This window comes from Triplophysa rosa, linkage group LG24 (assembly GCF_024868665.1).
Source record: "Triplophysa rosa linkage group LG24, Trosa_1v2, whole genome shotgun sequence".
In the NCBI taxonomy this organism is placed as follows: Eukaryota; Metazoa; Chordata; class Actinopteri; order Cypriniformes; family Nemacheilidae; genus Triplophysa; species Triplophysa rosa.
In genome coordinates this window covers 2,963,510-3,107,688 of record NC_079913.1, presented here as the reverse complement: position 1 = coordinate 3,107,688, position 144,179 = coordinate 2,963,510, and the positions used below count along the sequence as shown (strand labels likewise).

At 40.1% G+C, this 144,179-nt stretch overlaps 2 protein-coding genes and 1 long non-coding RNA gene across 44 annotated transcripts; all 3 read left to right on the top strand.

Annotated features, from left to right (window-relative positions):
- Nucleotides 1-292: 292 nt before the first annotated feature.
- Nucleotides 293-5,672, top strand: LOC130548223 (uncharacterized). The gene is made up of 3 exons (XR_008961991.1): nt 293-359; nt 3,217-3,294; nt 5,409-5,672. It is a non-coding gene; the product is annotated as an uncharacterized LOC130548223 (long non-coding RNA).
- Nucleotides 5,673-24,531: 18,859 nt separating this feature from the next.
- On the top strand, nt 24,532-114,535 carry plekha5 (pleckstrin homology domain containing, family A member 5). Of its 38 annotated transcripts, none has more exons than XM_057324778.1 (31): nt 24,532-24,675; nt 24,774-24,850; nt 25,420-25,477; nt 82,413-82,496; nt 86,729-86,767; nt 89,844-89,967; nt 90,712-90,816; nt 93,462-93,534; nt 95,501-95,601; nt 96,490-96,605; nt 97,785-98,636; nt 99,374-99,824; nt 100,392-100,466; nt 102,855-102,974; nt 104,079-104,132; nt 104,950-105,030; nt 107,642-107,707; nt 108,061-108,141; nt 108,268-108,417; nt 108,500-108,601; nt 108,714-108,822; nt 108,950-108,993; nt 109,158-109,298; nt 109,730-109,853; nt 109,930-110,045; nt 110,129-110,335; nt 110,884-111,042; nt 111,134-111,276; nt 112,177-112,307; nt 112,713-112,835; nt 113,528-114,535. In XM_057324778.1, exons 1-30 carry the CDS (start codon nt 24,584-24,586, stop codon nt 112,817-112,819), a joined length of 4,182 nt encoding a protein of 1,393 aa, XP_057180761.1. In that variant the 5' UTR covers nt 24,532-24,583; the 3' UTR covers nt 112,820-112,835; nt 113,528-114,535. The 38 variants fall into 38 exon arrangements, with proteins under 38 accessions (XP_057180761.1, XP_057180760.1, XP_057180790.1 ...); XM_057324777.1 differs by having other exon boundaries at nt 90,715-90,816; nt 111,131-111,276; nt 113,528-114,534; XM_057324807.1 differs by having other exon boundaries at nt 97,788-98,636; nt 107,645-107,707; nt 111,131-111,276; nt 113,528-114,534.
- Nucleotides 114,536-116,664: 2,129 nt separating this feature from the next.
- Nucleotides 116,665-125,731, top strand: aebp2 (AE binding protein 2). 5 transcript variants are annotated; one of them, XM_057324828.1, is made up of 8 exons: nt 116,665-117,208; nt 119,287-119,497; nt 119,859-119,966; nt 120,265-120,451; nt 120,630-120,772; nt 121,028-121,095; nt 122,500-122,613; nt 122,735-125,731. In XM_057324828.1, exons 1-8 carry the CDS (start codon nt 116,781-116,783, stop codon nt 122,760-122,762), a joined length of 1,287 nt encoding a protein of 428 aa, XP_057180811.1. In that variant the 5' UTR covers nt 116,665-116,780; the 3' UTR covers nt 122,763-125,731. The 5 variants fall into 5 exon arrangements, with proteins under 5 accessions (XP_057180811.1, XP_057180812.1, XP_057180810.1 ...); XM_057324829.1 differs by having other exon boundaries at nt 120,627-120,772; nt 122,738-125,731; XM_057324827.1 differs by having other exon boundaries at nt 120,627-120,772.
- Nucleotides 125,732-144,179: the final 18,448 nt, after the last annotated feature.

Sequence of the window (144,179 nt, the reverse complement as noted above, 5' to 3'; positions counted from 1 at the left end):
GTTGAGATGTGTGCCAATGCTTAAGAAAGAAATCGCATACAGAAGTCACATTCTTGCATATTCTTCAGACAATGTCTGACATGTCTTATTGTAACTGTTTCTTAGTAATTTTAGGAAGGGCTTTAAAATAGCCTATCTTCAGTTATGTACAGAAGCAAAGAAAGACACACACACAGAAGGAATAAAAAAGAAAGACAGGCAGAAAGAAAGTGAATACCATTGCTGCCGAAGAGAAATCATTTTTAAGTGTTTAAAAGATGTGATTTTTCTCTTTCTAGGTGACGTATGGAGTGCAGAGAGAGGATCTGGGTTCTTCACAAGGAGAAAACTAGAACTTCAGCCAAACCTGAAAGATCTGGGTCAGATTTTAAAATACACACAAACACATCAGCAGGACTATAATGGATTCAGGCTCTTCTCTACAGAGTCAAAACTCCACAGAAGAGCTCACACGTTAGTGCTCTCTTAAAGAGACAGTGTCATCATTTATTCACCCTCCTGTCACTCCAAATCGCTATGACTTTCTTTCATGAAACGCATGAGATATTCTCCTGCTCATAAGCAGATGCTTCTATTCAAAGCGATTTAAAGTGCACTCCGAGAATCATTTTTTTATCGCTATGTAAGTGACCTTTGCGTGGCTCTCCCAATGCTCTACCAATGGAAACGATGATTGGGTATATTCTTTCAAATATCTCTGTGTCTGTGTTTGACAGTCGTCTGTAGGTTTGGAAGAGGAGTGTGTAAGTGATGATGGATGTTTGAGTGAACCGCCTCTTTAAAGTGTAGCAGTCGATGCAATCCAAAACCAATGCTGCACACACATGCTCGTACATAAACATTTACAAACACAGCCATCTGTTGTGCCGATCCATTGTTTCTTTGTGCGATTATTCCTGCAGGCACGTCCTTCATGCCTAAGCGTCTGCCACGCTGCACATTTTTAATGCATCGTATCCGTTCTGACGCAGGTATTGGAATCATTGGCATGAAAGAGCGTGATGCAGAAAACAATCCTGCAGCATGTGCATTATCACAACCGTGTGTGTGTGTAGGTTGTTTTTCAAACAGAACATTTTTGGGCAATGACCTGTCTGCTAATAACTATCTTCAAGTGATGCTAAAAAACACATTTCTCACATCCAGGAGTGTCTTCACCCCCACACACATCTTCCAATCTTGTGTGACAGTGTAATCTTTCAGATGAAACTCTTCTTCTGTCTTCTCGTGGGATACAGTGACCAGACCTGACCTTGGGTCGCTGTTGTGACCGTGATGTCTGTGAGAACAATGCTAGGCCCCGCCCCTTACGATGGGACTGACCCCTCCCACAGCAGATCCACACAAACGCCTGCATTTCATAAACAAGCTCTTTCATTGATAAAGGAATAGTTCACCCAGTGAATAAAAACAAGTCATTTTATTGGTTGGTTGGTATTTCTGTGACGTCAGTCTCTTTAGCCCCGCCCACATTAGAGTCTAGCGTCCAAAAAAATGATTCCACATATTGTACAGCGGTTTTGCTTTTAATGTGAAGAGGGAAAATTGTCCGTTGAATAAGTACATGTGGTTTTATGGTATTTTAAACACTTTTATTTGACTGTAAGAGCATAATCCCGTTTTGCAATGATATGTCCCCTTCATTTTGTTGTTATAGCGGTTCAGCTTCTTTTTATTTGCACCAGCAGCAACATTCTGAATTTGTCTGTGGATGCAGTAAAAAGACAATGAGTTGTGTGTTGGCTACATTCCTGCGGGCCGTGCTGACGCAGGGTGTGAGACCAGAGAATCAATATAAAACACAGAAATCATTGACTGGCCCGAGGACGTGAAGAACTGGCAGTATATCTCCAGTGGCTACAATCGTTCCATTACAAACACCTCCTGAGTTTTATAAACAACTTCATCCGCTGGGCTGTTTGGCACCAGGCCGGTCGAATTACAGAATTCATTCCAGACCTTGGACGATGATGCTTTTAATTCAGATGAACCTATCAGAAAAAAGAAATGTGGAATTCAGTTATTAGTGGAGTATGCACGGTGTAGTAGATGTTTTAGAGGTCAGTTAGAGGTCGTTATCAGTACATAAAACGTACACGATTGACAAAATGAATCATAAAATCTAATAGCACGAGATTCCTCACAAATTCAACAGAATTTGTTTAGTGTCTGAGTAGAGAAAAATAAGAGATTTTGGAAATGCCCCAGGTAATTGCCATAAATGCTTAGCGTTGGGTGCAGTAAGCTAAGCACTGGAGAAACATTAGCCGTATATAGAAGCACGCGGTGGTCCAGATGCTGGAGGTGATAAACATTCAACGGGTCAGGAAAAGACTTGAGGCCCAGAATCAATAATACCTAATAATCATTATTTACTGACTGCTGTAATGTAATTAAACCTCATCTCGTGAGAGTTTATTAACCTGTCAATCACACTTTTGAAAAACAAAAGAGCTTATTAAGAGTTAAGGGTCATATATTTCATTATTTTCATGAGCTTTGTTGGGATACCCAGGGCTAGTTGTCACAGATATTACTTCAGTATATATTTTTCTGGATTCATCTTTCAAGGTAGGATAGGAAAATATTTTTTCTTCAGCATTAATGTCAATTGAATGTGTGAAATATTGTCCCACATATGGGCGGGAAACAGAATTTCGTGACATTAGTTTAAGTAATAAATAAAATATCTGTTAAGAAAAGTATTACAGGCTATTCCTTAGCTTCTCAGCTATATTTTTACAATTAATAAATATATTAATACATAAAAAATAAATAAATATTATGAAGCACAGAAAAATGTATAAACAAAACACAAAAATATAAATCTATTGTTTTGTCTAAAGAAATCGTACTTTAAATTTGATAAAATTGCAATATATAAAATTGACATGTACAGTATGTGACAATTTGTTATAAATAATATAAAATATAAAAATATTTTATTTTATTTGCCCAACAGCTTGCAAAAGCAAAACTATAATATTGGAATGGTTAGTTTATTTGACACAATGATTACATTTAAAACACTTATGAACTAATATTTGAAACCAAAATACAAAACTGCTAGAGATCACAGGCATCTATTGAACTGCATTTTCACTCAAAACTAGTATATACTATAATATACCGTGAGAACATCTCATTGTGACAACTAGCCCCACTCTTCCACTGACTATATGAAACAGATGGTAAACATTGTTTTTGTTTTTTTAGATTTGGTTACCATCAGCCTTTGTTAGCAGAAAGGCAGTGACGGAGCCCCGATGAAACGCTGGCATCCAAACACAGCTGGTGGGTCAATTGTTTTAATTTGTGAGAGCTGATTACACATGTCTACTTAAACAGAAACTAATTCATAAACATGATTTGCATGCATGAATAATGAAGGGAGCGGTGATTGAGTTTGAGCTGGTATAAACGTCACGTCGGGTTTGAAAAGCAGAGCCGCAGATGCAGACGCTTCAACCTGCGTGAACTTCAGCTGACGCAGTTGATTTGGAGACGAAAACGGGGTGTGAAGACCCCGTGGGCTTTGATTTAATGCAAAACAAACATTAATGCACGATAACTTGCCTTTGCTTGTTTTGCAAAGATTGGATTATCGGATTTTGATACATGTAACGATTTCTTCCAAAACCAGCAAACCGCCTGTGATGTTTTAAGCTGTTTTTATAAGCAGGCAAACCTTAAACAAACAGAGAAGACACTCAAAATGAATTTCATATTGAACTGCATGAGTCAAGCGAAGCTCTGGTCTCCCAAAGCGGCAGATAAACCAGCTAGGAACATTCAAACGCAGACTGCTTTTATTTTGAAAACCCACTGGGTCTGTTGTGCACTACACGCAAAGGTCAAAAAATATTGCACAAGCTTTCAGCAAGAGAGATGTTTTAATCCCTCTGCCTTATATCCAAGGTCAAGTTTTCTTTGGCTGATGGTTTGAAAATATCCGGCCGCTGGAACCAAAACGAACAGCAAATGTTACCATCAGACTCAGAGACAAAAGGGGACGTACAGTATCTCCTGTGACCTAGACTTATAAATAGCCATCTGGAAGAGGCGCCGTGTCTTTTTCAAGCAAATTAAATCAGCAATGTCCTTTTCCACAGTTTTAGCACAGAAAATCAGCACGAGTGGTAAATAATGACCTCTCTCACCTCAAGTGACACTTTGGCTGAGAGGATGTGGCTGTAATCTGGTGTCTGACATCACAACCTCTCTCTCTCTCTCTCTCTCTCTCTCTCTGATGTCTCCACAATTCTATTACGGCCCCAACAGGTGCACAATGGGACAGGTTTGTGTCAGGTTCGTGTTGGCATTTGTGCCATCTCAATGCTGTTATCAGCAGCGGGTTTCTCTTGACAATGGTGCTGTAATATCGAAGTTTTCAAAGCTGGTGATAGAAAAACGCCCTATGTTGCGTGCCTGATAGAAGTTTTGCTTAGTATTTGCTTAGGGCAGTCAACACTATTACTGTTACTCTTTACGGATTTGAACAAGCCACAGATATAAGTGATTCATCAGAATATAAGGCGTATTGAGGAGAGGTGTGTTTAATACTTTTCAAAGTGATAGATTTTTGCCTGGCGGGTAATAAAATGAATTGAAAAAGGCAGAAACTCTTTTTCAAAATGTCTGGGCTCTTTTACACATGATTAATGGGAACAGAACTCCAAAAATTAGTCAAAGAAAAGCCCAATAAAAGTGGTTTGTGTGATTCAAGAACTATATTCCTTATCCTCATGTGTCTTCAGAGGAGTCCAGATATGAAGGACTTTTATGGTTTTTTGAAACAGCTTGACAGAGAGTTGAATGGAAAACAGCTTTTTGAAGGTTTGTCTTTTGTGTTAAAGAAACAACAACATACAAAATAGTTTTAGCTCCTTTTAGGTTCGGCTCCTTATACAAAATATTAAATGCTCTATCATTTTAGATAAAAGTGTCTGCTAAATGAATAAATCCAAATGTAGAAGTACATTAATTATTTTTAACAAACTGTAGTATTCAAAGTGTACATTTAAATATTTATTATTTCTATATTGTTGTATTATATTTGCATTTATCATATTAATTTAGCAGATATGTTTATCCAGAACACGTATAAGGTTATTTTGTTATTTTATTTATAAATACACAGTATATACAGTATATATATATATATATATATATATATATAATACCCTGCCCACATTGCAACTAAAAATATAATTCATCCACTTTATTGTTTTTTTCTCCAATTTTTGGATATTTGTCTTTGACCTCCTATTTATGATGATGCAGGTATGATTTAGTTATCTGCCCTTGAATGGTTTTTTTATTAATAAAAGTAATGACAGAATTTCTTTAAAAAAATCCCTATTGTATAAAACATTTCTTGAAATCTTTATTTTTCGTATGTTTCTCAGGTGACATGCCTGGATGGACACATTTCAAATAGATCCAACAAAGCGGTTGTTTTCTATCCGCCCACATGGAAAGTGTATTAGCATCTCTCAAGGATCACAGAGCTTGTGTCCTGTGAGGCATGTGAGAAGCGCAGGTAGGGGAGAGATGCGCTCTGACCCCGGGACAGAGGGCAGAGTGGGACGCATCTGCTCGACGGGACGTGATGTGACGGACGATGAGAGAGAAGACTGCTCTGTGAAGATAACACAGCGTCCTGTGGAGAGATGCAGGTATGATAACCGCACACACACACGGGGAAACCACAGAGTGTTTCTAGCATTTCACACTGTGAGCTGTCACTCAGATCTTCAATGAGCAACAATCTTTGTCTGAGGAATCAGATTTTAGTTTGTTTGTCTGCTTTGACCTTTCGTTCTTAGTAAACTAGATTGTGTGAAGATGTTGAGAGCTTGCTTTGGTCAAACTTGCTGCCATGATGTTAGGATGCTGTGGATGGTTGCTACGGTGTTACCAAGGGGTTCTGTACATTTCGCTATGCAGTTACTAGGATGCTCTGATTGGTTGTTGCTTTGTAAAGTTTGTTTTTATGTTACCCTCCGTGCTAATCTCAGTGGAAGCATCTTGAACGTGAGTTCACAGGTTAGATGTTTGACTTTGCAGACATTATTTCCAAGTAGAATGTGGGAAAAACATTTACAATGCACACAAGCATTTATTTTGGTATTTTCGAAAAAGAAAAGTCAAATATTTTACATGTTGTCTACTGGTAACTTTGCCACCTTTCACTTATCCAAACTTAAAGAACACGTTTCTCACTTCTGCATCTGCATTCCTTGCATGATGCGACTGAATTCCACCGAGCAAAAGAAAGTCAATACATGCTAATAAGAACCTGAATGCTAACAGCCAATAACTCGGTGGGCAAATGCCAGCGTAATGCCCCGGGGCGTCGAGAGGGCATGGAAACACACCGTCATATTTACCCTCCGACTGTGTAAACTGCCATGCCTCAGCACAAAAGTGTTGTAGAAGTTCTTCAGGGAGGAACGTTGCGAGTAATTTCTGCTCCTCGATGTTGAGCGCCGCATAATTTTTCCCATGTGCATAATTCTCCAAATCGTGAAGGACTGTTGCACCCTCGAGACCCCAAACCCCCGCTACATTGGAGCTAAAGTACCACAGAGGCAGAGTTTTGTTTTTAGTTTTGTTAAGTTTTATTAATATTTTTAACTGGTTTTTATTTTTACACTTTGTTTTTATGTTAATTTTGTTAAACCTTTATTAATTTTGTTATACGCTTTTGTCATTTTATTATTTATTCGTTTAGTTTGCTATAAAAGATTAATTTATTTTTATTTATTTGTTGTTTTATAATTTTAGTGACTTAAACTTATTTCAGGCGACATTTCAATTTTTCGTTTAGCTTAATGTGACAAGCAGAGCGGGACGAGGGCCGTGAGGGAACGGCGCGAGACCGGTGCAACGCGCAGCTGACGCTCATTATCACTCGCATCACCGGCCTCGCGCCGTTCCCTCACGGACCTCGTCCCGCTCTGCTTGTCACACTTATGTTTTTCCAATAATTTTTAGGCCAATATTTTATATAATTTCAATAAAGTGGAACATTTTCAAAACTAAAACTAAAAATGAGTCACAAATATCTTGCATTTTGTTTGTCATCATATTTTGGTTTTATTTCTGTACATAAAAACAGCCCTTAATATTGTAACATTGAATTAACTTTGCTCATAAGGAGGAGAAATCACAGATGAGATCTTTAATATCTCAGTTATTGATGTCCTAGACATCAATGAGATTAAATGGAGGGCAAATGGAAACTTTTGCTTAAGTCTCATCTACATCTCAGATATTTCTTCTGATGGAGAAAATGTCTCCATTAAAGTTTCAGAAGAGATCTCAACAATGTCTCAAACTCAATCAAAAGTCAATATTATTGAAGATCTCAATTTGAACTCAAACATTTCTCATCAAATCCAGATTATTTTACCAATCTACATTCAGTTTATACAGTTGTCTCGGTTTGTTTCTGTTTTTATATCAAACGTGTGAGAATAAGTTGATACTTAAATGAAACACATCGGAGAAAACTCCAGAGCGACCTCTGAGCAACAGTTATCCTCTGGGTGTTGTTTCATATCTTCTTCTGTAAAGCCGGAGTGCAGATAGATAGCATCGTCTTCTTATCCGACACATCGCTCAGGTTGCTCTCAGGCGCTTGCCCCCCTTAGAGCAATTCAGCACAATCGCACCGCTTGTGGCCTTCCAGTTACTGCTCATTCATGAAGAAACCTATTAGCAGAAAGAACAAACAGCGTCTCTCCGTGCCACCGCAATTAAATTCAGAAAGAGTGTTAAGGAGAGGCTGAGCACTGTAAACGTGAATGGAGGCGCTAAATGAAACCACGGTTTCTGGCACCTGTTCAGCGCGCCCTTAAAAGGTACGAATAGATGACTAGGGGCAAAAAGAGATGCTTGTGAATGTGTGTAAATGTGGCTGCTGAGAAGGTGTTGTACGAGCTGTGCGGGATTCGTGGCTCGCTGGGCGGCAGCGTGTGTGTGTGTGAAGTGAATGCTAATTGGTCGCCAGGCTCCGTGTGGGCAGGAGGCGAATCATTAGCACTGTATCCGTATCTGTACCGAGCTGCTGTCGAGCTACACAGCGCTGGGCGTCGTCCAGCACTAGATGCCCCGAGGAGAGGAAAAAGGGAGACATTTAAACACCTCACAGGCTCAGCGTGCTGTCACGCCGTGTTTATCATATGAAACACTGGGATGATTGATCTTCAGACCCCGCGAAAGGTCCGTTCAACCGGTCACAAGCAGGAACGGTCCTCCCATCTGCTGAGGATGTTGGCCGCGGGCCCACGAGTCAACAAATCAGCCCATGGGAACGAAATGACCTCCGTGCTGAATGCCAGTGAACATTCCAACATATTCTCTCTAAAGATGCCACAGCGGAAAACATCACCTTTACACGGGCGACAAAGTTCATCATATCTGCTGGCTCACCGTACAAGCACAACCAGAGCTCTAAATGTTTTACTTCTAAGCATATCTTACTGGCATATTGTTGGCATTTTGGTTGTGTTGTAGATAAACTCTACTAGATTACACTGTAAAAAATGATTTGTTGTTTTTTGTTGTTTCAACTTAAAAAAATAAGTTACCTTGTTGCCTTAAAATTTTAAGTTAGTTCAACTTAAAAATATTAGTTCACTTAATGAATTTGTTGCAAACTCGTTGTGTTGACTAATACTTTTAAGTTGAACTAACTTAAAATTTTAAGGCAACAAGGTAACTTGTTTTTTTAAGTTGAAACAACAAAAAACAACAAATCATTTTTACAGTGTACTTTTTGCATCATTGCAAAGCAGTTTTACAGTAGTCTTTGTTTTAGAAATAAATATTATATTATGAGTTCCATGTATTTCAAATTTTGTAATTTTCCTGTTTCATATTAATTTCCTCACAGTATTTCTGTGGTTTTGTTTTTTGTATTTTACTCGACCATGGGTTAAAACAACCCGGCATATATGTAAACACAAACAGTATTAGTACAAACAGTATAAAAAAATAACAAAACAAACGAAATATCAAATATATAGCAAACAAATCGTTAATATTAACAGATCATGGAAAAGTAAATAAGTAAATGTAAAACTCAATGCCAAGGTAATGTACATCTACAAGGACAAATTCAGCATCTTCACTGGATGATTTAGACAATGTACCAAGGTAGAATCTTGACCCTGTACTACAGAGTTCTTTAACATGACTGGGTAAAAATTAAGTATAAAACATTTCATTTCAAAATTTCATATATTGTCCAAACTTTTGCAGAACACAAAAGAAGATGTTTTGAAGAATGTCAACACTGAACCCCATTGGCTTCCATTGTATGAACACAAAACCACTGAGGCATTTCTCAAAATATCTTGTGTGTTCTACTGATGAAAGAGTCACATACAGGTTTACAACCACATGACGGTGAAAAAATGATGACAATATTGTGATTTTTGGTTGAGCCATCCCTTTAACGTGACATCTGGACTTCTCATTGGGTTTTGGTTTTAAATGCTAAAGATATTTGCTGACAGTTTCTCATGATCAGCTTTTAATAGCGCAGGTTTAACAAGCTTTTAAAAGCCACAGACGTGATGGATTTTCTCCTCATTTAAACAGATGCAAACGCCGTCACAATCCAGCAATTTCTCCCGGCGCATTTACTTACTGTAATGAAAGGTTGAAGAAATATCTGACAGCATAATATTCCAGAATGATTGATTTAAAGCTCAGATCACTCACAGTCTGCATGCAATAAAAAAACAAGAGATTTAAAAATGATGTGGAAAATGTCTCATATAAGAGAGACTGCATTTAGAAATTCACATAACCTCAGTGTTGATAAGCATCGCTGAAATGTTAAACAGTTCTTATCTTTATAAATGTGATAATCACAACCACTTGTCTTTTGCTGGAGAGATCTGCTTGTGCTCAAGAGAAACTTTAGGCCAGAATTGAATGTCCTGAAATGTCAAAACAGAAGATAGTAATCGCTACATTGGTATTTTATGCGAACATTTTGTTTTGTTTACTCACACAAGTCTGATTGTTTCTATGTGTGTGACAGTTCATTTAACAATCGGTGAGAGGTTCACTGGAGGAGATGCCAACAATGTCAAACCATTTATAAGAAAAGTTTCGTGTTATAAACCCTATAGAGTCAAATGCAGTTGTGTGATTTGTAAACGGTTGAGATGTTTGCAGAAATATTCATTGAGTTCATATTGAGATCTGTAATCATATTGACTTTTCAATGCAAACTTGACAAATCTGAGCTCAATTTGACACATTGTTCACATTTCTTCTGAAGCTCTAATGACATTTGTGGGATTTCTGGCTTTCATCAATAAATTGTTGGCAGTTGTTAAGTGAACAAGTATCCTAGGAAGAACTTGAACAACAGACCTTTGGAAACATCAGATGCCGTGATAGACATGACAGCTGCTGTTGTCGTACGAGACAAGGACTTACATCACCATAGCAACCGATTCACCATAGCACACCGGAAATTGACTTCTACACCGTCTGTTTAAATGGATGTGATTTTATCACTTGAAAAATGACAGTTGGTCATAAAGATCATATATAATAACCAAATCAGATGTGTGTGCGGTATAATAAAAGGCAGGATTATTGTGATTCTCACCTTGAAACAGTCCTGGCATCAGAAACAATGCCTGTGACGTCTTAAAATACTGTCTAGAGCTCACTGCAGGGTTTTAGAACAGACCTTGAGTCTGGATGATATTGAGTTATGATCTCGTACCATGCTGTAAAGTATACGGATCTGTATAAAATATTTTTATAGTTAAAATCTACACTAAAAACTGTTGTATGATTTAGTATTGTCAGTACTGGCATCTTGGAAATTTAATGCAGATTACTAAAGTGTTTTCAACTTTATTATAGTAAATATACTACAGTATTTAATACAGTTCAATTCAAAGTGTAGTAAGTTCTGCAAATTACTACAGTATACTACAATTTACTGCAGCTTACCATAGTAAATACTGAACTATATACGACATTATTATTTTTTCTTTTTGGGAATATTTTACATTTTGGGAAATAATAACATTTTGTTATACCAAAAATGATCCCATGTTCATTTAATTGAAATTTTCATTTTCTGTATGTATTCTATACATTTAATAATTTTGTTCTTTTCTGTGAATGCTTTCTTTCTTTCATGCAAAACATTCCATAAAAGTGCTATATAATTCAACTTAAATTTTCTTTAATCATCCTGTATATTAAGACATAAATTATAGTGACATGAAAATGTACTGCATAGAATGACTGTGCGTTCACACCGCCAGCGACCCTGTCGCTAGGTGTCGCTAGTCTCTTCCTACGGGGTCATTAGAAGGCGTTCCTATAGCTTTGGTTGCTCTAGAAACGGTTAGAAACAAACTCTGCAGTAACTGACGAGAGACGGATGACGTGAGCTCCGCTTCTTTACTCCTATTGGTAGTCGCTCCCGAAAGTCGCTCATCATTTGCATAAAGTTTGCATACTTTGTCGCGTCGCTAGACACACCCACTTCCTGTTGCCAAGGGTCACTGTCTCTCGTTTCACCGGAAGTCGCCGGCTCTCCATTGAAATGCATGACATCGCCTCACTTTGTCGCTGGCGGTGTGAACGCACAGTTACTTTGCTGCAAAGTATAGACCACTTCTCAAGTTGTAAACACCAGTCCAGCAGCATTTCCTGTTTTAGCTTTTATTTATTATTTTTTAAGCATTTTTTCTTCAATATATTTGTTTAACATTGTAAATCGGTCATAAATATTCTGTTTTTTTGTTGAAACATTTGTATAGTGCACCAGCATTTTTCATGTCAACCAAAATGATCTCTAAGATGGAAGATGGAAAAATGAAAAGATATAGATTATAAATATAACAGTTTTGTGCGGTTGTGTGTGAGAGCCTCTTTTTTTGTAAGTACTGTAGTGGTATGATGATATTATTATTGATATTTTGTAGACTTCTCTGTTTATGTGAATACAGTGAATTTCTGCCATGTCTTGCATTTGGGGGTCAGGGTGGCGGATCGATAGCAAACAGAGCTGTGGGTAATTAATCGTCTGCTCCATTACCGGCGTACCCAGCCAGGAATCTTAAGCTAATGGTCGAGAATGCCAGGCAGCTTGCGTGTGGAAAGAGAAAACAAGAATCAATACACAAAGAGCCGTAAAAGATGATGCATAACTCAATAAGATCTCCTGCGCTTTACTGTGGATAACCTGACAGTCTTTAGCCGTGCCACAGATGAAAATAACTCTTTCAAGTAGACCGCGGACGCCTCCGTAAGCTTTAAGATTCCTGTCATTACCGACAAGTGTCACGTTTCATTGCCTTGAGAATCACTTAGTGCGCTTTAACGTGTGCGATGAAGAGGTGGATTCTATATACTCACACATAATCATCACGCCATTGGTAGGATTTAATGAAAAGAAAATCACAGTCGAATGTTTCTGAGATGAAGCAGGTGAAATGAAGTGTAATGTGATATGTGATACGTGTGTGTGGTTTTTAGACCACAGTTCACCAGGAGATCTCCGTAAGGTCTCAGTTGTAACTCTTGGATAGCAGTGAGATTAAATGGAGAGCAAAGACTTTTTTTATAAAAAGCCTCAGAATGACACAGACCTCTGTAACTGCACCAGATTTAAAGGGATGATTCACCAAAATAAAGATAAAAACTCACCTTCAAGTTTTTGGACGTCAATGCTGTCAGTGTTGTTTGGTTACCAGCATTCTTCTAAATATCTTCTTTTGTGTTCTGCAGAAGAAAGAACGTCATACAGGTTTGACACGAAGGCAAATAAATAAAGGGTTTTTTTGTGTTCACTATCCCTTTAAAGTAGAAGCTAAAGCATCAAGGCAGATTTGGCCCTCATCCACACGGCACTGTTTACTCGGTCTTCATGGCGTGTGAAATCAAAGCATGCAGAGCAAGATTGTATGTTTTACTTTGACCTCTTCTTCTTAAAGCTAAGAGGCACTGGATGACCTTTTGTGTTGTTATTCATTATCAGAGCGACTTTTGTGGAAAATTCAGTCCTGAGGGAATAAACAGGATAAATATTTCTCGTGGATGAATATTTTCACCCATTTCTTCTGCTTCATAAAGTAACTGTCTTGAGGGTGATCAGGAAGTTCTGACTTATGTTGGAAAAAGGAATTGAAATAGAGTCAGAATAATGTATAATACAGGGAGAGGGTGTACAGTAATATTAAACTCAAAACATTGAGTTCATGTGCCATCTACCCGGAGGAAAATATTTTGCTCAGAGGTTGTGCTTTTACAGCTCTTGCATGCATTTGACGCAGACTTTTATCTGAAATGACTTGCAGTGTGTATACATTTTAATCAGTCTGTGTGGTCCATGCATTCAATTTTTTTCTGGCCTAAATATTTATGTATGTCAAATTGGTCATTTTTATGCTTAATATTTTACATTTGGACTAGTGATAAGTTGAAATTGCTTAACGTGCATGTAGAAACATTGTTAAAACAGTAAATGGAAGTGACTTGTAAAGCCAGTTTAATTGTTCCTTTTTGTTTTTGAGTTGTTTCATTCTTGAACTCATTTTGAAATGCCTTTAACATTGCTCTCGTTTTCGGTTTTAACTCACAACTCAATTTCTCTCTGAAACAAGCGCAATCGCTTTCTCCATGGACACTTTAAGACTTCAGAAGAGATTTTGCGAACACATCCAACCCGTCGCTTTTGAACTGAAAGCCGGGGTTTTACTCATGAGGCCGGATGAGAGCAGAGACTTTAAAAGCTCTTAACGCTTGAGAAAGCTGCCAGTGGAAAACCCAGAACACCAGCTTGAGCGTCTCACTCCAGCTCCTCCGGACAGAACGTTCAGCGACCGCTGGCATGAACACATCACTGGAACTGAGGACATTCATCACATTACACTTGTGTGAATCTCTGCAATGACAAAACACTGCAAACTTGTACTGTGTGCTAGGCATACTTTCACTTTATGTTATTTTGTTTAGAGATGAGAGAGGGGTGTGAGAACGGGACATGGTGGTCTTACGGCAAACCAATCCGTCTCTTTGCTCTGCACACAGCATCAGTCTTTGTGCTTCTCTTCTATGGTCCTCTCTGTGTAAAGCGATCATGTTTGCGCTGTGCCAGGATGAGTGAAACCCCGTCGCTTCCCACAGGACTCGAGTACGGCTGCCCGGCACAATCCAAGATGGCAGCCGTTCACATGATGTGAGTCTGGAAGCCCAGCGTGAAAGCTGTTGGATGTTGGTCTTTATGTGCTGTCCTGGCAGATATGAGGTGCTCCGCTCATAACTCACTGCACTGAGACGTCTTTATATGATCTGTAAGTGGAGCAAAGCGCCGATACGCTCCTCTTAGCTGTAAATCCAGAATATCTGCACTGACTGACAGACGTTTATTACCAATGGCCCTCCGAGCCCCAATCGACACAACGAGAGCGTCCCGTAGGTCTAATTGAAACGGAGAGATTCTACACGTTAAATGAAAGGCCAATGGCGCTTGTTGAAATGAAAGGTTTTAATTTAGTGTGGTTGTGTCATTCATATGAGCAATAGTGATGTGATGCTCGGTCACTGTGTGCATCAGATTCGGTTTAAAAGAGACATAAGCATACAATAAAATAAGTATACTCAAGTTCATTTTGTTACAGTATACTAGTCTGCTAATACTGTATCAATGTTCTAGTATACTTGTGTGTACTATTTTAATACTACTCGACTGGCTCGCATTTTAGTTTTTAAAAGTGTACTTTTAGGTGTAACAATAGCAAACTTTGAGTACACAACTAGTGTACAACTACATTGTTGTTTTGTACTACAACTATACAACACAAGTGCACTGAAAGGTATACTAGATTGTTTGTGTTGGTTATGAAAGTGTATTCTCAGTAGTTTAGTATAGAAGTAATAGACGTATACTTATTTTTAGGTTAACTTAACCTCAGTACTTACAAATAATATTTTGTAGTATATTATTAAAATATATTATATTTTAGTAAAATATTAAATTAAATTAAATTGTAGTAAATATAATACATTGAGTATTTAAGTGGTAAACTATCTTATATTACATTTTAGTAATATATTAAATTAAATTAAACAGTAGTTAATATATTAAATTAAGTATTTAATTAAGTAGTAAACTATTTCATATATTACATTTGAGTTAAATATTTATTAAATTAAAAATTAAATATAATTATAAACATAAACAAAGAATTATATATTTTTATTATATTATATTGATCGATTCATATATTATATTACATGTTTGTAATATATTAAATTGTGGTAAATACAGTATGTTTGAGTACTATATTGTATAACTATTTTGCATATTAAATTGTTATATAAACTCATATAAACTTACTATATAAACTTGCTTGAAGTTCATAAAAGTATTGAAAACTATATGTCTTATAAAAACAAACTCAATATTTTTTTTATTTTATTCAAAATCCAAGTGAATTTTTGTGACCCACCATTTGAAAACCCCTGCTCTATGAGATAAATTCATAATCGATGCATGATGAATGTAAACATAAATCATAACTGACATGTACGTTTATTTAATTTCTGGCCATGTAAGTGATTTCATTACCACAAAACTGAAAACATTAGTACAAACAGACACAGGCTTAAAAAATGGATCATAGTTTAGTGCAGACTGGGTCCTGAGGATACAGAGGAGAAATAACATTCATGCATTTTGAAAATGAATGTGCTTCATACCAATTGATCGTTTTTATCTCTCAAGCAAGCTTATGAATATTCAATAGGTGATCTCCAAAGACCAAAAGCAGTTTTAGAAGGGAACACATTGAATTGTGAATAGCTCATCACACTGTGTGTAATATATTCATGTCTTCAAAGCGCCTCGATTGCTTTAAATCATGTTTAATGCGGCTCTGTTTCACAGATATCTAATTACAGTAATGCTTAGAGTGTTCCTCCTCCATTCACAAAATACAACATGTGTCGCATCCCAGCCGAAATCTATAGACCGGTGGCCATTATCATCCTGTAAAATACTGAATCTACAGACGTGGATGTCATAAATCGTATCTGTGTTTCCTTAAAGCTGTCCAGTGTCACAACAAGAGAGATGACGTTTATTCATGCTGATCAATATAAACCATTATCAATCACATAAGTGAAGCTTTCTCATGTGATGTTTAGGACATTCATGGGTTCTGATTTATTGGTTTCTATAGCTAATGGATAAACACTATTGATTATCTTTAGTAATTTGCTTCCTTGTTTTGTGGGGGGTTTTGCCAACCAGAGTGAAGTATTTCAGCGATTCATGTATGCTAATTTATATATCCTATAAGAGCAGATATACATAGCAAACGCCAGCGTCCCAGAATCCTCTTCTTATCTTGGATGATTTATGCATTATGCATCATATGCAAATGATCTGTGCATTTAATATCTGTCAGCTTTGGCCCCAAAAATGGTGGAAATCTACTAGTGCACATCTCAAGCATTCTGTTTACAATGTGGCGACAAAACCTGAGCAAAGCGAGCTGTGTTCGGCTGGTGACAGATGCGCTGGTGCATTAAAGAGCCGCAGTGCTTTCAGACGACACGCGACAGTATTTCATCCTGTGAAAGGGCCGTCAGATGGGTTGATGTTGGGTAAAAGAGCTCAGAGGTGCACGGGTGGAGTAATGATGTGTTCATTGCTCTGCTTTGATAAGCAGATTGGATCTCTTTTCCTGCCCTTCCCTCCCGGAACAGCGTCTTCCCGAGTCTCAGCCGATCTCTTCAAAAGCTTGTAAATCACGGCTGGCTCTCGTCCAGATATATCCCACAATGCTGCTTATCATAACTCATCCGGCATTAGGAGATTCAGATGATTTTAATGGGCTTTGTGCACCAGGGAGTCAAGAATAGTCTCGTAATAATGACCTGATAGAAATGAGGAATTAAGCTGAATTTTAAAAAGAGTTGTTACATTTGTGAAACGGGAATGCAGTTATTGACCTGAAGGGCATTACAGGATTCAGAGGGGATTGATGAGAAAGTTTTTTATCATCTCCGTTTCAAATCAGATGTTTTGCATGCTTATGATGAAAAAAATAATGCATTAATAAAATAAAAAAACAGCAACCTCAATGTTTAATATTTAAATTATCTTAAATTAAATCAAATTAAAGATCTACCACATTTGAATTATTTTGATGTAAAATGAATAATGTTTTATTGTATTTCTAATAATTTTACGAGTTACTATTTCTGTAAATTTTGACATTGACATGCATATTATTTTTGGAAACATAAGCTTAATGAAATTTGACATTTTTTCTTAGCAATAAACCGAAAAATTGAAAATGTTTAAGTTATTGTATAAGTTATTTAAGGTTTTAATGTTTTTACCTAGAAATACACTAAACTAAATAAACTAAAATAAAAATTAATTAAATCTATAAGTATTTAAAGATACATTATAAAATTATAAACGCATATAACAAAATAACTAGCAATTAAACTAAAATTAAAATGAAAATATAATATTTAAAAATAGATGCTTATTAAAAATATTAACAAAATTACAGTAATATACAAAAAATCTTTAAAAACAGGACATAACCAAGAGCAAGATGTGTTTATTTTAGGGCAACACAGGGTGAAGTGCTCAGACAGTCACTCTCGGGACGGGGCGGTTAACTAAAGATTCTCAAAGCGTGGCACGGCAGAGCAGCTCTGGGGGTTTTGATGGCACTGAGGCTCACGCTGTAAATCCTCCACATGGTCAAGTGAGTCATATACTGAAGCTGACGGTGACATGAAGAGCACTGAGAGAACAGTTGAGTCTGTGTGATGCTCAGAGATTATAATATAAAACAAATTTGATATCTCAGTATCTTTCTACATTTTCAAGAAAGATCTTGTTTTCTTTAGAAAGATCTAATTGCTCAATGTCAGTCATCAAAATATATCTCGATATTGCTGCTTTTGCTTGATAATAATGAGTTGTATTTGGTGCTACTTGTACAACTTTCACTTTACTCCAGAAAGACTAATATATAATGTGAAGTGCTCTTTACATCATTTTTTATCATTTCTGTACATCAGCTGAACCAGTAATATTTCATGTTATTCTTCGTGTAAGTCATAAATAAAATAAAATAAATTCTGCAAAGCAAACTACATTTAATGTACAGCATTTCATCTCTAGCAGTTTCAAGTTATGATGGAAGGTGATTATACAATGTCTGTAAAGGTATAGAGAGAGAATGTGTCTGGAGGACTTAACAGGCCGTGTGTGAACAGATTGTTTGAGGGAGGCTGCTAATTTCCGAAGCTGTGTGTCTTGGATTCATTAGCTTAAATCTCAGTCCCGACGGTGAGCCAAAGTTTCCGTAATCAAGCAAACATTATCTGAGAAACCATAGTAAAGTGTCAAAGAAAAATCCCAGAGTTCCCTCATTACAAAATATCATAATGAGCTGTGAGAGTCATGAAAAGTTCAGTCGAAAATAAACATTCTGTCATCATTCAAAAGCCCGTATGTGACTCTTTCTTCAGTGGAACACAAGAGAAGATATTGTTAGAAATGTCTCATGTGTTCATATAATGCAAGTCAGTGGGGTTTAATGAACGTCAACATTGAGGTTGACATTAAGTGCACTGCATTATGGGAAACAGTTTGCACACTGTGCACTGTATACTGCAGAAACGGTGATCAGTATTTTAGTTTAGCACAGAAGTTAAGAGTTTAGAGTTCAGAAGGGAGTATAATTAGATCATTACACAGGCGGAGCCACAGATGAACAACTCCTCTTGTATTTCACAATAGAGGAAGCGTCGTGTGATGACTCTGCACAAGAGGAAGAGGGCGGAGGGCGGAGGGCACAGGGAACGAGAGAAACAGAAGGATTGCTTTTCTTCTTTGTGAATGGCAGAACAAAAGCATTACCTGACACTCGCCACAAACAAACACAAAGCCGCAGCGAGCCGAGGGACCGTCAGCATGCACGATATTCAGCAGCGGGGAATGAATAAAGAAACTCGTGACACAATGAGTGAAACCTGATCGAGACCTCATCGAATGAAGAAAAAACCACGAATCCAACCGCACCAGTTTGAAATACCAACAGATTCAAATGTTACAGGAATATAAAAACATACAGTACAAACAGAAGATCAGTGATGCATAATAGACATGGGCTCATTTGACTTGAATCAGGGCCAGTAAACAACCATCCATATCACCCTAGTAACAACATCCTGGCAACCACTCCCGAACACCTTAGTAACCGCATAGCAACGGCAAGTTGACTCTGACTCCAGTTTAAAAGAAGCAACAACATCCAGAAGGATTTGCTGCATTGCATGAGTCTCTCTGCTGAATCCTGTATGATGTTGGGTGTTGAGCTGTCAGTGTGAGCGAGCGAGCGAGCGAGTGAGAGAGAGAGAGAGAGAGAGAGAGAGAGAGAGAGAGAGAGAGAGAGAGAGAGATGTACCATCACAGAAACCAGCTGTTTGATATCACGCGTTCATTAGTTGCATGTTGACGCCTGTGGTCTTGTCTGGCATGATAAGCGTTTCTCTGGGGTCAGGATGTGATTATGTAATTGTGAAATGTATGATGTCTATTAAAGACAGTCTTCTCATCACTGCATTCCTTACATAGTTTCATTTGGGTTATTGTCAAATAACCAGATGAACTTTTAAGGTTTACATATACATATAGCTGCGGAAAAAATTAGGATAGCACTCCAGTTTTGCCTTCAATCAGCATTTCTGCATGTATTGTGACAATTCTAGAAACAAACCTCAGGAATGACACGAAGTCATCCAACAGCAACGTGAATGACTAAGAGGATCAGCAAAGATGGACGAAATTTGTCAAAAAAATCATGCTTATATTCATTTTGAACTGTTTCTAAAATACATTACATTAATATTGTGCTGTTTAAACATGAATAAGAACTAATTTACTTAAACGTATAAATAGCAAATTCAGATAAACACAACAGATTTTGTTATCTTATGCAGTTCATTTAAATAGTCCTGCAGTCTGAGGAAGTCATAAAAATATGTGTCCATAATGCAGATGAGCCAGCGGACTTTGACTTGATGTGAATCTTTTTTGAAGTTGAAATAAATGCTCTGATCGGTCTGCTGTGATAGCATCCTAAACCTCTTCCTTGCGAGCCCGGGCTTCTCGATCACTGCAGGACAATAAGTCCAGGAAGGACAAACACACACACACATACGCTTGCGGTTCTCTGGACAACTAAGAAATCCAAGCAATGGCAAGCAGAGCACAGAAATGTTGGAGTGAGTGAGAAAACAGACGTCCTGACCTTTGCTTCCATCCATGGAGACTGCGGAGGAAATATTAGATGTTACACCCGTGTTCAGAGGAAAAGATGAGAATCATCACTCTTACAGCTCAGCCTCGCAATCTTTTAAGGGCACGATGAAAGAAAACAGATCAGAGCATTTGGAAATGTTAAAGTGCAGTGACGAACCTTTTAAAAGCGTCAAGCAGATGTTCTTCTGTTCAATAATGGACACTTCCTATTAGCTCCATGTCCTCTTCAGACTATAGTTGAGCGGTGAGAATCTAACATAAAGACTTGACATTGTGCTCAGATCCTAAAGACCACAAGACATTCATAATTCATCTCTTAAAAATCTTTGCGGATGCAACATCTTTATTCATTCTGATGTGTCAAAACAGCTCGAGATTTAAAACAAGGACTAAATGTTTTTTTGAAAACACAAACTGATTATACGAGGGTTTGTTGAACCTGTGGCATAATCTTAGCATATGTAAACAAATCCTCATTTAATAATAAACTAAATTAATAAGAGAATCAGAGAGTAAACATTAGCTAGTACACCAGTGCTGTTTGTTCTTCTCTGCAGTGGAGTCCTTCCGAAAGTTTGCAAACAGCTCGGTAAACTCTTAATGCAAATCGTGTGTAACTTGTCAAAAAGCTTTGAATATTTTATTAAAATGCATTCAGAGACCAATGAGAGAGAATAACCGAGTGAAGCACACGGTTTGACAGATGCAAAATACAACTTCTGTGTGTTTGATGATTGGAACTTTGCATATACAAATATACACACATACACATACTTATATATATATATTTTTTTTTTCTTCTCATTTTGTTTGCAGCAACTAAACTTCACAGCTTAATGCTGCGCAGTAACAGACAGAGAGATCATTAAAGTAAATGTGGTATTTAACAACACTGCTGTTGTGTCCTGCAGACAGACAGACGGTGACCTGACTTGATCTGATGATAAGAAACCTGAAATAACCTTAAAACCCTCTTAAAAAACAACTAAACCATCTCATACGGCACATGAAATCTGTGCTCGGTGACCTTAGCAGATTTCTGCACATTACAGATCCTTAAATCAACCACATTTACTCCCTTTATAGATGTGACTCATTAGTGCATGTTGTTCCAAATAAAATAAATAGTGCGGGACGATTTAACATTTAACTTCAGTTCTTATGGTTGGTGGTTTATTTAAATCCTGAACAGCATTATGAAGTGTTAGTGCAAAACTGCCTCTGCACTGTTTAGAGACTCAGATGTCAATGCTCAGAAATACACGTAAGCTTGAGTAAAAACAACATTTGTACCCGTAGGAGATGGAAACAGACATGATAAGAGACCAGCTGACAGATGTTACTCATTTCAGATATCGGTGTGTATACAGAGAGGTTGAAGCTCTCAGACAAACCCAGAGAACATTTGACACGCAGCATCAACAAGCGTCCGTGCAGCGCCGCAGTGTCTTAAAACACAAACGCCATCAGTTAGGAAGCTTTTAGAGAGCTCGTCTCTGTGATAAATCTGACATGTCTGGAGCTCAGTGGAAGTACCAGCGGTCCAAAAACAATCACACAATAAATGAGCTTTTAGGGGGAAAATGGATCCACTACAGTTATAGCCGGTGAACATCTTTCTTTCTGACTTTAACAGATACACTCATCAGATCCGTTTCCATGCGTTGTTAAGAATCAGATTTAAATGAAGAAAACAAGAAACATTCTGCAGTGCAAAAATGCATCCGATATGCAGCTACTTAATTTTTTTGCTTATTGACATATGAGTAAATTTGAAGAGATAACTCAGTTTTTAAAAATGTTCAAAAGTCATGTTTTTTTATTGTGTTAGTAGCTGTATTTTTTGAGTTACTATTACTTAATCAAAACAACTGCAGTTATCTGTTTTTGCAAATAAACGCTTCATTTGCATCTGTTTCAATTAAATTAATTTATATTAGATTAATGTAGGATTAAAGTGCCACACATCACTGCACACGTCAATTTAATTTCGGAAGACTAAAAACTAAACTGTAACCTTATCATATCAAATAATACTAAATAAAAATGAAATAAAATATAACGAAAAAAGTTATATTCTGTAAAATCCAGTAAAGCACGCAAAGCTAAAGGTGGATATCGGGCCAAGCCGAAACTTCTCTAGACAATTCAACAGCAGCCATCTAACAGAGTGATGCATTAGGGGATTGAAGCTCACCTCAGACAGGCTTCAGTACAGAGAAACCTCATCAATATTCATTATGAGAACAACTCGCAGCCCATTTAATAACTGTGGGAACAGAAGACCCGGGGAACATTTGGAAGTTTGATGAAAATCTTGAGTAGCTTTGACGGGTCGGGGAGGATGCGACAAGCTTAGAGCGGCCCGCCGAGGAATACGCTTGGAGCCGGGACCCTGACTCCTCACCGGGTACCCGTCGAACTGTGACTAATTACGTGCATGGTATACACTCACAGGCTATGGAGGAAACTGATGTGCTCGCTTCATTTTCCTTTTGTCGTGATGCTCTTTCACACGAAAGTTTACTCTGGTAACACAGAGAACTTCTTATCTCTGTGTTTGCTTTATAGTGCTGCACACTATCGCAATCATCACCATTAAAGTTAGTGTTTTGAACGAACCCCATGACCCTAAAAATGAACCCTCTGATGCCTAGTGTCCATTGAGCTCTATTGGTAATGCCAATAGAAATCTAAACACCTTAGCAACTGCATGGCAACAGCCCCCTTGCATCAATGTTAAGTTAATAAGTGTTGAGTGCAGAAGCACCACAGAGGGTATTCTAGACACCAGCACTAATCTGTTTTAAAGCCCTTAGACGGGCTGGATTACTAATTGGGTGGATTTGTAGCTGGTTTACAGACTACTGTATACGGTCACTCAATGTCTGGAACGCATTTAAGTATAAAGACTTTAATAAGAGTTAATGTTCGGAGATGAGTATTTGGTTACAAGTCAGTTAGTTACTATAAGGACCAAATTAAACTCAAATGAAGATTGAAGATCAAAAGGAACACTCAACGGTAAATTATTTATATTCCTTCCGGTTAACGTGCACCGCACGAGTTTATCACATTATTTAAATCTGTGAATGTGTGAATATGTGAAACTGTGCCGCGTTGGATAAACAAACAGTAAACAAAAAATCTGATAAAACAACACACATATTTGTTATACAAATGTTATTAGTTTGATTTAGAGTACATAACCTGTTAACCTGTGTTAATATACACAAGCACTGAGTAATTGGTCACTCATGAATAAAATGACACCTTGATGATAGAGATTAGACAAGCACAGACAAGTTGAAATGTATAGTGTTTTTTACAACACATATTGTCTGATAACAGCTCTACAGTAAAACATTACTGAATGTCCCCATTGAACAAACCAAAGGAAATAATGAGATTAGTCTACAAACATATGTTTAGGACAAACTGTACATTGTAATGATTTTACAATGGTCAGGAGTCCAAATAAAATCCCAAGTCTTTTATATGAGTATTTTTCTGTTTGCTGCTGTTTAGTTTTATTAACCCTGTAAAAGTATTACAATTCAGTTTTTAAACATTAGAACCGATGCGGGGTGAAATGACGCTCTCAGGACGATCACTTTTTTGCCTTCAGTCTTATTGAAACTATTTATTTTAAGTAATTTTAATTGTCCTGCAGATGAACTTTTGTTTATTATCATTTTATTAAAATGTATTTTCTTAGAAATCTGTTTATAAAACTGCTTTTAAAATACTTTATTTGAACTAATAACATATAGTGATGCTTCACACCAATGTTGTTTTAGCAAACAAAAAAAACCGATTGATATTGATTGTTTGCATTCGTGTGACCTGCAGACTATGTTGTTTCTTAATATTAATTATTTAAATATTCAATATTTAAATATTTTAATCAAATTTAGTTTAATATAATTTTAATCAAATCCTTTTCTGTGCATTTTTAAATCCAGTCAACGTATTTCTCGGTTTAAGTTTCAATAAAACTCAAATCTCAGCTTTTCACTGTGATTTTAGACTTAATAACGGCACGCGTAAATAAAAAACAAGAAAAAAATCACAAAACGTCATGTGACGTGTTCGTGCGTACGCCCGCCCCTCCAGCGGCTCTCTCGCGCTCCTCCCTCCCGCGCCCAGGACACTGTTGCTAAGAAATAGCGTGTGCGCGCGAGCGGAACGGAGGCGCGCAGCTCGAGCGCCGCAGCTCAGTGTTCAGTCATGGCGGCGGACCTAAACCCGGAGTGGCTGTCTCGCCTGCCTTCCTCCTGGAGTTACGGCGTGACCCGGGACGGACGCGTCTTCTTTATCAAGTAAATATCCGCGCGAGGGAAAGTCGGGTGTGGGTTCGACTCGAGCGTCTCCCGTCGCGGGCTTTTCACCTTCTCTCTCCTTTTTTCTCACCCAACAGTGAAGAAGCGAAGAGTACGACCTGGTTGCATCCAGTAACTGGAGAAGCCGTCATTACGGGACACATGAAAACGCCGGGTAATAATACATTTATATCTTTATATGATTCAGACAGAATGTGCGCGGGAATGCAGCACGAGATGCATTTAATGCAGCGGTAGAATGCCCAGCAGACACAATGTCAATGCGTTTGCGTTGCATGCGCGCATGCAGCACACCTGGACGCTCAATATTTGACACAAAGTTGCATTTGTTCTGTTGCATTTGTGGCGAAATGCGTGACGTGCACGGCGCTGCATGCCTGTCATTTGTTGCGTTTGACAGCAGCAATGCCTTGACAGCTGCTGGGAAATGTTTATTATTGCCAGAGTTTTTCATTTAAAATACCCCATTTTAAAATTCACAAGCCTTTGAAAACTCAAAAATCCTGTTTATTTTATACGATTCAATTTGAGGTACCATGTCAACCCTCAAAATGCAAGCTGAGGTGAATTGACGTGTTGATATGCAAGCATGGGAACACAGCAGTGCTTGTGGGCATCCAGAAGCACTGCAGATCACAGGCATGATGTGCTGCCCGCTGCATCTGAGCGCACGGTGTAGAAAGGTGCACGCCGAACTTATTTTTCCTTCTCTTTCTTTTTCAGATTTACCCACTGGATGGGAGGAAGGATATACGTTTGAAGGCGCGCGGTGCTTTATTAAGTGAGTTGGACGTCGGCTGTTGGTGGAAGGAGGATATTTCTTTCTCCTGTGCTTGTCTGACAGCAGCAGTGATTTCAGCCTGCCGCCCCCTCACACACACACACACACACACATGCCATAGCATTTCCAGAAATGCTTCCGCTCGCACAGAATGCACACAGGGCGCATTAGACCTTCTCTCTTCGTTTAAAAAACATGAAAGTATTTACCGTTAGGGTGACGGGTGGCTTGACAGGCTTGTGTGATTCAGAGCGGTTGGTTGAACAGGCTCAGCTTGTTGGTGAATCATATGAACCCTTAATTTTAGTCGGCTGCATGTTTGACTTGTTGTTTGGGAGTGTCTGGGTGAACACATCTGTTCGCCAAGCTTTGGGTTGTTGGCGTAATTGTGATTTGCAAATAATTTAGGAGAATTTGGGATTTCGAAGCTGTTGTGTAGACCAACATATTGGCATTTTCATTTGGTGTGTCAGATGTCCTTATTGTGTTATTTATAATGTAACTAATGGCTTGCATGGTTAGTTCAACCAAAGATAAAATAAAATTTAATTTCATCCATTCAAGCTCTTTCTGTGGAACACAAGAGAAGAAATGTTGACCTTTTTCTTTTTCAATGTAAGTCAATTGTTACCGAGGCTTTCAGTCCTTAACAATATTTTTGTCCTTTTGTTTTCCATGAAAGAAAGTAAGTCATACAGGTTTGAGTCTGATGGGTCATACTGGGTAAATAATGACAGAAATGTCATTTTGAGTGAACTATCTTTGATGTTGACTCCACAGTATTATCAGAGCGTATCTTCATCATTTACATGAGATTTGTTTCATTGACTGCATATCTCGTGTGAAAAATGTGAACCTTTCAGTATATCATTATGCAATTTGTTGCGAGCTGGATAAATTCACAGCAAATGAACCTGCAGCTGAAAGCTTTGAGTTGTATTTCACAGAAGCAAATCTTGGAACAAAGCACGTTTTCCCCACTTGTTGTGTTTGGTGACTGGAGGCAGTGTGTTGGATCGAGTGAACTGAACTGTAATGTAATAGATTTGTGGCTATGAGCGAACCGACACTGATATTTCAAATTTTCTGTTCGAGAGGTTTGAAGCGCCACTCTGTGCCTCTTAAAGGGTCCTGAAGGACGTGTGCAGACCAATGAAATGTCAGGATGAGGTTTGCAGAAAGCTTGCAAGCCGTTGCAAAAAATACACAGGTCACTACATTGCTTAATAGTTTTGATGTTGTAGCAAGCTAATGTTTTGTTCATTGATGATCCTCGTTGCATAAAATGCGTGTTTGGTCATGTCTTGACAATTATACAGGAAAAAGATATTAATTTCTTCTTTACATTACTTGAATTTCCATCTACTTCTAGTCTGTGCACAAGTCGTGTATCTATGTATGTGGTTTGTTTTGCCATTTCTGTTCCCAACCCAGAACTGAGCGTTTTGGGATTGACCGCTGAGAGCCGATTTATTTATTTGTTGACAGCCCAATTCTTTCAGTGCCTCCCCTTCATCCTCAAACCCAGGAAACAACAATTGGAGACCCCAGACCCACAAACCTAAGGCCCGTGCATCACTGTCCGCTTTACTCGCATGAACATGCGAACCCGTCTAACGAATCCCTCCAGTGATCTAACACCACATCTCTGTGTCGGACAAATCTAGGGACTGTGTTATGTTCATCATCTTTTGCTTGAATGGACGTTCTTTCGTCTCTCTGTGGATTACCGTACTGTGCTCGCCCAGCGTGAACACTGGTGCATTCCTGGAGTTGCAGAGCTGTTCTTGCACATTTTATATGATGTAGGATTGCAGATCAAACCCGAGGAAGTTTGATGTCTTATTCCGGCCATGAATGCAACACGAGGAACTGTGATTGATCAGTATGGAAGGACAGACTGTAGATTGACCAATGACATTTAGGGGAACTGGTTTAGCTCACATTACTGCAGTGGCAGATGGTGGACGGCCTGAGATTGAGAGTGATACGGGGTCATTTATTATACTGGCATAAAGTCGCTAAGGGTCTCGCTGAGAAAGGCTCAGAAGCAGTGACTGGTGGTGTTTGATCCAAGGGCCCGTGCGCGTCCACAACACTGCATTACACAAGGATGCTTTTTCTATGTCATCCAGGAATAGCATGACTAGCAAGAGGAAGCAGAAATGCGGACTAGCTCATTTGTGATACTTTTTGTTCTCGGTGGAGCGCAAACAGTGACCGCTAAATTTTTTAGCGGATTCAGAATGATTTCTCTTATTCATTTTCTCCAAAGGGATTTAAAGCTATTTGTTAAAATGTTTAGAAGCCTTGAATACATGACATATTATGAAACACAAGTACTGTGATGCACACATTGTGGATGATGTCATTGAATGCTAGGGATGTAACAATATTATCGATCTCGTGTTAACGCAATAGCAAAATTGTCTCAATATTATCGTGGTCACATGACTGTATGAAACAATTGGTCTTCTGGGCCTAACATAGAGAATGTTAGAAAAAAATAATAGACGTTACCTTTGTCAAGGTCTAGCTGGTGCAATTATTGTACTTTATAAAAGGGATTTTCAGGGAATTTGACCCATCTCATACTATAACTCATACTCCTAAGCAACAGTTATGATTGGAGGATAAAGAAAAGAGGATGCTTATGGAACGTTTCCAAGTCATTATTTGTCATTTTAAATATTACAATAAATGCAATGGTTACTATGATTGTGATGTATTGTGGTTGTTGTCTTAAATGTAGAAAGATTTTGTTAAACTTAGTTTCTAGTCATCGACTCTATGCGGGCCTTAAAGTTTAAAAGATAATATATTTGAAGCTTTTTGTTCAATATTTTCAGATATATAGAAATAAATGTTGTTTTAAATTAAATGACATCATTCACACACTTGCTGCTCGTCTCTTATTGAGCAATTCTCTTTTTCCATAGAAACAGCGAGATCACCGATTGTGACAGAATCATCCATCATTACTTAATCTGGTGCTAATTTTGTTTTAAAAGATGCATGTCATTGTTAAAAATTGGGAAGTGAATGTGATCAGGCTTCTGAAATCACATTGTTGCGCTCCGTTGCTTTCTTCTGTAATCTTTTGAGTCAAAGGAAGAAACGTTGAAGTAAAAAGGATAACCTGTGATCTACATCTGAAGTGGTGAAGAAAGGAAAGTTACGCCAGTCGTCGGAGGAGTTTAAAGGGCGCGCTTGAAAACCTATGCTCTGTTTTTGGCTTAGCTTGGCAGCTGTTCAAGCGTCTTGGGAATGCTGCAAAATAAACAGCTCGTGAAGCAGCGCACGTTGGTCATTAGTTTCCGCCTACTGCCTAACAGAGTGCTGATTGGGTGTCACGACGGGAGGCGGGGATTGTTTTCCCTCCCTGTGTCTTACTCATCCCTTGTGTTGCATGTTAAGGGGAATGCAGTAAAATAAAAGCAATCAAGTCATGATATCATCGAGGTTACTCAGACAGATTGCGACAGAATGGAATAACCTTTTGCCAGTCCTTGTTTTAAGTGCACTTGTTCTCGAGATGCAATCTGTGGCTGTTTTCTTTTTCCTGGACCAGTTCAGACTGGAGTGGGGAATAAATGGAGTGATGTGGCAGGATTTGAAGAGAGAAGAAAGTTGCAAAGGTCACATAACAGTGTGACGTGCTCTTTCTGAAGGTTTATTTTATGTTCCAGCTTCATGTCTTTGTCGTGCGTTTGCGCCTCAGTGTGTGTAGATGTGAGGAATCGGTTTAGTAAGGTTGACCAGTCGATTAGCAAGGTTTTTTTTTTTTCTTATTTTCTGAGCTGTAGTATTTTTTGCGGTCATGCTGTAAATTGGATTAATTTAAAGATGCAGCTTCACGGTGAGGGTTTTAGCGTGCCGACAGTTTAGCTGCAAACCATTTAAATTCATCCCCAATAAAACCCCGTGACTGCGGTAGTAAATGCACAACATTTATAACAATAAACCTACTGTTACTGTAAACGATAACTGTCAGACTTCAGAGCTCCTATTGTGTATAATCAGTAAGGATATTTTAGTAAGCACTGTTGTTTTGTTCCAAAGGACGGTTATTGTTGTTTAGCTTGTTGTCCATGTTAGAAATATACGTTTCTCTATTGACTTATATATGTTGCTATTATTGATTTTTTTTAAGGTATAGTTCACTCAAAAATAAACATTCTTTCATCGTTTATTTGCCTCATGATGTTCAAAAGCCTGTATGTGAGTCTTTCTTCTGTGGAACACAAAAGAAGATATTTTGAGAAATGTCTCAGTGGTTTTGTGGTTATACAATGGAAGTCAATGGGATTCATTGTTGTTTGGTTATCAGCGTTCTTCAAAATATCTTTTGTGTTCTTCCGAAGAAAAAAACGTCATACAGGTTTGGGTTGAAATGAGTGTGAACAAATGATGAAATCATTTTCATTTTTGGGTGAACTATCATTTAGAAACCTAATTACTACTACAGTAGTTGTTTGTTAAATCTGTACTTTTGCACATTGCTTGTGTGTGTGTGTGCAGGTTTCTTCTATTGCTTTCATACCAAGACAAAAAATGTCATTAACTGGTATGAAAGCAATTAAAGTCAATGTGATGTCCTTATTAGTCTTTATTACACTGCTTGTTGGAATGCTTGATTCTGATTGGCCAGTCGCAACATTTGCAGGTTCGTTATTCCCAGGTAACAACCGCTCAAAACCAATAACATGCCACACGCTAATCTGGATGCAGCAAATCATTTTGACAGGTTTTTTTTGACAAATTAATTATAAATATGTATTTTAATAACCTGTATGACATATTTACAAATGATTAAACCAAATTGCCTGTTCGTGACATTTGAACGTTGTTTCTTACCTTAAAACCGAAAGTAAACGTAGAAGGTCTGCATTCGGTAATAAAATATTGCAAATTCACATTTCAAGTCCAGTTTTTTTCTCATGTGGCAAGTAGCCGTGTAATGAGCGGGCGAATGTACAAGCAGCCGGCTGTTATCGCAAAATAAGCCCCTTCAGTGTGATACAAGACCCTCCGCTTGTACATTATCCCTGATCCTTACATAACAAAGTCAAACAAAAACCTGAGTATGTCTGTGTTTGTCTGTCTGTTTGTGTGTGAATTGATATGAATCAGGTCTCTGTCTGCCACAGGAGTTTCACCTTGTTGTTTGTCCTTTTAAACGCTGCTGAATGAAATCTCTCTAATGGTCTTCATATATTTACATTGAGCTGGATTTCCACAGAATGAATCATGTGAGATGCAGTGGTTTTAGGACAGCTAAGTGGGTCGATGGATGGGTGGAGTGGATCCACACTGATGAAAAGCTTCCTAATGCTTCCTGTGACTATTGAGTTATGTGGGGACCCATTTCCCTTCCTCTCTCTCTCTCTCTCTCTCTCTCTCTCTCTCTCTCTCTCTCTCTCTTCTGCTTGTTCGCTCACTCGCTCAGACAGTGATAGGCCGAGGAGAAAGGGTGCGAAAGGGCAGATGAATGCCTCACCCGTCGACTTTGACACACGAGCCGGGTGTTGACAACTCTCTTCAACACTTTGTGCGAATCAGTAGAAAATAAGAATAAGTATCCGAGTGCTGGGATGTCGAGGTAATGACCGATCACGTAGAAACGGTGCTACTTTCAGCCATTTTGCAGTTGTTTTTTATAACCCTGTCAAAAATGTCAGGAACCCAAACGTACAAAATGATTGAAATGCAGAAAATGTGCTATAAGGTACGGGATGTCTAGTCCTAAGAAACCAAATCTGTCTTTGTCACAGTGATAACTTTCAGGGGGAAAAAAACGTGTGCTTATTGTGTGAATTAATTTATTTTTACAACATTTCAATTTTGTACTCAAGTTGACAATGACCATAATGCAATGCTGTTTCAAAAATTTGAGGTAATTCACCCTAAAACAAGATAGTAAAAAATGTCTTGGGATGTGCTTTTAAAACATGTTGATTTGTGCGTGTGGATTTGGAACAAAACTCTTGTGATGTCGCATTTAGGTAAATGACAGCATTGACCCAGAAGCCAGTGGGAGCGGTTCAGCCGTTAGACACTTAATATTGGGTTTGGATGATTCGAATGTGCGGACATCTAAATGAATGGCTAGATGGCAGATTGAGAGATGATGGCGAGCTCACTAATTCATAGTCAGCAGCCGGATGCTCTAGTCTTTCTTGAGGGAGGTGGCGTTTGATGATGGTGTTAACCAACTCGCACGGTTTGATTTTTACCAGTTTAAAGGCTTAGGATAGATATTTAAGGAAACAAATCAGTGCTACTCTAAGTCTGGTGTGTGTGACAACAACATGGCAATTTCTGGGTCAGCCCAGTAGCTACGCTGTGAAACCGGGCCAAACTTTGAGGTTTTAACAAGACGCCAGCGGAGATGCTACTTTGTGTTTCTCATTAGGATCTCTAAGCCCTGGCGATGTCTCAGAGTTGTTTTGTGCGCTCACTGTGTTCTTTTTGCTTTTGGCGACTGCCTGATTCTTTGTTGTAAAGCGCCCTGACCGTGCAGGCTTCATGGTTGGATGATCTGTAGTGCAGGTGATGCGGTGGATCGAGCCCAGCGCTTGCTCTCTGCATGCGGCGGCCCTGTCCTGCAGCACAACATCTTTCATCTCTTCAGCACCGAGCGACCTGCGGTGTGACTCGAGCACCGAGACCTCATTCTTCCCCCTCCTGCTGATAACAGGAGTCGGGCCTCTCCTGATGGACGGCTGTCATGTGTAGTAAGATAATAGATTAACTTTTTTGTCATCATTTTTCGGGGTAATTCATGAGCCCTGAGCCCTTTCCCTAATGTCTTTGCTCAATTAGACAGATTAATAAAGCGATATTGGCCTCTTAAAATCCACCGCCGCTCCTTGACTCGTGATGTTTGCTCGAGTTTTTCTTGATGTCATTGCTACCAGACCAGATCTCATTACCTCATTAAGCAAATACACATCAAACATCCCTTGCCTTTTTTCCCTGCCAAACCCTCATGAATGAAGGTTTGTATGTTAGTTTAGTGCTCTGCCATTAATACAAAGGTTGTGTTTACTTTATTTAACTCTTATTTTACTGAGTTTGTGGTTTTCTTTGAGAAGACTGCAAAGTATCTTTAGATGTTTGTTAAATTTTTTTCATAAGTGTCCAGACTTTTGTATAAGTGTATAGATTACTTTTTTTTTTAAATCTCATGGTTAGCATCCTTATAACATTCTCGGTGATCGTGATGTCATGATGTGTTCTGCATTGGTTGTAAGTGTATAAATTTGGAGCATTAATTTGTGTATATGGGTTTGATAAAGGTTAGCGTCGTGTCGGTCTGTGCAGAGTATTTCTGGTGATGTAGGGCTCCGGGCAACGTTTGGGTTTCGGGAGCCCCAGTACAAGTCTTCTCACATCTCGTCTCCTCACCAAGCCGGCCTGTCCTAACATTCTCATTTAGTTGTCTGTGTGCTGTGATAAGAGAACACTCACATCTGCTACAGGTTCAGATGTGCTGTTTGATGAATTTATCTGATCTTGGAGGAACGGCTGAGGAAAATTCGGATTGGTATTGAAGGAATTCAATTTTAGGTTTTCGATTTATTTTAAATTAAAAGTAGAGGGCATTTAACCGGGCTGTTCAACTGCAGGTGTCTATCAATCGATAAATAGTTTTGATTATTGTTTATAATTCAATTAATGAAGAAGCAAGTCATGTATATAAGCTCATGGAGTTATCATGCATGCATCATGTGATGGCGAGTTGAAACATAATATGGAAAAATGTCATTTAAATTTCTATGGTAGGTATGCCATTTTATACTGTTTAATACATTTAGTAAAATATTTCATCACATCCTTATTTATGGGTTAAAGCTTCATGATTGAATGACCATAGTAATTGAAATATTAGGAAAATGATTTGGTCGGAAGGTGTGAGAACCCTGGTTGGAGTATTATTTGCATTCTCTGCTTTTGTATCATGTTTACTTCGCAATATACCGTCTCTAGTCTTATAATCCCAGTGTTCCGAACAGTTGGTCCCTCGCTTTGCTTTTCAAACAGAATCAGAAACATTGTGTAATGAATTTCCCCGGCTCGCCCGTGCTAACGTATTTATGCCTTATGGAGTTTCATTATGTTTGTAAATAGACGTCTAGAAGCTTGCAGTGTGCATCGACATCCAATTACATAATTCAGTTTTTTTTTTCACTACCAGACTTGATTTACAGTCCGTACGGCGAGTTATCAGCGTTCAGAGGCTTCTCTTTAACTGTTTCTAACAGGGAGGTGCGACAAAGGTCGAAGCCGACCAGTAACAACATCATTAATCTAATTGACTCCAAAAAGCTTTATTAATTCGCGCCTGATGGTTTTAATTTTCTTTCAGAGCCAAAGCCCAACAAATTTATCGCATTAATCCTCGTCCCCGGTTGTATCGTCAGGGGTCTCTCTTGAGAATTGAGAACACTACACGGATTGAGCGGAGAGAGTGGAGGATGACCTTGAGTGACCTGCCTATAGACTCAGTCGTTGGCACAATCTCCCTCGGCCCGCCGGTCCCACTGCTGAGACCTGCAGAACGCTTCACGCTGTTCGGTTGATAAGGAAACGACAAAGAGAGGGATGAAAGTGCCGCAATAGGGAGAGAAATCCGGTCGGTCGAGTAAACATTCTTCGTTGTGACTTGGTGGTATGTTAAACCAGTTTGCTCTTTGAGCATGTCCTCGCAGGAATGCTTTCTATGTGGAACAAATATTACATTTTTGTTATTGTTTGCTCATCCTCATGACATTCCAAACCTGTAGGTTTTTCCTCCCACTGGAAAACGAGATGTTTGTGTGAACGTTTGCATTAAACCTTATAAAATTAACCATGGTTTAACTACAGTAACCACTGTTTTATTTGATTTTATGAGTGTGATGCATCACGACACGAGGGAGTACTGACATGATTTTCATTTGTGGGTGAGCTGGAAGCCGGTGAACTGTGAAACATCTTCTTAAGTGTTTTCTGTGGGTCTCTCCTCTCGTGTGTGTTGGAAAGTTTGAAGCTGTAAATGATCCTCTTAGAAACGGCTGTCCCGCTTGGTTTGTGGTCTGGCGTAATTTACGGCCACTCCCAAGATAAGTCTGATCCAGAGGAAGCAGGGCCGTACGCTGAGAACCGTAATAATGCGTTTCCTGTCCTGAAGTGAATCGTAGGGGCTTGTTATAAACTCTGATGCTTCGGAACAACATATATTCACGTCGCATTTATTCTCATTTCATGCCGCCATCCAAATGGCTGCCAGCTGCCGCTTAAAAGGAAGAAAATTAAATTTTTACTTCCTACTACAATGAACAGCAAATCTTAATTTTGAACGTGAGCCAAGGATCTGTAGGAAGCAATACATACAATCAAGAGATATAAACAGCGGCTGCGAAATGAGAAAACATTGATTTATGGCAGCCAATCGACAGCCAGACGTACTGTATATCTGCCTCGATCAAATCTCTCTGAATTTAAAGCATTAGCATTCACCGTGTGTACTTACTTTATTTCCCAAAGCATGTGACGTGTGGTTTGCCTGCAGATGAAGTCCAGCCAGGCCACGTGCGCTGACCTGAGGTTTCTCATCACAGATTGGATGTCCTCCTGGTTTCCACGGGGACCGAAGGATCAGCTGTAATGAAGCACTCCGCTCTTGTGCGATTAAAGTGTTTTGCGGTTGTGCGAGTATCAGATTTAGATTAATTGGTGCCAAATGCTCTCCGAGTCTCTGTAAAAACAACATTAAATATTCCGCTTCATAGAGATGAGTTCATGCCTGTTCACGCTAATATGACTCTTTCTTCTATGCAGCACAAAAGAAGATATTTTGAAAAATGTCTCAGTGTTTTGTTTCCATGCAATGGTCATCAATGTTTTTTGGTCACCAGCGTCCTTCAAAATATCTTCTTTGGTGTTCTGCAGAAGAAAGAAAGTCGATGAAAGAAATTTCATTTTTGGGTGAACTTTATATTAACAGTTATCGTGACAGGTATTCTTGATCTGAAAGTGTCTTTCTTATGGGGTAGCTGTCAGATTGTTGAAGTGCTTTGTCATTTTTCTCTATCTATCACGGTGAGGCGAGTTCAGACGGACGACGTGATTGGCAGGATAATTGAGCATTGTGTCAAGGCGGTGATGTAATCTGCTGTGAAATTTAATCTGTCTTGTAAGTGTTTTGTGTGGCTGTGTTGTGAACGTAAAGCTTCCCACCCCCTCCCGTCCCGATGCCCATATTAACCCTGAAGTGAGCTTACGTGATAGTGCTGTATGTAATTGAAGTTTTAGCCCGGTGTGTCCACAGCATTGGCTTGAAACCGAGAAATGACCACATAAAACCAGCTTTATGTTCTTTTTCCAGAGGACAACAAATCTCTTCGCCAGAACTCGCTCATGTTGGAGTCATGCGATTACCGCAGCAAAACAGCTGATGCACACCAAGTGCGTTTGGGTGGCTTTAGTGTCGAGCACTTCCCTGCTCGATCATTGGCTTCTGTACCCAATTTCAAATACCCTCTCTTCTAATAAATCCAACCACTTCCCGTTTGGCACTCGATTTGGGTTGGCACACTCCTTGCTCCTGCTATAATAGATGTTAATGATGTTCATACTACAGATGTCATCAGACCGGTTTCCACATGACACAACAGCGCTATTTCTATGTATTTATTGTACTAAACAACAGTCTAAGGTTTAGAATCATCGTGGGATGTTGGCCGGTTTACGGAGTCACAATCCAAATGTTGGCAACATAATGTTTTTTCGCTCTTTTTCTCTGAATACGGGAATTTATAAAGCTTTTCGTGACGCGCTCAATCACAAGCGCATACGCTGCAGCCCAAACCCAGAGTTTTATGGGATTGTCCTCTGCAGAATGCGACTGTAAAGCCTCACTCAAAGCCAGCGCTGTCATCGCATGCAATGTTTCGAATTCAAAATTCATGCAAATGTCGGCATTCTCTAATCCATCCAAACAGTTTTTACTCTGGGAGAAGAATACTCTCGACTTGAGCTCAATGTTTCGATCAGCGGCCAGAAGTTGACAAGTCCAGCGACCATCTTATCTTCTTAAAGGGATTGTTCACCCAAAAATGAAAATTCCATTCTTAGATGTCCATTCCATCTAAGGGTTCCATTCTTCACCCTTATTTCATTCCAAACCTGTATGAGCTTCTTTCTTCTGCAGAACACAAAAGAAGATATTTTGAAGAACGTTGAAAACCGAACAACACTGAACTCCATTGACTTCCATAATATGAACGCAAAACCACTGAGACTTTTCTCAAAACATCTTCTCTTCTGTTCCACTGAAAAAAGTGTCACATACAGAGTTTTTTATTTTTTAACTATTGTGGTCGATCCCTTTTGTTTGTGTTTTATGTTCTGACTGATACGCTGATCTCATGAAAGGGACGTCCCACCTCAGCGCTTCCTCTAAGCCTGACTAATGTGGCCAGCCTGCCATTAATCTCTCCTATCAGATAATCCAGCTCTTAATCCCATTTTTGTCCCACACCGAGGGTGGCATGATAGCACCATTTACTGACCGACACTCCAAGTGTTCCGGCGCATTCATTCGACTGTTGCAGACGAGACCGTGAGCTAATATGAAGCAGATGTGCTGGTAAGGTGGTGCGGTGACGGTGGCGTGTTTTAATAGATGTACTAATGTGGTTTGCATTGGGTTAGTTCAGTGATGGATGAGGATGTGAATTGGAGAGGTCTTGCGTAGCCTCGTACGATCCGCTAGTTTCTAATGAACACGTTTGTGGTGCCGATTCTGATGTGTGTAGCCGAGAACTCAGACATTCTGGACTAATGAAGTGCAGAATGTCGTGGCTGCTCTTTAAAACTTGAGTAATGAGGCTTCTTGAGTTATTGTTTTAATCACGGCCCTTGATGGCAAGCGGTGGAGATGATGTTTATAATAACACGTGATGTGATTTACAGCTCGTTCGCGGCCCCCCCGTCTGCCCCCGTTTAGCGTTTACCCTCAAAACATCGTTTTGCTTGATTTAATTAGAACACGCAGGCTACATGAATTACTGTCAGATTGTGATAGGAGGAACAAATTGACAGGAGCGTATGAGATCTTCATCCGTGAGAAAGAGACTTTTGAGGTTGATACGGTGCCCAACAAAGGTCATTTTGGGGATTGGGGAAGAAACTACTTCAATTTGTTTTCTGAAAAAAAAAGTGATACACCTGTGCGACAGGTATGTGTATTTTTTGCTTGTATTTGTGGTAGCTTGGTTCTTTTGACTAGTTGCTAGGGAGTTCTTAGTGGTTGCTGGGTGGTTAACTCTTGGCTGTAGCTGAAATGGTTGCAATAGCCCACCTTCATGTCTCATCTGCCCATGTGCAATGTAAATTTATGGGATTTTATTTTCCACTTAAAAAAAAAGATCATATTTTTATCTGTATGGATGAGTTAGACATTGAAATATTTACATATTTTGGGTTTGTTCCCGTCCCATATGAGCCCAGTAGTACTTGGGATGCTTTTCTGTAGCATGCAGATTATTTTCCCTAAACATTAACTTCAAGCTGATTTAATCTTTAAATATAGAATCCTGCTAAACTAAATTGGCAATAAACTACAGACTGTGCAGCGCTGTGTGAAGTTAATCTAATGAATTATGTTGCAATACTGTCACATGTGCCGCAGCTTTTACTCACCTGGAGGCTCTCCAGGGGTCCCTCAGATGTTCTTACCTCTCTAGACATACCCACAATCCCTCTATCCTGGCAGTGACTCATTTTCCCTGTGGCACCATGAAATGACCTCACCTCCAGCAGAGAACATCATCAAAGCTCGTGTATGGTACTCCAGTAATGGCTCTCTGTCTTAAATATTTTACCATGCACAATCCACCGGTATCATTAAAGCACGACAGATCTGCACCCGTCTCGCCGCAGCATAGCTGCATCGCATATTAACTCTGAGACTACAAAACGCCATTTACCCCATAAGCTTTGCTGCAGAGGTCGTGTGACCCAGCCAAAGGGTCATGATTTTTTTCTTCCCCCACAAATGCTTTACAAGTATAGAAAAACCATTCTGGAGGTTGGGATATGTTGTTTTTGTGTTAATCTGATGTGAATCATGTTTTCTATCCCTCACTGCATACGCTTATGTGATTAATTTTTAAAAAGCAGTATTAGAGCTCCAGCTTTGAAGGCCCGGCATATGTGGCAGTGATTTAAAGGCAATTTGCATGATGTAATCCTCAATTGTTTATGTAAGGGATCACTTTTTATTAGAATCGCAGTAATAGCAGCGATATCGCATTGCCAGCGCGCAGCTTCGTCGCAATGCAAACAAAAGCCTGGCTCTTCTCAGATGTTCGGTTGCTGTGTGTCATGAGACCTCCTCAGACTCGATGATAAAACGTCAGTTTGAGAGCTGACCCCGACCGTGTAGATGTAGCGTAGTGTGTCATAACCTCAGCACTGTTTGCAGTCCTTCATAACCACCCCACTTTCCTCCCCATCTCTTGTGAGGCGTGTTAAAATTGCCCGGTTGCTTTGTGCATTGTTAGTTGGTATAATATGAAACAGCTTGTGTGTTCAAACGTTCCATGGGGACGACAGCAGAATACAATCCAAGTCAGTTCCTTTTTACCTTGGAGGCTTTTCTCTACAACAGCTTCTTTCCCCTATTAATAATTCACCTGCCGGTTTCTGTCATCGTCCTGTGTGACTTTTAGAGACCTTAAAAAGTGCATGTTGCTCTTGAAAGTGGAATGGTACTTAATCAGAAAATGGCTGTATGAATCTGTAAAACAAGTCTGCCGTTATGGAAGACTGATGTGTTTGAAATGTGCCTGGATTGCTGTAGATTTGGTTGGCATGTTGTTCGAGCTGCAGGCTTGATCGCTCTAGAACAGGGTTGTGAAGAGCTTCATTAGATCATTATTTTGAAGTAGTTGTAGATGTTTCTGTGCTTATAACGGGGTTTATTGCTCTAGACCGTTATGGTGGTGTAGCTGTGGATGGGTTGAATTTAAAGCAGTTTTAAAGCTGCAGCTGCTTAGATTGCTCTAGAGCAGGGGTTCTCAAACTTTTTGACTCAAAGGCCCCCAACTGTATTCAACAATATTCAAACGAACCCCTCCCGGTAATAAAAACTCAAAATTTCTACCCAATAAAATATTCCAGAGCTTGATTCCAGTATCTTGGTTTTTAATTGTTTTAAAATATATTTCAATGCTCGTTTTGTCTCATTTTAAATTATTAGTCAACCTAAGGCCCCCTTGGGAGTCAGCTGGGGCCCCCTTGTGGGCTACGGCCCCCCTGTTGAGAACCACTGTACTAGAGCAGTGAGATGTATTGCTATGATGTAGTGTGGCAGCTTACACTCGAAATAAAACTTTTTTGTCACTGTTGTTCCAAACGGTGGGATTTGGTCAACACCTGTGTCAGCGCTGATATGTAGGCGTTTCATGTACAGATGTCCATGCACAGGTTTGTAAGCGTGTCTCATGTGGTTTGACAGGGTCTTGTGTTTCCTTCAGACGATGATCTTCTAATGCTCAGCTCAGGGCTGTCTTACCTTAATGAGGTTACATAAGATGCTAAACCTGTTTGCTGTGAGGTGATAAAAGCGGATTGGGCTGAGGATGAACGGGGAACACGAGCCGCTGGACGTTGTGAGTTTGGTTCTGGGCCAGAAACTTTACCTCCTGATGGTCTTTCACACAGTGCGGATTGAAAGCGTCCCGGTTTGTGGCTGGAGGCCAGTCTGTTAGCATTGTCAGGCCTGTGTGTCGAAAAGCTTCTCAAAGAGTTTATATGTAACACAATTATAATTGTCATATGACAACGCAGCTGCCCAGGGAAACGTTTAACATGTGAGACAATGGTTTAACATATCAAATTGACTGCACATGACTATGACAATAGAGCAATATTTCACTACATGACAAACATTTCTTGTCTGTGTTTAAAGAGGTTACGCTTTGATTTTTGTGGCTTCTGTTGTGTTAAATTGTTATGTGTGCCTAGGGAATACTGGGTTAAAGAGCCTCTTCATGCCTGGAGATATCAGATTGAATTTTCTGTGGGGAGACACGTTATTCATTGTAATTGAAAATAGTAAATGCAAAGTGTGATTTTTTTTAATCCTGCGTGGCATTTTTTAAATATTTAAGTACGATTATTATTATGATAAATATAATTAAATATTTGTTTTTGGCTCTGTTAAATAATTGTAATATGGTGTATTACTATTAGATTATTAATGATAATCTTAAACTATAATTTATTTTATTATTAAGTTTATTTATTTTATTTAGCCTTGTTGTGCAAGTTCTCTGGAGCTTGTGCAGAGGCAGCAGCTTTTGCCAGAGGGGAACTGGAATCCCCTGGTTGGGCCTGGGTTCTCCTGAGGTTTTTTTTCTCGATTAGAGTTTTGGGTTCCTCGCCACCGTTTGCATACTGTTTTTGCACTATCTGCCTGACCGGGGGGGCTGCTTTAGAATCTTAAAGTTTTACTTAATTAATATTGCATATAGGAATTTATTATCTGTTCTATTTGACCTGTGCTTCTCTCTCCTTTATCCTAATTGTGTGCTCTCACTGAGCGTGTGTGTGTGTGTGCGTACTTGTCTGTGTACGTACGTGTGTGTGTGTGTGTGTGTGTGTGTGTGTGTGTGTGTGTGTGTGTGTGTGTGTGCGTGCGCATCCGTGTGTGTGTGTGTGTCTCTGTGTCTGTGTGTGTTGGTGCGTGTTGTGTGTGTGGAGTGTTCTGTGTGTGGGTGTGTCTGTCTTCTGTGTTTTCAACCTTTTCTTGTTTTTGCAGGTACAACTTTGATTGTTTTGCTTGTAGTCAATGTGTCTCATGTACAGCTGCTTTGTAACAATGAAAATTGTAAAAGCGCTATATAAATAAAGTTGAGTTGAGTTGAGTTGAGTATTACGTTTCTCTCTGTACAGATGATAGAAAATCTGAGTTCTGTTATCTCCATTAGTCTCATTGGACAGTGATTGTGAGATGTTGTGTTGATGAGTCTGTAAGTGCTTGTCTGTATTTGTATTGCAGGAAGAGAAATGCAGGACTTTATTGAAAGTGGGACGACTTTGAAAAACCGTGCAAACTAACTATGGAAACGTTAATGACTTACTTCAACGCCCTGCTAAAAGTTTGAACAACAGTGCCAGTTAGCTGAATTCTGCCAAAACGAGAGGAAACGACATCATCAGCGCTAACGGTGACAAAAATAATTGTGAAATCGCAGGCAGAAATGGAACAGAGATAAATTTAGCGCCAAGTCACCTGACCGCACGACTCTAGGGAGCTTATTACAGAGAAACCGTAACGCTTTCAGCTGATCGACACGAATACAAATAACACGTTTGAGATGTGAACTCGAACCGGCTACAGCGGTTGCCAGCTGGTTGGATGTCATGTTGTCTTTTTATGCAAAAAGCTGAGCGTGTGAATGATACAGAATTGTCAAGAAAAAAATGATGCTAATTTTGACTCCACAGGTAAATCTACTGTATGTGACTGTTACTTTGTTTTTTTATAACAATAGTTAATAACCTGACCAATAGTTCAACCCGTATTACAAAACTATAAAATATTTCAGCTTTGACTTTTCTGACCTTGAGTAACTGTATGTCATTGCTAACTACGTCTTTCTAGACTAGTTTTTTTTCTATCTTTTTTCCCACACACTGTCTAACACTAGTCTTTCACGTCTTGGACAGCAGGTCGTGTTGTGTGTTTTGGCTCAGGATCTTCTCTATCTCTCCTGTCGTGTCTGTTGCTTTAGCACAGTGGTCACCAACCCTGTTCCTGGAGATCGACCGTCCTGCAGACTGCAGCTCCAACCCTGCTTCAGAAGCACACCTGTCTGTAATTATCAAGCAAACCTGAACACCTTGATTAGATAGTTCAGGTGTGTTTGATTGGGGTTAAAGCTGAAATCTTAAGGACGGTCGATCTCCAGGAGCAGGGTTGGTGACCACTGCTTTAGCATATCAGCGGGGAGAAGGACAAACACAAGTGACTTCAGATTAGAGCTCTTACAATATGTAATTTTTCACTTTTTAGATTATTGTGGGCAAATGTGTTTGGTTTCAGAGTTGCTGCGAATAATTGACAGAACTGTACTTTTAATCTATTGTAACTAGATAATCACGGATCTCTGGGTAGATTATGGTAAAGAGTTTTGAAGTGTTGAAGTACAGGGAGCCATGCATGCCATACATATATTAAATGAAGTATGTTTCTATCAATGTCTCTACAAGCTAAACCAGTTTAATTATATACAACGTTCCCTTAAAATGAAAAAAATATTTGTACATCTGTAAAACAAGCATTTGATTCTTCCGTGTCTCCAAAGCTGTCTCTAAATCTCAAAGCCAAAGTCTGTGGCTGTCTCTCTCTCTCTCTCTCTCTCTCTCTCTCTTAGTCTTTCTCTCTGCCTCTCTCTCTCGGGTCTGGCGAGCCATCAGTAAATAAATTAGAAAACATACATGATGTTAATTTTTATAACACTCCAGAAGTCCAAGTTGTGAATGAAGGGCAACCTTTTCTTATAATGACTCGTGTTAAGCAATCCAGCCGTCTGTCGTGTTGGTCATATTCCTGAGAAAGTGACACACAGCAGGGAGTCTGGGCAGGAAATGACCTCATCTGGAATCGCCCCGCCTTCTCGTTCAATGATCTGTGCTTTTACACACAGACCTGAATCATTCATATGAAACACAAGCTCTTTTGATTATTTAGTCCTCCACTTCATTCTAAAACTATTTTGAGCCTTTTTTAGTCACTTATTAACATGTTAATGCTAGAACGTTGTGTTGACTTTTGTGCTGTTCTGTGTTTTATATAGATGGTTTTATCCTGACATGTAACCTTTTGAATATTTTTGGCTTTATTTTTAGCAACTAGCAATGGTGAGCAGCTATTCCTGGTTCATCGCTGTGATATAAATACAAATCTATTGTCTCTGTATGAAGGACGCCACAACTTCCTGTTTTAATCGGAAATGTGTTTGCACGGGAAGGTAAACCGCTCAAACTGTTTAATGGGGTTTGGTGCAAACAACATCTTGACCGCTAAACTGCTTAACGTAACAGTGGCAAATGAAGAGCCGGTTTTGGCTGGGAGATGTGTTTAGCTCCACGCTGAGAATAAACACTAGATGAGCCCGAGGTAAAGACAGCAGGGTTGGACTTTGGACGCACACACCCATATGTGTACAAGCTCTCTTTATCACACGCCAAGCAATCGGTTTACTGAAGACTGCTGGCTTTATAAACTATGAGACCTGGTTTTTATACAAATATGTGTTCATTTCTGACACTATATTTCGTTTTTATTTACAGATGTATTTGCAATCTTGCAAGTACAAGATCTTTGCGATCTAAATCTAGCCTGCGTGCAAAAACCCAAGTTTGAAAACTTCTGTAGATGCAGGTTTGTAAAAAAGGATCAGGCCGGAGCAGGTGCGTGCAGTCCGTGTTTACTAAATAAAGAAATGAGACGGTGTGCTGGCTGTAAAAGATGGCACAGAGCCTGCGAGCATTCGTTCGTGTAAACTCTCAAGAGTTCAGAAGGTCATCGGCGGCATTAATCCTCCGCAGCGAGCAGTAATATATCTCTGAACCACCCTGGCTTTAAAAATAGCACGACTTTAGTTGTTGCCCGTGCCAAGTGTGTAATGAAGTAAGAGAAAACAGCTCGGATTGGTTGAGAGGGGTTTAGCCCTCAGCAGGGACCTTCTTTGTAAATCTTAACTTTAACACAAGCGTCCTAGCCGTGCACGGCATGGAAAGGGTCAAGCGGTAAACCTCTTCCATTTGTTGTTGTCACTGTGTTGACTGTCACGGCTGGTTAGGATAGAAAGTTTACTCGGCTGCTCGAAATCTATTTTGGGTGTTGTGCTGGGTATTTCGGTCCAGAGGGAAATCTCATTGGTCTAAAGTCACGCTCCACATTGAGACATTAAAACAGTGCTGTGAATTTCTGCAAAGCTGCTTTGTAATGTTGTATATTGTGAATGTGCTTTGCACATTATAATGACGACCTGACACAGCATTTTTCTTTCATAGCGGGCTGGAACGTTGCACATGCGATATGACAGGTTTTAAAAAAAGAGACCCCATCTCTTTTTCTTAAAGACCCCATCACTGGCCGTGTTGACCTGTCCTGTGACTTATGCGGTACATTATTGATATCTCTGTGTGTAAGGTTTGATACAGAGCGTTCACCGCAGTCATGGCACTGCTGACCTGTTTTTGGTGAGTGTATTTGTCCTTTAGCTGTGACGCATCAGTGTTCATTACTGATGTGTGTGTACTGCAGAGTTAATGGACTGGTTCTCGCTCTGGAGACGGCTGTGATCATCTGTGTTCAACATGCAGTTGATCTATGATGAAAAGATCACCCTGCTCACCCAGTTAAGAGTCGCATGAGGATACCTCAGGTGTGCTTATAAAGCATAGTTGTACGCTCGGGTGTGTGAAAGCTGTTTCTCTCACGCATGTAGAAACAGCTCGGGAGTTCCCGCAGCGGGGGCGGTTTGTAGACTTGTCTGGACTCTGGAGAAGAGCTCCTGCGGTTCTGTTACTGAATGGCGTAAAGATGTGAAGGAGGGCCGTTTTCGTAAGGGAAGTGTGGGAACCGTGAGCACGTGCATGGGTTGTGTAAGTGCATGCGTGTGTGCGCACACCTTGGTTTCTCTAGTTTTCAAGGGATTAAACTCTTAGGCGGTCTGAGAGTAGAGACTGTGTGTGCGTGCGTGCGTGAGAGAGAGAGAGAGAGAGAGAGAGAGAGAGAGAGAGATTGTGCTGGGAAAATGCCTTGGGATCTGTTGTCTTATCTGTACCATGTTTTTTTTCTTTCTAGTAATCTCAAACTGGTTATGTGCTAGAGGTCCTTCCTTGGCATCATGCCAGTATTATTATTCATTTGTATCTTGATTTATTATTTTAATAAATACTCTGGTCGGTTGGTTTTGCATTGTAACTTATAGTAGAAATGTCATTACACAAGTGCAACTTTGTGTTTTAAATGCGCATTGTGTTTGTAATGCAGGTTATAAAGTTACCATGAAGTTTTGACGACAGTTTAGTATGTGAACGTGTTTTTTTTCTTTTAATTTAGTTTAATGATCACATTACCATAAGGTCATTTATCAACTTTATTTTGTATTAAATTTGAATAATTGTTATAAATCTATAATTTCTTAAGAATAAGAGTTGCATGTGTGTGTTTGTGTGCGTGTTTGTTTGGGGCGGAGGTGTCCTTCCTTTGTGTGTCCGACCACATCAAACCTGGAGTGCAAAAGAGGAAATTACAGGAAAAAGCAAAGCATGCACAAACTCATGATCACAGCGCTGTGCCCCGCCTCCAGCCGGACAGAAAGGGCTGACGCACCCCGAGCTGTAATGCCGGAGGGATATAGACAGAGGACCAGTGTGACAGCCAGCAGAAAGTGGAGGAATATAAACGTGAGATGTGTCTGTCTGGCTCAATGTCTCGCTGTCTTTTATCTGCTCATTAGTTTGCAGCCGCACATCTTGCCGTGATATCCGTCACCTTGGTTCGCACGGTCGAGAAATATAAAACTGAAATCTGATTCATGTCATGGCTTTGTGCGTAAGCCAACTGTGGCGACTGCTTGTGTAGTACATGTACACGTGTGTGGGCTTGGCGTTTACGCAGGGCTGAATGACAGAAGCGTGTGCCTGGGCTTCTGCACTCCATCATTAAATTCAGAGATCTGTATCCCACAATTCCTCTGCTCCACTGCCTCCCCGTCGCTAGGCGCTTTCCATTTTACAGATCGACGGCATCTTGCAGTCTGGTTTTCTAATCGGCGTGTCCTAGCTCCTTATTTATGACCTCACATCTTGGCCATACACCGGGCCGATCCGTCACCTTCGGCTGTGGTTTTGTCTCTCTCACCCGTCCTGTTTTATAAAGGACTTCTCGTTATTATTTGTGGGCCGTCTTTAAATTATTCTGCCCGGGACGTGGCTCAATTAAAGTCTGGGGATTGATGAGTCTGTCTTCCTTATCGTGCAACGCTAATAGAACAGCAGCAGCCCGGGCGAACCAAGGCGGTGGGCAGACCGAGAGTCAGCCGCTAAATTACACCACATGCAAACACACTCTCGCCCCTCCTCTTGCTGTACTTATAGTAATTGCTTTGACCCCTACAGTTGCACCCTTTCGAGTGTGCAGAGAGGTTTATAGAGTGGAAGTGATGCTGGCTTTGCCTGATAGCGCTTGTGCTTTTGCACCTCCTGCTACTCAGTTTAATAAGAACTTTGTTTTTGAGAGCACAGGCTTCGGACTTCATACGATGACCCCCAAAAGTGTTTGGACTCCAAATTTTCACTTAAATGTTTGAGTGTTATTTACTGTGAAGATAGTCCAAATAGTATATAATGTTATTTTGACTCTGTCTAGAAAATGTATAATACTATTACTCATAACTCGATACACAGCTGTGTTTCTCCTCGTGGCTCAAATGTTACTCACGGCCGTCTCAGTGCAGTCTGTCTATAGTGCCGCTGCATCTCTCAGTTTCCGAGCTTATTACTGGCATTGTGATTTTTCCATCTCTGTGGCTTGTGTCACGTATGAGAGGTGGCATCCTCTCTTGGCCGCTTGCAAAGACAGAAAGACTCCAATTTAGACGTCTGAAAAGCTTTAAACCCGAGTTGCTGCGTAAATCTTGCCTGGCAGGACGATCCTGTTTCCAAATCAGAGAATGCAAACGCATGAACCTTTAGTTCTCACGTTTGTGCGTTGTGTTTGCAGACAGCGAGTCACGGCCGGTAGATATTGTGTTGTATGTGAAAGACTTGATCCTCACCTACAAAGTAGATTTTGGAATAGTACCACGTTGTATCTGATGGATGAGTGAATTGCATCTGAGATTCAAGATGAGATGCCCAAAAAATAAACAGACAGGAAGCCTTTAGGGCTATTCACACAGAACGCATCTTTGCCTCTAACAACGCGGAATGGTTTTTAAAAAAGTGCAGCGTAGAACGTGAGGCGCCTCCGCCATGTCATGCCAACTTGCTACTGTGAACAGAAGCTTGCAACGCTTGCCCCGCCTCCAAATTATTCTGATTGGTCCACTGCTTTGGAACTGACCATTGTTGAGCAGCGCTGCGTGTATAAATTGAAATTCTTTTAATTTGAAACGTCGTCTTAAAAACGCGGCGCTCATGTGCGAGGCGCTGCAAAAGACGCAAGCGTAACGGTCATGCAAACACGTAGCGCATTGGAATAAAAAACTATTTCTGTGTGAATGGCCCCTTAGTGTCCACATGTGATTTTAAATTCTTTTACAGTATAAATAAGGTCCAGAGTTAAAGAAATGCAGGATGAGGTTATTTGTATAGCCTCCAGCGAGGTCAGACGGGGGCAGAATGAGAATAATAGAGTTTGAAGGATTAGGTCTAACCGGCCTCGCACCCTCGCTGAGGTGTGTCTCTTTCAGAAGCCTGGACTATCCATCTCTCTTACTCTCATTCTGCTTAACTCAGCGCTGTTTTCTAAGATGGAGTGACCAGAGATTTGCTCTAATGTGCTCTGTTCTTCAGCAAGTTTAAGCAATACATGTTCACACTTCATTTACTGCCACCAAAACCTGTTCTGACCCTTTCCTGCTCATTGTGTCTCATATACAAAATAATTACATTATAGTATATATTTTAAGTTTGCTTGTTATATACTATTTTGGAAAGGTTGCAATAAGCTACCGCTATGATAATCAAAATGGTATGTTTGTAGTGTTTCGTCTTTAGTTTGTCTCTTCCCAACACTGCTGGTTTTGTAGATTTCACACTAGATTCTTCAATAAACACAAAGTACAGCTATAGTCAAATCTTATTCTGTTGAAATGCTAAAAAAGACATGTAAGCACAGCAGGTGTAGAAACTACCGCAGTGACCTCGTTCGGTGCTGAAGCTCAATTTCAGACCCACATAACACATTTCTGCTTTCAGAATATATTCAAAAGAAAAGCTTTTTTATTCACTTTAGTTCCATTAAACCTCTCATTATTCCTGATCATGTCTTGTCTGAATGTTTTGTGTAACGCTCATGCTGTCACTCACAACAGATGCTGAAGAGTGGAAATGTGATATTTATAAATTCATTGACTTTTTTAGGCGTTTTCGACTGTGTTCTTCAGCATTGCATTTCCAAGTCTTATTGGATTGTCTTTTTGATTGTGATCATTCCTGACATGTGTAGTTTGCATGTGTGGACATCTTCATTGTCCCGTTTGTTTCCCCAGATATATATATATATATGTGTGTGTTTTCCTTAGCAGAGTATCTGTGGTCCGCATGGGGGTCTAAAATCTCAAACAAGCTTTTGAAGGCTAAAGGGATTAATGGTTTCCAGGGCTAATGCAAATTACTTTGGCAAAAATAAAAGAGTTTTCACAAAAACACAAATTGGGCAGTTCTGGTCCCCTGCCCTTGGATGCCTGCATGAAGGTGGCCAGATTGTTTGTGTGCCATGGAAGTTAAATGCTTTTCCTTCAAATTGCGACCAGAAATGAGGAAACTTTGCAGAAATTTGCCATCCAAAATATTCAAGTCTTGAAAATTTTGCAGATGAGCTTTGGCTCTTTTGTTTTTACCTAAAAATACGGAGCTTTTTATAGTGTTTACACAAGCTTATAGTATACCCAAACCCTACACATCATATTAAACGTGTTGGTCTGTGAAAGCTGTCATTGCTTTACGTGCTTATCTGCCAACACGTGTGTACATGGTTTCAAGAGAAAGCCAGAAACAACGATACTCTGAGGAATAAAAATGTTAATAATAGTCTTGTGGCCGTTAGCGGAAGGCTGCGCTCGATCAGGACCACACAGAATCCCTGGAAGCAACAGATGGACCTTACTGGAGGGAACGCGGCACAGCGCACATGAGAAGTCACAGGGCATACTGTAGATCGGAGCCTTCGGGGGCGCGTAGTCGCCAGGCATCACAGATGCCCCGCTCTGTGCCCATGTGTTCAGGGAGTCAGGGTGAGGATGGAGGCCAACAGAAAATAGCCCAACGTGTCGTTTATAAGAAAAAAAACAATTATACTCAAGTTGTAGCAGTGTCTGTGAGCTTTTAACTCTTTAATAAAACCCTCGTCCAGAATGTATTTTAGAGTTTATAGTCTTATTGTAGTTTTTCTCAATGAAAATAGTCTTGTTGCTGATTTAGTGTTATCACCCACATCTACATCTTGCATGAATTGAATGGTTGAATGAAATTTTGTTTTTATAATATTTTACATTTTCGTTTTGTAAAATTTAACAACATTTTTTAACATTTCATAAAACTTTGCTTTATGTTTGTCGGTTATGCTTTAGCAATATAGCTGGGTTCTCATCCAGCAAGTTGTATATGAGTTCCACGCATTTGTAGTTGTGATAAGTTCCTTTTTCTTTTAAATAATAACCTTTATCATTCTCATCAGATTAGAAAACTATTTCAGAGTGTTTATTTCTAGATTTTTTTGAGAGCTGTCTGTCAGGTGTGCGTGTGTGTTTCTTCCATGTGTTTTCTGTGTGTGTGTGTGTGTGTGTGTGTGTGTGTGTGTGTTTGTTTGGTCATTAGCTCTTATGCTTTGTCGTGATTGGCTTCGGTCTTGAAAGCTGTTGTCATATTTCCAGCTGGGGAATGTTTTGCAGGCTGCTGTCACATTCCTGTCGGGCCGGGGCGGGTGGTGTGATTCTGAAACGCTCCGATGTGGTGTTTCAAAAGTGGATTTGTCAGCACTGCTGTGTCATAGAAACGATTCATTGTTGTCATCCCTGAGAGCAACGGTCCCCCTGCTTTGGATTTGTGCCCTTTGATTCTATTCTGTCGTGTTTGTGTGTTTTTATCCTCTTGCAAGGAGTGTGTTTATGAAACTTCATACCCGTTCAACCAGCTCCTTCAAGATCTCCAGCGACTCTTTACTCACTTTAAAAATACGTCTAGACACGTTTATACGTGTGAGCTAGTGTGTGCTGTGTCGGCTTGAGGAATTTATCTGAAAGAAGAGACCTGTAAATGTTCTCCTATATACATATCCCACTCATCAAGTGTGTTATATCAGGAAAGCGCCCAGCGATCTTTACATGTCCCGTCTGTGAAAATAGATTGAGATGGGTGTAGCTCAGACGCTCGGGTCTGCGGCAGAGATTTGAAAGATGCAGAGCTTTCTGTTGTTATTCTATTCTGAGCTCTGTGTGCTTTTCTTAGACAGCTGCACTTGTTCAGCCGTGCAGGTCTGACTTGCGTCTCACATTGCGCATCTTGCATCAGCATGCTTGATATTTTTTTCTTCGTATTTACATACTTTTTCAAAGGGCAAAGAAGGAGAAATCAGTATTCTGAAAAGTTGCAAAGTATTTGTGAGGTTGTTGTGAAGCGTCTCTTTGGGCAGGCGCCCTCTGGTGGTTTACTGTGTTGATGTCTATGCCGCATGTGTGTCTGTTTAACCTCATTTGCCTTCTGCTCCGTTGCTTTTACAAATCTGCGGCAGGTGTCTAGAGACGCATACTCGAGAGAGCACATGTAGGTTTAGATCTCGAAGTAATATCACATCTCTCCTGATCAAGCTGCATGCTTTGAGCAATCGTTCATGTCTGTGTTGCAAAAACTGTGGGTTTGTTGATAGTATCACAGTATTTAAAAAAAAGATAAATTCATAAAACTTACATTTATAATAACATTGAATATAGAACATAGAAAAGAAAACATTGAAGATTTAATTGAACCCTTTGAATAATATGGAACAGGTCTGTCGCTGTAAAAAAAATTAACCTAAAATTAAATGGAATTAAGAGAGCTAAACTATTAAAGACAAATTCTTGAAGGAGCAGATCTGTGCAGTGGTTTGACGCAGGACTGATGATGAAGTTGGACCGATGAATAACTTCACATTCAGATGAATCATTAGAGAGAGCGAAATAAGGCGCTGGCCCTGAGAGAGTCTGCCAGAGCTGTACAGTATGCCTGAACATTTGTCTCCATGTCTTATTCATGTGTACTCGCGTGCGGACAGAAGAAAATCGTAGGCTGTGTCTGTACTCTTACAGCAGAGGGGTCAGAGGTCGGTCTCTGTGTGCTGGTCTCTGGAGAATGACACACTATTACAGCGTGTCCTAACCAGGTGCTATGAAGAGATTAAAACGGGTTTCCGCGTTAATCCGGGTTTGTCAGATTCAGTTACAGCGATGAGGAGCAGTGCCACATTTCGTCGGCCGCTTGTTTTGGAGAAAAATTCACATCATGAGTATGTGTCTGGCCTCTGTACGTTTGTAGTATTTCTTCAGCTTATAAACATATGTTGTTGGTGTGTTTGTTGAATAGCCGCCCAGATTTTTCTTTCCAAAGTTTGTGTGTTATGTGTGCGCTGAAGATGAATCTGTGCTGTTAAACAGTGAGCGAGTCCTTCCACACCCACATTTACAAGACTGTAAACTCTTGTAAACACTGCGTGTGTGCGCAAAAGGAAGCGTGTTGGTCTCCGTCCAGTCTTACTAATGTTTATGTCATTTTTATATTGCTTTATAATAATCTCCTGATATTCCCTGATGTCATGTGTCTGTAAAGACTCTAGGAGTGTATGAGTAGAAGCGTTTGTTGTCATTGCAAGGTCACAGGAAATTAGGACTTTTCAGAGGAACATCTCAAGGTTAAGAGGTCGAATAGATTTTGTTTCCTTGAGAGATTTCACTTATGAGTCTGCTGCCAAAACTGAAACGAGAAGAGGTTCTGTTGTAGACTGTGTAGGTTCAGAAGATATGGCTTCAGGTCGCCAATGTTTTCTGTTGTTTGATACTCTGTAGTTATTTCGGTTTGGCTTCAAAGAAAATCTGCCTCATTTTAGGGCGTTAATGTCACTGCCTTTAGTTTTATTAATTATACTTTTTTACTATATTATAATTTTATTTAATTCGTATTTATTATATAATAATATTTATATGTCTTACTATGGTATTTTATTTTTTGCTTTTTAAATTTGCAATGTAGTGTTTGACATATTCAGTGGCTCCTCCCATTTTTAACATAGCTAATAGCGCTTCGTTTACCGCACAGCCTGGAATCCAATCAGAAGCTGAAGTGCAGAATGATGTCATCAAAATAATCTACATTCTGTTTTGACTGCTTTTATCGTGTAAATGTGAATTTTGTCAATGTTTTGGAGCACAGTGGTTTATCGATATCTTTAAGACACAAAACACATTTATTCATACTAAAAGCGTATTTCATTCGGACGTTAATTGACTTTAAAGAGGCGACTGAAAATAATGCGGTCGTGGCTCCGGGTTTATTCAATGCGTCTGCTCTGTGCATTATAAAGCCCACAGCAATCTCAACGCTCATTTAAGTGACATTACAAGTGCTCAATATAAAATGATTTGATGAATTTCATAAACAGATCCGTGGTATTAGACATATTTACGTGACATAATGGTTTTCGGTTTCCACTGGGATGGTCATCAGATATGATTATACTCTATAATGATAATCTGATAATAATGACACTTTATCACTGTTACCAGCAGCTCACAGTTAGCTCCAATTTCCCATAACCACTCGGATGAAACCGTCAAATAAAAGATTGAATCTGTTATGAAATGCGACGATTTCTCTCGCGTGTCTCAAATCAAGAGGAAAAATGCATCAGAAGATGAAAGCGGATGTAGACGCACACATAAAATTACTGTTATTAGTGTTTTTTTGGTTCAAGGGAGTTCAAGTGAGATGTAAAATTGTTGTTTCTTCAGCGCTTTGATCTTTGATGTTTTTACGAAATCTGCATTTGTACAGACGTACAGTACACTTTGCAGAAGCGCTCATAAAGGAGTGAATGAAGTAAATGGTCTGAGCTGTGAGGTGCTGTTAACCTCTTTCCCCGCCAGCGACCTCCCTCGTGAGACCGCCGGAGGAACGGAGTAATTGAAATGTGCTCGGCTTCTGAATGAACACATTTATTCTCACACACTCATTAATCTACTGTAAACACTGAATTTATGTGTGTTAACTCATGCTGAATGAGAGAAACACTAAACCTCTGAAACCAGCCGTATGACTCCACAAATCTAAATCAGTCCTGTTACTGTCAGTGAGATTTTCAGTGCTTGAAGTCTGATGTGCCTTTAGTCGACAGATGTTCAATTTGTATTTTCTTCTTGCCGTTACGGGCTTTTTACTTACCCATCTGTCTCAGATCATGTGCATTTGATTTGTTCCGACCATCAAAATTCGATTATCATTCTTGTGTTTGTCAAGTGTCTTGTGTCTGCTCTACTTATTTTTTTATTATACTGACTCGATCATCGGTGGAACGTCATTACTGAATGTGTCTGCAGTTTACGGTGTTATTATTAAACTAATATATCCTCGTATAACAGCCCCGGGGCTCTGAATTACACCCTGAAGCAAATGCATATCAATGTCAAACCCTTGAATATGTTTTCTGCTGGTTTTAAATGTGATGTTTATTGAAATAATCTCTCCTAAGAGCTTTTAATGTTACATGATTCACAACATGCATTCAGCGACATTTAAGTCAATATCAAATCCAAATTGACGTTACTTTACATATACAAGTAAAGTCTATAAGGCTGAAAGATATAAGTGATAACAGCCTGTTTTATAGCAGAAACCTTGACTAACATCAGCTCATTTCAGGATGAAAATACAATGAAAACACAAGCGGTGCGTTTGTGATGTTTCTTGCTTTGCGTGTTTATGGAGAGCTCACGGCTCATTGAGTTTGATTAGTTGGAGATATATTTGAAGCTCTTTCAGATGCGTTCAGAGCAGCTGTCCTCTCTGCAGGCTACAGGGTTTGATGGGAAATGGATGTGTGGTGAGGGATGCGTCAGAATGTGCTGAGGAAGAGAGAGGGAGAGAGTGTGTGTGTGCTAAATGATCTCAGCTCTGATCAGCACGAGCGCCAGACAAACATCATGTGATACAGGAAATAATCTATAAATCTGATCAAGATCAACACAACTGTACCATTGATTCATCCTGTGTGTTTACATTCACATCACGTCTCTCTGTCTCTCTCTTTCTGTCTGTCTGCTGGTCTTTGTTAGCTTACCTGTCTGTCTGTCTATCTTTCTGTATACTTGTATATCTGCCTCTCGGTCTACCTGTCACACTGTCTCTACCATTCTGTCTGTTTCAATCTTTTTTCCGTCTCTACGTGCCTGTCTGTTGGCCTCTGTTTGCTTCTCTCTCTCTCTCTCTCTCTCTCTCTCTCTGTCTCTCTCTCTCTCTCTCTCTCTCTCTGTCTCTCTGTCTCAGTCTACCCGTCTATCTGAAAATCTGCATGCTTTTTAAAAAATAACAAAATTCTAACAAAAGTAACATCTCAGAGATGTATGTAGAATCTCGCCGTCTCTCGGTAGCTGAACTAATGTGTGTAATTTATAAATCACAGGGGTGGGGGGCGGGTCCTACACATGCTCTCACAGAAGTTCTTTAATGCTTTGACTAATGTGGAGGTGGATGTTGGCGCTCTTGAAGCAGAACTTGCACTGCTGTGACTAACATCCCACTCCACTTGTTTGGCAGAGGAAATGATAAATAATCTCAGAAAATATGCCACGTTTCACCAACATCCAGCAATACGCCTTAAAACAAGCCAGCTCCTCTTTCTTGCATAGTAGAATTCTATAAAATTGTACTCATTAAGAAACAACTAATGTTTTCAGAAATGCTCAGAAAGGTTTTTATGGCCATATTAGCTGTTTTATAACGTCTTAATTTGTCTTGGATACTTTCAGATGTCGAATAAATGAGCCATAAGGAACAGGTTTGAGGTATATATTGATGTATTTCCACAATGGCATTCGTAACAAAAATATTTTGTTTTTCTGTAATACTTCATCCATAAAGGTGGTATAGCATCAGATGAATGTTGTTTTTACCATGCGCATTCTAAATGATGTTAAAGATCTTTGATTTGCTTAATTGTAATTGTAGATATAGTCAGTCTGGTATTATGTGCATGTCATCTGTGATCTGTGATGACAGGTTGAGTCCACCAGAGGGCGTGATGCACCTGTTCTCTACATATTAATCCTGTCTGACACGAAGATGATTTGTCATCAGCTTGAAATCTGCTGTGTTGTCTTTTATGTAGTTTTATACACCTGATTTACAGGATCACTAGTGTCTGGGGAACATAAACACTTAAGATCTTAAGATCCGCCTGCAGTCACTGCATGTGTGTGTGAGATGCCCTGCAAGCTGCCTGTCACCCCCTTAACCTTTACACACACATTTCACACCACAAACCAATGCTACACAGACAGTAACTGGAAACATTTTGGCTAATACTGAAGGAGAAGGAGAATGCAACAGCGTTCAAACACCACACACTAAAGGTTAAGGCTGCATCTTTCAACATAGGGAGCATCCTCGGCAGCATTTCTAGGCATTACAGGCAAGGTCCAATGCGCAAATGATGCCGAAAGAATATGTGTTATGTATAGACGGCTTCATACCGTTTAGTGGTTATTCAATGGTGTCACGTCATTTGTATGCTCCACATGAATGACATTTTAAATCCGAGATATCTCTATTAGATTTTCAGGAGATGAGACCAAATAATGTTGCCTGACAGGTAATAAAACAGGTGAAATGTAAAATATCACAGTTCTTATAGCTCAGCTCAGCTGTGTTGTGTTAGCAGTGTGAAGGTTGTGGGTTTGATTTCCATGAAACCACTAAGTCACTTTGGATAACAGCGTCTGCCAAATACCTAAACAAAAAATGTAAAGGTAAGCAGAACATTATAAAAGTGCTTAGCATCCTCACTGCAATCCCTTGACAACCTTCCACAGCTCTCAAGCTTACACAAAGACCAATCACACGTCTTCATATCATAAATCAAATCTCTACACCAGTGGTTCTCAAACTGGGGGCCCCAAGTTGGATCCAGAGATTTTGTGGCATTTTATGAAATATAGAAATTTATCATAGATTTTATGCAATCAAACATCAGAAAAATGACACCACCAACCAAACGAATTGAGGTTCCAGCATTGTATAACTGAATGTTTTTGGTTTAATTAAAATTCTAAGTTTAAGATTATACGTCTTTATATGGGGGGCAGCAAAGCGATGCACTTAACACAAAGGGGACCTTGCAACGAAAAAGTTTGAGAACCACTGCTCTACACAGCCTTTATAAAGATGCACCTGCAGGTGAAGCGTTCACTGCATGTCTGCTCTGTAGTCAGATGGGGGCAGTATTGAGCTGTCTGTATCCGCTGCTGAATCTGATTTATACCTTCATCTCATGCTACGTACACTAACCTCACACTTTCTTTCTCTCTGTGTTTCTTTTCCATGTGCGTCGTGATCTTCCGTTCATCTGAGCAGGTAAGACTCTCACTTTCCTTTTAAGTAAAGATATGTTTATATGACAGCTGTATGGTTGTGATAATCTACTGTCGTGCATGTAGACATTCGCTGAGTCTGACAGGTGTGTGTGTGTGTGTGTTTAACAGGAGGTTTAGTGCATTATGAGTGTTATGAGTTTGATGGCTTATTTCAGCCTGACGGCTAATACAACTGCTGTGGGATTTGTTGCGTGTATGAGCTCCAAATGTCTTTAATAGTAAAAGTTTGTGTTTTTCTAGTTGTTTAATCAGCACCTAAGGTTTTTATGGAGGTTACATAACACATGTACGGTAATGTCTACCTTACAAAGAGATTTAAAACATTAAAATGTTCAAATCCATCCTCATTTAATTCTAGTTATCTTTATGCTTGTAAGACTGCTTTGCAAAATGTAAAATTGTGATAGGATCTATAGAAATACAACGGAGTTGAATTTTCCTAAAGACTTCATGAAATGAAACCGGTTTTGTTACTGTACCTTTAAGACGTCTGTAAACAAATGACCTCTGTTATTGTTAGCTAACCTCCGTGTCATTGTCATGCTTATGTAAACACACACAGGTGCTGTTTACTTTCAAGTCGATTTGAACAGAATTACGTGAACGTTGGCATCATAACACCAAGGTGTACCGGCTGGTTGCCATGGTGCTCTCGCACTGTTACCGAGGTGCGGAGCGTGGTTGTGCGCGGGTTGCTATGCGATTCTGTCTTCAGGCAGGTTCTCGTGACGCCCCTCGTGAGTTCAGAGGTGGGCGTGCGTATGTGTGGGATGAAACGCTGCTGGTGCGCTACCTACAGGGATGTAAAATGCCCTTGCTTGCGGGGTATTAGTTGTGTAATCTCGTGTGAAGGGTGTTTTTGAAAGATGTCTCTAAGCGAGACTGTTGTGTCTCCGGCGGGGCTGTGCGGCCCTGAATGTCAAACAGAGGCGTCACAGCGGTAAACAGTGTGTTTATGAGGAAGAACATTGTCTGACATTTATCATATCACATGTGATAATGTGTTTCAGATCAAGGATGGTTTGAAATCGCAGCGCTATCTGTTTTGAATGGTGTCCAACGCACATGAACATTTCACCACTTCCTCTCTCTCTTTTTTTGCTAAACAAATGTCCCCTCCCTCGCACCACACGGACTAACAGAGCAAACAACGATGGCAAGAAAACAAACAACTTTTCCCACCAAACGTTTCATCACTTTCACACAGATCATTGGATTCCATTACACGGCGCTCAGGGTTGCCAACGGATCCGCCGGGTGAACGTATATCACCGCTCGCGGTTACTGTCACACAGGTCGTTCTTTCCTCCTTTAATAGTTCAGCGTTTGTTATAACCTGAGAATTACCGTCAGCTGATTATGTTTAAATCTCAAATGTTTGGAGAGAAATTTACCCATAATTCTCTCCGTTTATTTGTCTGTGTTCCTCTCGATCGGTTTTGTGCTATTCTATAGCCTGTACTAGATGTGTCATCAATATGTGACCTAGTTTTTTGAGAGTTCAGCTTTAGCTTGCAGGCTCCATACTGAGTCCAGGACCCGAGCTGTGGGACCGGAGGAACTAGAGCAGGGCAGGTCGCACCCGTGAGCGCCTCGCGCACATGCAAATGAACACACACAGATTTAAATAACGACAATTTTGTAAAACAGAGCTCATGTGCATGTAAGCAGGGTACAGAATTACCACTAAAATATGTTTGCAAGTAAATTAAATGATTGCAAAATGAGGCTTCAACTGGAGTGGAAAATGTATATGAATATTTCTCATATTGATGTAAAATCGTGATCATGTGTATAGATCAGGAATATAGAAAATAAAGGTTTGTGATGTAGTTCATCGTGTGGATGAAATCATGGTTTGTGTTCTGAGCATGCTCAGTAAGACCCCAGTGGTACAGAGCGAGAGATCAGCTGGATGAAAACAGGATCTCTCTCTCTCTCTCGGTCATTGCTCGATTGCTCGTGGAGAGGACGTCAGAGAACAGAAGTATTGGCAGTTTGTCATGGAAGAGAGCCAGTGAAAGCAGTTTCGACACACACTCACTCTCATATACACAGACGCACGTACAGTAGCTGTGGATCTCAGCTGGATTTATCATGAAGCTATCACCTGGGGTAAGAGAGTGTGTTTGTCTTAAAACGTGTGTGTTTTCTCTAGTTGGTGACTTGGAATAGCCAAACGTAAACACTTAGGTGCTTGTCATTTGATTTGGTTGTGCTCATCGTTGTTGGCATCGTGTTTTGCATGCTGTACTTGAACTCGACTAAGGAAGAGCTCTCTGGATTTCTGCACAGCAGGGTGTTTGGACGGAGGATGAAGAATTTTAATCATGAGAATATAAAATGTGTCTGTGTTTCTGTTTTGGCTGTAAGTTCATAAGACAACTCACTTATGTATTTTCATGGTGGATGTGTTGGGGAACACTTAGAGATTAATCGGAGAGACTCGAGCGACGCAGATTTTTTTTATCCATAAGTTGTGTTGCAGTTTTTTTGGAAGCACTTATGGACCTTCCACAAAGTCCCGACATGCAGAAAAAAATCTGAGTTAGAATAGAGAGATGCAGGTTGTTCAGAATAGCAAACTATCATGTTGGCTGAGCATTAGGGCTGTGCAATTAATCGAAAATATTTGTAATCGTCAATTTTGGCCTTCAACAATTACAAAAACAAAATAATCGACATAAAACGATTATTGTGCTGCATTGCATTTTGCAAGGATCATCTCTTTTCTTGTGGTATAAATCCACAGCGCACCCCCTTCCTTTACAGTTGTTCAGCTGTGCTATTTCTTTACATTTATTTTTCAGTTGAATTCACAGTTTAAAAGCCAAGTTTTTTCATATTTCTATGTTGTTTTAAAACTTAGTGAGTAATCATGTTAAATAATCGGGATCTCAATATTGGCCAAAATAATCGTGATTATGATTTTTGTCATAATCGAGCAGCCCTACTGAGCATTGCATGCAAAATTGTTGTATGCATAAAATATGTGTAACATTGGCAGCATACAAAAATAAAGCACGCTGTGTTGGGTAATGTGTCCCATAATGCAATGCAATTAACTTACTATTTTCTAATGACCCGAAGTGATCCGTGCTGCAATACTTTTACTTGTTTGACTCATTGTTACACTTATTTTAAAGAAAATAACCATGCGACTGAATTAAAAAATTATCTGTGTAGCGCACCACTGTTAGAAACTTTTATTGTAGCACATCGTGTACGCTTTTTGTTATTTTTGTTATCCAGTATACTAGGCAATAAGCAGTAGGATCCCTTCCAAGCTGCCAACTTGCCAGGTCGAGAGCATTTCCCAGCATGCATCTGCCTACAGTGGATTGTGTAAAGCCCTTCAGGGTCCTTGATTCTTGACAGTATATAGTCGCGTTCTGAGCACTACCTGCTGCTTGTTCTCCTCACCAGTGACTCACACTATGACTTCAGGAAAGAACAAAAAAAGCATGTACACCGAAATAGGCAAATGAACAGGGACTCGTAAAAGCACATATTAAAGCGCTAACCTGTGATTGTGCGGTCATACAAGCATGTAAGCACACTTAAAGTCATGGGGAGGTTTGTAGTTACGTAACATCTGCGAGCGAAAAACCCTGAGGATATCTCACCCTATCTTACAGATCCCATCCTCATCCCCTCCAGACGATGCTGGAGTTATATATTCAGCTCATATATGGCCGGGGGGACATTTTTATGTTTGCCAACTTCTGCGTTTTCCACTCGCACCGGCTTCCTCAAATCTGGCTAATTATAACATCCATCAGGCCAGCGCGCTGTGGAAAATGTTTCCCATCGAGAAGGAAATAACAAACCCTGTGCTAGTCAGCAGTAGTCGTCTTGTTCGGCGATAAATTGCTCGGCTCACTCTTTTGTAAAGAGATTAGCGCGCTCCGCTGTCCGTCTCTGGCGAGCGGCGTGGAGACGGCGGCAGAAGCGGCTAATGAGACACCCTGTCAGGTGTGGAGATGGCGAGCTCATTCCAGATCTCTGGAGGTTTGTGCTAAACTGCTGTTTGCTCCGTAGTTAGAAAAGTTTGATGGAGATCAGGCTGAAAATAGCAGTCGGGTAGTTCTCTTTTCGAGGTGAGGAAGGGGATATTGATGCCTGCCCTAAATTGTGGGTGAAAACCCCTGACAGAATGACAAAAGAGCCATGTATACATAACCCTAATCATTTACTCCCTAGTTTACTATGTAAGAGCATGAGATGAATGGAGATTTTAATTGAATATCTCGATGTAAGTGCGTAGTAGACAAAGCATTGGGTTTACATGGTGCCATTTTATTTCTGCCCACAGTTTTTTTAAGCGTTTTAAACTTTTAAGTTCGATTATTTACATGCAAGTGGATGATATTTTGTTGTTATCTTCAAGTTCTAGGGCTGTAGACAAAATATTGGGTTTATAAGGTTTTATATTTACTTCATGAAAATTATAGTCCACAATTTGACCTGGGTGTCATTATCCAACCAAAAAAAATCTCCTAACTTTATTCCAAAGTGTAAGATATTTTATTTTTATAATTTATATTATTATATATTTTTATTAATTTGCCATATTTTTCTGCCCACAGTCCATCTTCCAAAAGTGGCTTGGAATGGAAAACGTGGGAATAATTGGGCATCTGTTTGAATATATTTTTGTATTTGGTTTAATAATGTCACCCATCCCAAACTGTAAACAAAAAACTTAGAGATAGCCGATTAGAGACGGCAATTTTATAACCCCAGTTCCCCAAGATATCCAAAAAAAAACCTAAAGCCTAAAATTGGATTTTAGGCTGAGCAGGAGATGTTTTGGAGAGACAATGATGTTCGTCCCGAACTGAAATAATATGGACTAGCCCAGTACCCCGAGATTGAAGTGAAAGTGAGCCTTTCACCTTACAAACCCCATCAGAGCTTTCTCTTCGCCATCGGGCAGAATCTGTCCAAGCTTTAGCCATCGGCCATCGCTTTGTTCACTTTTGCGAAAACTGTATTGTGCTCGCTGTCTATCTTGTCGTGCGTGAAGCGATCTGTCCACGCTTTCAGCATTTCTGTGAATTGAATTCACACTGCAGATTTCACCTGACATCCCTAGATTATATTTACAGACCATCCTTTCCTGAACCTCTAACTCTCATTTAAAACTCAGCAGCCACAAAGACTATTTATACCTACTCTATCATGCAAACGAGAAGAAAAAGAAAAGTGTTCATTGAATCTCAGATCCCAAGGCATTGGCTTTTTAAGTATGCGTATCTTTAAACTGCTTTTAAATGTCTTAAAACATCCATCTGCTTTTTGCCATGATCCACAGGGACATCAGACTGTGGGCATTTCAAAGAGTCCCTTTCCGCTCACTTTATATTTTGTGTTCCTCGGCTTGACTCTTTCGTATTCAGAGCTCTGTTGGATGATTTTAGCGCATTAATGGTGTGCCGTGTAGCCATTCTCACCTGTCAGATTGGCTGAGGGTCTCTGTGGGACGTCGAGAAAGAACCGAGAGGTCGGCAGGTGTGGACAGGCAGGCAAGGTGAGGTTCAACACGGACGCGTGCCGCGGCTGCATAATGCGCGAGATCTCCACGCAGGTCTCCTCTGAATTGTTTCAGGTGGAGCTGCTTTGTTTTTTTGCTCTTAGCTGTGATAAAAGGTAAAGGATGAAACTCACGCAGGGTTCAGATATTTCCCCAGAGCCTGAGGGAGAACAGCTTTACCTCCATTACAACAAAACCTTTGAACAGTGGAGTCTTTACAGACAAAATCACGACTGTTAATTCAGTTGTTAAGGGAGATGATGAGCATCTTCCTGGATTTACTGTACATGAAGACAGGAGTGTGTGTGTGTCTCTGCGTGTGTGTCACTGTATGTGTGCGCGTGTGTGTCTGCGTGTGTCACTATGTGTGTGTGTGTGTGTGTGCGTGTGTGTGCGTGTGTGTGTGTGTGTGTGTCTGTGTATGTTGTGTGTGGTGTGTGTGTGTCGGTCTGTGTGTGTGTGTCTCCTGCGTGTGTCCACTTCGTGTTGTGTGTGGTGTGTGTGTGTGTGTGTGATGTGTGTGCTGTGTGTGTGTCTGTCTGTGTGTGTGTGTCTCTGCGTGTGTCACTCTTGTGTGTGTGTGTGTGTGTGTGTGTGTGTGTGTTTGTGTGTGTCTGGTCTTGTGGTGTGTGTCCTCTGCGTGTGTCACTCTGTGTGTGTGTGTGCTGTGTCTGCGTGTGTCTCTGTGTGTGTGTGTCCTCTGCGTGTGTCACTCTGTGTGTGTGTGTGTCGTGTGTCTGCGTGTGTGTGTCTTCTGTGTGTGTGTGTGTCTCTGTGTCGTGTGTCTCTGCTGTGTCTGTGTGTGTGTGTGTGTGGTGTGTGTCTGCTGTGTGTGTTGTCCTGTGTGTATGTGTGTCTCTCTGCGTGTGTCACTCTGTGTGTGTGTGTGTGTGTGTGTGTGTATGTGTGTCTCTGCGTGTGTCTGTGTCACTCTGTGTGTGTGTGTGTGTGTGTGTGTCTCTGCGTGTGTCACTCTGCGTGTGTCACTCTGTGTGTGTGTGTCTGCGTGTGTCTGCGTGTGTGTGTGTCTCTGTGTGTGTGCGTGTGTGTGTGTGTCTCGGTGTGTGTTGTCACTCTGTGTGTGTGTGTGTGTGTGTGTGTGTCTCTGCGTGTGTCACTCTGTGTGTGTGTGTGTGTATGTGTGTCTCTGCGTGTGTCTGTGTCACTCTGTGTGTGTGTGTGTGTCTCTGCGTGTGTCACTCTGCGTGTGTGTGTGTCTCTGTGTGTGTGCGTGTGTGTGTTGTCACTCTGTGTGTGTGTGTGTGTGTGTGTGTCAGTCAGTGTCTCTGAGTGTGTACATCTCTGAATTTGTGTCTGAGTGTGTATGCCTCTCTTTAAGTGTGTGTGTGCCTCTTGAGTTTGTATCTGTTTGTCTGTCTAATTGTGTCTGGGTTTTTCTGTTGTGTGTGTGTGTGCTTGGGTATGTGTCTCTCGCATTTTTTGTCTAAGTGTTTGTGTGTGTCTGATTTGATTGTGTGTGTGGATGAGAGTGTGTGTTTATGTGCCTCTCTCTGTGTCTATCATGTGTGTGTGAAGTATGTGTCTGTTTGTGTAATAAAATGTTCAGGTTTAGTTCCCTCTCTAATATCTCTGTTCTTTTGGCACATGGGGTCTTTTGATGTCAGTTGTGCAGGAGCGTCGGGCCCACAGATGCTTCCTGCAATAACACAGTCATCCATCAAGAGTTAATTGCTAATATTGGCAGCGCATGTTATTAATATTGTGGTGCTGCTGTGGATGTTTTTTCCCAGCAGTGAGCGGTGAGGATATTACAGTGCCAAGCCTCATAAAATGCACGCTGATACAAATCGAGATGGCCATTTAAATAATCGCTTATCGCAAAACCAGCTTTTATTGCTGCTGGACTTGTTTGTCGGAGGAACATCATGTCAGGTTCAGACATTTGATCAGTGATTATGAAGGCTTTCACATCAGCCCATCATCTTACCGGTTTCTCTTCATCATTGATATCACACCGACAGATTCTGTAATGCAACTCAACGTTTGCTTTAAAGCCGTGATGGAGGCAGGTCTGACAAATGACAGCGATTTGTCACCTCTGTTGTTGGCCTGCCATGTTATTAATGCCGTTGGATATCTGAACATACTGCATGTCACAGGGAGTGGATTATGTTGTGGAGATCCGTTCTGCCTGTTTGATGTAACTCTGGTCTCGATGCCGTGTGTTATCTGGAGCTCTGGCAAGACGCCCATCACCAATCTGTCTTCTTAATCTCTCCAGCCTCAGTCGTATCAGCTCAGTCCCCTGATAAACCTTGAGGATTTTCCTTCCCTTTTTCTTCCAAATGACAAAAAAGTGCAAAATATAGTCTGTTGATTTCCAGTGTTTACTAAAATAAAAACCTTTCAAATGAGACGCTTTAATCCTGATGGCCAATGTAGGGTTTTATTTTTTCCCAAATTCCATTAGAATTTTTCTGGATTCTGTGTTTTCAGTTTTTTAGGTACAATAGTTATATTTTTGCCCACATGAAAAATGCTTCAGCACACTATAGCATTTACTCATTAACTTTAGTAAAACACCTAGATTATACAGTGTTTTTGAATTTACCAGAAAAATCCATAAAAAATATGCCAACAACTATGTTAATATAAACCAGCATCTCTCCGGTGCATTTTCAGGTTTTTTCCTTTTGTTTTTTTCCACCTACTTAAATGTAAGATTTTTCTATTTTATTAGTACATTTACTTTAATAAAGGAAATAATATAATATACTATAGTTTATTCATGTGGGTGTGTCATAGTTAATTTAATTTAACTGGGTTGTCGCAAAGACCTTTTTAGTGCATGTTTGACAGGAGCTTCACTCAAATGAAGCGGTGAAATGCTCATGAAGTAAACTCTTAAAGCAGCTCTGGAGAGAAATGCTCATGAAATAAACTTTCAGAGCAGCTCTGGAGATGTGTTCGCATCCCCATATAGTGAGATGCTGTAAACAGAAGTGTCATGTGTGCAGTACAGGAAACCGCTCGAATCATTCATTCAGAGACGCGCAGATGAGGCAGTTTACATATTTAAATCTCATCTGAATCACTACTGATGTTATTTAAAGCACAAATTGAATTTTATTTAATATTTATAAAATTTCTATAAAATTGTATGAAATAATCTGACAATATTTTTGTCTTGCCCTCATGTTTATAGATTGATATACATCTGGATTGGTCGCAGAGGGAGAATTTGAGCTGGAAAACAGTCTGAGCATTGCATGTATTTCCCATAAAACATCTCTATAGTGCCATCAAATGAAGCAATGCAGCATCGTAGTGAGGAAAGTGAATGTGATATGAATTTATGCGAACAGTGTGGATTGATTCATACCAGTCGGTTTCTAGATTAATTTAAAACTGTTTTAAGATTTAAGGAGTAGGTTTAGATTTAGGACTCGAATCGACTTTGCTATAAATCATCTGTGAAAGCTGAAGATGTGGTTTGGAAACATGTCAGAATTTGTGCAATATGTCATCTTAAGGTGGAAGGTATTTGCCTGCGTTTAGCTGAAGGATTTGTTTCATTACAGAATACACCACAGACATGTGTCCAATTAGAAATCTGTTCATTTATTCATCTAATCCCATCAGCATTTCTGTCAGATCCAGAAAATCCACGCGGCCAAACCCCGTGACCAGACGCGGCAGAACTGTGGCCAATCAGTTTATGGTAACACGCTCCGGGCCCTGGAGCGAGAGAGCCGAGTCCTTACCACAGAGACGGGCTCTTACCTGGCAGATGGGTGGTGTACAGAGGCTTGCTGTAGGGTTTCTGGTAATGGACGTGTTTATGACCCTGATGACATGAAGTGAACGAATTGCGTAAGAGCGGTGACAGTCTGTGACAGGCTGACTTGCGTCTGTGCGACAGAATTGTGTAGCGGCGCACACTGGGCTGATTTTTGCAATGCGCAGCACAATGTCACACACACATGGTAGTCAGCACACAATTATGAGCTCTCGCTCGCTCGCTCTGAGTGCCCTCATTCTTTCACAAACCCTTCTGCCATGGCTGCAAGTCATTGGTCATGAGTTATTGGATGGCTAATAGAGAAGGACCCGTCGATATATAGCGTAACGTATCTGATGCCACTGCTCTAGATGGACCGTGTCCTTGATTTCTGTCCTGGTTGTGAGAGTGGAGGTGTTCAACTGTGTGAGACACAGGTCACAGCGTCATATGAGATGAGATTTTCAGTTTAGATTTGATCAAATATCAGCGTTACATTTCTGTGCTGTTTTGCCTGTTGTTTTTGACACAAGTTTTAGTTTGTAGATTTTAACATGGTTTAAAACAACGTGCAAAAAAATCAATAACTCTTTTAGTTGGGATTGTTTTTGGACTGTATCTTGTTAACTATATTGATCCGCTGGTTCTGATTGCAGTTTTTTTAGTAATAGTGGCATCATTTGAAATGTAGATCGATAAATTGCTGGGGGTGTAACCATGTATTGATGTAGTGCATATTTCGATAAAAAATTTTTATATGTATCTGTTTAATTCTATTGGTTGACATGTCAACATGTGACCTGTGTCAACATGCATCATGTTACGCAACGGTAATTTCTGTTTAATTTTGTTCTTTGACTTCTTTCAAAAGTAGTGGCTTAGCTTTCTTATTTCTTTTCTCAATTTTAATTATGTTAAAATTCAGTGACAGATCTTTTAAGTTTTTTTTTATTTACATGCAGAAGATTCAATTAAACCCTTGTGTCAGAGCTTTTGCAAAATAACTAACGTGATTAAAAATCGTTAATGTTTTGAATTTAAATATGTTAATTGAATTCCAGTTCAATGTTTTATATTTTATTTAAAGAGTACATAACTAGGGATTTTTAAGGTCATACTTTGGTTTATGGAGTGTCCAACAACAAGTTTATGTACATAGAAGGTGTAAAAACACTATTATTTCATAATAATAGGCAGTTATTCTTACCTTACTTGACTGACTCTCAAATGATTCGTTCCGCGATTCATCTGTCTAATCCCCTCCTTTCTGCTAGCCTAGTCTGATGTGATTGGTCTGATGGTCTAGTCTGCTGTGATTGGTTTACCGCGAATGAGGCTCACGAGCTACAGTGTTTGGGGGAGAAGAGTGAAGTTTTCGTGGACAGTCCTAGCAAAATGTAGGCGGGGACTATGTGTAGTGACGTAAATCCGCGGCGGTTCGCGAATCGGACTAGGGACCATTTATTTGCGTGATTTGCGAGTCGACTCCCTTTTTGCCAAGCCAATAACTTTGTTATTCATTCACCTTCGGATTTACAACTTGGCAGACTGCTTACTTTCAAACACGGCAACATTACACACTGCATGAAATGGCATTTTCATGATCTCATGTTATGTACTCTTTAAAATATTGTGATACAATCGTTTTGTAATCATGTATCGAATTGTATCATTCTTCCCTTATATATCACCAGTCCTTATTATTCTAGTCCTTCTTATTATCAGTACTATAGTTTGTTTCTTTATTTTCTTGTCCTAGTGTGACAATGCAATTTCCAAACACTTCGTAATACAAAAGCCATGAAGAATACCAAGCGTTCACCAGATATGATTCCTGCTTTATATCGCCACCAAGCCAATATTTTTTTTTTAGATGAGATTTTAACAAGGAAAACTAGCTGTGTAGTTAGTGGCTTTCCATTTCCTGTGCGAGACAATGTTATTGTGATTTCTGTGCGGCTGTAATGGATGTGTCTGAGACCAGAGGGACCTTTTGTGCTCGCCCATTGAAATATGTTATTGCAGTCTGTCGTGTACAGACGTCTAAGAGAAAGTGACATATTTGGACGGCGCTACAGTAAGTCATTATTGAAATATTCGTCCTCTCACGACATGCAAATGAAGTGCATTTGTGAGCGATCGAACGGGCTGTGATTGACACGCTGATCTTGATGAAACATCGCTGGATGTTCATTATAACGTGTGGTCTGATGACAAAGCGTAATGATGGTTACATTACCTACTTTGATTGATCATTAGTTTGTTCTGGGAGCGATTGTGAATTCTGCGAGGCATTGACTGGTGTTCTGTATGCAGGGCTTTGTGTGTAGGTCTCAGTGGATGTCTGCAGTCGAGTCTTTCTGAAGAATTATGAGACCTTTTGCAGCCCCGGACAACATTTTTTTTCATTATTGATCTATTCATCTGGCCTGTTTGTCTGCATATTTCATTAAAGTGAATTTGGGTTCAGATGTACATCTTGATAATAAATTCATAATCTCACTCGACTCTTAATGCTATATTTGAAGAGTTTATTTCCAAAACAGATAACTTCGATAAAAATCATGTTTTTTTATTATTCATTCCAATTAATATCAATCAAACTCCAGTTGGTTTGTTTTGATTTGAGTCATAATAACTCAATATTATGCATATAATAAAAACATAACATAATAAAAACTAATAATTAGTTATTAGTTATTAGAGTTCTCTCTTGTTTTAAATAAACTCTTCATTTACATAAAACACATGACGAATCGCTACTACAGTTTCAGCTTGTGCGGTATATGTAGCAGGTAGCAAATATTTTAAACACATGATACCGTCATGATGTTATTTGTGATTGTAAATTTCATAATGTAATGTTTAATGCACAGAGATGTATTGAGCTGACAATGAAAACATTGATTGTACAATTAGAAGTCAATATTTTCTGCCCATGATATATATATATATATATATATATATATATAGACGCCTTTACTGTTAGTAAACATTGTGACACGTTTTTGTGGGCGGGGCTTAGCTGGAGGCAGAAAGATCCCACTGACCGCATTTCTAATGCTAGGTAGCACGTTTAGTTTGCTTGCTTTTTGACGATGACTAGAAAAAATTGGATTAAGTTTTAACATTTAAGGTCACTCACTGTCTAGGACTGTGATTGTTTTTGAAAAAGTTAACTTTAACGCCATGAACCTGGCTGACCTGTACGCGCTCACTCAATGGATCCAGGGACGAACTGAAAGGATTACCTCCAGTTAAGTGGCCTGACATCCACACCTATTACACCTACCAGACAGAGAAACCAAGCGTGTATAGTAAAGATAACCTGAGAGCGTATAAATCTAAAGATGCCTGCGTGTGCTAACAGTGGCAAACGTTAGCAAATGCATTTACTTGAACACAAACCTGATACATAACATGAGCCTTCTCACTGTTCCCTCTCCCTTTATACTAATACACTTGTGACAACTAAAGAAAAAGAGATGACAAACAGTTTCCTTTATGTTTAGTTTTTGGCCGATAGTTGCTAGGTGTATAACTAACAAAGTTAGCGAGCATACCCTATGAGTTCAAAAGCTAACGCTAACTTGAGTGAAAAATAACATTGTTCCCCAGTTTCTGATTTGGGCATACGTGCGATATTTTTAGACACGCTATAATCTAAATAAATCATAATCCACACCAACAAAAGACAGTCGCTTTTTAATCTTGTGTGTTATGAAGTGAAACGCGAGCATTTTTGATGATCGTTTCGGTTCAGTCTGATAGTTTTATTGTGTTTAACTACAGCTGTCGTCCGTGTTTTTGTTTGTCAGTGGCAGCAGGTATGTGTTAAAATATCAATCGGAGACTATATTCTGTTGATTGTGTCACTAAACAACACAACAAGATGATATTTTAAACTCCTTATGTAGCCGAATCTGTGCTGGTTTGTATTGGCCGCCTCCAGTTTTCCCTTTGCTTTGCCTCCAGCTAGCGCTGTGACGTAAGCGTGATGTCGGCGAGAAAGGGGTCTATATATGATGGTCAGATAATATTGTTCTTAAACATTTATAGAGTGTATATTTGGGAATGCATGTAGAAAATTGGGAATGCATGTAGAAAAAGAAAACCTTATTGATCTTTAATGTAGTTTTATTGTTCGTTCATATTTTTCATATTTCATCCAAATACTGAATAACTAGATCAAGTTTTGTGCGGAAATCAAAATAATAATTTCTAGTCTCTGGGTTTTCCCCCACCAAGCGTCATACGGTCCATGTACAAACGCAGTATGTTATGTGTCAAAGGATTGAGTTTGTCATCTGTGGATTAAGCCCAGACTAAGAAAATCCACATGTTGTGTGTCAAGATCATCCGTGATGCTGGCGAGCACATATGTGATTAAGTCCCTGTCATGGGGATGCCAGAGCCACGCACGGCTTTTAAATTCATGAATGATTGAGAGGATGGAAAGATGCCAGGTTATATTCTTATCAGAGTCTTCTAGAGTCACCTTACGTGATCTCAAAATCTGCTCTTTCTCCAGAGGTGACCACGAGCACGAATTGTGCATTACACAGCCACATATGCATGCGCTCGGGCCATGTCAGCACATGTGCATCATGAATGCAGAGCGTGAATCTTGCGGTCCCGGAACGATGAGAGCTTGTCGTGGGTGTGGAGGAAAGGAGACGCCGCTCTGAGTGTGGCATCCACCCACAGACAGATCTGCAGCTCACCGCGGCAGGGAGAGCGGGCTGGATGACTTCTCTCCACACTGGAAAATCTGCCAATACTCTGTAATAGGAAGAGCACAGGATTGCTGCATAAACAGTGATTTTACACCATTGCAACGAAGCTGGTTGAGAGGAGAAACTATAATGTTCAAAGACGTAAAACAGGATGCTGACATGCCCAAACATGACTGCACATTATTCGAATTTAGTTTGAATGCTCCAATCTTTTATTTAAAGATTTAATGTTGTTTGGAAGTTGTAAACTGCCTGTGGTTTGGCTCATCAATTTTATGACTTAATAGAATATTAAAGGGATAATTCACTGAAAAATTAAAATGTTTACATCGTTTATTCATCCTCACGTCAGTTCAAACCTGCATGACTTTCTTTTGTGTGCAGAACACCAAAGAAAATGTTTTGAAGAATGTTGGTAACCAAACAACATTGAACTCCATTGACTTCCACCATATGGACACAAAACAACAAAGACATTTCTCAAAATATCTTATTTATACATATATATATATATATACATGTACTGAATAAAGACTCGCATACAGGTTTTGAACCACATGAGGATGAACAAATGATGACAGAATTTTTATTTTTGTCTGAACTCTCCCTATAATAAAGCAATACAGCACACATTAGGGTATAAAGTATGCTGGTCCACAGAATCTGCCAAACCACTGTCTCCAGCAGAAACCGGTGGCTCTGCAACTTTTTCCCAACTTGGAAAGCGAACGGACTGCAGATGGGGGAAAATAACAGTTTATAAGATCTCGGTGTATTATTTCATATCCATCGGAGGCCAGCGAGTCTCAGAGTTTCCAACATAAGCAGAAACGATTGTAGGTATGAAATAATGCATGTTAAGCGTTAAAGGCCTCTCGTTTTTGCATAAGCCCATTTTCCAGGAAAGCGTTAAGCTGGCAGAATGAATGGCGAGCGATCCTTCCACCTCAGCACTCTATTGTGATGGTCTGACGGAGGCCGGAGGGGAGCAGTCACGCTCCGCTAACTGGGTTTCATCAGGGCTCTGTTCCTCCTGTTGTTTTAATGCTATCTGCTTTTGAAAATGTTCCAGTGGATGGTCGCGAGGTTACAGCGGGATGAAATATTAATGTGTCATTTTCTGTGCTCCTTTGAGACGACGTGTCTGTTGCTGTTGTTATTGGCCGGTGGCATTTTGAGTGAGAATCGGTTATAAAAGAGACCCGATGAATTATTTAAATCGAACAGAGGGACTTTGCAGGTTTTCTTTACTGTTTTGATATTAACAGCTGGTGTTAAGCGTTTAGATGAAACAACCAAGTTTATTAGGTTATCTGGTCAAAATTAACAATGGTTTTACTACAAATAAACAGAAAACACGGTTACTATAGTTAAAGCATGGTTTCACTACAGTAGCTGTCGTTTAACCATAGTATTTGGTTTGTTGTAAAATGTGAGGTATAACTGGTTATACAAATGATAATCAATCCACCAAAAAAACGTGATTACTGTACTTTTGCTATAATAAAACTGTGACAAGCAGAGCGGGATGAGGGCCGTGAGGGAACGGCGCTTTGCACCGGTCTCGCATCTCTCACGGAGGAGCTCCGGAAGCATAAAAGGAGGAGCGACAACAGTGAAGGACGAGAGAGAACCAGGCCTGGATTTTATGTTGTTTTATTACGTTTGTGTGGCCGGCGGTCGACCGTGAGGAAGCTGTTATTTTATTAAAAGTTTGGTTGAACGTTTGCCGGTTCCCGCCTCCTTCGAACTTTGTTACAAAAACCATGGTAAATTTCATCACATTGAACTTTCTTTGACAAAAAACCTGTTTCCACTCTCGATGAACCCTGGTGCTAATTCCATCTCCATCAAGGGCAGACCTGTCTGTAGCGCTCAAGCTTAATGTACCCGACGTAGCCGATGTGTTTTGTCCTGTGCTTCACCCTCTCTCTGACCTCCTAGGTAACCCTGACAACATGAAGATGCCGGTACGGTGAATAGAGGGTATGCACGTGTCGTCACTTTCCCACGTGAACACGCCGGAACGCGCCTGCTTGAGTGATAAAACACTGGGCAAAATGAATGGTTACTACCGTCGAGTCCAGCTGCTTGTAGTTTCTGCAAATAATTGCGTGTTTTAGTCCCGGTTTTTGTTCCTCCTATTGAATGCAGCCATTTTGCCTTAGTTTTACCACTCAAGGGAGCGTGCCCCGGCATGTTCACGTGGGAATGTGACGTCAATGCATACCCTCAATAACACGCTCTGCCAGGCCCCCCACCTGTTACCTTGGCAACAGGCATCTAACATTCCGCATGAATCTTGCATTCTGCATCCAGCCCAAAACAAACAGCGTGTCGGGGATGCGTGAAGGACGACAGATTTATAAACACGCAGGAAAGAAAGCAAATGATATTTTTAACCTTGGCACACAGCATCATGATTTTTAATATGAACTTGTGCATGAAGATTAGATTGACTTTTTGGTTGTTAGGTGTATATTTCGTTTTGTGCATTGGTCAATATAAAGGTCACAGACGGGATATTTTATTTATTGCAAAACAGATTTCATTCCAGATCTTTGAATGGAGACATAGAGACGTTAGAGTGATGCAGTTATTTTTATAAAAGACTTTTGACTCGTGATAAATTATGAAAGCTTCTGTGGCTCACTTAGTAGGGCATTGGGAAAAGTCATGGGTTCGAAAAGTCTCTTTAGAGAAACACACCTGAAAAACATCGGTCTTGATTTGAAAAAAACTATTACAAGTGCAATGTAAAGCATGCACAAACTGAGCAGCCAAAACAACCCTGGTGCAAAAACAATAGAACCCTGACCAAAAACACAACAGAAAATATCATGGATTTAATGGGTAGATGGGAATTGTATAGTGGTGGTGGATTCGGATTAAGACTACCCCAGGTGGTCCACAGCAAGTTGTATTTTCAGCTCCATTTTCTTTTTACATGTTTGATAAAAAAAGTATTGCAATATGTATTGTATTGTAACATATTGCAATAAATTGTATTGTGACCCATCTATCGTGATATGTATCGTATCGCAAGGCCCTTGCCAATACACAGCCCTAGTCTAAAGTCATGTACAGTCGTGTATTTCTGAAAGAGGAGTGCTTGTGATCACACACACGTGAGATGCAGGCTACAGGCTAGTTTTACTTCCAGTGACTGAACACAGATGTGTGCTGTAGGAAACAAGAGCACGAGGTTGTTGCGGGAGGGCAGCGATTTTCTCTCCTTTATGAACAAATACCCCCCATCCGGCACGTGATTCCCACCGGCTTTAAGTGTCCGCTCATGTGAGTCAGTGCTGCTCTCTCCATCTCTCTGTTTGAGTACAGAATCATGTACTTCAATGCAGGCATGTTACGTTTTTGCCAAGCTCGATAAACATAAACAGCGTGATTTGTTCTGGCAGGCAGGTTTCATTTCATTCTGTAACTTGCATCATTTCCATTCGAAAACTCCTTTTGGATGCTCCGGTTGGCCGTGAAAGTTTCATAATTTGGGGAATGAGCAGTCTATATAGTGATGCTTCCTTTAGCAAACACTGCTGTTTAATACCCAACCTCTGACTCCACGACTGTTTGGACTCAAAAATGAAACAGTCCCTGAACTGCCAAGCTAGCCAAGAAGCTGCCAAGTAGAAAGCTGCACTGTGCATTTCGTTCATGATGTGCTTTAACAGAATTTTTAATGTGAGGTTGTCCATACTCCAGAATGCAGCAGTAAATGAGAACTCGTATACCAGCGGTTCCTATGTCTGGTCCAAACCGTCCAGCAGTCTCTAAATCAATTTTTCCAGCAGAACGTTGGCTTTAATGTAATGGATTTGTTCAGAATTACTTTTTGTGATGTAAAGTTTGGCTTCAAAGGGATGTGCAGTAATGTCCATCACCCTTTACTTTTGGTCTTGACTGTGCTACCAAATACATTCATCCGTGGCCGTGCGTTCGGCTCTATCCGGGTCATGTATTTATAACACTATCAAAAGTCATCAAACATACAATTACTCTTCCGTAGGACCAGGAATTACTATTAACAGTCAAGATAATATTGTTCAAAGTCAATGTAAAATCAACAATGATTTTGTTAAATTTGTTCATGTAAATGTAAAAGTGACTCTACAGGACCCGGTGCCCATATATGCACCTTTCATCTAAATTGAGTCACAAATGGTCTGTAGCTTCATCTGTACGGACAGATCGTTTCAAGTCTCAGCCGGAAGTGTAAAAAAGACCCGTGCCGCCCCGACAGTGGATATGAATACGTGTTTTGATGGGAAACAGATGGTGTGGTGAATGGGGAAGATGGATTGAGACATCATTACCAGTCTATTCCAATCTTCCTGGTCGCCTGCTGTCTTTAGCCCAGTTTCAGAAGCTCGAGTGTGAGTGAAAGCACTCTTCAGATTAATTCAGATTTCATAGACAGCGGCTGTGAATGCCGTTTGACACCAGGAGCGCTCATTAGACTTTCTAGATATCCTTTTTCTGTAGAATGCATGGGTTTTCTATTCTTAGGTCTGCCACAGGAAATAATACAACAAACAGGACAAATTTGGAATTTTATCTTTTTTTTTGTGTTAATGATATTATTTTGTGTAAGGACCGTGTGGCGACTTCTGTCAGCTTTGTTTACTTTTAGCGATTGCATAACCGTCTGAGATAAACACCATCACTTGAAGTCGCTGTAAGTGTGAACCGGATTGAATTGAAGGATGTTGTATTTTTGCTCTGTTATCGTCTAGCTCCGTAACTCAGGATTTCATTATCCAGCTAGATGGCATCTGTTGTAATGGCTCAGAATTCATGCAGTCGACTCATTCTGGGCGCTTTTTGCTTTATTGATGTGCTGAGATGCAGATCATGGCACTTGTAACAGACAGTCTGAATTGTTGTTTTTCTTTTCATGCAGAGATTAAACAATTTTCTTTTGCGTGCGTCCGCGTGCCCTCCCGCAGACACCTTCTGTTCCCACTCACAATAGAAACATATGAGCAATAGAGTGTAATGCTTGAATCAGAGTATTTTAACCACTTTTGAACAAGCGAGGAATCAAGTTTATCTTCTGAGATAAAGTTCATTGTAGTATGAAACTGTTTGTAACTTCTTAAACTTTCTTTCAGTCTAAACGAAATACAATTTATTGTGCTCATTGGGACTGCCCATGTGATTTCTAAAGACAAAAAAAAGCAAAAACATTTTTATCTTCTCTGGCCTGTAGAAACTGGAATCGGTACCTTGGCCTGTGTCTTGCGTCGCCATGACGATGCCTCCTATCTTGGCAGGAGCTGCTCTCTCATTCTATTTGGCTCCAAAGTCATGTTTCTGTTTTTTTAGGCTAAAAAAAAAGAAGGAAACATCAGGCATCCAGCAACACCAACGCAGGGCCGCTTTTGCCAGGCATGAGTTAATGTGTGTGTTTCTGTAAACTCGGGGGAGAAGTTTATAGCACTTCAATGCAAGACTGTTAGCTAACCGGTGATGATGTAATGCGAATGCAGGAGCAGGTGCAATCAAAACATTATCACTGAAATTATATTGCACCATCCGCACATGCATTATGTAGACTGTGTTTTGCTAAAAATAGTTGCTTGGTAAACTGTTGCCACAGTATTACTGCATCTCAGCTTCAAAATACTGTTTTAAATCTATATAAGCCTCTTCAGGATTTAGGTTTTCTTAAACATTTTTGTACCAAAGCATATGTTTTTTTTAAAGGTTCTTTGATTTAAATGCCACCGATGTTGTTCGCCCGAGGTCGTTCCTCTGAGACTTATACTTAAGATTTTATCATCAGTTTGACATTTACAAAGGATTTTCTAACAGTGCAATATTAAAAACACAATACAATGAACACCCCGACTATAGCGTGATTCATTCTGATATGTGTGGGATATTTCACTCTCTATTGAGTCATTCACTAATGATGTGTTGGGCTTTCAGATGAGATCAGATTCATTCATTTAATGTGTCATTTAACATTTATGATTCATCTAGTCCCAACCGGATCATTAAGTTGAAGCCTGGCAGTAGCATCGCAAAATGAAATGAATCATTTGATGGATACGTCTGAAATGATGTTTTCTGATTTACAGTCTGATCTTTGTCCACTGATGTGATTTTAAGATGTTGATGTTGCTGAATTCTGATATAGAGATTGTGTTAAAGAGTTACTAAGTGACATTCATGCAGTGTGTAATGTTGCTGTGTGTGAATGTAAGCAGTCTGCCAAGTTGTATAGCCGAAAGTGAACGAATAACGAAGTTATTAGCTTGGGAAAAAAGGAGTCGACTCTGAATCACGCGAACGAGTCATCTGTCGTTCTAATTTCAGTTGCGGGTCAGATTTGCATCACTCCGTGTAATGCCTGCCTATGTTCCATTTGCGGCACTTCACGTGGTAGACCAATCACAGCAGACTAGACCATCTGACCAATCAGATCAGAGTAGGCTGACAGAAAGGAGGGGATTATTAGACGGATGAATCGCCGAGCGAATCATTTGAGAGTCAGTCAAGAAGTAAGGTAATAATAACTGCTAAAAGTGTTTTTACACCGTGTATTGTTGGACACTCCATAAACCAAAGTAGGACCTAAAAAAATCACAAAATATTTACTCTTTAACATTGTGTTCATTTGTTAAAATGATTCAGTGCTCATTTAGATCTTATCAAGAATTGACATTTTTGTTAAAGACATGTTTAATACAGAACTTTTTTTGGGTTAAAAGTTATGAGCAAAGGTTACGGATGGAAGCTTGAAGATAATCTTATCACACCCCAATATACATGGCACAAAACTTTATTTGGTCCTGATGTAAAGTGATCAAACGTGTAAGGGGGCGAGAGAGAGAGAGAGAGAGAGAGAGGCTGGTGTGAAGAGGGCGTAAGGGCACGCTGACCTTTCAGAAAGGTCACCCACGGGTCCGTAGAGACTGTGTGTGAATGGCACACTCTTCGACCATTTCTGAATACCCATTGAAACACGACAACATTGTTTATTTTTAAAAGAACCTTTTAAGAGAATGTGAAACTCTAAATTCATCATCCGGGTCATCCATTATCGTCGTCTTGTATTCTTCTCCTGAGACTGTATAAATGTTTAATGGTAATAAGAGCTGAATGGATCAACTATTGTGAATCTATTAAATGGTTGTGCAAGCAGTGGGATACTAGTGGCATGTTGAGTGCATTGCATTGTGGGATAGTTCTGTATGCAGCGTGCTCTGCAGGCACACGTTTGCGATATCCTTTTCATGTCTTTTAGAATGATTTCCACTTCATGCAATCTCTCTCTCTCGCTTGCTTTCTCAGCTCGTGGCTTGTTCTTGACAAATAGTGTTTACAACCAATTAGTGTGATTTTGTAATCTGCTTGTTTGCCATTAGTGTTCTGGACTAGAGAAAACACTTGTTGATTTTCTTCAAAAATCATTACTGAATTTCCCTTGACAAATCAATGCTTGGATCTGATGCGTTTATGTATGTAGATGTTGACAACACAACTTCAAGTCAAGTGAATTTTCATTTACATGAAAATATTGTTTTTTCCTATTTAAAGCTGTAGTCTGTTTTCAGTCCGAGTTTTCAACTCATTTTTGGTTTATTGCTATTTTTTTTAGTTTATATATCTTTATCATTTTGTGAAAGGTTTTTTTTTCTAACTCTGTTCTTTAAAGCGTGTGGCAGGAAGAGTAAATTCTCAGAAAGGTTTCTTCCGTGAGCACATTGTTAGATGAATGATCACATACTGTAAGTGTATCTCTGTAGGAGTTCAAAGAAGCACTTGTGATTTTCTTCCCGCAGGCTTTCTGAATGACGCAGCTGAAAATACTCTATAAACTCTGCTTCCCATGTTCTCCTTCATGTATAACCTGTACTCCATTCATGTAGTTTTGCCATTTGGGGCTCTCTTTACAGAACGCTAGAGCAAAACAAGCTCTGATCTTTTTGATCCGCACACCCTCAGTGTTTTTATAGAGATTTTCATTTGAAAACCAGTTGTTTTACTTCATACGAATGACTAAATGTGTTTTTCTCAGAATGAGAGAGCTCAGTGTATTTTGACAGGTGAAACATATATGAACGTCTCTGAAAGGAACCCAAACGGTTTGTCCACAGCTGGACGCTGGTTCTCCGGCACACCTGCTATCCCCGCAGGCCTGGCAGAGGTATAGACCAGACACGGGCCTTCCACGCCTTCCCTTGGGTGTACTGCCGATGTGACAGAAGCAAGTGAAGTGTGACTTTCTCGCTCAAACGCACCTCTGAGTGACAGAGAGAGATGGTGAAGAAGAGAGAGAACTATGTTTATCCAGTGTGCTGTAGGTCATGTATGTATGAGTCCCTGTGGCAGGTATGTGTGACAGACATAATGTTCTATGTTGTGTCACATGTCTTGCTAGCGTGCACAAGTGTTAACTAGGGCTGAAAGTTGTATATTTATCGGATATTCAGTGTTTTTGGACAAATATTGTGAATCTGCTTGTGGCAAGTTTAGCGGAGACTAGGGTTGTCACGGTACCATAAACATGTCTTACGATACTATACCAGCTGATGTATCTCGATACCAAGTAGTATCACGGTGCTGTGCCATATAATTCAAATCTATACAAAAAACACAGATTTAGATGAAACATTTTGTATTTACTATAGTAAACTGTATTATACTTTGCACTAGAATATGTTGTTGTATTAACTGTAGTAATTGGATAAATTGTAGCAAATACATTTACATTTAGTCATTTGTAAATACTACAAATACTGTAGTATACTTAAATATTTACTATGATAAGACTCAAAAACACTAGTATCTATGAGTTTTAGTAGTTTACTGTAGTAAATACTAAAGTACACTATATAATTTTTCACGTAGGAACTAATTCAAATGTTTGACAAATTCCATTGATACAGCAGTCTTTATAAAGGGAAATATTAGGCTTACTTTAAATGCTACTAAAACTAAAACGGCCAGTAGGTGGCGTCAATTTTCCACTGAGTTAGTGAATCATTTAACCAACTCGTTCAAATCGCCAATTTGAATCATTAACTTGTCCGAGACATTCAAAACACACATTCATTTAGGAGATAAACACAGCAAAAAGGCAGATGTAAGTGTTCAAATAAATATTAATGCGCATATGCAACATTACCTAGGGTACTACTGTTTCAAAAATAGAGCGGCATCGCGGGTATTTTGAAGCTTTAGCATCGCGATGCTACCGTGGCACCGGTACACCGTGCAACCCTAGCGGAGACTCAGGTTGTGAGTGAAAGTGTGCAAATGTTAACATTAAAGCAATAAACAAAGAACTTAAGACACAAAAGATCAGTGTCGAAAACTTTAATTTTTTAAACCTTGTCGTAAGATTATAATAATGATTTATAATTTGAGATGACGTTGTGACTTCAACACATTCAAAGAACACTGTTTTATATTTCAAAGAGTCTTGATGATAGACACCCAAGTTACGGATTGCAGCTTTGAATAAAAAGCTGAACAAAAGACAGAATGTCATTTTCATACAGCTTTAAGGTCTTTTAATGTTTTATAAAAGTTAATTTCCCCTAAAGCTTTTGTGACACACATTGAGTGTTTCATTCCACTCTCTTCTTCTCTTTGTTTATTGCTCTTGAATTCTCTTCTTTTAAACTCAGTTGAAAGTGATGTCATTTGTTGAATTGATTGATGTCAAAACTTGAAATGCAGGATCTTCAGGGACTAACTTGCACTCTGCTTTGGTGCCGAGCATATTGGTTAATTTATTGTTGCCAAGGTAACGATCACTGACAAAGGATGCTAATGACATTAAGAGCTGCTTTTCAATCCATCATCCATCCAGACGCCGGTGGGCATGTGTGGGTATGTTGTTGCATCTTATCAAGATTTTTAGTGTCTCAAGGCTCCTCCACAGTAGTAGATTGTTGTGGGTGGTTGCCAGGGTGTGACTGTGTGGTTGCTAGGGTGGTTTGGGTGGCTGCAATGAAAGATGTTGCTAGAAACAGCACTCTTTAAATTGATTCTAATGAGAATACTATGAATATGAATTTCTCTCTATCACCACACACACATCAGATGGCTGATACAAATGATTTTTTATTTATTTATTCGTTTGCAGCTAAGGTGATTGATGGAGTTTGCTCAAAGTGTATTAAATTCTGACGTATTTCATATTTCACACCAATATATATTTTTGGAAGCTTGTTTTTAGAACTATTATTTTTTTCTTGGTGATATTATTTGAATCAGCCCCAAAAATCTAATTTATATTACTGTAATGCTGGCCAAAAATCTTTTATTTAAACAGTAAAATACTGTTGTTTACATCATGACAGTATTGAATGTGAATGTGAATGTGATGCTGAATTTTGGTCCAAACTATCTAAAAATTAGGCTTTCTTTGTGCAAATCTATGCATAATAGTGTTACATTCATTTTTTACAGATCAAACTTAGAGTTATGATTTGTTCTGTTTTTAGTTTAGTCTTTTATTTATTTCCCATAATCCTAATTTATTGCCCAGTCAACATTTGTAATTTTCATTATAGTTTCATATAAAATTCAGTCCTATATTCAATCTCACTGCGATACTAAACTTTAATAACCTTTTGAGTTTCATAGCAATGTGCTCGATGTTTCCACGTGTTATCCAGCGGCTCTGAGAGGTCTGAGACACAGAATCCCGTTGTGTGCACTTATCAGTGCTAAACGGCCATTCTGTCGAGTGAACGGCCTCCTCTGTCTTCACCAGCCTCTGACTGTGTGACTGTGCTGGGAATTGTGTTTTCTGAATCGTCGGGGCATTATGTCAAGAGAGGAAGAGGGTGGGGAAGAGCAGTGGGTGGGCTGGTGGGTGTCTGTACGCTCTTGTGATCGGGGCGTATGCCTGGAGAACGCTGCCTTGACTGCTACATGTTTGGATTAATGATGAAGTAGAGCGACGGGAGAAGAGAGAGAGAGACCCTGAGGGAGAGAGACATGTTGAAGTTCAGCACCACCCCTCGCTCGAGGTGTGTACAGTTGTGTGTGTGTTGAGGGTGAGGTTTGTGTGCTTCTGATGGCGAGTTCTGGTTTTACCTGCTGGTTGTCTAGCTGGAGCGTCTGAAGTCTTCTTGGTTTACTTGATAGTGTGAGTGTGGGGTTTTCTGGTTGTGTGTGTTGTTCTGTTTGGTTTTTGGGTGGATTCTGCTGGAAGATCCAGATGTGTTCTGGTTTCATATGGATTAAAAAGATCCAAGCTGGTTTATGTGATGGATGTGTTCGACTATCATCTGGTGAGACAGGACTAAACCAACAACACACCAGCCGTTTTCTAAAAAAATAAACAACATATACACCATCTTAAGCTTTGACTTTTTTACGCAGGGCTTGATGCAAATCGCACTTTGTCTTTTGCATATTCTGGTTCCAAAATTGCAAATTTTAAACCGCTGTTTGTTGTCGGAAGGTTTGGAGCAATCACCTCTCTAACGTTTTCGACGTTTCTCGTGTGTTTTCTCTTCCACAGTCACAATGAGCGGAAGGTGACCTGCAAACATCCAGTCACAGGCGTTCCGTCGCAAGACAACTGCATCTTTGTCGTCAACGAACAGTGAGTCATTTCTGCATCTCTCTTCAATGGCCCTTCACAGTTTTCTGCTGCGTTCACACAGAAACAGAATGCTTTGTCTGAAAGTCACAAAAGCAAAATCAATATAATGGTTCATGCCAGCTGTAGCGTCGCGCTGGAGCCGGACATCTCTGGATGTTTTTGGAGTGTAATGGATGCTGTTAGGACGTGTAATGACTAGAATGGGGAAATTAAAGAGGACACATTCAGATTCGAGACAATTAAGTCCAGATATGTTATTTCTGGGCCACTCGGATTATCAAGGCATCATTATTCGCCATTAGTTCTGATGGCCACATTTGTGAGGGGAAATATAAAAACACGTCCAAGTCACAGTTCACCCTTAAACTCGAAAGAAATGCTTGTATTGTTTGCTTTAAGTATATGAACCCAACAACTCTAGGACTTTTGAAATGCATTTGCGTTTTTAAATGTTTTAATAACTATTTAGCATATTATTTATTACTCGCGAGTAATTTAAGTAATTTATTTTTAATTACATTAAAAGAAATACAAAATATAGGAGGAGTTCAGGTATATTGGGACCAGAGTTAGTTTAGTTTTCACTTTAAATAATAATAATAAAAAAATATATTTTCATGTTAATTTTAGTTTCTTTTTTGTTATTATGTTGTGCTTCATATGTTTATTTTTGTATGATTTACATGTTTATTGCCATATAAGTAAAAAAGTATATATAATTTTTATATAAAATGATTTACAATTTTTTTTATAATATTTTTATAGGTTTATTTTAGTTCACTATAATACCCTGTATTGGGACTGTTTTTGACAGTAAAAAAGTGTGCGTGCGTGCGTGTTCGCTCGCTCGCGCACTATTGGGAAAAAAATTAACTGTGAATAATAAACACACCCCCACACTTTCACACAAATCTGCCAACAATGACTGGAGACCCAAGAAAACCATTACGCTGTATATCCGGGGTGTTGTTGGATAAAACCAGAGCCGACAGGGAGTTAAGTCTTGAGTCAGTCTGGGAAGTGTCCTCCTCTTCTTCACAGCTCACCTCTGCCTGTCCAACACTGCTGCTCTCCTGATAATTGGCCGGCCGGATGCTTTGAAAGTGCTGAAGAAAGACTGAAAGACGTCTCATCTTTATCTCTCGCTGTTCTCTCCTGTGTCCTCCAGCAAAGTGAAGAACTTTCCCCGTTCTGCTGCGGATGAGCCGCAGAGCTACTGGTTTCATCTTTGTCTTGTTGATAAATCTCAAATCTGTGAGCGGATGAAATGAACTGTTTGTGCAGCAGATATTTGTGTCGGAGGAAAGCACAAGACACCTCATTTTAATCGCAATTGCAGGTTTAATTGTCAGATATTTACTTAGCCATGTGTCGATCCAAACACCAAAAACTTTGGGGGTTTTGTTTGTTGAACACAACAGCAGAAGATTAGCAATGTTTTTACACTGCGCTTTTCCAATGAATGAAAATGAACAGGACGGAGACTGAGCTCCATCAAAAGCACCGTAAACGCAGTCTACATGAATTGTGAATTAAATCACTAGTCTTCTATATCACACAGCAGCTTTCTAAAGGACTGAACAGACTGAAATTTAACCTTTTTTTAATCAAATTTGCTTTTTCTCTCCATCACAGTTCTCAAAACTTAATTGTCTTAATTTGAGATGACAATATCCCGTCATACCAGGTGCCAAAATGTCATTGGTTTATGTCACATATGTGGCTTAGCCAATCACGATGCATGATTTTGAATGTAATACAATTTCAGTCTGATGCTCACACACAGACTAGTATGTGTTTAGAAGTCTTAAAATAGCACAAGTGAACTACTGTTATGGTGCTTTTTTCATTTTTTTGATCTTGTTAAGCATTATCTGTCCTGCTTTACTTTTATTGTATTAAAAAGAGCAGATGAGATTAAATGAAGTGGGAGAAACTGACGAGGTTAGACGTTGTTTAAAGTTCAGCCCTGCTGCTTGTTCAGGACCCGTTTCAATTATCACCTCCATCACACTTATCTTGTAATGCAGTGAGGTAGATGCTAATGAGATTTACACTTAGTTTTACTCCGTTCTGCATTTGGCAACATGATGAGAGTCTCACTGTAAGGTGCGTGCGTGCGAGTGTTTTTGAGATTTCGTTGTGTGATGTGTGATGTCACGCATCCCTTGATGAAACACAGCACAGAACGTGACAAAATGCTTTTAGTTGGTTGTGCCGTTGGATTGGTTGTCAGCATCTCTTCGGTTGCCTGTAATACAAGATGCTGTGCCCCTCCCACCTCTGTCTCAATTGTTATCTGATTATTAGATTGTCACAGATAGAAATCCATACAGGGTAAGAGATACAATGATGGATATACATCCAAGTCTCATGGCATAGTTCATTTTGTGAAGACAAATTACAGGTGCTATTAGATGTCAGATTGAATCAGATGCGATTGTTTAATTTGCAGTTCCTCAACAAAGCTCTTGTGGTTAAGTCATAGATTTACTTCACGTCTCGTCCGAACACAATCTGCTTATCCGACAGATAAAGCATTGCTTCTTAACATCTTCGATGTGTCTTAATCAGCTGGACAGTAAAGTTTTCTGGGCCATCGACAGTCAAGGAGATTGATGTATCTGCCCTGGACGAACCAAATGCAGATGCTTTTTTATCCTCCACACGTCTCACATTTGCCTGAAGTGCACATATATTTAGCACATGATGCATTGTAAATTGTGTTTAATGCATATTAATGGATGATTTTTTTGACATGACTTTACTTGAGGTTTGTTATCTTGGGGAATGTTAGTGTGAATGTCCGTAACTAATCTGCATGATTGATGTTATGAATCCTCTTGCGGTCACTATTTCCATGTCCGCTTCTCAAACCCACTGCTTTAAAATGGAGTGGGAGAAGATGCTTGCCTAGCCTCTCCAGTATGCTAATACAGGAGGCTAATGGGTTTAAATGGTGCACTGAAGCTTTGCTTTACTGATAACAAGGTCCCTTGTCTTTTACACCCACACGCTCGCCCCGCTCTTAAGGTTTCCTTCTCGCTTTAAACCAGAGTTAAACCTCTCTAATCTCTTTCAGATTCTAGGTGGAATTATTGGTCAGAGTGTTCTTGTGCTAGACGTATTCACTCGTGCTACGAGGTGACAACATCAGACAAGCATCATTGTTTCCCATTACAGTGAAACCTCATTAGATGAGCCAGTAATTTTTTTTACCTCCTTGTGTTTTGTAATTTTGGAGTGTTTTGATATTTAAAGCTGGAGTATAATAGTTTTCAACCTGCCTTCCAATGTATAGATGCCACGTGAACAGACGCGTCGATGTGTCCGCCATCTTGGTACAGTCAACATTTTAGTTTGTCATCACTCTCAGTAAAAATTAACGAGTTTTACAAAAGTCTACAACATTGCCCACCCTCTGGTTGTGAAATCCACCAACATTTAAATTTCAAGTTATTTAATGGCAGACGACTTATGCATAGCGGCGCAAAAAAAAAACTGATGAGGCATCTATTTACATTTATGCTGTTCTTTTATTTGGAGTAACAGATTAAAAACTATTATACAGTCATGTAAATATATTCATGTATTAATCGTTATCTGGAGGTTTGAATGATGGCCTCCTGTTGTCTACCTGTTTTCATCAGAGAGGTGATAACAGCAATCAGATGGCACACGGGCTGATTGCATTAGCACATAGATAGTGAAGTTGAGTTTGACATTCAGGGTACAGCGAATTACAGCCGCTTTGATGATTGAAACCATCTGGAGTCCATCTGAGATGATGATGATGAGTCCAGAAGTATAACTACACACGAACCAATGCAATGGCAAAAGACATCTGATGCACATTGAACATTATATTTTATCCTTACATTTCTTAACAGCTTCTGTATCTTTTTTTATGATTTACCTTTGTTATCGTAGCCCTGCTGGAAAAAACACATCATCAGGTGGTCAAGCTGTGTTTTGGGACATGGTTAACCATCTCACCCGTGTCCCCACTTATAGACCAACTTGGACCAGCTTTAAAGACGCTGTGTAAAACCAGCTTTCCTGTCAAACTGGTTTCACCTGGATTTTACAGCAGGGCTGCCATTAATCTTCATTTGATGGTTTGATTGAGTTTCTGGTGAATGTGTGTCATAATTATAATTTGCTTCGGAGTTGTTTTAAAGCCCCAGATGACTGTGCATTCGGTTCATTGTTTTTCCTTTTCTGTTTTCTAGCCGGAATTGTGGGAAACTTGTCCATCCTGTTTTAAACAGGTAATGCTTGGCTGGCTAACGATTGTCTTTCCGCCATCTTTTGTCTTAAACATCACACGCTTCTTTTATAGAAACGGAGGCTCCATTCACCCCTGGTTGTTTTGCTCTTCAGTCTCATTAATTCTGCTCATCCACTAACCCAAGGCACTGTTTGAATTGGATTGCCTGATATGCATTGCTAATGTGAAGATATGCAAGATTTATGTTTGCCGTCCGATTTGTCTTGCCCACGTTGAATATGAATCACCGGTCGTGTTGCTCTTTTAAGGACGAGACGTTCGGTCTCCGTCAGAAATGAATTATGTTGTCCTCCGTCACTTCGGCAGGGGTTCTGCGATCCCACGCGTTACCAATGAGACTTTGAGTCTGTAAACATTCCTGTCAAGCGTTGGACTGAGATGAAACGATCATTAATCTGGATTCATACGCGCCGTTATGGGGCTTGACGTGAACGCACCCCTGGTGGCCTTGTCTTAGATAACAGGTGAACGGTTTCTGATAACATTTAGGAGAGTTGCTTTCAACGGTTTGGCGGCACCTGCTTTTTCTTTGTTAAAACAAAGTGCCTTTTACAAAAGGTACATGATAATGAAATAAGTTACTATAATTACATCAAAGCGTTAAGTAGAACAATGAGATAAAAATATAATGTAGAAATATAAAGGCACCCATGAAGAGGAAAGTTGAACTTCGTTCTGAATGTGTCCTAGAGGCCCGCTTGCCTAATTTTGCCTTTTTGTTCCAGAGCTGACATGCCAGAAAAAGCCCAGAATGCTGCGCTCTTTTTTTCTTTTTTGGGGTAACATCTGCCGTACAAAGTAGGACGACAATTCAGGCTTCCAGAGATCTTCTTTAAAGGCTTTTTACTGTGCAGGAATATGCAAATCCAACACAAAATCACAACTGATCCTATTCACTCATTTATGAAGGATATTAGGGCTGCACAATATATTAAAGTTATCAATGCATATTGCAATAACGGAATAACTTGTATGTTGGTTATATCATTTTTCGTTTTTAAATATATTTTAATATAGTTTTAAGTTGTCTTTCCAAACAAAGCATTGTCATATCACATTACACTAGCTATTTTCTTCATTATCGTGCGGTCCTAAATGATACATTGATGCACATTATTTTAAAGAGATGCTTTTCATAATCTTTAACAAAACATAACGGCTCAGTCCACCTTTTAAACAACTTTACGTTCTTCCGTTGTACTGACATCAACAATCACTCTTACTTCTCAGCTCCACCCTTTTAGCAACTTTACACGGTCAATTACCACCCAGGTTTATCCGGGTTATGTCGGGCTAATTTCACCCTTCCTGCCATTGCCTGATGTGGTGGTCATGTGTCATGTGAGCGATGCCCGGCACGTGGCTAAGAAGCGGCGCGCTAAAGCTCATTATCTGAGAACAGATTAATTAATGAGCACTAATAGCCGTATAGAATGCCCAATTTAATTTGAGCTCAGCGGCCTGGAAGGTCGTACACGGATCATTGTACCAGTCTGAACCAGCAGGCCTGTCCCTACCCTAAATGAATCTGTCATGTGTAATTAATGCTAAAGCCAGCATCACTATTTCTGATGCCCATAAGAAAACAAATCACACATGAGATCTCTTTAATATCAGTTATTTCTCCCCTAAACATTTTCCTTAAAGATTTGACATGAGTGTGGGTTGTTTTTCATTTGTCAGCTGACTGTCGCATCATTCCACAATGTGATCCTTTGTGTCCGTCTCAAAGTCGGATGCTTGTGTCGTCACGTAACACACATGTAAACAGTCTGTGTTAAATGCAGGAATGATATTTTATCTCCTGACTCGGTGGCCTGTCAGCAGCGCATGTCAAGATGGCCCTCGCCACCCACAAGAATCTCATAATTTATTTAACAATGCTAACCTTCACTATTTTGTAAAATGGCATGAAGGTGACCCAGAAGCTAGACAGCTTTATAATTTTTTACCCCAGTGTTTTTTCTTTACCTCGCTCCAGATAGACGTCAGAATATAGGGCAACCCTGTGGGACGATACCCCTCACATGCTTTATTGTATTTTCTCTTCGCTGTTGTTAAACGATGAGGATACGGCAGCGGTCTGAACCTTGACTCTCAGTCTTCCTTGCGTTCAGATTCTTGTGCCCTTCAGCTTGGCTAGGTCATAAACGTTGAATGCGGTTTGTCAGACCTGCAGTTGGCAGCCCATTTAAACTTGTCAATTGTGTAGGAGGAGATCAGCGGAGACGTGGAGTGAGTAATTGCTTTGACGCATGGGGCCTGTCTCCTCCATGTCTCCTCTCTCTCTCTCGCTCTCTCTCGCTCTCACTTATTGAAAGGGGAGTTTAGAGACTCAAACTCTGTGGTTCTCTCTAGAGAAGATGAGACTAACTTTCCACGCTTATCTGCACAGTAGTTGCTCTGCCTTCAGTTTTTAAAGAAACACTCCAATTTTTTTTCATTAATGTCTGCGGCATCTCTTGGCATGCTGTTTTTTTTACTTCATTAATTTAGTTTTGTATGAATGTGTTAATATAGTGAAAAGACCCGACAAGTGCTCAGCACACATGTTAAATAATGTTTAAAAGATGCATGCATCTCATGAAAGGGATTTGAAAAATGAACAATGTGCTGAGCTTTAATCCAAGACATCTGGGCTACTTTAAAGATAAAGATCTTAGAAAGTTTTGTAATATAAAATATTAAAAAGTTATAAGCTTCACAATTCCCATGCTTCCATTTGTGTTATTAGAACTTTTGATGGCTTTTTATTTTTAAGTAGCTCATTTCGCTGACCACGAAGTAAAGAATGTAATATACCTGGGTTAATTGGTGGTCTTGTGTTTAAGAGTACTGGCTGTACTTTAGAAATAAAAAAGTAATTACCGAAGATTATTTCCAGCGCGGCATGCTGGAGTGTTTTAATGTACACTTCAGTGTTCTGTTCGTTTACACGTTTAAGAAACAGATGGAAATGGTTGTCTGTTGTTATCAACAGCACGCAGTAGATGCTGCCGTCTGAAGACATAAGTTTGATGTACATCTGTTTTAACATGTCCATGTCATCTTCTCAGACCAGAGACCAAAGCTCCAGCTCCAACTGAGAAGAAAGAACGTCCCACCAGCACCATGAGCGAAGCCTCCAACTACACCGGCGGCTCGGACTACACAACACATCCCAGTAGTCCAACCTTAAGAGTGAGTGTACACACACACACACACACACAGAACGACAAGGTGACCTTGACCTAGCTGTAATTACAGATTGGGCTATCCCATCATGCATCAGTAGCATGTTACACTCATCTTCATTACAGCACACATGCTCATTTGGTGTTCGTGTAGAATTGATGTCAAGTAAAAAATGTAATGCAAACTCTATTAGGGGCAGTTCAGAGAACTAATAGATCACCCCTCACAAACACATTAAATAAATCTAAACAATTCATGGGTCCCTATGGCTTGCAAGTTTGTGACTGCATTTAATGCCCCCCGAATAAATAAACATAATATTCACGTACACCGAAAGCTGACAGATTAGTTGTTTATCTCTATCAAGCCAAGAAATGATGTCAGTTTCACTTTGAAACAATACTCATTTTCCAGTCTGATCATTTATTGTAAGAATTGTACATTAGAGAAGTTATTGAATCTGAACAGCCGCGTCCCTTTAAAAAGCTCCGAGATAAGTGACTGTAATCTGAATGATTGTCTCATTAGAAAGAGAAAAATGACATGTTGCTGAGACAGATAAACACGCCTCAGCAGCTTGAGTTGAGTTTGAAACTGTGATCAAGTGTCATCTTTTTAGAATGCACAGCTTATTTTTAGAAGTGCACTAACCAGCTTCACTTCACTGGAGGTTTATCACTGAATAATGTATGTAGATATGCCGGATCCTCAGAACGCTCTTAAAATATTCTTCATAAATTGTGTCTGCAGCAGTCAAGACCTTCAAAGAAAGTGCACAACTTTGGGAAGAGGTCCAACTCTATCAAGAGGAACCCAAATGCGTCTGTGGTGAAGAACGGCTGGCTTTACAAACAGGTGTGTGACTCCGGCATCTCACAAATACATATTTCACTCCAAAATTTAGGTTGGTTTCACATTTAGTTCAAATGCCTGGTCCGAACCCTAGTTCGATTGCTCCCCCCTGCCCTCGCTGGACTGCGTTCGTTTTTATTTTTGTGGGGGATCTGAACCACAGGTCGTTTGTGTCATGAAGCCTGCAGCTTTTCACCTGTCGCTTGTAATAATGTCGCAGGAGTAAGTGGCAAAATGCATAACATTTTAACAACATACGCAATATGAGCAGCGAAGCATAGTGGAGTTCACATGAACCGCACCCCAGACCTCCCTTTTTAAGTGGGCTCGTGTACAGTTTGCGGTGGGCACCTGAGTTCGGAAGTCAGCGTTCACATCATCCAAACGAACTGAACTCTGACGTTAATCGAACCCGGGTGCACAACAAAAGTGCTTATGTGAAACCGCCCTTTAAAGAACAAGAAGAAATTATAGTTTGCATTAAGAAAATGAAGCTTAATTTGAATCATTGTGACATATTTCTCATTATTTGGAATGTTTTTCTCTAAAGCTGTCATTACTATCAAACGTCCTTATTGGAAACAGTTTTTATATTTACAGTAAGTACAATAAGACTGCAGTACAATATACGGCTGTACGTTAACTTTTTTTGCACATAGCACCGTGCTACAGAGGTTTAAAGTTTTGTAGCACAGGCCAAACAGTTACGTCTGTTATCATCTTTAAAAACACAAGTGCAGGTAATCACATAAATAGACTATTAACTATAGTCTATTTAAACATTAACTATAACTATAAAAAACATTAACATTATACAAATGGATAAATTATAGGGCCATATTATTTTTTGTTTTTCACAAATTCGTTTTTGCCTTTTTAATTTTTTGGAGCTCTGTATTTTCAATGCTTTACTATAGAGTAGTAAATGCATTTGACCATAAAAATACTGTAGTATACTACATTAATCTGCAGTAAAATTCTTGTGTACTACAGCATCGCGATAGAACCTTACTATAGTAAATATTAAAGTATACTATAGTGTTTACTACAGTTTGTGAATTTACTACGAGTAAATATTTTGTCATCTGGTTGAAATTAACCAGACTTTTATTTTGAAGGGTTATCGCGAGGACGCTTGTGTGTTTGAAGGTAGCTTCACTCAAACGGTGGAATACTCATAAAATAAACTCAGAACAACTTTGTGGATGAAGTTCATGTGTTCATGTCCATGTATAGTAAGATTCAGACAAATCCACGGGTGTCACGCTTGTAACATGTTAAAGTGTGCAGCTCATTCACTCATAGACACGCAGAACAAGCAGAGGACATATTTAAATAGTAGAATTCTGCTTTCGTGATTCCTTCCATGTATTCCCACATCGCGCAGATCATAGGGCTCTAGATCAATGGACTCGATGCAGTCGGAAATCAAGTTTTAATCGCAAAAACGAAAATAAAAATAGTGGTGCGCCATTAGTTAACCTCGCACACGAACAAGCACAATGACAAACGCACTTCACACAAACAAGCGCCTCTGTCTGCCAAACTGTATTGCTGACGTGCTACACTTTAAATTTAGTCTTAGCACAGACCAATTTTTTCGTAGCATGTGCGACACTGTACAGCTCTGATGAGTTATATTTGTTTTTTTGTTCATAAATAGGCAGATGGTGACTTATTTTCCATTAAAAATTGTCATAAAAATGTTAAAGTTCCTTAACAAGGTTGCCTGGACATTTATTAAGAGTCATCTCTTTATTTAAGATTGTTGAAGGAAAACTCAAGGAGTTTTTTTCTCTGTTATTTACAAGGAATTGTGCTTTGGATGGATATTATTGTTCACATTGTAAACACCATTTATCATTTCTAAACATTTCATTAGTGAGAAAAGAGATGAAGTAGATTTTATAGTGACTGTGACATTTGTAATCAACATGTCATTCTACTAAATGTGAGAATGAAAACCAAGTTATTAAAGTTTTGTTAAAAATCAGAAGGCATGTTTTTTCAGATTCGTTTTACTCTGCACATCACATTTTATCCATCAGAAGTTCAGTCTGTGTTTTTCTGCACTATATGCACAAGTCCACAAAACATTTGCATCATTTGAAAACCGTCTCTTCTGAAGGTCAGAATGAAATAACACACAAAGCCAGTGATCCGGCTGCCTACTTCTGTGTGTGTGATCGCTTCGCCAGCGTTCCTTTGAAAACACAGCATATCCACCAAAACACGACTTCAGAGGAGGACCACCCTCTTCCCAAAACATCCTCCATCAAAGCTGCTCCCACAGCACATGCCAAACCGCCTGCCTTTGTTGTCTGAATTAAAATTTACATGCGTACACGATGCGAACAAACAGTTTGGTGCTGGGGAGGAATGAAAATGTGATTCATCTCCGGAATGAAATAACTGCTTGTGAAGCAGAGATGATTCTCTGGAGATGAGCAGCAACGCGGATGACAGTATCAAAAAGCAAGTGAGGGATTAACAGAAGCAGATTTTTTGTTTTGTTAGGAATATTAAGCCATAAGGCAAACTGGTGTCTGCGGAGACTTGCCCAGTGGGTGGGCTCTGACGCACAAATACTGCCTTGTGATTGGTTGGATGGATTGTTTGACATTTGTTGTGCTCTGTGTCTCTTGCAGGACAGTACTGGGATGAAGATGTGGAAGAAGAGATGGTTCACGCTGTCCGACATGTGTCTCTTTTATTATAGAGGTGAGTCTATTTCACCGATTTCAACTTAAAAACGTTAGTTAATTTCAAAAGCTGCCTTCAATTTTTAGGTTAATTCAGACTCAGACCTCACAATTAATTAAAATTAAGATTATATTAATCTGACATAAAATCTAGTTGCATTTCGTCTAATTTATCGATTGGTGCTAATGTACTGTGAGGGAGAAAGTGACGTGTAAATTAAATGACGTCTGATCCCAAAGGTGTGATGTTGGACAGGTACTGAATGTCGGCCCGCTGCCCTCTGAAGTCTCCTGTTGTTAGATATCCATAAATTGTGCAATTAAATAGTCTGCGGGTGCTATCAGATCTCACTTTCACGGTTGGGCCCATGAGGGGCGAGGCTGTTTATTGGCTGATGGAGAAGAGAGATGTGTTGTAAGCACACAGGAGACGTGCACCGACTGCACATTGCCTCTCTCTCTCTGTGTACTGAATATTGCTCAGGACGGGCAGGTCTGGTGTCTGTAAATGAGAGTGGATGTAAATGATATAGGGTAGGTAAAATTCCATTATAATTAGAAAAGGGTAAGACCACTATCGTCCCCTGTCTGTGTGAGATGGTACTTCGCACACTGTTAAATATTTCTCTGCCTCTGAAATTACTTTTCAGATGACATCATCTTGTAGTTCACATACAAATGACAATTCTGTCATTCCAAGCCTGAATGAAGGTACACGAAAGGAAGATATTTTGAAGAATGTTGATAACCAAACATCATTGAACCCCATTGACTTCCATTAAATGAACACAAAAACACTGAGACGTTTCTCACAATATCAAGTGTTGTTAGAGACATACAATTCAATTCAATTCAATTTTATTTATATAGCGCTTTTCACAATGTGCATTGTTCCAAAGCAGCTTTACAGGAGCAAATAAGAAAAACACAGAAAGGTAAAAAACAGCACAGTTCATGGTGTTTATAGACCAAGCAAGATCATTATAATAAATAATATCTAATAAATAAATGAATAAATAAATAAATGCAGTCTCCCGGTGAGCAAGCCAACACTGCACTGCTCTCATACAGAGTTGTATTAAGCACAGTTATTAAAAACTCTCATTATAGTGTTATTATAAAGTGGAAAAATTATAACTGGGGTTGTTTATTGAAGGACAGGCCTTATATTTTGTGGTGCAGATTTCATTCTTTCTCAGACTCTGGTAAAGACAAAATGTCAAAGCTCTTAGTTTGACTACTGCGAGAATTTCAGATCAGAACATTTGGGTTGTCGTTCTCCTCTGGCTATGAAACGGCCTCATCTCAGTTTTCTCTGCCAAATCTCTGTTGGTTTGTGTTTGTTTGGGTTCGTCTGTCGATCATTCACTGCGGCGGTGGGCTGTGAGCCGCTGGTGGCTTTTGTTTAACATCTTGACATCTTGCTGGAGTCTCACAGATCTGAGCAGCTCACAGCAGTCCAGAACTCAGTGTGTTTGTCGTCTGTGAACACAAAAGTTATAGACGTGCAACTTTTCAAAGATTGCGTCACTTTTATTCGAACTGACCTGTGTGGGCAACGTTTTTCATGGGCAGACAGATGACAAGAGTTTGAAATCCATTTTAAATGTGATTTTTTGCTAAAGGAATTGCATAAAGTCTGTGATAAGTTAAGCACGTGCTTGGGTTTATGAGACATTTCTCTCTCTGCTGTTTTGGTAAATGATGGTAATAGTAACAGATCACACAGTCTTCAGTCGGTTTGACTCTTGTCGGTAAGCCGTTGTGACAGATTCTCCACGCTCTGATGCTACCATTTTTCCCATCAGCCCTGCTTGAACGTTCACCAAAACCGAAACAAACATCCAGTTGTGTCTTCAGATGGTGTTTTCTAGTATACTTGTAATTGTGAGTCCAGACGGAGATGTAAACAGACGAATGTTTATTGTTTGGAGGTGTTCACCATAAAGAATGCTGATGTAAATACGTTTGTCTCTTGTTTTCAGATGAGAAGGAAGAGGGAATCCTGGGCAGTATTCTCCTACCCAGTTTCCACATCTCGATGCTGTCTGTGGACGATCATATAAGCAGAAAATACGCCTTCAAGGTCAGAGTCTGTATTCAACATCTGTGAAATGTGGCCACGTTTTGTTATGTAAATGTTCTGTGTGAATTCAAAGAGAAAGGTTTAGAGATGGAGTGGATGTATTGACAGAAGTTGAAACGGTTTATTGAACCTGAAATCTTTAATTATAATTTTACTAAAAGAACTTTACTGAAAGAAAGAATAACAAGTCACATAAAATAAAATAAATAAAACATTTCAGGTAGAAAACATTTGCTTTTTCATTTCTGATTTAAAAGTAACATTTGAGTTTAGCTTTGACTCGTGTGTGTGTGTGTGTGTGTAACAATCAAATGTGTTCAATCTATCTGTGTTTTTCATTTTGTTCTGTAGTTAAACATAAAGTTATACAGTAGTTAAACGTAGTTCTTAAACTATCTGCTCAGAGCGCTCGCACTACTCGACTCAAGCTGTCCTGTGGTTCATTTATTTGAAGAGAAGTGCAATGAGTCCTCCATCTCCAGACAGATTTAGTCTCTCTCTGGGACACAGAGTGTTGTTTTAGGGTGAAGGCCGAGCACACGAGGCAGTTTGTCTTTGAATTTAATCAGGTCTTATGATGGACAGTAATGATGACATCCGCTCAGGGTCAAACATTTGGCTGCAGTTAAAATCATTTGGACTTCACACGCTGAGCTTTGAGATTTGGCACTTAAAGGCATATTTCAACTTCAATTAATGTTCAACTCTACCGTGCTGTTAGGTACCACAGAAAATCATTTTCACTATCAAACGTACAGAAACAGTAATGAAAATGTGTTTACAGTTATTAGACAGTTATAAAATCTTTCCAAAGGACTTCAACTTTGTGTTTTAATAAGAAACTGCAGTGATAAAATCGCATGCTGCTTTTGTGTGTATCGCAACCAGGCGACGCATCCGAACATGCGGACGTACTATTTCAGCACTGACACAGCCAAAGACATGGAGTCATGGATGAAGGTCATGACAGACGCGGCGTTGGTCCACATGGAGCCCATCAGAAGGTAAGAAATCGGCCATCGATTCACAACATGAATCGTGATTATTAATGTCGAGTAGATTTTAAAGATGGCATTTAGAATGGTTCAGAGGGAAGACACCTGCTGGTCCACGCTGCTGTACTGTACGTAGAAAATCATCATCAGAATGTATCGCATGTGATTGTTGAATAGATACAGTATCTGAGAGCTTTGTTAACTCGTCTCAGAGGAATCGCAGCACTTCTGCTCTGTTGTTCTCTTGCACTCGAGTTATTTTGAGGAAAAGCCTACTTTCTATACTTCAGCTTGTTTCCTCAAGAGAATCTCACAGGCCGAGAGTTTTCACAGCTTTCTAAATGCAAGGGACGATTTTGAGCCCGTTTGTATGCGTGTGTGTCTGTCTGTGTGTGTGTATTTGTATGAGATATCGTGAGATGTGTGTGTCTTTATGTGTGTGTGTGTGTGTGTGTGTGTGTGTGTGTGTGTGTGTGTGTGTGTGTGTGTGTGTGTGTGTTTAAGTGCTTTTTTTTTCTTTGAACAACACGCACAATCACCGAAGTCTAGGAATGTTAAGGCTGAAATTGCTTTTGAACAACACAACATCACAGCTGTGAATAAAAATAAATGAAATGCTCTTTTCAAACATCAAAAACACAGTTGTTGGGGGATAAGTGGAGAAAAACATGTTGGGCTTTAAAGGCGCATCTTTTGTTAACATGTCCATTTATTGTGGTGTTATTATATGGTTTAGTGTGTTGTTATAGTGAAAGCCTGCGCTTTCAGAGAAACATATATTTAAATATGTCTGTGTGTGTGTTTATACAGAAGTGTAAGCTTAGATTCAACACAACCTTTCTTTAGTTGTTATAATGTTTATTTGTGCTTGTCTAGAACCACAGGTGAAGACTCTCCAGTGTTTTGTGCCTAATTTCTGTAAAGGAATAGTTTTTCTAAAATATATTTACTTTTTATTATTTATTCAACCTCATGTTTCAAAACAAGTCACATTAGGATTTGACATCAACAAGAGCAGTCACGTGACACATGAGAACCAGTTACGATTCATAAAGGCACAAATGATAAATGCAGTTGAACATGAACAATTGAACACATGTGAAGATTAAGAAGATCAGAAGAAAGTATAAGTTTGATATAAATGTCTAAAACTACATCTCTCCTGTCTTGTGTTTCTTTTCTTTTCAGCAGGCTTGAGAAGGTAAAGATGGAGCCACGCAGCACTCAGGAGATGAACAACATGTTGAATCACAGAGTCCTGACCCGACCCGAGATCCAAAACAACGAGAGAAACCGCGAGACTCATCGCCATGAGGAGAAGAAGCAGAAAGCTTTAGAGAAGCAGGCCTGCATCCAGAAAGAGAAAGAGAGCAGAGGTATCGTACAGGCGGACGGCGACAACTACACTCTCCAGATAGACGCTCAAAGACTGGCGCTGCAGAAGGACGGAGACCGGTACATGCTTGAGAAGGACGGAGAGAAATACGCCCTTCACAAAGAAGGAGACAAGTATTTACTGCAGAAGGATGGACATAAGTACACGGTGCACAAGGACGGAGAGAAGTACACGCTTCAGAGGGACGACAAAGAGGGCGAGAAGATGCTGCAGAAGGACGGAAGGTACCCGCTCCAACGGGAGGGAGATAAACACGCCCAGCCGAAAGAGATGGAAAAACCTGTTCCGCCTCCACGTGAGGGTGAGAAGTACGGATTCCAGAAAGAAGGCACTTTGGAGCGGCCGCTCACTAAGATCAACAGCATCAAGCTTCAGCCCGCACAAGCGGCGGCCATCGCTGCGGCCGTGTCCTCGTCCAGACAACTCCAGAACGCTCAGTACAGGCCGCCGCAGGTCAACGGCTCCGGGGAACGAGGAGGAGATCGAAGCCCCGCGGATGTAAGCAGCACGCTACCCCAAAGGACCGCCGTACCGCCCCAACCCGTAGAACCGGAGAGAACCCTGAGCAGAACAAACTCAATGCAGCAGCTGGAGCACTGGGTCCGGACGCAACGTACACGAACACCAGACGATGACACCAGGAGGTGAGGACGCCTGTCTGCACACATTAATTTCATTTATTTTCATTTCAAGAAATATCGTGATCGTGAATATTGTGTAAGTGAGAATGACGCAACCGTGCTGCAGTTCAGGCAGAATTCAGCATATTCTCTCCCACACGTCCCGGACACATCCCTCTTCAGCATCTCTCTCGGTCTGCAGGCGATGTTCCTCTCTGAGCTCTTTATCATGACCCAGCAGATATTTTTACCTCTGCTTGCTCTCAGTTTCTCGGTCGGCCCGGGCGGAGGAGGTTTATTATGTAGGAGTCACGTATCGCTGTCAGGTGCCATCCTCTGTTTAGCGAAGTAGCTGGAGGACGCGTGTTTGCGCTTCTCTTCTCCACCTGCTCTCCTCAGATGAATAAGTCATGGAGTTTTGTGCTCCACAGCACCACAGAAATTCGTCTGAAAGTGAATCAGAGCGGCTGTCAGCGCGGGGAGAGAAGCGAGAGGGCGAGCGAGGAGACGAACGGCTGTGTGCGTTCATGTTGTTTAAAATACTGATTATCAAAAGGTGTTTGGTGCAGCGTCTCTGCTTGTGTTGACTTCTGCAGCCTCAATATTTGTATGTCTTTTTGTCTTTTTATGCCCATCAGAAGCTTTCTTTCTAAACTATAAGCAGATTCTGTGATGATCTGAGTGCATCTCAGATATTTCTCTTGAGACAAAGAGGCAGAAATCTCACAGATTAGAGTTTCTAATCTCTCTGTGTCTTCCAGCATCACCTCCTACCAGACGCTGCCCAGGAACATGCCCAGCCACCGGCCGCAGGTGGTTCCGCGGTATCCCGAGGGTTACCGCACGCTCCCGCGCAACATGCTGCGACCAGACAGTATCTGTAGCGTGACGGGGTCAGTTTACGACCGCGCCCTGTTGCCCTCCACAACGGAGAAGCGCCGCTCCATCCGGGACGACACCATGTGGCAGCTGTATGAGTGGCAGCAGAGGCAGGCACACAGTCGAATCGGGTACGGGACGCTGCCCTGCCCCAAAGCACTGGGACAGATTGCAGAGTCTATCCCCACTTCCCCTTCACACGGATCCCTGGCTGGCTATCACACCTTCTCCCCGAATCGACCTCTTAACCCGGACACCCGCTCTGAAGTGTCCTCGCCGGTGTTTCGTGGGGACGTGACTCTAGAACGACGGCAACGACAGCACCTGTCCAAGGTAAAATGGGAAAAGCATATGTTTTTATTTTAGTTCTTTCTATTTATTTATTTGATTTCGTCGGTAATGTTTTTATGGTTTTAATTTGTATAGTATGTTAACATGACATTATTCTAGTATGGTGACTAAAAGCTTGATTTAAAGCATAGAGACTAACAAGCAGAATTGTTATTTATTACTCTTTTAGTTATTTATTTTCTTAGAGAATGTAAATTTTTTAGCCTTAAAATATTTTGTAAGCTTTAAATGGTGGCTAGTGTTCACTCTCCTTAAAATGATTTTGAATAATCCTTTAAATCCTTAATCCATTAAAAACCCTTAAATCGTGAAGTGACAGAAATGTATTGGTCGAAAGGTTTGAGATCAAATAAATCCACTTTTCAAGCAAGCATGCACAGACGCACCCTTTAGCTTAGTTCAAAAAAACGTTTTTTTGTTAATGTTTTTATTTTCAATCACTTTTATTCTTTTTAAGTGTCTTCTCTTCTCCGCTCTTGACCTGATTGGTTGTTTGGATGATCTTTATTGCTCTGCAGTACTCACCTGCTTTCATCTTCTCTCTGTCAGTATTCATATGCTCCTGAACGCAGAGCTCCGCCTCCAGCGCAGAGCATCACTGCGCAGTCACTGCAGGGCAAAACGGTACGCTTTCTCTCTCTCTCTCTCTCTCTCACCCTCTCTCACCCTCTCTCACTCACTCACTCACTCACTCACTCACTCACTCACTCACTCACTCACTCACTCACTCACTCACTCACTCACTCACTCACTCACTCACTCACTCACTCACTCACTCACTCACTCACTCACTCACTCACTCACTCACTCACTCACTCACTCACTCACTCACTCACTCACTCACTCACTCACTCACTCACTCACTCACTCACTCACTCACTCACTCACTCACTCACTCACTCACTCACTCACTCACTCACTCACTCACTCACTCACTCACTCACTCACTCACTCACTCACTCACTCACTCACTCACTCACTCACTCACTCACTCACTCACTCACTCACTCACTCACTCACTCACTCACTCACTCACTCACTCACTCACTCACTCACTCACTCACTCACTCACTCACTCACTCACTCACTCACTCACTCACTCACTCACTCACTCACTCACTCACTCACTCACTCACTCACTCACTCACTCACTCACTCACTCACTCACTCACTCACTCACTCACTCACTCACTCACTCACTCACTCACTCACTCACTCACTCACTCACTCACTCACTCACTCACTCACTCACTCACTCACTCACTCACTCACTCACTCACTCACTCACTCACTCACTCACTCACTCACTCACTCACTCACTCACTCACTCACTCACTCACTCACTCACTCACTCACTCACTCACTCACTCACTCACTCACTCACTCACTCACTCACTCACTCACTCACTCACTCACTCACTCACTCACTCACTCACTCACTCACTCACTCACTCACTCACTCACTCACTCACTCACTCACTCACTCACTCACTCACTCACTCACTCACTCACTCACTCACTCACTCACTCACTCACTCACTCACTCACTCACTCACTCACTCACTCACTCACTCACTCACTCACTCACTCACTCACTCACTCACTCACTCACTCACTCACTCACTCACTCACTCACTCACTCACTCACTCACTCACTCACTCACTCACTCACTCACTCACTCACTCACTCACTCACTCACTCACTCACTCACCCACTCACTCACTCTCTCACTCACTCACTCACTCACTCACTCACTCACTCACTCACTCACTCACTCACTCACTCACTCACTCACCCACTCACCCACTCACTCACTCACTCACTCACTCACTCACTCACTCACTCTGCTCTCCACCAGTAACCTTCCTTTCAGTTTCTGACTTTTCCTTTCAGATTAAACTGCTGGGAACATCATATTTAACTTTAGTCTGGACTGAAGGTTCAGAATGTTTATAATTAAATAAACAAAGGGTTAAATGCATTTCAATGGACCGTAGTCGGGGAGACTGAATATTTAATTTGAAAGGTAAACAGAGCTGTGAGGAATATGAGAATGTTCTTTTCAATTGATGATTCTGTTGTGTAGCTAACACGGCGAATGAAACAATATTTTTTTTAGACAAAAATTAAAATGTCTCTCTTTCCCTTACAACCTTGTTTTCATTTGTGCAATATGTCATAGTGTAATATGGCGTCTGTCCTGAGTGAAACACTGCCATACAAATGAGCTTTAATCCATCATACCAATAGTCTCTTATAGACTCATTTCTGGTTATTTATTATCTGTAAGAACAATCGGTTATTGATGCTTCTCATGACTCTCTTTTGTGTTAAACGCCTCAAACAGATGGATGTGAACGTGTTAAAGCTGCTTTTACTAAACCATAATTATTATTTTCAGTTCTGATGATCTGAAGTCTTTCTGTTTTAGCTGTTTATTGACACATAATGTCTGAGCTGCTTCAGAGCTAGAACGTTTTAATAAAAAAGCCTGCGGTCATCTAATGAAATATTAAGAGTTCATTCCCCCACATGTACTTTACTTATTATTGCTGGTACCTCTTATGAAATCTGTTTGGTTAACAGTGCATTGAATTCAATTTAGCGAATTAACCGTTTCGATTTTAATAACAGTGTCTCTGTCTATGTTCCAGACATGATTTAACCCTCTTTATTTTTTAATAATATCTTTTATTTGGAGTGTTAAGGCCCAAAATGACAAGCAAACCTTCAACACAACGGTCCTCCTGTTCTTCAAATGTGGCTTATTTGTTTAGCAGGAGTTTTCATCTCATATAGTTTAAAGCTTTTGTAAGTCACGTTTAGTCAGTAAACACTCCAGGTTCATGCCAACATATCCCAAAAGTCAGTCATCTAACCAAATAATACCCACATGAAGAATGGTTTCAAAATGCAAGAGTAACACAAAGCAAACGGCCTCGGTTCAGTCCCCTGTAACCCGTCCTATCCCCCTGTCACGGGCCGAACTAACGCTTGTGTCCCCGCTGCAGCCGGAAGAACTCACCCTTCTGCTCATCAAACTGCGCCGGCAGCAGGCGGAGCTTAACAGCCTCCGCGAGCACACGCTCGCCCAACTCATGCAGCTAAACCTCGACGCCGCCAACCCAAAGGTCAGCCGGATCACGCGTGTTGCTTACCCGTGCACCCCCGAGTCAAGGGCATCTCAGTACCCCGCTAAACCCTGCCCACTCCCTCAATCCCGCCCCTTTTATTACATATTTTGGTGTTTTTTGTTCCTCATTGCTGCCGCATGCTGTTGTGGATTGATGCTAAGATTTAGGACAAGTATCTCTTTCTGTCCACTAACATTTAGAAATCCCTTCAGCCCTGTAGATCAGAGATCATGTTTTCAGCGTTTGTAGCATGAATGTAGTGACGCGGTTTAAAGAACATGATCCTCAGGTGTTTAGTTTTTCTTGGTTTATGCAGGTTTTGCTTTTATTCTGATGTGCTTATTTGGCTTGCTGCGTTTGGCTTATTGAAGTATAGGGCTGGGTAAAAATCATGTATGAATATTTGCTCATTATTTTATTTGTTGCTGACCTATGGTCCATGCTTTTATTTGCTCTGCACAGATCTCATTCTCCGAGTTGTTGCGTTATATTAACTTTTTGTTAGTCTGTAACAGTGAAAAATATATTGAAACAAATCAATTTCTATATAAAGTAAACCCGACCCTTGTTAAAAGATTAGTTCACCCAAAAAAAATAACACGTTCATGCCATTCTAGAATCCAGATAAATATGATGTCCTTTTAGTGAACTTGCCTAGCAAAATTAAAACTAAAACAAAGACATATTGGCACTAAAGTCATAAGAATTTTACAGAACCAAGAGACAGATGACATAAAAAGATCCTGAATATGACAACATGTGAATAACTTGAAATCTTAATGGTTCTCTATTAACATTTTGAGTGCAATATTTGGCCATAAAGTCAGGACAGATTTTACTTCTGGGATGACATATGAATATTCATATTTGGGTGAACAAGTCAGAATACATGTGAAACAGGTGAAGTCATTACTCAGCCCTATAGATGTGCATGATGGAGGAGCTTTGCTGTAAAGTCAGATTTTAGTTGCGGTTGTTGACAGCATTGAATGGCTTCTGTAGTCGTCGTGCACCTCTCCTCCTCTGATGCTCTTATCTCCACAGCGTCGCTCACTGCTCTCGTCTCTTCTTCTCTCTCTCTCTCTCTCTCGGCTTCTCTAGAGTGACATTCTTTCCCATCACCTACAGAGGAACCTCATGTACCTGGACAGTCAGGTGAGGGCCTTTCCTGTTTCTCACTTCCTGTCTCTCACTCACCGGTCGCCTCTTATTTCTATGGCTTTCGTTCTAGCACAGGTCAAACTCAGCCTTTCTCTCTGTCATTGTGCTTTTTTCAGGTTTAGAGTTCAGTGTACCTTACCTTATATTTCTTAGTTTTGAAGAAGTACTCAAATCTATGTCTGTTAAAAACACATTATGTCCCTTAGAGGGATAGTTCAGACAAAAAAAAAGAATTCTGTCATCATTTATTTAGCAAAACAAAATAAGGTATTTTGAGAAATGTCTCGATGGTTTTGTGGGGTTCAATGTTGTTTGGTTACCAACGTTCTTCAAAATATCTTCTTTGTGTTCTGCAGAAGAAATAAACTCCAGTTTGAAATGACCAGAGGGTGAATAAATGATGAAAGAATTTTCATTTTTGGGTGAACTGTCCCTTTAAAACAGCGCTACTAATGTCGAAGTAATAGACTGGCACATTAACTGATATTAATACAAAATTGATTCCTATTATTGTTGTATCAGACAACACAATAAATAATGTCTTGTAATGATGGTGATTTCAGTAAACACTGTTGATCTCTCAAATACACCTGATCTTGCTGGACATTCGGATGTTTTGACATTTCTGCTTTTGTCTCCTCTCTTGAAAATTCTCGTGACAGAACCAAGAAAGTGTTTATCGTCTCTTTTAATATTTTATCGTTCTGCTAAAGTGTGCCTTCACTATCCTGGAACAGAAAACCAAACAGTCAGCGTGCATGATGCTGTGCTCTGATAATAGCTCTAACTCCTCCTCCTCCTCATGTATTAGATGAAAGAAAGTGAGCCTGTAATCTTCATGATTCACACTATGATTGAGAACTCGGCGCCGAGGCCGCAGCTCTACCAGCAAGTAAGGGTTTGGAACACATGGTTATGCTCCTCCCCCTCGTGTCATGGGTCCGCCTCTTTGTTCCTCCACCTGGAAGCTCCACCCCCTCACGCGCCCATCCCGTGACGGTTTTGTTTCCCGCACATTCCATTGGTCTTCGTTGTTGTTGTTGTTTTTTGTTTTGAGAGTGAATCTGGTGTTGGCATGGCTTGAGTAAATCCAGCGGGCCGCTGGTGCTAATGTGTCGCTCATTAGCAATGACTTCATCCATCACGCCAGCATTCATGTGTTGACGGAGTGTGTGCTGTCCGCTGTGTGTTCTTTATAAAGAAGTGTGTTAGGGTTGATTTGATACAGACGAATAAGGATTTCTGTACAGTATTTGCAAAAGAGTGATTGTAGTCAGATTCACATTTGTACTTGCCCATCAGATGTTTTGTTCTGGCCCAAAAGTGATTTCATTTTAGCATAATTGTATTTATCAGACATTTCTGCACCCTTCTTATTGTATAGGTTTATATTTTCTACTTTTTTTGGTATTTGTCTTTTTAATATGTGTAAGAATTTACTTTTAGTAAATTGATTGAAAGCAGGAGTGTGTGCGTGCGTGAGACAGATGAGAAAATGTTTAAAGTGAAGAGTTGAAATTGAATGTTTACCTAGAACAGAATCCGTGGAGAACAAATAGATGCTTGGTCAACATGAAATCAGATTTGACGAGAGTTCTTTCATGTTCCTGGTATCATTGCCAATTATTTCACAATCTGATTCCTCTTCATCTGAATGATTTTCTGCTTCTCTTAATGTGACCAAGCTCTGTCATTTTCAACGCTCTGTTCTGATCATCACAGTCCAGTCAATGTCTGATATTTATAATCCAGTCCTGCCTCACTTTTCAATATTCTGTTTCACTAGCTGCGTTTACATGGACCAGTGTAATCCGATTAAAAATCCAATCCGAATGAAAACGCTCCTTATAAACACGTCGATCAGATTAAAAATGCCCAAGCCGATTGAAATCCGCTTGACAGGACATGTAAACACTTGATCAGATTAAAAACCGAAGTAGGAAGTTGTGCGCATGTGCGATGACGACGCTGGCTCGTACAGACGTAAGGGCGTATGACGCACGGAACGGAGCAGCTGTTGCTAAACTTCCCTGGAGTGAGTTTTTAAGTTTTTATTTCTCAGTTCCTTTTTAAAACACGATACATTTGCAGATGTACAAACATACTGTAGGCTAAAATATCTAATCATAAAATTTCATGTAACTGTTTTTACCATGGTAGCTGTAACGACCTTGCTTCATTGATATGTAGACGTTATTTTGCGTTTATGAATTGTACATTATTATTATGCTGGTGTCTGTGACATAAAATAAACACATCTGTGCTTACAACATTGTTTGAGTAGCCGTTTGTGTGAATATTATAATGATACCCGCGTCCACCGCGCCCGTCTCCGTTTACTGTTAATGCTGATATATGAATCCGCATATTATCACTTCTCAAATTCGGTATTGGCTGTTGCTAAACATTTATTCAATTATTGTTTGCCTGCAGATGCTCTTGGTACTTTTGTCATGGTTTTACCATGGTAAACCCGCATTGGATGTGCTCGTACTTCATTGGCACGAGACATTACTCTGCCTTTATAAACTGTACATTTTTTTCGTGCCGTTTGTTAAATAAAATATACACAACATGTGCTTTAAACACTGTTTTAGTGGGTATTTAGGTGAACACTTGTGCAGCGTGCGCATGTCAGCAGATTATATGGGATTATAAACTTGTCATGTAAACACGTACATCAGTCAGATCACTTCATTTACCTTTCATGTAAACGCTACATTCAGATTGCACAATCTGATTAAATTCAATCCCATGTGTCCATGTAAACACAGCTAGTGTCTGCGTTATGAAAATGAAACCGTATCATGTTGACTTTGTTCTTCCCAGAAACGTGATCATTTTGACAAGCCGTCCAGGTGACAGACCTGCACATGTTGTGTTCTTGGCTATTTTAATTTCTGCCAAAATCGTGTGTGTGTGCGTCTGTCTCTCTGGTGTCTGACAGCAGTCTTTGTGATTGTGTTTGGTACAAACTCTGTTTAACAGATTTGTGATTCTTTTAGTAGCAGATGGTGTTAAAGCACCTGTAGTTCAATGAGATAGTAAACTTTGTGTGTGTGTGAAGCAAGAGACTCATAATTTCCATCAGATTTTCCCATTTACTTTCTCGAAACGGCGTGGATGCAGTTTGCATGTTATTGTGTATCGTCTGGTAACATTGTGTACAGTCGTTCTGTGTATTTATATCATGTCAGTAGTTCTGTTCAGTCCACTGGAGTTTATTTAAATGATTGTTTTATAATAAATCTGTTTTGATACCCTATAAACGTCATGAACGGCAATCAAAGGACGAATATTTCATAATGTCATGAATGTGAAGCAATAATCATACAAACTGCTGTCTCAAGTGTTGTTGAAAAAGCTCGAGCTGATTCATGTTGCTTGCTCCATCGCTTCATGTTCAAAACACAGGTTTACGCTCAAAGCACACTGTAGTCCTGCATATATAACACTGTACAGTGTATTATATAATATATTCATGTAATGTCCTGTCATTCCAGCAGATGAGTCCCGAAGAGTTCAGAGAAACCTCCTACTCATACAGACCAGAGGAACTTGATATTGATGTACGTTTACCTTTATCTTGCTATTTAACGCTTTCTTTTTTTACCTAACAGTCTCTAGCTGCACAAAAGATGAAGAGATGTTGTTTTTAAAGATGATGTTAGCAACTTCTAGATGCATGAATAGAAATGTAACTTGGTGGAACTGAATTGGAATTGAAATGTTTTCAATGTTTGATTGTGGTCTGAAGGCGCAGCAGTGAGAATAAGTTCATCTGTGTGAGAGCAAAGCATTTCGAGCCGTCTGCTGAATGATTGCTGTTCATTAGCCGCCAGTCATGAACTGTTACTATAAAGTGTCAACGCTATTGATCAGACTGTTTATGGATATGATCGTGACTTTTCCGTTGTTTCAGGCGAAGTTAAGTCGACTTTGTGAGCAGGACAAAGTCGTGAGAACTCAAGAAGAAAAATTACAGCAGCTCCATCGAGAAAAGGTGGGAGAATGTATCATTTATAAAAGTGTGTGTGTGTAAGAGTGTGTTTGTTAGGCACGTTGTGAGTATGTGCAGTGTTATTGTTGTGTTTTGGTGCGTGATGTTTTTGCTTGTGTTTGTTTATAGCACACACTGGAGACTGCTCTGCTGTCAGCCAGTCAGGAGATCGAGATGAGCGCTGAGAATCCATCGGCCGTCCAGAGCGTCATTCAGCAGAGAGATGTACTGCAGAGCGGCTTGCTGAGCACGTGCAGAGAGGTGTCACGCGTCACCGCTGTACGTCACACACATACACACACACGCACAGGCGGTGATGAAGTGTTTGGCGGGCTCTCTCTAAAAGCTGTGATGTTCACAGGAAGTGGAGCGCAGCTGCAGAGAGTTTGATCGACTGGAGGCTGACGTCGCTCTGGCTAAGAGTAACCTGCTGGAGCAACTAGAGGCTCTCGGGAGTCCACAGGTGACATCATTCAACTCACATATACATGCATACTACACACTACATGCTGGAGACTGTGTCGAAATAGTATGTAACAACACAAACATTTATTTGGGTATTTGCGTGTGTTTAGACGGAGCCTCCCAGCCAAAAACACGTTCAGATCCAGAAGGAGCTGTGGAGGATCCAGGATGTGATCGAGGCGCTGAGCAAAAACAAACCCAAGAAAACAACTGAACCCAGTAAGAAAACTCACACAGACACGTTCTATACAGTGGATATTTATAAAGTTTTGGTTCATCTGCTTCAAAAAAAACCAAGTGATTTTATTTCTTGGATATGAATGTGTACATTTCTTTTTTTTTGTAGGTTTTCCTGGAGCAAATCCTCTATCAAACCTGCATAAAAGTGAAGTGAGTGTGAACGCTCCTCGTGTTTCTGAATGTTACACACTCGCACAATCTCAAACCCGCAAAACAAACGCTCGCCTGTATTCAGAGGTTACATCACACGATTCCTTATTATGAGGTTGCCCATGGCAGCTGCCTTCACTTTGCCGTTGTCTTGCGATCTGTAGGAGCCAGACCTCGTGCCCCCCCGGCCTCCTCTCCCGTACTCTTATGAGGGGGGAGAGCGCCCGCCTCAGCCTCACACGCCCCGTACCACCCCTCACAGGCCGGAAGACCGCAAGGCCGCCCAGCGAAACTGTGCCCAAAGCGTAAGAGGCAGCTGTGTACCGTCCCCGTCACCACCCTGTCACCCGATTCATCACCAACGTTTTCATTTAACCTGATGTCGTTGCTTTATAAACCCTTCATTAGTTTCAAGTTTGTTTTTGTTCGTGTCCCAAAGTTTTATTTGTGTATTTAGTTTTGCTGACTGTACTGTTATGTAAGTGGAAAGTCGACGGATTTTTCATGTGGTTTTCGCCGTCTTAGTGTTTATTTTTATTGCATAGCACCACTCCATCAACATCCCTGCAAAACATTCATTAGATAAAGACAAACAGACGCAGCATGTACCTCATTCTTTTGTGCCTTTGACTCATTTCCATTTTGACATTTAATTCATGGTCATGAACATCATTCAATGTCAGCACTGATAACTCCAGTGTTGTAGTGTAAATAAAGTGTAATCTCTGCTCTCTAGGGTCCAGATTACCGGCTGTATAAAAGTGAGCCCGAGCTGACCACGGTGGCAGAGGTGGACGAGAGTAACGGAGAAGACAAATCAGAACAGACTGTAGAGAAAGAGCCGGCCAGCTTTACCAAAGGTACCAAACATCATCACATCTGAACCCAGACTCTCAAACCTGACCTACCGTTGACTCTCTCTCTCTCTGATATCAGGTATAGTTTATCCTGTCGGTGTTGTGAGCCCAAGAACCAAATCACCCATGCCTGAATCCTCCACTATTGCCTCTTACGTAACCTTGAGGAAGAGCAAGAAACCTGATCCCAGAACAGTACGTGCATAGCTATAATAGCTTTCTACTTGCATGCTTTTTTGCAGTCTGCATGAATAAAATCAAATGTTTCAATGTTGCAGTCTCACCAGCAGCAGGACCGTCCCCGCAGCGCAGTCGACAACATGACCGGTGCGCTAGAGGTGGGTCGCACTCGCATGAGCGTCGAGGAACAAATGGAACGAATCAGACGACACCAGCAGGGGGCGCTGCGGGAGAGAAGACGGGAGGACGGCTCGCTGTCTCGTAGCCTCTCCTTCACTAGAGATAACCCTTACTATACACTACAGGTACCTGCACCTGTCAACATCCATCACACACTTCATCTGGGGTTCACTGGGTTGCCGGAAAGCCCCAAGCGCAACGAAATCCTGTTTGTTGGACGTGTGTCATGTGGCTGGATTTAGAACATCAAATATATTCTGATTGGCTGTGATTTTGTCTGCTAAACGTAAGATCACGACCTGACTGTCGAACAATACAGCAGACATGCTCAGGTGACCACAGGACTTGAATAACTCATGAAGCTCACAGCGGATCCACCGAAACTGTCGCCCGTCGGTCTTCAGTAACCCGTGACGTGGAGCTGAATAACCGAGTTTCTGTAAAAGCCGCTTGTGTCACGCACAGCTGCTCCGCGGGGCTCTTCCTCCCATAAAGCCACTCTGCCATAAGAGGTTTGTGTCAGACGGCGCTGTAATTCAACGGCGCTGAGTCATCATTATTCCCCACAGCAGTGTTACTGGCCGACCGCTTTCCTGCCGCTCTTCAGAAATGAGCATCTGTCAGAGTCTTGAGCGGAGACCAGAGTGTTTTAATGAGAAGTTTGTTCTTGCAGATGCGTAAGAAGAGCCCGTCGCTCTCGCCGGACGAACCGGACGACCGCAGAGACGTGTCGCTAACAGAACACGAGCCGCTGACAAAACAGGCCGACCCCGAGGAAAACTGCGCGACTGCTAAAGACATACAACCGAAGAAGGTCAAACCAGAGATTAAGGTACAAACGGACAACACATTAACATAACATGAACTGAATGATTAGAATACGTTCAGGTTTATTTCTGATCATCGCCATCTCTGTACAGAAGAAACCAGACATCTTCCGGACAAACTCGATCAAAGAGTCGTTACTCAAGAGCCCAAGTCCTAAACCCATGCTGAACGAGGAGGAAACAGGACCTAAACGCCCATCACCGGTGGAGAACCAAAGGACTCTGGCCACTCAGAACAGGTACAGCTCTTCCCGACATCAGTAACGTCCAGTGTTGTGCAAGTTACTTCCAAACTGTAATACATTATAGATTACTTGTTACTGTTATTTAAAAGTAATCCCTTACCTTACAATATTACTGTCTCAGAATTGTAATACGTTACATGACTCCTGTATACTTTTGAGTTACTTTTACCAAAATCACTACAGAAGTAGAACTTAACATTCTAAAATAAGTCTTTGAATTTTTGTATTTTCAAAATACAAAATACTTTTTGTCAATCAACCTCTTTAGACTGCTGATTTCTTGAATTAACAAGGCTATACACAAATAAATACAAAAAAATACTAGATTAAATGCATTTAAATACAAAATACTATTACAAAATAATAGTATTTTGCATTTCAAATGGATGTATTTGAAACACTGCCCATCCATGCAGTCTAATAACAGGGTGTCCGCGGATCCTTAAAATGTCTTAAAAAGTCTTAAATTCCATAATGTCAAAATAAGGCCTTAATTAGCATTAAAATGTCTTAAATCCGCGTTTCCAAGGTCTTAGAAATGCAGTCGAACCGACACCGTAAAGAAGATTTTATTTTAGTTTTAAAATCATGTACATCTCTTTGTCACGCAGAACAGAAGTCACGCAGAAGTCTATTCACGAACAGGAGATAGAACTTACTTGCGGGATTTTTGATTTGTTAATGTCTCGCGGGCGAAATGTTTGTTGTAACGCAAGCATTACTGAACATGTACTGAGTAAAGTATTACTGAAAATTGATTAGTAATGCCTTACACTACTGCGTTACAGCAAAAAATAATACGTTACTCTAATGCATTACTTTTGTAACGCATTACTCCCAACACTGGTAACGTCATGTGTGTACAAGCTCATCCTGTGCTCCTGTGTGTCTCAGTTTACAGAAGGCCATCATGGTACGTGTGGGCACAGAGGAAGATGAAGAGGAGGAGGATGAGAAACCTGCCAGTCCGGAGCAGGACGTCTTTAATGAGATGACCAATAGCAAACACAGCACGCTGATGTCAGGTGAGCGCGAGCTGAACGTCCCGGCTCTCATTAAACCTCGTCTCACGTCCTGTGTAACACTAACATCAAACGAAACATTGTGTGTGTAGTGAAGGCTGCCAATGGTTTATGAATCAAGAATATTTACGAAGAAAGTATGAGGATTTGTAGATGGTATTCTTTTTAAAAATCAAGCTCAGGTGGTTGTTCTATTAATGTATTGTATACAGCAATTCATGAAAACTAGTGATAACAACTGGAACATTTGTATCCATTTTATTCATTGATTTGTTAGGTAGCTGTGTAATAAATATAATAACCTTCAGTCCGTCTTCATCAAAAAGAATCTATTTCTCGTGATCATGATCTCTTGTCGCGTGTGACTAACAGCTTGTTTGTGTCGGGCGTGCTGTGTGTGATTTGCAGTGAACAGTCTGTCAACTCCGCCCCAGTCTCCAAGCTCCTCCTCCTCTCCCCCGCCCCCACCCTCTCCCCCTCAGCTGACGGACGGATCTCACTTCATGTGCGTGTGAGAGGAGACGCGGAAGAGTAAGATGACTTTAAGCACACCCACTACACTTCACTTTATTTAACAGAAGTGAATGTGTTTGGAGAACTATATATCAACTGAAAACACATCTATATCAGATTAGAAATTGGCCAGTAATTGTTTGTTAATTCAGTATCGGCCAAAAATCTCCTGTCTGTGCATCCCTATATGTTCATCTCAGTAAGTCCTTGACAAAACCCATCTGGGCATTTCATAGCAGCTTGCAGAAGTTTTCTGAGGAGTTTGGCACCAGTGCACAGCATCATAAACAGAAGTGAGCGTGTGAATGCCGTAATCGGCCTCTTCTCTGGGGAAAAATAAGGGTTCTCACAAATGAAGCAGTAATTTGCCTCCCAACCAGGATTCATTAGCATCACAGTGTCCCAGCAAGCATGAAGCTTCAGTAATTAACCATGTCATTAAGAGCCATTCTTGATGGTGAAAGTTCCAGATGAGGAGAGCATCTCATAGTCCAGCTCTGCAAAACACACATGAACCATTCAACGAAAACACGCGGAAAACAAACACTTTTGACTGTAAACATATGCATATGTTTGGCTCAATGGATAATGTGCAAAAAAGCAACATATGTCTGTTATAATTCTGCCGTATATACCGTATGATATGAACTCTATGTATTATGCTAATGTGTATTTGGAAACATGACAGTATTTGTTTTTTTGTCCACCAGCCCTTCACTGTCATCAGTAAACCCCAGTATGTGACAGGACGTCATGGCAGACAGGAAGTACTGCCCACTCCTGCATCAGCTGACCAATACAGATCATCCAGGCCTTAGTTCACCACAATCCAGTTTGCAACCACAATCCAAGGAAAAGCGCTACAGTTATACTGACGATTATTTATATTCCCATTACGGCTTTGTTTTTATGATGCATATTTTAGATCACAGAGTTTTATTCTGTTCTGTGTGAATGCGGGAGTTTAAGGTGCTGAACCCTCGTAAATGTACATTACGGCACCCAGATGCTTCAACAGATAAACATTTTATTCAAGCAGTGTAAGGGTTGTGTTCATTGTTTGCTTGTTTTATATCAATTTTAATCGATGGCTCCCAGTTGTACCCAGTGTTGGTCGATGCGATTATAAGTACTCATATCTTTTGCACTGTAACTCCCATTGATTCTTTTTTACTCGGTTGATATCAAACGATCCGTGTATAAACGATGTACAAGAGAAAATTTCACTAAGGTGCCACGGTACTGCTGCCGACGGACGGGATTTGTAAATGATTTGTATGGATATATAGTCTGCAATAGCCTCCACACTGTTTTCCGACACACTCATGAATGTTCCAGCTTACGTTTTATTTTTCTATGGCTGAGATATATTTAAATAGAGAGATGAGTAAGAGTATTACAGTTTTAAAGACGAGTATTACAGAGATTTGCTTTAGTTTGCGCTCGAGCGCTTTTTAAGCGTCAAAACCTAGAGGAGAATAGCACACGAGTGGTAATGGTTTTACAGTTCAAAAACAGCAATAAGCAGGGTTTTGGTGTTTAACTTTGATGTATAAACTGTACAATTCATGGTGTATATAGTGTACATCATACAATGAGCAGAACGGAGAACCATAAGAGGTTATGTATCAGAGTCAATATGCAAAATGTTCATATTTCATCTGTTTTATATCATGTGAAATAAATGTTGTTCTTACATATAATGCGGTTTGGACTTTCTCTTGTCTAGAGCGCTTCCTGTGCTTCATAAGATGGATATTAACAGTTTTCTTTACAATCTGGTGGAGGACAACATTTGCATTTATTCATTTAGCAGACGCTTTTATTCAAATAAGAGCATTTATCAAGACCATGAAGGCAATCAATTATTGTTTTATCTAATGGATAACAGTACAGTAGTATTTTTTTAAAGTAGATGAATATAACAATTTTAAATAGTTTAATATGTGGGAAATATCTCCACTAACTCATGTTAACATCATCTCTCAAAATAAATCAAGCATCTCTGATCATATGAATTCTCTTTCCTAATCTCCTGTCTACCAAACTGTACGAAACTCACTGTGAATACTGATTTCATTCTCAACCATCTACTGATACTCATTTTATGTTTGTGTCATTTTATGTTATGTTTTTTTTCTGGTACTATGGACGAAGTTTATTCATAATGCCAAAAATAATGAAAATAAGACACCTCTGACTGAGACCTAATTGGTTTGACAACACGGATTAAGCAAAATAATTTATATTTCTAAATTCCTTCACGTCCTGTTTAATGAATAGCTGAATGTAGAAAGTGTTTTACAAGGTGTCCGCGGGGCCTTAAAAAGTAACAAAAGTTGATAAATAAATTAAGAGAAAATTAAGGTCCTTAAAAAGTTGAGTAATGGGGAAATGCAAGTTATCAATTAGACAGCTAATAAACGACTATTTCATCTAATAGAAAACAAAACAATGGCTAAAGAATTATTTTTATTCATCAAAACATTTTGAAGCTTTTCTTAAGAAAAGGAAAATTTAACAACTCGGGGGGGAAAAAATCCCCTCCCATCTTCTCCCTGGTGCTTGCTGGGAAGTTGATCATCACATCATCTGCCAAATAAGAAAATAAATGCATGAGAAATGTTTTTTTTTACTTTAATAACATGAATGAAAACTGGAGTCATTGTCTTTTGCTTGGAGGCACACTAGGGCTGTGCAACATATAACCTTTTAAAGCGTTTTTAATAATCTTATTATATAGTCATTATACAATGCCATAAATTGCTTAATGTTTTATGCAAAGCACGTTAGATCGTCTTTTTGTTCAATTTAGCTCCATGATTCCTGTATATACCCTGGTTTCAGCACCATCTGCTGTTTGAATGCAATGCGTATTTGATGCTGGTGGTGCCCTCTGTCGGTCATGATGTGTGAAACCCTGTATGAGTTCTTAGAAAATAATAAGACAATTCTCATCGAGTTCTACATTAAGTATAAATGCATTTAAAATATATATTCAATGTGTTTATTATTTGATTCAAAATATATCCTGTGAGTTTAAATTTACATGTAAAACGTGAGCTCTTCAAAATGAATGATAATGAAACGATCGCAACATTTCCGTGTGGGAAATACTTCTGTATAAACAGGAAACTGGTGCCATCTGGTGGTATTTTATCGAAAGTGCAAAATGGTTTATCTGACTCATTTTACAGGTTTCATTCTAGATTCATATGATAATGTAATATCATTGGAAACCCCCAACACGCAAGAAAAGCTTCCATTAAAAGTGTTTTACTCAACAACGAAAATGGAAAATGTGCGCCAGTAAAGCAAGCTTTAAAAAGCACATGCACCGCATTGCTCTTTCAGGTTTTGCATGCGATACATGTTACTCATTCTAAAAAATAAACATGGCTCATATATGTTATTTTATGCCTGTGATGAGTAAAAATGGCAAGATTTTTTCGTAAAAAGCAGAATAAACAGGCATCGTTATAAATATATTTAGAAGACTCTTGCTTTAAGTGTACCTCAGGACGAGTATTAGCCTACTATCTGCAGCTTTTTAGTCAACAAATTTAAGGCTGTTCGTAAGAGTTCTGTTTGTGTTTTATAACATCAATTTATTTCTTTGCCCATCTTGACACCAAAATCTGCAGCCTACATTTTCTCTTACTGAAATGAAACTAAATGAATATAAAATGTGGGTTTGACATATCAAAACATTCTACATAAAACTTCTAAAACAGCATTTGTTTTTTCCATTTTAAACTTTTCCTTTACTTTATCTTTATCTATCTGTATGTTTTAATCGTTGCGAGCACGTGGACGCCTTCATAATAAGCGCTGACGTCACGCTCGCTCCTCCCCGCGCGTCCCCGATCAACTACAGCAGTTCCACGATCAGTCCGATCGGTGAAACTCTCCGGTTTTTCAGCCGCTTAAACTCGGTCACACCGCGCAAGGGAGCCGAACCCGATGGCTTCGACGACCTCTGACGGCCCCGAGCGAGAGTCGCCGAACCCGAGCGAACAAAACGGCGACGGGAGCGAAACGGGCCTGCGCGCCGCCGACGACCAGGAACCGGCCGTTAAGATGGACGCGGACGGAGCGGAGACGAACGTGAAGTCAAACGGAGAACAAAGGCCGGATGGAGCCACGAGGGGAGACGACGGTGGCGACGAGGGCGAAACCGAACCGCAAGCGGAGAAAGAGCAGCAGAAACCCCCCGGTAGTGCGGACGGGACGGGGGAGCCGCTGAAGATAGAACAAAGGGAGGAGGAGAACGCGTCCTCGCCGGCGGAGAAAAGCGCTAACGGCAGCGGCGCGATGAAGAGACGCGCGAGTCTGGAGTTGAGCTCGTCCTCGGATGGAGAGCCGCTCAGCCGCATGGACTCTGAGGACAGGTGCGTGTCAAGAGCTTCATAAACACAAACATTACAGTCAAACACAATGTAAAATCCTCCTCAGACAGCAGTTAATAATGTTACAGATGTGAATATAACATTTAGAAACAAAGAGTAACACAGATGTTAAAGTGTTACAATGTTACTGAAACACTTAAGTGTACATCCGCACTTCCCCCTCCCCGTTTATTTATATTTCATGATGTTGTTTTGTTTAGTTTTCTATTCTCTTATTCCCGTTTCCGTTGTTTATCATTTGCATTAGTTGATTGCGTTTGTAAATTCAGGCTCTGGCTTAAAATACAGTTGAATGGCTGACCAAAGACGAGAGGTCATTGTAGAAATGGCATGCATGCCACTACATCATGTGTTTGTTATTCATTAAATCATTCACACCATCATTTGAACTGATTTGATATGAGAATAAAGGAGACATGATATTACCAGGAAAGATTGTGATGTCTAAAGGAGTCGCCACTTCTTGTTGCCTTTGAAAAGGAAAAAACGATTCCCTTTATTTGCTGGTTGCGTTTTCTATGCTGAGATCTTTGTCATTCTTGACGCGCAAGTGGGTGTGGTTGTGTTTATTTTATGTTGTAGTGTTTCTGTTGCATTGGGCTCGTGTCTATGGCTTTTATGTGTGAAAATGAACGGGTGTTTTTGAAAGCGGGACTCTTAGCAAATGTGAAATCTGTCAAACCAATTTCCAATTAATACAATGTATCAGGTCGGCCCAGGGCTGTAGGCACAAAGACTGCAGGTGTGTGTGTGGGGATGGGAATTTGTACTTGATGCTAGACACGTTGCTTTGTGATGCTTACTATGGGAAAAAGCTCTTAAAATGTTCGGACAGCTGGAGTGTAACTCTTGTGAGGGGCGTTTGTTCCACACACACCACACAACAACTGCACATCACCCCTGCAGAGTTGAGACGGAGATCATTTTGAAACGTTTCAGGGGCTTGAAGATTTGAGATGGTGTTTATTTCAGCTCATCATACATATGATGTGTGACTGCTGCATGTGCAGAGGTTATGAAGTCTGTACTGTCACACATAACATGCTCATCTGAGCACATAAACCTGGTGCTGATGTTTATCACATGTCAGGCCTGCTTAGTATTTTCCATTCATTGTCAGATTCATAGTTCCCAGATAAATATAGGCTACAAAAAAAATGGACACGGCAGTTTCATTTTAACAATCATTAGTGCTTCTTTAATTGGGGGTGAGACTTCTGCCACAAATCGCTCATCCAGAAGAACACACTAGCAACCACATAGAAACACCCTGACAGGATAGTGGTTAACCGCTTACTCTACATGTATTCAGCTCATAAGTCAGTCAGCCTGGCAAGTGTGTCCATTTACATTTATGCATTTGGCTTTTGATTTTATCCAAAGCAACTTACATTGCATTGTACTATACATTTCTATCCGAGTATGTGCAATCCCCTGGGATCGAACCCGTGTCCTTGGCGTTGCTAGCGCCGTGCTCTAACCACTGAGCTACAGGAAAGCTACTTATGTGATTACCCAGAATGCTTTGCTCCAGCACATCTTTTGTCAGTTGTGGGCAGTCAAGTCTGAAAAGAACCAACAGATGGAACCTCCTCATACTGTGTGTATCCCCCTCCGCTCCCCTCGGGGGTTATTAAGTCGCATTCAGTTGAGTTCATGGTGTTCTACTGCGGTACTTTCTCCTCTGCATGGCACAGCTGTAGCGGCTGCTCTGAAGCACAATGTTACAGTGTTCGTGTGCCACTGCACTCATTTACTCTTCACACGGCCTCAGGGATGAAAAGTTTCTGTTTCTAAATAATAAATAAAAGGGAAAGAATTAAATGGTTCATGTGACAAAAGATTGATTTCCAATTTTTCCTCATCATGTCATTTTGTGCTTCACTTCTAAAACTTTCCTTTATGGCAGGGGATTTTTCAACCTTTCCAGTCACATGTTAAATAGAGACCACTTTACACAATCAATAACATTTATTCAAATCTTTAAAATACAGTGTTAAATGTATAATATTAGGAGTATACACAATTCATCAGAACATGTTTGGACTTGTGTGTTTCAGTATTAGCAGTACTTTGATGGACTTGGAGAGCATCGCGTCCAGCGGACGATCAACTCCAGCTATGATGAACGGTCACGGCGGGGCCTCTTCATCCTCAGTTAAAGGCTCATCTTATCCGTGCTGCTGGGACCAGTGTCAAATGGTGTTCAACACCAGTCCAGACCTGGCAGAACACATCCGCGGGGTCCACGTAGATGGCCAGCGTGGAGGGGTCAGTGTGTGTCTGAGTATTAAATGAAACGGACATCAAAGCAAGGACTGTTTATGCTAAAGATACATTTATTATGCAAATAAGCTCACTTTTTAAACGAAATGTTTACAATGACACTTACAGTCGGATATTCATTAATGGAACATGCATTCCACCTGTATGAATGTCTAACTGCAATACTGATATAATGCATACTAAAAAAATGGATAGCAGTTGTTCAGTACCAGAAGGTTGTTTTTGTTTGTAGATGGTAGGTGTCGCTTGTTTGTAGAATTGATCTAATGCAGTGATGTTCAGACATGTGTAAGTGTGACTTTAGTGGCAGATGGTGTTTCATTCTGCCTCTGTTTCTCTCCTGCAGGTGTTTGTGTGCCTTTGGAAAGGTTGTAAGGTATATAACACACCATCCACCAGTCAGAGCTGGCTTCAGAGACACATGGTGTCCCACAGCGGAGACAAGCCATTCAAGGTTAGACTGATTCCTCACATACAGGAGCACTCAAGAAATAAGAAAATTCAGAATATGCATTGAAAATTGTTTTGTTACGTTACAAAAATGATAATGTTATGTCACATTTTGTTGTGCGGTGAGAGCTGGTTTTGTGAGATTTAACACCAAACTTCTCATGCAAGCACAATACAGCTACATACTCGCATTGTGTCACGGCTGCACAATGATCGCACTGTTCACAGGACTCGATCTGTAATTATATCTCCACGTGAGCTGTTTTTATTTACTATAACCGCTGCTGTCTGTTTCTGTGCAGTGTGTGGTGGGCGGCTGCAATGCCACCTTCGCCTCACAGGGGGGGCTGGCGCGCCACGTCCCGACCCACTTCAGCTCCCAGAACTCCTCCAAACTCTCCAGTCAAGCCAAAGTGAAGGAAGAGTCGCCTTCCAAAGCGAGCATAAACAAACGGAGGAAACTCAAGTACAAGCGCAGACGCTCCTTACGTACGTATCGTCGGACACTTTCACCTTTGAGTCTTCTTAAAAAACAAACAAACCATTCTTAAGCCTTCTTAAAGTGAACCAGAGTTTTCAGATCTCTGGTGTTGTCCTGAATTTGTTGAAATGATCATATAAAAGCCAGCAGTGTTTCATTAAAACTCCTGCTGCTCTTTAACAGCAGTCTGTGTCTTTCCTCCAGCGCGGCCTCACGACTTCTTTGATGCACAGACCATGGATGCCATCCGTCATCGAGCCATCTGCCTCAATCTAGCGACTCACATTGAGAGTCAGGGCAAGGGCCACAGCGTTGTGTTTCACAGCACGGTGAGCGACTGCAGTTCACCTCCCTCACACTAGAGGGCGGTGTACACATGCTGCACAAAAGTGTTATTCACATCTGTCGGTAGTATGCCGTTCAGGAGTATGTGTACTGTATACTGCAAAAATCCTTTGCTAAGATAAACATCACTATTACTGTTGCTTTCACATGGTAGCAGAAATGAAGCATCAGATGTTTGTGTGCAGTTCTTAACACATAAATAAGATCTCATACGTTTCTCGTTGCGTGTAATGAAACAGGTGATCGCCAGGCGAAAGGAGGATTCTGGGAAGGTGAAAGTGCTGCTTCATTGGACGCCGGAGGACATGTGAGTGGATGAAAGGAGCTGCGCTGTTACCTCAGAGCCCTGCACCAAATGTCAGGCGTTTATGTGATTCAGAGGTTACCTGAGGGGGCAGTGTTAGTCATTGGTGCTTTACACACACCTGACATCTCTCTGCGCTCACAGATTCACTGTTCTGGGGTCATTTAAGTCCCAATAACTGCCAGAGAAATTCTCGTAAGACTGATATTGAAGGTTTATTAACAGTATTCTGTCCTGGAGCGTACACGCTGCATACTGCCTGCTATTTTATTAATCGTGAGAGGGGAAGGTTGAGGCTGGTGTCGTGGTATGCAGTGCGTCTGGGGGTTTCATGCATGCTAAAAATGGATTTCGAAAGTCTTTCTTTTCATAGACGTCACCCACTTGAGCGTTGATGTTCAGATCAGTTTGTGGCGCCGAGCTCTCGTTGGTAAACATCCATGTTAGTGTCAGATCTGATGAAGAGGCTGCGTGTCACCGCGTGTCACCACCCACCAGCTCTGTTTCATGTGCCCGGCAAACCTGCCTTGATGTTCGTTTAAAGCGGTTCCTTTCCCAAATCCCTTCTAATGGATATCCTCTCCCTCTCAGCGTTTCCATGGCAATGACGGGTGACCTTTGAACGTGTCACAGCGAACGATTCTCAGATGGCGTTCTCCCTAGATTCACACGAACGTATACGAGCTGATTTGATGTTGTTCCTTTACATGAGAATGTGTTTATGTAGTAAAACTGCGGCTAATTAATAGAAAGTGGCTTTCCTGTGGCTCAGTGGTTGGAGCATGGCGCTAGAAACACTTAGGTCATGGGTTCGAGCCCAGGGGATTGTACGTAGTCCGAAACAAATGTATAGTGCAATGCAATGTAAGTCGCTTTGGATAAAAGCGTCTGCCAAATGCGTAAATGTAATCTAAGTTTTAGTAATTCTTAGTAAGTCTTTTTTTCTTTAGTTTCGATTGTGTTGTGATGATCGATACACTTTTGTAAGCGTGTAGACTTCCACACAAGATTCTAGGCGTGAGCTACTATTCTGACGCAGGCATCAATCTAAACCAGGGGAATGTTTGTCAGCTCCACCATAACACCGCACAAGTTGCTTTCCCAGGAGGCCGTGTTTAAAATGGATTTCTGGGTCATCACAACAAGCCGGAGCCAAACAAGTCTCCTCCACGGAATAACGTCAGAAGAAAAGAGAAAACCACCTCATTTTTAATCATCTTGTTGTGGAATGTGTGTTGGGGGAGTGGGGAGGAGAATTAAAAGCATCAAGCTTGTGTGGGAATGTTTACTGAGCTTAATATTTATTATGTGCATAAATACAGCAAGCTGCTCTACTTTAAAAAGAAAGGTTAGTGTGCTATTCCCGAAATGAAATATTAAACATATTTTTCTTTGTGATTTGCGCAGACTTCCAGACGCTTGGGTTAACGAGAGCGACCGTGCACAGCTGAAGACCAAAGTGGTCCATCTTTCGCAGCTTCCTCAGGACACAGCCGAACTGCTGGACCCCAACGTCTACAGGTGACGCTCCGAACCACTCTGTTCGCATCACAAATATAATCTGTAACACGAGGAATGAAGAAGCACCAAGGGCATGTGTTTTGAAGTTCCCAACAGGAAGACTTACTTTGAATTTTTCCAGCAGATGGAGCCAGTGTCGCTGCGGCTAACCTCAAGTGTTTTCTGATCTACTGTGATGTGCTGTGGAGACCTCAGGGGGATGTGGGTGGGAGATCAAAAGCCTTCCATAAGACAATGTTAATTTATCAAAGCCGAGCGTTCGCCTGTCACCAGTAAATCACCTTTGACCTTCTCCTACAGACCTCTCCTCCAGGACATTATTAAATATATCATTTCTCTGTTTATTAGAATTCATTTTATTTTTTCATCAGAGTGGAATTTTTTTAGGCAAATTTGAACGTTGTTGAGGGTGGAAATGTGTTTGTATTCATGCACATTAATGACAGCATGGAACCCTACAAAGTGAGACTTTAAAAGGTGTGCGGACGGATGCCCAGGTTCTCCGGGGTCTGAAGCACGTGTGCTCTGTGTTTATGCATCAGTGTGTTTGTGCTACAAATATTCAATTGGAAATGGCAGTCGTTCCCTTTGTGTGTGTGTGTGTTCCGTACTAAAGCAGGATCTGCTTGTTTTCAGGATGTATTTCTAGAAGACGGGTGGGAGGGGCCACATCTGTCAGTGGCAGTGCCCGCTGACGTACCCAAACCGATGTGGACGTGCCGATCTTTTGAGACTGAAGATTTTTTTCCCCTTTTGCTCTTCCCCCCTCTTTTTAATGCTCAAAGTCTGCCAAAGCATGCAGTGAAAGTTTAATGTGTTTTCATCACTTGAAGAGGAAAAAGAAAAAATTGTGAATCCTGTCGGTGCTGGACTTTTAACTGTCTAGGAAGATTGTTTTCAAATGTGTTGTGCATCGCGTTTGAATCAGTTGAATTTCATTCCTTGCGTCCTAAACTCTTCTGACAAGCTCTTATAAATCCTGTTTTTTCCGTTTTGGTCAGAAAGTGCCCATGTAAATATTCCAGGAGATTTGTAATATATTTTTGTACTGCAAAATGTGACTGTACTGTAGATAGATGTAATATGCCAAGTTGACAGATGATGTAATTGTACAGAATGTGATAGCTGAATAGTTTGGATGATGTAAATGCTTCCATACACATTTTCTTTGTTTTATTTTAGGTTTTGCGTGCTTTTATTTAGTTTGACGGTTAATTTGAACACGTTGCTGCTCCACTCACTGGTGGCGATGGTGGAAAGCTGTTTACAGTGTGCACTGTTTGTGTGTTATCTTTGTTAAAGCTATACACAAGCCAAGGAGTGTATAGACATCTCGATGTAATGGTGCTAAAGCTAACACTAGCGTTTAGGCTAATGCACATAGGACAATTCTTAGACCAACAATGATGGTGCTGTTTAGATCAAATAACAAGACCCTGTTCCCCATAGTTTATATTTCTGTCTTTGTAGTAAACCGGACAATTCCGAAAAACGTGTGTTTATTTGATTCAGTGTATGAACACCACTGGAATTGTTTAGCAGGTTGCTAACGGATTTGTAGTAAAAACTTGTTCCAGCCCATATAAACCTTCTGTTTTTCAAACAGGACTCTTGTTTATTAGGTATGAGGAGGCCGGGGGCATCTGGGAGTCATTTTATTGCAGCAGATTTGCAAGCATTGGCACAGGGGCCGTCTGCCAGGGCCCTCAGCTCAGTGTCAGATGAGTACAGCTGCTGTTTTAAGAGACACCTGACCACTGTTTGATTTCATAACAAAATAATTCTCCTGTTTCTGTTTACTGTCACACTCGGTTTGGGCTTTACAATGTGGAAATTAATTCTCTTACGACAAGCATATTTAAAATTAAGCTTTCTTCAGGGTTTTCGTACAGTGGGTTTGAGACGCATTCTGCATCTACTACAAATGAGAAGTCAAAATTTGTGGGTCAAATTTGTAATGCAGATGTATATGTATATGTTTGACTTTACAAATGTATTTTTACAGTTTTGCATACGCCTGAGTGACAAATACACAACATCTGCTGTCTACATGGCAACTACAATAAGACTGTTCTTATGAAACCATAGTGCTACACATTTCCAGGGTTTTTGAGTGTTTAACCAGCCCAATCATCCAGATATATGAATTGGTTCCAAAATTTGGTAATTAGAAAGTATTTTTTAACAAGAAGTCAAAATATTCTGTTTGCCATTATACCAGCCTTGCATCCAACATAGCCTTCCATGTAGTATGCAAAACTCAGCATGAGAAATTAGTATTTATTATGAGTCATATGCAGAAGAAGGTTCAAATGTTTACTCAACATGTATACAAAAAAAAGTCTGTCCCATGAGACCACAGGAGCTGAGGAGCCTCTAAATACCAAAGTTTATAAATTACAAATACCAGTGCATTTTGCAAGTTTTATAGGCATTAATACATTGTACTTGTTTAACAACGTTTGAGTACATTTTTTTGTGTCTCACGTCACGCAAGTCACCGAAAAAGGGGTCACGTGACAATGATAATATGGCGGATGTATTTTATAATGAAGTAGGTGGTAACCTACGTTATTTCAGACACGCAGGTTAGAAGTCATGATGGTTATTTAAAATGTCCTGGTTACACGTCTTTAAGTTACTGATATTTTGTACAAATTTCACACAACGCGATGCAACTGCCTGTCTACACCTGTCACCTCACGTAACGTTACCTCAGCGGTTTGTAGAAACATCGCGAGCTGGCTTTGTTCTGGCGATTTGACATTTGGTATTAACAAAATAACTAATGGAAATGAATGTCAAAATGAACATATGTGATATTTGTAAGTGAAGTTATTTAATTTCAAACGAACTAGGCAAAGAAAGTGACTGAAGTAACGTAACGAAGCTGACGGCGCGAGTCGCCCAACGTGTTTCCAGTTGCCTATAGACCAACTTTTTGTTTGCAAACAGTGCGACTCAATTCTGCGGGCGGAGCCGAACTGGTGGCAGAAAGCATCTAAATTATCGTTCTTAACTGTACGTTACATAATTTATTTTGCATTTGTGTGTGATAAACAGTATAGAAAACCTTACCTGAAATAAAATAAACACAGAGAAACGAGTATTCCGGATGATTTCTTCAGTCCAGCCTGTTCGTTTAATGGCTTGTTTAGCTTAAGTGTCATATTCAACGATGGTATTCCATAGGAAATAACACCATAATTTTTGCCATTCCTATTCTGACATTCAATAACACAAAAACACATTTTTGAAGGAATTGTCTCCTACGTTTCATTCATTGCTGCTTTGTTTCCACTGTTTTTCTGCCACCAGTATGAGCGCGCAGCTGGCAGTGACGTAACCGTGACGTCGACTCCAAATTGGTCTATAGATATTTTTATTCAGTGTAATGAAATCGTTTTTTTTTCTGGTACAACCTTAGACCGTTAGTTTGCAATCTCTCTTTTACTATAAACGTATTGAAACATTTTGTTTGCTCCATTTGCATTTTGAAAGATGCGCATCAATAACCCAATCTACCTTATTCACCTCAATTTATGTAACGCTATTGAAATGTGTTTACAATATTCGACTGTCAGAGGTGAGTCACTTTATATTCAAAAAATATGTTAGTAATCATGAATGGCTTTGCTAAATGTGATGTATGAAAAACAGAAGTGTCAGATACAGTTCCCATTCATCTTTGTGAGGCAGAAATTAACCAGAATATTTTTCCATCAGATTGCTCACACAGATTCAGTTTCAACACAATATGGCAGTATTTAGATGCCCATCTTCCAAGTCCTGAAACATCAGACTCCTTTGTTTTCGTGCTGTTATGCCATTACCGCGTAATGCACTCTCTCCAGGCCTTTGAAGAGAAGGTAAGCATGTGACCTAAATCTGTTTGTACCACAGCTGAAACCGTATTTAAATCGAGCTCTGATTCTTCATCTCAGTTATGGGTCCATTTTCATCATTATCCCTCAGATAGGTCCCTCGACGTCCCGCCTGCGTGTTTCACATGACTGGCGTGGTTATGTAGGTATTTAAGCTCTTGGAAGGAACGAAAAGAGAAATATATCCGATATCTAGTGGATGCGGAAAGGAGTACTTTGGGTAAACCCTTCACATTGTGACTTCACACTCTAGTTCTTAGGGAGTGCGTAGGGAGCTGTCTTCAAAGGAGGCACCACAATTGAGCTTGGCGGTCGTCTGGTTGGCATAGTCCCTGCTGAGTGTAGGACAGTGGTGCCATCAGCCAATCATCATTGTCAAAACATAATTTTACCACTCAGGTGATTGGCTGTAAAACCTGAATGCAAAACTGCAATATGGAGAATAACAGTTAAATTTTGAGAGGTCATACACCAGCTGATACTCTCCCATTGAGATAAATGGTATTGCTAACTGATAGTTTTGTTAACATGTTTTTTTGAGCTCATTGCTGCTGCTGTGCCTCTGACTAAGTAAGTTTCTTTGCCAGACACACGTCTGTTTATTTCATTGTGTGACATTGTAAATGCAGCCTGAGAGTTCCTTCGCTTTCTCTTTTCTCTGTCCTGGAAGAGTCGCTGCTGTGATTTATGAAGATCTCTTTGTTAGTCAGTTGGAGATGCAGACCTGCATCTTATCAAGTGGATTGAATCTGATTATTCAACGATGCAGTGAATTGTGGTTTTGGATGCGGTTCTAATCTGCATGTGAGAAAGTGTGTTGTCGCTTGGCTTCCCCGCCGATGCGGGCCGTTCCAAGAACGCCATGTATGACGCTGACTGATTTATGAAACGCAAGCATGCCTTGTTTTGCTCCGTTTCACCGTCAGCTGCTGTACATTTTTCAACTTTGCGTAAACAAACCTGTCTTCCATCTCTGAACGTAGGGGAAAAAACAAACAAAGCCGTGTACGTCGCCCCCTAGATCAGGAAGTTATTTTTTAATTCCTGGCAGCGCTGCCTTACGAACAAGAATATGTTCCATTGAGGGCGAATGGAACGTTGATAATAGTTCTTTGTCTGTAAAAGTTGATATAAGTGCCCCATAGGTTTGAATCAGAGATTTGAAAAGGGGGGCATGTGCGTCATTGTACAACAGTTGTAGATCACTGAAACACCCATTGGCTGCCTCATATTTGGACCGGGTAAATTATAGACATCTTCCCCTAATTAGAACAAGCGAAGCTGACTCTCAGGAGGACAACGGCGGTCGTGATGACATCAAGCTTTTCCCACAAATCCCAGAGGCAACTCTGTACTCAGACCATTGAGCTGCAAAGATTGAGGTTCCCATTTAGTGTGTATTTAGAGCACATCTAGCACATTTTGGCAACCCACCAAAGTTTCTGAAGATGTACTGCCGTTTTTTTAATTAGTTCACCAAGTTCTTTCAGTCAAGGCACAAAAAAGATTTGATTGCACTTGCGAAGTAAAATAACAGTGTTCATTTTTTAGGGGGAAGAATCAATTTGGACCTTTTTGTAAAAGGTAATCACAAGATGTCATCTGACGCCTTCAATCTGGTCCAGTGGTCTCAAGCAATAGTTTTAGCTTTCTGTTTTTAAAATGAAAAGTGTCAGATCACTTTGCTGTCACGCCATAGAGTAACTTAGAATGGTGTTTTTCATATAGATCAGTTAACTCTTGAGGTCAGCTCAAACCTTTGTGTCCTAGTCAAGTTTTTAGCCCTGATTATGAAGAGTCATTTTGCAGCTAGCTAAAGCAGTGTTGCATTAGTAATGTGAGCACTGTAATTCCAGTTTATCCCATAGCTCTGAAATACTCATGACTGAGCAATTTGGCTTTAAATGTTTCATGTAATGTCTGCTAAACAGTCATCTGATTGATAATGTTTCCAAAAACAACAGTCAGCTTCAGTGTTGCAAAATAAACTAGGGCTGCAGCAACTAATCGATAATAATCGATAATGAAATTCGTTGACAACGCGTCTCTTAGTGCAGCGCGAGATGCGCAGTTTTAAAGTCACACGTATCTCTCCGTGCAGCGCGAGGTGCGCAGTTTTAAGTCAGACGTGTTTTGCATGCATCTCTTCAAGCTACGCAGTTTTAAAGTTTAAAGGGGAGGGGTGTTTTAAATGACTAAATTAAAGTTTATATTAGTAAAACCCAATTTGTGGCGTTTGCACTTTGCAAAGTACATAATAGGCTAGTATCTGTACTTAAGTATTACTTTTTCTGTTTACTTTTTACTGTACTTCACTACATTTGAATGACAAATATCTCACTTTTCATGGCACAAAAAAATGATTTCCTTGGCCGACCCTCCGCTCGCTCCCACGTTTGGGAGAGACTATTGTCAGTTGCTTCTAATATGACACACCTGAATCAACTCACCAGGTGTGGTAATTATGGAGACATTCACAACATTTTGGGAGAAGGCTAATGAGTTCAGTTGTGTATACTTTTCCCATCTCTGATTTACTTATTTAAGCAAAAGATGTAATTACATTTTTATCCGATTAATCGAAAACATAATCGTCCAACTAATTATTAAAACAATCGTTATTAAAACTATTAAAACAATCGTTAGTTGCAGCCCTAAAATAAACCCCAACATTGTGATCGTGAACCCATTTGAAAGTTGCGCATCTGACTGCTTTACCCATTTGTGCATTCAGTTTTGAGAGTAAGATGCCTAGACCTTTTAAAAACCATTAAACCTCGAGGTCTAACACAGATGCTACATATTAAAGCATTATATTGACTTTTCCCGCAGCGGCTGCTTCACAGTTGTTGTATCAATTACTGTGTTTAATTCAGTGTTTCTCAATGACATCATCACAACTCCCTCTAGCTGGAAAGAAGCACAACAGCTGAAGCAGAATTCCTCCTCTGGCTTTAATAGAGAGGTCATGCAGCCATGGGAAATATACTTTATTAATATAATTATACTTAATTTAATTTATTTAAACTGTTTTTACTTACAGCAACCACAGTAGCCCCCAAAAGTATTATTACTATAGCAAATAAAAGCATATTATTGCATTAGGGAACAATGTATGTTTTGGCAGTTATTAAAAAAAACAAAGTGATGCAATGCAAGCAAAATACTTTATAACAATTTAAACATTATAGAAATATGTCAGATGTACTTTTAAAGTTTAATGCAATTAAATTATTCAGAAATTAGTTTTGGTTTAAGTGCACAATTTTTTGGGGGGCCACTGTATATTAGTAATAAATAATCATTCGTTTTGACTGTCAAATTTCAGATGATTCTCACGTTCTGTGCCCAGCATTTCATGACCGGTCATTTTATCTAGTGGAACTCGTGTGGGCCTTTCTGAATATATATTTTTCACAGAACAGACAGTTAGCTTATGGGCAATAGAAATTAGACCTATATTAATTTAATAACTGTATTGTCGTTTCTCCTTGTGTTTTGTATTGGAGATATGGTTCATGCATTTTGTTGTCTTTGGTGTAAAACCAGGATTTTGATTGACACTTCTCTCTGACTATTTTCCTTGAGGTGCTCTAATTGCTACTTCAGCATCAGTCTGCAGCACAAACCGCATCCAGCAGAGAGAAAATGTTTTGCACGTCTGAAATCAGGTCAGATGAACCTCGGAAGATTCAGGCTTCAGCGAGCAATGGCAAATGCGGTTAGATATCATGCGTGTTTTACTCTCTGTGTGGTCTGTCATCTCGGCTTCTCTCTGTGTCTATCGCTAATTTCTGTCGCTGGAACGCTGTTAGGAATTAAAGCTCATTGTGTAAGTCTTCACACACTGAGGTGACTACAGATTGATAGATTACCACGGTTGGCTGTGAACTGGCTGTTTTCACGTCATGCGCCTAAATGTTTCTCACATGGTCACAGAATTGTTTCTTCTGTTAACGCAAACTGAGTGCCTCCAAACCTCTGGGAAACAGAGCTTTGCTGATAATTAGACCTGCAATCATGTTGATGGTTTGTGGGAAGTTTATGACACTTGCCAAATGACAAAAATGTGGATGAATGTTTTGATTGGCATGCTTGAAGATGTAAGATTGTGTCTGTGCTGTCAAAATCACTAACTCAATGATGCCAGTGGCTTATAAATGTATCATTTTGTGAAAACAGTGCCACTTCTAAAAGTTTTATGCTTTAGACATTTAGTCAAATAATTATGTCGTGTCATCTTAAACCTAAATATTTTATAAATGTTTAATATATTTGAAGATATAATATTTTCATAAAAGGAACAGGGTTGACAGTTTTGTTGTTTAATTTGATATTGGAGAATGTAATGTTTTAATATACCGTTGCAATTATTAATTCTTTACTATACGTAATTATGGTAACATGACATTCTGAGACAATTCTATTATGTTGCGATATAATCACTTCAGAAAAGGAACAGGGTTGACATTGCTCCAATTAGAGAATGTCATGGTAATATTTTAGTATAACTTTGCAATTATTCTTTGCTACTTTTACAGACTAATTAAATGTAAGATAAAGTGATAAATGTAGTTGTCCTTAAAAAATGATTTTGAAAAATATTGTCTTTTGGCTAATCAAATACTTAATTATAGACCGCAAGTTCTTAAGTGACCTTCATTCATGCCGAAGAGCTAAATCACCCCCCCCCCCCATAGAGCCTTCTCATCCCGGTGGGGAAGTTATTTACAGCTTAATTATATCTCCTCTGTCACAGAAAAGGACAAAAAAGACACATTTTTAAAAGCCCGGAGTGGATCATCGTGGTTGACATTGTCAGATTAAATCTTTCATTGTGTCGCTAACACACACTGCTGCCAAGTAACAGATTGCTGTATGTAGCTGCTTGGAAATGGGGCAGCGTTTGGGGTCAAAGGTGAAGGTCCACCTCATGCTAACTGTCGCTCATCCGGAGCAAATGTTGTGGATGCAAATTCACTCGCGCTCCGAACGGGGTGCTTGGCAGATTGATTTAATTTACGGTGCTTTGGCGCGATGACTCTTCAGATATCTGCCGTTGTTGTCATACCCGAGCGTGTTTTGTTAGAGCTGTGACAAAACATGCTAGCTAGAAAACATAAAGCTGCTAAATACATTTTTAACTTTTTTCTATTTAACCAGATAATTTTTATCCAGACCTGGTTATGTCAGACAGCACATGTGCTCCCAGATGGATGAGCATGTCACCCAAAAGCAACGGAATATGAATGTTTAGTGTAGTAGTTTTCAGAGCCATCCGACCATATTAAAAATCTCAAAAGCATCTTCTTTGTCTTATAGGCCCAGGATGGTTAGCAGACAGCAGAGCACCCCATCGATCTTCATGCTTGGCCTCTGGTCTTGATTTTAAACACGTTATTTTCTCATCAGAGGAAGTGAGGTACATGAGAGAGGTGGGACCACATGTGGAAGCCATTTCATTGTTCCTGTGGCCGCTTTACAGAGCCTCAGGCTTTACGACTTCTTAACCAAAACTGAAGAGCAAGTCAGAGTCTGAATAGCAAAAACATCACTCATATAGCCGTTCTTATTATTTATCATAACATTGTGTATTATTTACTGCTTTCTTAATACCGAGTTGTTGAACGTTTGTTTAGGCAATGCAATGTACTTGTCATTTTCACATCCCTGTTATTCTATTAGTCCCAGCTGCTAATAAGACCTCGTCTCGGTTGATTCGTACCTGCTGCCTGTTTCCCGCAAACTATTATAGCTGCTCTGATGTTCTCCCAGCTGTCATCCGAGCCCGTTGGCTGGCTTGTGGAAATGTTCATTGCAACGAAGACTTTGGCAGCAATGGCCGTTAACACACACTGTCCATAAATCATCTGATAACCCCTGTATACAGTGCAGCCGTGTCTGCCTCATCCGAAGATTCTTGTTCCTTTTGCCTTTTTACATTCTTCAGTCTGAAACATCTAAAATTGCTTCATAGCTGCCTCGGGATGGATCGAGAGACTTTCTGAGACGCAGTGTTTAGGTTTGCTTTTCTCCTGAAAGTGCTAACGAGACAGACAGACGTGTGATGGAGCTAGTAGTAATGCTGGAATTCGTGTCCGACAACAAGTCAAATAACTGAGTGTGTGAGAATGTCGGCCCCGTTTCTTTTCGCTGTCAGTTTGTTTTCCGTGTCTCTACAAAATATTTTCAGCTTCTTCGTGACTATGTTAACACAATCCAAATGGTCTTGGACTACTGTAGAATGTATACATTTTTGTGCGAGGAAGGACAGATTTACATGTACCCGCGTATAAATATTAAATTCTAACTTGGCAACAAACCAGGCAGAGCATTAGTGTTGAGACCGCGGGTCACTTTTATCACTGTTGAAAGTGTGTGTCAGACTTTGGTGTTCAGTTATAAATAATGAACCCTCTGCGTTTCTTCTCCATGACAACCTTCTCATTTTTTCAGAACAGTCTGTGGCAGGATTCGAGAGGGTTAGCAATGGTTCCGGGGTCGTGTTTACATGAACCTCTACAATATCTTAGGAATTATGGCTAAATATGGTCTCATCATGCTGTATGTTTTGTAACAACTTGTCACTTAAAAGCTTCGCTGCTTTAAGGTGCCCCTTCATCTTTACTTTGTTTTAAACTGTTTCTGTAAACGGCCCTTATGTTTCTGGCAGTTTGTCTGATCCAGTATGTATTTCAGCGTGAGCTAGAAGTCAGCTTGGGTGAACTTTCCTGACTCATTTGCTACACACCGGCTAAACGGCAGTAAAGGGTTCGGGAGAGCTGCAGAACTGTTGGCTACGGTGTGACCCAACAAAAACATCAAACAACAATTTAAACTCGTTCCAGAGCAGATTCTGGAAACACGTGGGAAATGTGGCTTAGCTCCGTTTAGTCCAAACAAAAAACAGGTTTTTATGAGATTCGGCTTGAAATTTAAGGCATTTTGAGTGCCCAGTAATGCCAATCGAAGTCTCGGTCGTATGAGAATATTGGGTTGTGCATATTTCCAGTGCCATGGATGAGATTCATGTGTAGAGATGAAAACAACGGGTTGATCTTACTGCGTTTGGCAGAGGGGAAACGTCTCGTTCTTAGCATCCCACACATTTTATGGTTGTCGGAAAGGGTGGTTACCTCTTACAGATGTTTGGTTAAAGAGTTATAGTCCATCCATACTCAAATAGTCAAACCACTGTCTAAAAAATTCTTCTCTCTCACTCAGTGTCCTATGCATGTTACAAAAAAATGAAATGTACTATTTGTTAAATTATGCATTTTATGTTATTTATCTGTATTGACTATTAAGGCTATTAAGAACACGATATCCTCATGTCAGATTCCTTCATGTATCCAGACTCTTGCTTTTGTGTGTCCTCGGCAGAAAGCTTCTAATAGTTTTTTTATTGATTTATTAATGGTGTAACTATTGGGGCTTTAGAGATGATTGGCTTCAGTTACAGATGCGGTTGTTCCTATGCACTCCGGTCTGAGAAGCATTACGGCTGCAATCCGTGGAATGTGTGAAGTAAGTGTTTGGATGCCGGGCTGAATCTGCGGAAGCCGCAGATTTCTGATATTAATGCACTCGTCAGATAAATAGATTTAAATGCATGACACGTAAAATATAGTCTTCTGGGGCTCGCTGCAGCCCAAACCGCACGAGGAGTGGATCAGAGACGGAACTTTGACACCAAAGGTGTCGAGTTCTCCTGTTAATGGGAAACACATGTAAGCGGAACTGGTTTGCTTGTCCGGTCCTTCATATCTCCTTCCCTGAAGCACTGCACGGGTGAACGCTAAAGGTTAAGCATTACTCAGTAATCTGCCATAAGACATTTTATAATGAACATCTCATCAACAGGGCTGTGCTGATGGGTACGTGTTAAGTCACATGACTCCTAAGCCCATCTTGATTGGTCAGATGAGCCTAGCTCACTCTGTAAGAGATGTGAATGTTGGTTAGTCTTGAGGCTGCTTCTCTTATGTCTTGTACAGCAGAGATCTATCATTGTGTGTGCATAGTTTCACCCCAGATCCTTGTTACTATAAGGCTAGTTTGCTGTTTAAATCCCATTATAACATTTTAAAAGGTTGACTTTTTTGACTTGGCATTTTTTGTCTAATAACACCTATGCCTTTAAATAACATTATTGTAATGAGAGATGCTTATTGCTTAATTATCATAACAGTGCAAAATATCTTACTGGCTTTTATAACAGGCTTGTCTGTAAGCAAACTGTGATTTCACCTTATAAAAAAGTTTTGATTTTAATTTTGGGATCAGATTTATGCTGGCCTAATATGTGATTTAGAAAGCCTCTTGAACATTGTATAACTCATTTTGAACAATAAATGAGATGTCACTCAAAATGGGATAAATTAGCGCAGTTAAACTGCATTCTTTATGGGATATGGGATACATGGGATAGGGATAGGACAAATGGTTTCCACCAATTTCCATTGTTTTGTCTCCCACCCGGCAATCCCATCATTCACAAGACCTCACGCTGTGGCTCGCATCAAACCCCACGGGTAATTCCATTCCTCCAATCAACTTTGAGAAAATGCCAAATCCATCTGCACTCCAGCCGTTTCCGTCCCCATAGACTTTCCTTGACCTTTTGACATCAGCACTGTTATTTGCAGTGAATTACAAAACATATCTGTTTCTGAATGCTGATTGGTCAGTGCAATCAATAAATATTTTAAAGTATATTTTTTATATTTTCTGTTTGCATTGCATTGCATTGTTTACATTAACAGTCTGGCACTTATAGCTTTTGGTTTTATAAAAAAATATCATACATCCTAAGGCTGTGATAGTGGCACATTTGGGTGCCTTATTATTTTATAAAAGCTGCATTATAAACCTCGGTGTTGCTTTCATTGTTATGTAGTTAACACATTTATCTTGTTGCAGACCAAAACAGCTTAAAGCATACAAAGCCTCTTTGCAGACGCCACAGCTGTTCATGGTTTTCCCATGATGTTTTTGTGATGGGAGCACATGTGGCCAATCATTGACGTGTGATCTAACAGTGGCCTGCTCTGATGTCATAACCCCAGATTGTGTTTGTCTCAGGGCCATGTGATGGACAACAGGCCTCTGCCCTCAGCAGCGAGCACGTCTGTGCGTGTGTGCGCACTGTTGTTGCCGGCATGACACGGATTGGGTACAAATATAGCCAAGCTCTTTTGATAATGAATAGATGTACGTGAGCGTTTTTGTCCCCTGAGAAATACACACGCTCCCCTGAGGCGGACCTTGCGTTATGATACATATCATGCTCTTATAGTTTGGCAGTCTGTTTGCGGAGACCACATCAAAAACTCGCCCGGGTTCAGTGTCTAAGTCATGACACAAAATTCCTTTTTTCTGTGTGCTTTAAACATTGCGAACTTTATGACGCATTTGAATACCACAGAGCAGAACCCACCCCTTTACGTTTTTAAATATTACAGACAGTGCATTTGAGTGCTTGGAGAAATTGTGCCAATATTGTATGCTTTAGGCTGTGTTTTAGTTATAGAGATAGCGTGTGAGCATGGTTGTGTTTATACATGGCATGCATTTTGAATGTTGAATTCTACATTTCGGTTGACAGTGTTAGTTAATTGCTGTCAAGGGATTCCAATATTTGTTGACCACATTACAGAACATGTCACATTCTTTCTAGGCTATGTTCGATTATTTTTAGTAAAATATTTAATTATAGTTTTAAGTAAAATCCCTGAAGAAAGTAGTGCCCATCAAAAACATAATTTGTCTTGGTGAGTAGTTGTGTTTGTGTTGTCAAGAGTTTAAGTGTTTTTTATACTCCGAACAAACAGTTTCATGATGCTGCTCAGTTGTAACTTCAATAAAACGCAGCTAAAAATATTGTTTTGTACTGAATAACCTTGCTCTAATAAAACCCATGTAATATTTTGCAAGCTGAGCAGTACAGGGCACCAGGTTAAAGCAGGCCAAGTTGGAGTTCCGATTAAACAACTTTTAATATTGTCATCTATCACAGGGTCTGTAGACCACGCAGAAAACCACCCGCCAAACATGTCTAACGTTACGAAGCGTAAAGCCTCGCTCTGCTCCCATCTATGGCCATGTGTGCCCTCCCAAACGTCAAGCAGTGAATTCTTTGAATTATTAATGTCAACAGGAAAGAGCAAGTGACGACAATGGAGAGGACGAATGTGTAATTTGCTCAACCTCTGTCGGTCCCGCACATACGCGTTTTACGAGCACGCGTGCGTAGATATTAAACACAGTGACCCCAGATGAACTTTGACAAGTTTTCCCGCTGTCGCACCGTAACGTCATCCTGTAAACTTGTCTTTGGTATCTGAGAAAGAGGTTGGTGTGGGTTTTGTGCCTTTCATTCTCACACTCACTTTCTCTCTCTGGCTGTGTCCGAGGTTACGGTTTAAAGCTCTCGGGTCCTATGGGAAGGTGTTGGGTAGATGTGAAGCAGGCAGAAGTGAAAACAAAAGCAGAGTTTGCACTCAGCTGATCTCAGTTCAGCGCTAACCTGATGACTCCCATATGTTTAATAAAGCCAAACTCTAGAGTTTCTCTCTACACACACACACACACACACTTTCCACACTGCTTCCCTTTAGATGTCGTAAATAACAGGCATCACTAAGCAGTCCACAAATGCTGTTTTCATTTAAAACCCATTTTCCTTAATAAATGGAGTATGTACTGTAATCTGTTTGCATATCTCCCTGCAGATTGGTTTGTTTTGCACGCAACAGCCCAATAATATTGAATTATTTCTATCAAGGTTCACCTGGTTTCTCTGTATGAAACACTGCTGGACTGTGGTAATGGAACCTCTGTGTGCGTTTTGTCTCTCTAATGCTGTCATGTGTTTTTCAGAAAGTTGAGATGTGCTGGTGAGGAGTTTGCAGACCTAGATTTATTATTATTATAGTATTATTTGAAGTATATAATTATGCATATAATTAATAACAACAATACTATTCATTATTATTATTATCATTTCGCAAGTAACATTTCACAAGATTTGATTTTAATTATTATATTATTTTGGAAAACTAAATGCTATTTTACATTATACTGTATATACATTAATATGCCTAAACATTACACTTTGTAGTTGTCTTTTTTGTGTAATTCCCATTATTATCATTTGATTTTTAATACTCTGTTAATTTATTACAGTAAAAAATAACAATTATGTCATCATAACTATTAAATCCTTTATAGAAATGATTACATTGTATAAGAAAACCTAGACTGTACATTATAGAATGAAAATGACCATTTTAGTTACCCGAAATGGTCTTTAGAGCGACAGTGTTGTATTGTGAAACATGAAAAACATATCCCTCATTGTTATGCCCCTTAAAACACTTTGGGCTCCAGAGGGGCAACTATTGTTTGCTCGCAACAAGTGTAGAGTCTGGTTAGCTTGTAAATGAGCTCCTGTGTGGATGTTTATCAGTTTGTTTCCGCTGGATAATCCAGAAATCTTTTGCAGTAGGCTGAGGCTTTTTTGCTTATTAAAGAAGGAGGGTGGGTTTCAGTATAATTGCCTTTATTTTGCTTGTGCTGTATTGCTGCTGGTTTGTGGGTAGTGTGGCTTTTATTACTGCCCTTCATTGTGTTCACAGATTTGATTCTGTGGGCCAGGCGCCTTGTGTTTTCATGGCACTGTTCTGCAACGTGCTCACTCGTGCCAAACGAAGTCTGGGTTTGTGTGTGTATGTGAAAGCCGCCGTATTGCTACACTATCTCAGGGACTTTCTCTAAACTTACAAAGTCTCTCTCTGTGGCAGGAATCCAGAGATGAGTGTAAAAAGAAGGCAGCGTTCGGGACACATCCCACTTCACCGTAAGCATCTGTCCTGGCTGCTGACGTCTTGTCCTGTGCTCACTGTACCCTGGGCTTGGCTGTCCTCTTTTCCTGGTAACTCCTTCCAAATATTAGATTTTTATTTGATGCAGACATGTGCCTTACCCTGTTGGACTATTGGAGAGTTTGGAAAGTTTGGGAGTATTGGCAGCTAGAGTAAAATTACCCAAACCGCATTCACACACACGCTGAACCTCTTCCATTAATACAAAAAAGAGTCCAAAACCCCTGTTCACAAAGACGCTTTTGTGTTGGTGGACCGATGAGGGTTTAGTTACCCAACTGGAGGCAGAACACCTGCCGGTTTAAGACGACCACACAGGCGAGATGCAACGTTCTTTGAACAGTTTGTTCATATTAAACTCGTTTCTCTGACATTTTTACTTGTTTCACCACGTTGTAGACTCTCTCTTGGGGGTTAGCTTTTTAATTTCCTCTAATTTTGTTTTTCTCTGACAGAATTTGTATTAGTTTACAGACAAATTCTATTAAACCTTAAAGTTATGTACAACAAAAATGTTGAAATTTGTAAATCTTTGTAAATAATGGTGTTTAAATTTTTAGTTTCAGTTTTTATTTTTTTCTCAAAATATTGTGATTCTAATGTACGTGAACCCAGTATTGTGTATTGTACCGTGATCTATATGATTAAACCCTTATAGTATTACACCCTTAATAGAAGTCACAAAGTATATTTCGGTGGATTTGACATGTGTCAGTTGTGTTGCATTGTGGTACAGTGATGCAGTTTTCAATGCATGGTACTCTGGTCATATACTACGCATTTGGTAAAATGCTTAAGTCTTCTGGGTATTCTCTGCATACAGAACATTTGCATTCTGTGAACAGCATACATTATTTACCGCAGAAGTAATAAGTGTTATATAGTAGTACTCTGTGTTTACGGTTGCTGGTTTTCTCTCCAGCTGCCTTCTAAATATCCTGTAAGCTCCGCAGACCCCCACCTCCAGCCTATTTGAAATAATGACCAAGAGAATTACACTGTAAAAAATACAGGCTCCGCTCCCAGAAGCAAAACAGAAAATTGCTGGGTCAAAACAGTTGGGTCAGCAGTGCGGGGAAGAGGGAGAAAGAGCTGAAGAAGTGATTGGTTGAAATGAAACTCGGCCCCCGTCAGAGCTCTTTTGACTACTACAATGGTAGTCAAAAGTGCCCCAGAACTGTTTGCTGTCCTACATTCTTCAAAATGTCTTCTCTTGTGTTCAACAGAACAAAAAAAAAGATAAAGTAAGTTTTCCTACTATGGGAGACAATGGGGGGCAAGATCTGTTTGGTTATAAGCATTCTTTTAAATATATTTCTCTGTGTTTATCAGAACAAAGAAATGTATACAGATTTGGAACAACTCGGAAGGTGAGTAAATGATGACAGAATTTCATTTTTGGGTGAAGAATCACTTTAAACTTGTCTCTCAAACATGCTTTATCTTGCGTAAAGTCAATAAAAAAGTCTTCATCTGCTTCCATAGAAATGTAGTTTATAATCTTATCCTATTAGATAGAAGCCGCTTTCTAACATTTTTGTGTTGTTGTGGTTTGATGTCACCAGTTGAGCAGTGTGTATACTGCTTATAAATACACATTCTCAAAGGATGTACATTACAAACCTGTAAACCTATATGCCATTCCTGAAGTGGCATTGTGAAAGATTTGCCTCTCCTGGTTTCTGAACCTTTTTTAGATTTCCTCTCTGACTGAATGAGAGATTGTGTTTCTATTCTCAGATAAACGTGACCTCCCCACTTCCTCATTAAATATTTCTCTGTGAATTTATGCTTTCTGGGCTCTTTCAGTTTGCACTGGTATTGCTTTCATGCTCGGCAACAAGCCTGCAATCGACCTGTGATAGATAGATAGATAGATAGATAGATAGATAGATAGATAGATAGATGCATATAATTAAGTGTAATATATTCAAATTCCAGCACACATCTGGGCCTATACAAAAGCATAAAAAGTGCTTCATTAATTTCACTAATTTTATACATAATTAATTTTATACACATAATATTTTATAAACAGACGGTGCATGCGCGTGTTCGTGGACTGCCCTTAACTTCTGGTACACATTAGCAAATAATAGAGTCACTGTAGATTATTTCTGATAACAATCAAAAGAAACCGAGAAGAACCATTACTTGGCTAAACTTGCCCCTCCGATATTTTGAATTTAGACTGCGTTACCAAGCTCAACCGCTAGATGTCAATATACCACACGGTTCCTTTAAATGCGACTACAGGACCCATTCAACAAATTGTTTATTTAGTAAAATAAACACACAACAAAATTCAACAAATCGTTTATTTAATACAATTATTTTACAATAAAATTATAATATAAATGAATATTGACATAAATTAAATTTTAATTTCCTGTATGACATATCGCTTATTGCTCCCTGAACTCTCTATAAGTCGCTTTGGATAAAAGCGTCTGCTAAATTACTAAATGTAAATGTAGAAATAAATAGTTATATTATTAGACACTAGCCAAACAGACCGGAAGTTAACTGCAGTCCTGGCATGCGCACGTCCGGTGAAACGGTCTATAAGACTGTATTAAAGTACGTCTCATTCTAAATCAGCCATCTTTGTTTGGAAAGATTATCAATTAACCATTTGTATTGTTATCTATCAGTCATTATTTAATGGAAGTGGATATAGTTCTAGGAAATGTGATGGGAACAGGGGTACTAGTTAAACCCTAACTTGCCCGCCCACCAGCTATCTGCCAATTCTGTGTGTTTTATTTACACGTGCATGGCGCTTATATTTAGCCGGCATCATAAATTATATACAGATTGAGTCTCGTGTAATATTCAGGGGCGTGCAGTGCATTGTGTGATAGATGAAACACACGTTGGGTGTAGTTTGCCACTGTTTCACTATTTTGAACTTTATTGAGGCATCATTTCTTTAACAGGGCTGAACTAGAACAACATCATCTCCAGAACATACTCAACTCAACTCAACTTTATTTATATAGTGCTTTTTACAATTTTCATTGTTACAAAGCAGCTGTACATAAGACATATTATTAACATATTAACATTAACATGAAGAGCTCTCGAGGACGATAAGCGGGATAGTGTCTCTCGGCTGAAAAATGAGACTGATGCTCCACAACCGAGGCCAAGATTTCTAGCGAGGCATCTGACTTATGTAATTCCTCGTGAATCATGTCGTTTCGTGGAGCTGAGGGTGACCTTGCTAATGTTTCACAAAATAGTCTCTTAAAGCCATAGAGGACAAGTGAAGCGAGTCTTGTCGTTGTCATACACTTTGCGTCAAGGTTGACCTGACTCTCTGAGCCTGAGGGAAGCACAGGTCTCTGAACATTACATTGTTAATGAAAATGGATAACAGATTAGATTCTCAGACTTCAAAGCCGAAGAGCTTGAGAATATGAATCTCTCTTCCTCAAGAACAATCAAAGCTGAGACTTGGCATTTGGGCTTTAGTTAAGGGTTATTTTACTGTCCTTTTTTCACCAAACCAACGTCTTATAAAATAGTGCAAATTCAATTCTGTCATTTACTCAGTTTGCGAACGAGTCGTGCGGTGAATATTTCTAGTCACCTTGTCTGTCAGGCTCTAATAGCAAACCAGGTCCTTTTTAAAGCTGTACTCGGTACTGTTGCGTGTGTCTGTTATTGTTATTTAATTGTCATTGATGTATTAATCATAGCTTCTTTTAGGCAAACAATTGTACGTCCCTCACTAAAGTCCAAGTGGACACTGCGATCACTGTGACTGTTTGCCCACCCCTCTCTGATGCCGTTATTCATTTTTTATTTCAGTGTGTAGACCCCCGTACAACACACTCTGTACCTTTCAGACACTTATTGTGCCCGAGGGCTTCTCGCAAAGCTGTGAAGTCCAACTCCCCGACGTGTCAGAACACAGGACTAGACGCTTGTGGAGGGCGCTCAAACCAGCTGCACTCGCTCTGCTAAAAGACCGGATCTCCCACAAGACCTGGGTGCTACGGATTACCCCCTCAAATGAGGATGCTTTCATGTCCGACATGAAGAAATTCATTGCTGTAGTCGAGTGCTTTTAATGAGCCTGAGATCCCAGGCTGGATTGAAGAGATTTTAAACTTGTGCATTTTTTAGTTTAGTGCAGGCTGGTTAATCATTCCATGATGCAAGTGCTGCAGGCGTTTTTATTCAGAATGATCATCATTCTGAAACTTAACAAGTCTTGACCATCTTTGGACAAAACAAACTCTCCCTGATCCCACAGCGGTTCATGGAAGACATCGTTACATTCAGCCGTGGTCGTACGGAAAGCAAATGTGCGCAGATGCACTGTGATGATTACGTGATTTGGGTCATAGACTTACTAATATTAGCACACTTGTTTTTCCACAAAATCATCACTGAATGGAGTGTGATGTCATTATAAAATTGGCTTTTTTTGCTAAAATAGATTTTACAGTATGGAAAGTCATATTGAGGACATATAAAACACTCAAATTTAACTACCAATAAAACAACATTCCCAGGTAAAATTGGGTGTTTGAAATGTTACAATTATACAAAAGAAAAACTAAAAAACACATGGGATATTTCTTAAGATGCTGTCTTACCAAGACATGTGATAGAGACATTAACATGATAGAGACTGTCTCCATCACGCACGCACACGTGTCCCCATAGCTTTCAAAGCATACTAAACCACGGATGGACGAGCTCGACACATGCGCAGTATGTCACCTATAGTGGACTCGGCTGAGTCAACATTTTTCTCAAAAATTGGGCTGCACCAGACGGGGTGTGCGAACGACCGCTGACCCTCCTGATTATGAAATGTACGTCATGCGGGCGCCGCACGGATGGCCGGACTATACTTTGGGCTTAAAAGTTCTCCCTCTTTTAAAAATTGTGTTAAATTTTATATTGTACATAACGAACATTCTTTAGGTTAACCTTTATCCCATTCTGATCCCAGACTTTTTGTAATGCTTAGGTGGAGATTTTGTTGGTCTCTCAGGACTGCTGACCCCCCCGCACCGCTTCCTGTTCGGCCTGAGTTTGATTTACATCTGCACATGGCGTAACATTACAGTTAGTGAGCTCCGCAAGGACACAATTGTACACTTCATCACCATGTCTGGCAGCAGCACAGAGAATAACCCTGTTTGAACCGTATGTTTACTACATTTAGCACAATCAGTCCTGGCTAATTCAGCTCGTTGCCTGCGTCACTGCAAACCCTCTAATGGTCTACAGATCTGTGTGTGTGTGTGCGCGCGTGAGACGGTGCCGTGTTTTTCAGTTCATTCTTTTTCATTTTTCTCTCACACTTCCCTTTTGCATCATTTCCCTCTCACTCTCTTTTTTCTCTCTTGTAGATCAGAAGCCTAGAAACTTCAACTTATAAAATGACCCAATAATGTAACCCAACAATTTTTAAAAAAGAAACCTTAATGCTGATGACTTGTGAACTGTATGTTTTCAAAGGAAAGAAACTGCTACTTTGGCATTGTGGAATAACTGTAAGGGGTTTGGAGGACAAGGTGCAGCTGGGGAGGAAAATAAAACGATGCGAGTGCTCGGTCGGCGATGGGGCGACATAAGGACGGGCCTGTCACTAACTGTAAGATCAGCCTTATAGTCGGGTCACCACGAGCATGCTCCCTTTCAATACACATGAGCGTCAAATGGAAGCGTTTAGTGCTTCGCTGTCTGGCTTGGCAGTCGAACAGACCCCTGGGGAAACAGTGACCTAACACGAGATGCTGTGGGAGCATTACACTTCTGCTCAGCGACGTGC

Bases quoted from the DNA above. Each gene is read 5' to 3' on its own strand.
- aebp2 (XM_057324827.1), top strand. From the start codon at position 116,781: ATGGCTTCGACGACCTCTGACGGCCCCGAGCGAGAGTCGCCGAACCCG. The intron at 117,209-119,286 runs GTGCGTGTCAAG...TGTGTGTTTCAG, and splicing joins CGCATGGACTCTGAGGACAG to TATTAGCAGTACTTTGATGG. The intron at 119,498-119,858 runs GTCAGTGTGTGT...TCTCTCCTGCAG, and splicing joins TAGATGGCCAGCGTGGAGGG to GTGTTTGTGTGCCTTTGGAA.
- plekha5 (XM_057324774.1), top strand. From the start codon at position 24,584: ATGGCGGCGGACCTAAACCCGGAGTGGCTGTCTCGCCTGCCTTCCTCC. The intron at 86,768-89,843 runs GTAATGCTTGGC...TCATCTTCTCAG, and splicing joins GTCCATCCTGTTTTAAACAG to ACCAGAGACCAAAGCTCCAG. The intron at 108,602-108,713 runs GTGACATCATTC...GCGTGTGTTTAG, and splicing joins AGGCTCTCGGGAGTCCACAG to ACGGAGCCTCCCAGCCAAAA.